This window comes from Rattus rattus, chromosome 16 (assembly GCF_011064425.1).
Source record: "Rattus rattus isolate New Zealand chromosome 16, Rrattus_CSIRO_v1, whole genome shotgun sequence".
In the NCBI taxonomy this organism is placed as follows: Eukaryota; Metazoa; Chordata; class Mammalia; order Rodentia; family Muridae; genus Rattus; species Rattus rattus.
Genome location: NC_046169.1, coordinates 8,966,144 through 9,107,991, shown reverse-complemented (window position 1 = coordinate 9,107,991; position 141,848 = coordinate 8,966,144). Strand labels below are relative to the sequence as shown.

The following is a 141,848-nucleotide window of genomic DNA, read 5'->3' as shown; positions in this document are numbered from 1 at the left end:
TTTGGATGGAGTCCTAGCCAACCTCTTTCAATCTGGACATGCCTGGCACTCACTTCTTTCTCTCAGCCTCGGCTTGCCATATGGCAAGATTCAAGCTGTGAGGGAGGTAGGAAAGATCATCCCTAGCTGCAAGAGAGGCAGAGAAATGATCCCTAGCTGCAAGGGAGGCAGAGAAATGGTCCCTAGCTGCAAAGGAGGCAAGGAAAATGAGGCTTAGCTGCACAGGTGCAGGGAAATATGATCATCAGGCTTCTAGGATGTTATTGGATAGCCAGAAAAAATTATTATTGCCTACTATGTATACCCCAGCCTTCCTAACAATTTTCCAAACCAAAATCCCAGATGGCTGTTTTATTGGATGGAACTTCTGCTTTCTCTTTGTATAGAGGACATCCCTGATAGATTGTGGCTGAAATTATGATGTAACCAGCTACACTCTGTATGCTTTATATTGTTACCCCTTTGGATCTAATGTATCTGTGTAGTGCCTCCAGTCCACTCTAGCATGCAGCAAATGCTCCCTGACCCAGCAGAAAATGTTTCCTATAACTCTCCCCCTAAATTTGTTTTATTTTATTATCTTTATATCTATGTCTATGTCTATGTCTATGTCTATGTCTATGTCCATGTCCATGTCTGTCTGTCTGTCTATCTATCTATCTATCTATCTATCTATCTATCTATCTATCTATCTATCTATCTATCCATCTTATGACTGAGAGGATAAGTTAAGTATCTTTACCCAATTTTCATGGCCAGGTCAAAAGAACTGGCTTTCTCATAACAGAGTGTGGATTCAACAGTTTCCTCATCTGTAAAGTTAGAGTTTTAGCAAGATGCAATGATACATAGCTTCTATAAGTCTGAGACAGGAAGATGGCAAGTTTAAGGCCAGCCTGAACTACATGGCGAGTTCTAGGCCAGCCTGGGTGATGTAAGTGAGACACTGTCACAAAACAAGGCAATGGAAAACAGCCAGTAAGGACTTTGGAGTCACTGGTTTCTGAGGACTGACTCAGACTGACTGACCAGGGTTTGAAATTGCTGTTTCCTTAATATTGCATTATTGTTTGATTGATTGAGTGTGTGTGTGTGTGTGTGTGTGTGTGTGTGTGTGTAGATCAGAGGATGACTTTTAGAAATTGATTCTTTCCTACCATGTGAGTCCTAGGGATTGAACTCGGATTGTTGGGCTTGATTGCAAGCATCTTTACCCAGTGAGTCATCTTGCCCGCCCCTGTTGTGTTTATAAACTTTCTAGAGGTACCTCCTAGAGCAGATTTCATTAGCAGGAATTGGGAGTCATTGGGAGTTTTCCAAAATGTGTGTTTGGAGATGGAGAGAGAGCTCTGTTGGGAAAGTGCCTGCCTTACAAGTGCTAGGAACTGAGTTTGATTCCTAGAACTCATGTCAAAAAAGCTGGGTGTGGTGGTGCACACCTGTCACTGCCTGGAAGGTTTAGACATAGGGATTCCTGGAACTCACTTGTCAGCCTGTTTAGCCAATTTTTTTAAAGATTTATTCATTTATTATATATAAGTACACTGTCACTGTCTTCAGACAGACCAGAAGAGGGAATTGGATCTCTTTACAGATGGTTGTGAGCCACCATGTGGTTGCTGAGAATTGAACTCAGGACCTCTGGAAGAGTAGTGGGGTGCTCTTAACCGCTGAGCCATCTCTCCAGCCCCTGTTTAGCCAATTTTGAGAGTGCCAGGCTACTGAGAGACACTATCTCAAAAACAAGGTAACGTCCAGAACTATAAGTCAGTGACAGGGCATTTGCCAAGCCTCTGTGAAGCCCTAGGTTCAGTTCCCAGCACTGTCCACAAGAGAAGAATAGGAGGAGAAGGAGGAAGAGGAAGAAGAGAGGGATGAAGAGCAAAAGGAAGAAAAGGAAACCATTGAAGTTGTTTCAGACACGTTTTTAAGACTGGGTGTACTGCTCAGTGGTGAGCGCCACCTAGGAAGCACAAGGCCCTGGGTTCCCGGTCCCCAGCAAAAAAAGAAAGAAAAAAAAAAAAAAAAAAAAAAAGACTGGGTGTGATGACACATGCCTGTAATCCCAGCACATGGGAGGCTGGGACAAAAATAATTGTGTGAGTTAAAGCCAGCTCAGGCTATAATAAGACTTCAAGGCCAGCCCTAACTAACAGTAAAACTGTCTCAAACAAACAAATGAAAACAAAAAATAAATAAATAAATAAATAAATAAATAAATAAATAAATAAAAATAAAAAACCAAGGTGAATAGCTCTCAAGGGACAATACTAAGGGACCAGGCTAAGCTCTGGTCACTACATACAAACACATGGACATGCACCGCACATACATGTGTAGCTACATGATCATGTACTTTCACATGCACGCATTTACCTACAGATACATGGTTCTGATTTGGATTCTGTTGTTGTGACATTTTGCACATGGGTGCTTCTAAAAGAATACTACACAAGAGCTAAAAGGCAGAAATGCTATAAAGGCCAGGCCCATGGATAGATGATGAATGGATAGATGAATGAAACATGCCTGCATAGCTAATGGAATACTACTCAGCCTTGGTAGGACCGAGGTTAACAAGGTGTGGTGTCTCGTGTCTGTAATCCCAGCATTAGGGAGGCTGAGGCAGAAGGATTGCTTTGAGTGTGAGACCAGTCTAGTCTATATTTCATGATCTTGTTTTGAGGGTTGAGGAAATTGGTGTTCCGTTGCTGCGAAGAGATGCTGTGACCAAAGCAACTATTGTAAAAGAAAGCACTTAACTAGGGACTTGCTTATGGTTTCAGAGGGTTATAAGTATGATGCAGAGCATGGCAATGCACAGGCAGGCGCAGTGTTGGAGACATAGCAAAGAGCTTTTCATCCTGTAGGCAGCAGGCAGAGAGAGAATCATTGCCTGCCCCGTGCTGTTGAAACTTCAAAGTCATGCTCAGCAACACATCTGCTCAAACAAGGCCACACCCCCTAATCCTTCCCAAATGGTTCTCAATTGGAAACAAATATGCGAGCCTGTTGGGCCACTGTCATTGAAACCACCACAGACTTTGGAGATGGCTCATAGCAATCCTATGGAGAGATGCTAGGTAAAGACAGGATCATCTAGAAGTTATGAATACTCTAATCTGCAGTATACAGAGCTGCAGAAAATACAAGAAAGACCCTTCCTCAACAAGGTGAAGGGTGAGATGCAAACAGAGTCTACAGGGCACGCATGCATGGGTACACAGACACACAGGCACACAGACACACACACGTACACACGCATACAATTTTGAAGAAACAATTCTGTCTTAAAACAAGAGGTTCAAATGATATACTACTACAACTATGACTACGACTATGACTACTACTACTTCTACTAGTACTACTACTACTACTACTACTACTACTTCTACTACTACTACTTCTACTACTACTTCTACTTCCACTACTACTACTACTTCTACTACTACTACTTCTACTACTACTACTACTACTTCCACTACTACTACTACTTTACTACTACTACTTACTTCCACCACCACTACTACTACTTTACTACTACTACTTTACTACTACTACTTTACTTCAACTACTACTTACTACAATCTACTACTACTACTTACTACTACTACTACTACTACTTAGTACTACTTACTACACCTACTACTACCACCTCCACTACTACTACTACTACTTACCACTACTACTTACTTCCACTACTACTTTACTACTACTTTTTCACTACTACCACTACTTCCACTACTACTACTATTTCTTCTTCTTCTACTACTTCTACTTCCACTACTACTACTACTTCTACTTCTACTACTACTACTACTTCTACTACTACTACTACTTCTACTTCTACTACTACTTCTACTACTACTACTTCTACTTCCACTCTACTACTACTTCTTCTACTACTACTACTACTACTACTACTACTACTACTACTACTACTACCACCACCAATAATAATAAAAAGTGTTTGCTCAGAGACCTCATGTTTTCTAAGATTCTGTTGGATCTTATTAGCAGGCTTCAAGCCAAGTGACACCTTGCCCAAGCATCTCATCTCTTCAGCAAGTTCATTGACAATTATAATCGATACAGAGAAAAATGATGAACTCTGTCCCTGACTCTTCTACTATGAAAGAACTGCTGACTGCTCTGCGGATGTGAGCGAGCTGGCTAATTAGGTCTGGAGACCTAGATTTCCCCACCTCCACTCTAACTGTTGTCCCGGACTTGTTAGGAACTCCAGAATTATGAAGATTTATTCTTCTTCCTCCCCTCCCTCCTCTTTTCCTCCTTTCTTCCCTTCTCTTTTCCTTCTTTTCTTCCCCCTCCCTCTCCTTCGTTTCTCCTTTCCTTTTCTCTTCCTCTCCCTCTTCCTTCTATCTTCCGGTTTTTTTTCTTCCCTCCCTCCCTCCCTCTTCTCCCTTCCCTCCTCCTCTTTCTAATCTCCCATTTTCCTTCCCTCCTCCCCTCTCTCCCTCCTCCTCCCTCTTTCTTCCTGTTTTTCCTTCCTTCCCCTTCTTGTCCTCCTCTCTTTCCTTCTCTTCCTACTCCCTTCCTACCCCTCCTTTTCTTCTCTTTCTTCCTCCCTCCTCCTCCCTCTCCTTCCTTCACCCTCCTCCCTCCTCCTCCCTCCTTCCTCACTTCTTCCTTTCTTCCCTCCATCCGTTCCTGCCTGCTTGCTTTCTCCCTCCCTCCTCCTCCCTCTTTCCTCACTTCTTTCTTTCTTCCCTCCATCCATCTCTTCCTCTTTCACTCACTTTCTCTTTCATGGTGTTGGTGATCAAATGAAAGTTATCACACATGCCAGGCAGCTGCTCTATGGTGTGTTTGTTTGTCCCCCCCTCCCTTTTTTTTTTCTTCCAATGGGAGTATAACACAAGCTGGCTTGCTCTTCAACGTGCAATCCTCTTGCTTCAGCCTCCAAACTTCTGGGATTTCAAGTGAGTGCCACTGGACTCAACCTAGGCTTCTTCCAAAGAAGCCACGCCTGTGGTAGCTGCTGGCTCCGTGTGAGACAGACTCACATGCACCCACGGGGACTCAATAAAAATAGGATGTGTAGAATTTCTCCTCGGGGCGTCTATCCATTGTTCAGAAACAATATTGAAATAATGGAACCGAGATGCTATGAATGATGAGAAATCGCTAACAATCCTTCAAGTGAAACGAGGAGTTTCAGCGGAATGTAGCTAACTATTCCCACCAAATATAAAACACCCCTGCTTCCCTCAGCCGATTCAATTATCTCTCTAAAAATGGCACTGTTTGTTTTTTTTTTAACACTTCCCAACAGGCAGCAGATCTAGCAAGTGAGTTCTTGTGAACAGCAGTGAATAATCAGGCGACTCGGGTCAAGACGTGAAAGAAAACGTGGCGTGGCTTAGCCGTGAGGAGAGATGGTGAAGATGAATAACATTGCTTCGGTGCCATCTGGATTGGTTTTCGTGATCAAAGGCCTACTTTTAAGGCTCTGAGTCTTCTAGTCATGACAGCACGCTGGTGACAGAGCCTCTGTTCTTCCAAGGGGATGGGGAGGAGAATGAAAAATCTCTTCTGTAGAGTCAACTAGCTTAAAAACAAAATGAGGGGGGCAGAGAGTTTCTTTTCTCAGGAAAGGGCATGTCTCCCTCTTGCAGAGGATCCCCTGTTCAGTTCCCAGCACCCATGGTAGGCAGCCTAAATCTCCAGGGGGGTCTGACACCCTCTTCTGGACTTGATGGGTATCTGCACTCATGTACACACACACACACACACACACACACACACACACACACACACACACACACACACTTAATTAAAAATAAAATAGGTCATAATACACTTGCACTCATGTACACACACCTGTACAGAAACCTTCCTTGTGGCCTATAAAGTGATCCAGGTTCATTAATGAAAGAATGAAAAAAGTAAAAACAAAATAGAACAGAAATACCCATAGTCCTACTGTTTAGGAAAAGAACCAAACCGAACCAAACACTGTTTTGATAATGAAGGACCCTAGTTCTTACTGAAGTGTAAGAGTTATTAGGAGGCTTGGCCTGGTAGAAAGTAGGTAGGTTATGGAGTTCCTGTGAAGGACCTTAAGGGCTTTTGCCAGTTTTATACCCACCACCTCAGATCAAGATTAGGCCAAGTTCCATTCTCCACCCACAGTTCTTGGGAGGAGCAGGGACATTCTTGAAATTCCAAAGAATATACTGACATAGTCACCTGATCCGCTGGTCCCAGAAAGAGTTCGAAAGCAAGTCATATGCTTGCTAACCAATAGATTAGGTCAATATGCATAGCCAATAAGTTAAAACTGTAACCTTGTTGATGTAACCTGTACCCCTAAAAAGTATATAAAAACTGCTTGTTATAGCCCTTTAGGGTTGCCTTCCAATCACTCACCATGAGGGGTTGATTGAAGGTCGACCCCGAGTGCTGGAAAATAAACTTCTTTTGCACTTGCATCAAATTCCATTCTCGTGTCTCACTTGGGGGGTCTGCCAGTAGTTAAGACACACTTCGAGCCTTACAATAACTGCCTTCCAGTCCTCATGAATATGCATGACATGAACATGAATATGCATATACGTACAGGCTCATGTTTAACATGACAAGGCATTTTCTCTTGTTGACATAGTCATTCCCTGTCTGGTCATATGTCATATCTACATGATTCTTCCTTTCTGTGTTGTGAGGTTTTGAGGGCCCTATGCAGCCTACACTAACCTTGAATTTGCTATGCAGCTAAGGCTAGCTCGTACTTTACAATCTTCTTGTTTCCACCTCCTGAGTGCTGGGATGACAGGTTTAGTTTACATTTTCTATTTTTCAATCATTGCAGTAGAGGAATGCCACAAGTGTATGCCTACGTTTTATATGTGCATGATCCGGAGCCAGAGGTCGATGTCCAGTCTTCCTCAATTTCTGTCTACTTTCGTTTTCTTTAAATGTGTTTATAAATGTTTAGATGTATTTAAAGATTTTAACTTAATTCAAATGTATTTTGCAACATTTTTAAAAGTATTTATTTATTTTATTTATATGAGTACAATGTAACTGTCTTCAGACACAACCAAAGAGGCATCAGATCCCATTACAGATGGCTGTGAGCCACCATATGGTTGCTGGGAATTGAACTCAGGACCTCTGGAAGAGCGGTGCTCTTAACCTCTGAGCCATCTCTCCAGGCCTTTACATGTATTTTCAATCATTTTAAAGCTTGCATGTATATATATGTATAACACGTATACCTGATACCCCTTGTCTTAGTTAGGATTTCCATAGCTAGGAAGAGACACTGTGACCACAGCAACTCTTATAAAAGAAAACATTCAATTAGGGCTGGCTTACAGTTTTAGAGGTTTAGTCCATTGTCATGGTGGGGAGCCTGGCAGCATGCAGGCAGCAAGGAGGAGACTGTTCTATGATGGGCAGATCTTGAGCATAGGAGACCTTAAAGCCCACCTCCACAGTGACACACTTCCTCCAACAAAGCCACGCCTACTCCAAGGAAGCACCTCCTAATGGTGTCACTCCCCATTGACCAAAAGCTCAAACAGGTGAGTCTATGGAGACCAAACCTGTTTGTTTGGTTTTGCTCTGAGGTGCGTATTTTACATATTAAAGCAGGCCTGCCCTCCAGGTCCTCCCAGCATCCCTCAGTCCCTACCTGGTGTACTCTACCCCCAACCCTGAATCTTCCAGCCCAGGGACTGGGTTGCCCTTCCCCCAGAGGCTCTTTCCTACAAAATCCAGACATTTTTGGTCTCTCCTGCTCTCTCCTTTTCTTCCTCCTCTTCTCTCTGAGCATGTGTCCCTTTTCTTTCTCTTCCCCTTCTCCACCTCTCTCCATGGTGACTCCCCTGGCTTAAATCCTTAGTGTCAGTGAATTTATCTGAGAGCAGTTTCTCAATAAACCTGCCTTTGGTATAATCTAATTTGGCTTGAATTGGCTCATTTCACCAGTGGTGGGTGAATGACCGACCACTGTTCAAACTACCACACCCTTCATCCCCTGGAACTATAGTTACTGATGGGTGTGACCTGTTCTGCGGATGCTGGTAACCAAACCTCAGCCCTTTATGAGAGCAGCAAGTGCTTTTGATGTCTCTCCCAGCCCTCCCTTAACCCTAAGTTTTGAGACACGGTCTCTCAATGGGACCTGGAGATTACTGACTAGTCTTAGGCTGCCTGGCCATGGTGCTGAGGTTACAGGTCACAGGCACTGCCACACCTGGTTTTTAGGGATCCAAACTCAAGCTGGAATGCTTACGCACCAAGCTCTTTATCCACTGGCCTATCTTCCCAGCCCATGAAAGGTCGTTCTTAAAGGAATTTGGGACTGGTGAGCAAGCTCTGTGGGCTGCAACCATACCACGTCATTTGTTATCTGACACTTTCCTGGCCAATAAATGGGTTAATGGTTCTTTTTTTTTTTTTTTCCAGGAGCTGGGGACCAACCCAGGGCTTGCACTTGCTAGGCAAGCGCTCTACCACTGAGCTAAATCCCCAACCCAGTCGAGTTTATGTTTTTTTTTTTGTTTTTTTTTTTGTTTTTTTTTTGTAAATGGGAATTGCGATGTGAGTCTGGCAAACTTTAGCTTCTGGTGTTCTAGTCCCCTTTGCCCAGTCTATCCTTTTTTAATTTTTTTTTTTTTTTTTTTTTTTTTGGAGCTGAGGACCAACCCAGGGCCTGTGCTTGCTAGGCAAGTGCTCTACCACTGAGCTAAATCCCCAACCCCTGCCCAGTCTATCCTTAAAGTCTCCACCAGCCTGCCTGGGCCCCTTCACCAGGAGGGGTGAGGAGGTTGGGCAGAGATGATCCCTGCCCCTGCCCCTGCCCCTGCCCCTGCCCCTGCCCCTGCCCCTGCCCCAGGCAGAAACAGTGTAGGGAGACAGTCAGATGGCTCAAAGCTCAGGTGATGTCACCAGTGAAAGGTCAGCCTCCCCAGGAGCCCTTCCTTCCGTATGTCAGATACTGACCTAAAAGACGTCATTCTCTGGGATGATTTCTGAGTCCTATGTTTAGAAAAGGGCACAGCTCCAACCTCCAAGGGTCTCTTCTGCCGAGTAATGACATAAGGCAGGACATGCTTGTGAGGATCTTTGGACGCTTGGGTATTGGTCATCCTGAGAAGAATACAGACTTGTGTGGGGAATCCAAAAGGCAACAACCCAACCTGGTGTGGTGGCCTCACACTTTCAGTCCCAGTACTTGGGAAGCAGAGACAGGTGGATAGTTTGAGACCATTTCCAGGGCAACCAGAGCTACATAGTGAGAACCCTGTCTCAAAAACAAACAAAGGCTATAACTCAGAGTGGATGGGGAGAGAGGAGGAAATCCCACTCTGTCCTGGGTTTTGGGATAGATCAGTTGCCTAGAATCCCCCAGGGCCAGGCTGGGGGCCTGGCTGAAAGGTAAAGCTAATGTCAAGTGAATTACAACACTTAGGGCTTTATCCCTGCCCTCCCCCAGCACTAAGGGAAAAGTGAAGCAAAGCACCTACTTTTAATAAGAAGAAATAGCCACACCTCCTGCGTTTTTAAATAATAAGTCCATTGAAAATCCATTACAGAAAGAACCACACATTCCGGCCCAGCCAGTTAGCAGATGCAGGAACTACCTTAATAAATACCTTTGGGCACACACAGGTGGGGCCATGGGAGGTTCAGGAAGTCACCTTGGACTTCCTTTATCCCTAAAGTCACCTTTAGCCCCAGCCACAAGGGATGGGAACGGTGATAAGACCCAGCTTCCTGCTGGGCTCTGAGCCCAGAAGAGGAACCACATACAGGCTTTGACCGTAGCTGCTACCGTATTGTTAGTTCATTTGAGCTCTGACTCTAGCACGCGGGTCACAAGCATGTCATTTCCTCACTCCTTAAGACCGGCCACTCTGTGTTGTGAGGAAGACAGAACATCTTTCCTTTCCTGAGATACTGTACCCTACCCCACAAAGTTCATAGGCTTCCTTGAGACCACCATGGGGACTCTTGGGTGAGAGAGGGTAGCACTGCAGGACAAGCCAGAGGATCAGGTGTAGGCTGAGTGTGACAGTGACTGCCTGCAGTCCTTCCACTTGGGAGAATGTCCAGCCTGAAGCCAGGCAAGGGTTCTACCCTACTGCTGAACATCTACATTCCCTCACCGGAGGACTCTATTGTTGGGGTCCAGGAGCTGCCCCACAAAACCACACGAACACCAGTCTCAGACAGGGATGGATTATTGAACACACACCTGAAGATTGATTGACCAGGGGAATAGCTCAGGCTCGAGAGCTCAAAGCTGGACATTTCTCAGCTTACAAAGGCTAAGACCACAACAGCACAACGAGCTCATTCGCAGGTGCTGAAAGTGTTGCCCGGTGGTTAGCCCTGACTGAAGCCATTTTAGACATAACAGTTCACATTGACCTTTAATTTGATGGGTCCTATGAGAAGCTTATGGTTGTGGAATGTCTTAAGATTAACAAACGTCTTAATATGCAGAACGCAACAGGGTGTGTGGTCAGCATGACCCTGCTCCGAGTCAAGTTATTTTTCTATATCAGTGACTGGCAGATGTATTACAGCAACGATATGAAGTAGCTGATGGGCGTGGAACAAAATGGCTACAGCTATGCAAAGGGGGGGGGGCAGACCTCAACACTATGAAAACGTTCTACACATTCGCTGGGGATTCCAGACAAGTCTTCTACCACTAAACCATACCCTAGTACAGAATGATCCTTTTCCTGTCCCTCATATATCCCAGGATGTTATTCCTTTTCTTAGGAGGTCACCTGACTATCTAGCCTCAAATTCTCCAGGGGTGGACCACATAAGATTCTGTATCCTGTTTCTCCAGGTCTTGCTTTGCTTGTAGGTTCAGTCTTGGCTTCCCGAAATCCCTACTGGCCCAGGGCTGGGCAGGGGCCAGAGGGTGACGTAGCAGGTACTGAGTGGCAGCAGGCATGAGCCTTGCCCCATCTGCTTACATGTCAGCTTGCACTGCCCTTTCCCAGTCCGACCCAGTTGCCTACTTGCCTTGGCGGGAACCAACACACCAGGGGTGACGCCCAGTGTCAGCCTGGTTTTATGGGCTTGGGGCAAAGGCCCTGTGACTGGTGGGTTGGGTTTCCCACGTGGCCTGTGCTCTGCCTGTCTTAGTAATCTCATCATGAGTAGGGACCTTATCTTTTTCACCTCACCGTCTGGATCGTGCCTAACGCGCACTGCGGTCACGTGAGGGGTTTGTTGAAGGACTGTGGAAGGAATGGGGGAAAGTCAATACAACTTTGCAAGGAAAGCTGATGGCCCAAAGAAACTAACAATTAAAACAGGGATCGGAGCATTGTGACCCTTGTGGCTTCAGTAGGACTCCTGGAGTATACTTGTGTCCTGGGTCTGAAAGTAGAAATAGTACCCTTATGTCCTGTGGGGATAAATGGGAAGAGTCAGGACCTGACTGTACATCACCCTAAGTCATTCTAAGCCTCATCTCCGTACCAGACTGAGTGCCTGACTCTGCCTCCCCATCCTGTCCCACTATATACGAGGGTCCCAGCATCTTATACCACATCTTCCTTTTCCCCATCAAAACTTATCTGCTCCCGGTCTGCCTGACAGACAGTCAGAGTCTCCACTTGGACACACCAGACCAAAAAAAAAAAAAGTATTGAGACCTGCACACAGCCAGGTCTTGGTGGGGCACAGCTTTAATCCCAGTACACTGGAGCAGAGGCAGACAGATCTCTGGGTTCAAGACCACCCCGGTCTACAGAGCGAGTTCCAGGGCAGCCAGGGCTACACAAAGAAACCCTGTCTCTTTGTGTAAAGGAGGGAGACCTTGCACATCCGGAGCGCTGCATGTCCCCTCCCTTTGTTTCACCCACCTCTTCTCTATCTTTGAGATTCCTGCTTGTCTTAGTTATTGCTGTGAACAGACACCATGACCAATATGAGTTTTATGAAGGACAACATTTAATTGAGGCTGGCTTCCAGGTTCAGAGGTTCAGTCCATGATCGTCAAGGCAGGAGCATGGCAGCATCCAGGCAGGCATGGTGCAGGAGGAGCTGAGAGCTCTACATCTTCATCCAGGAACAGACTGAGCATCCCCAGGCAGCTAGGAGGAGGGTCTCCAAGCCCACCCCCACAGTGACACACTTCCTCCAACAAGGCCACACCTTCTAATAGTGCCACTCCCTGGGCCAAGCATATGCAAACCATCACACTGCTCAAATGTCACCTTCTCAGAGAAGTCTTCCCTGAGTGCCTGGGAAGGGTGGCTTGCATGCATGATTTTTGACACCTAGCACGTAATAATAGTTCGTTCCCAGGGTCTTTCATAAACAGTTGTGAGATTTTGGGCCTCAGCCAGAGCATAAACTCCAAGAGAACAAGGGTGGAGCCTGTGTTGTCCGTCGCGGTTGTGCAGGTACCCACTATCTTGTGAGGGTGCACAGGTAGTTGGCGATTCAGAAATGTCTGAATGAGAAGAATGCCAAGTGGGGTTGCTGCAGCGTTTCTTTGGAGAAACCTAATCCAGCGCAAGCTGCATCCAAGGGAAGGCGAGGCCCAGAGTCTTTGCAGGTATTTAAAGTAGCTGAGAGGGTCGGGGATTTAGCTCAGCGGTAGAGCGCTTGCCTAGCAAGCGCAAGGCCCTGGGTTCGGTCCTCAGCTCCGAAAAAAAGTAGCTGAGAGATGATTATAAGACTTTTGGAGAGTGGTGAGGTTAGACACAGTAGAGACAGGAATGGGGTTCTGGACATGAGCAACATGAGATTAAAGTACACATCACCTGCTCTCGGTCTTAGCGCCATCTTCCTTGACTCCTGCGCCATGAGAGCGAAGTGGCGGAAGAAGAGAATGCGCAGGCTGAAGCGCAAGAGAAGAACGATGAGGCAGAGGTCCAAGTAAACCATCTTGTGCACCCACGAAGCCTGCGGGAGCAGAAGTAAGGGATGCTGAAGCCCGGAACGCCGGAACAAGTAGTTGGACTGTATGCTGCTGTCGGTAATAAGTCTCAGTAGACCCCGAATGTCACCTCGCCGAAATCAGCTGGGAAAATGACTACCTTCCTCACAACCAAAACAGTCCCGCTGGCCCTCTGCCCTGGACCTTTGACATTCTGGACTAGTTCTGTTCTCTCTTGTGGCCAAGTGTAACTCGTGTACAATAAACACTCTTGCTGTCAGCTGAAGAAAAAAAAAAGTACACATCACCTTAGTGCACACTGACCTAATCTCTTACCAGAGAGGCATAGGTGGAACAACTTGGTCTGTGTCTTATTTTTGCAAAAGATCTGCAATATGTAGTTTTTTCTTCTCTTGGTTTTGGTTTTGAGAGAGAGAGAGAGAGAGAGAAAGAGAAAGAAAGAGAAAGAGAAAGAGAAAGAGAAAGAGGAAGAGAGAGCAAGCTGGCTTCGAGCTCAGTTCTGAAATTACATTATACACAGTTGTCCGTATTTCTAGAAAAAATTATTTATTTTGATTCTATAGTGTTTACCTGTGTCTTAGGGTCTTACCGCTGTGAACAGACACCATGGTCAAGGCAACTCTTATAAGGACAGCATTTAATTGGGGCTGGCTTACAGGTTCAGAGGTTCATTCCATTCCATTATCATCAAGGCAGGAACATGGCAGTATCCAGGCAGGCACAGTGCAGGAGGAGCTGAGAGTTCTACATTTTCATCTGAGGCAGCTAGTGGAAGACTGACTTTTAGGCAGCTACAGTAAGGGTCTTAAGCCCATGCCCACAGTGATATACTTACTCCAACAAGGCCACACCTACTCCAACAGGCCACACCCACTCTAACAAGGCCACACCTACTCCAACAAGGCCACACCCTATTCCAACAAGGCCACACCTACTCCAACAAGGCCACACCTACTCCAACAAGGCCATACCTATTCCAACAAGGCCACACCTACTCCAACAAGGCCACACCTACTCCAACAAGGCCACACCTTCTAATAGAGCCACTCCCTGGGCTGAGTATGTACAAACCATGACTACTTGCATGTATGTTTGGATAACCGATAATGTGTGCCTGGTGCTCTCAGAGGCCAGAAGAGAGCCATTAGATCCCTTGTAACTGGAGTTACAGATGGCTGAGAGCTGCCAAGTGGGCTCTCGGAACCAAACCTGCAAACCTGGGTCCTCTACAAGAAGAGCCTCTTAACCTCTGAGCCATCTCTTCAGCCCCATGTCTGTCTACTTTTGATTATTCGGATTTTTTTGTTGTTTTTTTTTTTTTTTTTTTTTTTTCGGAGCTGGGGACCGAACTCAGGGCCTTGGCGCTTCCTAGGCAAGCACTCTACCACTGAGCTAAATCCCCAACCCCACTATTCGCTTAAAAATGTTTATTTATTTAATTATTTTCCGTAGGCAGGGGCATGCTGTGGTGCATATGTGGAGGTCAGAGGACCATTAGGGGAGTTGGGTTTTTTTCTTCCCATCACACGGATCCTGGGGATTGAACTCAGGTCCTTGGGCTTGGTGGCAAGCACTTTTGCCTGCTGAGCCATCTCACCTACCCCAGTAGTCATTTGTTATTGTAAAATTCAGCAGAGTTGTGGGAACCGACATCTATGTTTGGTGCACCGCATGCCTTTAGTCCCAGCACTCAGGAGGCAGAGGCAGGCAGATCTCTGAGTTCAAGGTCAGCCTGGCTGGCCTACAGAGGGAGTTCGAGGACAGCCAGGGCTACACAGTAAAACCCTGCCTTGACAAAAACAAAAACAAACAAACAAAAGCAAAAAGGAAAACCACATAATATACGGGTTTATTTATATCTAATATCCAGAATGGGCAAGCCCCCACAGAAAGAGGAAGTAATTTAGGGGTTGTCTAGGTCTGGGGGAATGAGTAGGGCTGGGAATAGGTACAAGGTTTCTCTTATTTTATTTATTGGTGGGTGAGTGTGCATGCACAGCTGGTGGCATGGCGCTCTGTTGGTGGCCCGAGGACCACCTTCTATCACGAGGGTCCTGAGGACTGAACTCGGATTGTCAGTCTAACAACAAGAGCCCTTTACCTGCCGAGCTATCTCACCAGCTCCAGGATTTCTTTTGCGGGCGATGAAAATATTCTAAAATTGGATAAAGACTAAAGAGCGGTTACATATAAAGTGCTTAGAGCAGTCTGACACATCAAAAATCGATCCTAAAGTCATCGTTAAATAAAGCTTACCTCCAAAGGAAGGCATACATGCTGATGAACTCGGAGGTGGGAGTGAGTGGGGGTGGAAATTTGTTCGCTTAATAGGGTTTTAAAGTGATTTTTCCCCCCATTCTTGAATGTTACTGTCTGTTGTGTACTTTTTATAAATCTTGCCATCGTCTTGCGGAGAGCATCATTATATCGGAGTAGAGATGACATATATCAAAAGTGTTCATTTATTAGACATAAACTATGTTAAACTGACTTTCTCCCCCACCTTCCAAGTGGGAAGTGGCTCAGGGCTCTGAGAGACACGTGATGATTTGCCCTTGAGTCACCAGCCTTAGGCAGGATGCAGAAGGCAGCAGAAGGAAGACGGCAAGGTTTCCACAGAGATACATTCGGATGAACAGGCAGCAAAGCCAAAAAAGAGTCAGCTAAATTCCAAGCAGGATGAGACTGGCAGAGAACTAGGGATTGTGATGAACCTACTTGGTCCCCCAATATGCCTGAAGCTGGATCAAAGTACTTCAACAGCAAAAAAAGGATTTAAATAAGAGAAGCAGGGGACAAACCTTACGGAGGTGGTGCCGGAGAGGCAGTTTAGCAACCTTGAGCACTGGCTGCTCTTCAGAGGACTGGGTCCAAGCCCCAGCACACATATATCGGCTGATAGTCACCTGTAAACTCAGTCCCAGGGGCCTCTTTAGGAGGAACGTGCGGTCTGGCTCTGCCCGTGAGTGCCCTGCCAGCGTATCTTGTATTTGTCTAGCTCTTTTGTTGGTGTTTTTGGACACAGGGTTTGCTATGTAGTCCGGGCTGGCCGCACTTCCTGAGCTCTGACCGGTATGTACAGCAACACCAGTTCTTTCTATGTACCACTGAAGATGGAACCCCCGGCCTCTGTGCATGCTGGGTAAACACTCGGCCAAGTAAGCCACACCCCCAGCATCGTTGTCTTCTGAAGTTGACCGAGACGTAGCGTGGTAAACAACTGAACAATTTCTATAGTTTTGAAGAAGTTCACTTTGACTACTAAAAGTTTTGTTGTTGTTGTTGTTTTTTTGTTTTTTTATCATATATGTTGGGGTTCAGGAGCTGCCCCCCTTCCCAAACCGCATGAACACAGGGAGAGTTTATGGAACACACACCTAAAGACTGATCGACCAGGGCAACAGCTCAGGCTCGGGAGCTCAAAGCTGTGCGGTGGACATTTTTCAGGGACAGCTTACAAAGGCTAAAACCGCAACAGCACAATGAGCTCATTAACAGGTGCTGGAAGTGCTGCCCAGTGGTTAGCCCTGACTCAAGCCGTTTTAGACATAACAGTTCACATTGATTTTTAATTTGATGGGTCCTATGAGAAGCTTATGGTTGTGGAATGTCATAAAATTAACAAACCTCGATGTAGATCTCTCCTGAGAGACACCCCCAGAATACAGCAAATACATAGGCGAGTGCCATCATTAAACCACTGAACTGAGAACGGGACCCCCGTTGAAGGACTCAGAGAAAGGACTGAAAGAGCTTGAAGGGGCTCGAGACCCCTTCAGAACAACAATGTCAACCAACCAGAGCTTCCAGGGACTAAGCCACTACCCAAAGACTATACATGGACTGACCCTGGGCTCCAACCTCATAGGTAGCAATGAATAGCCTAGTAAGGGCACCAGTGGAAGGGGAAGCCCTTGGTCCTGCCAAGACTGAACCCCCAGTGAACCTGATTGTTGGGGAGAGAGTAGTAATGGGGGGAGGATGGGGAGGGGAACACCCATATAGAAGGGGAGGGACAGGAGTTAGGGGGATGTTGACCCCGAAACCTGGAAAGGAAATAACAATCGAAATGTAAATAAGAAATACCCAAGTTAATAAAGATGAAAAAAAAATTAACAAACCTCAGAACATAACAGGTATGTGGTCAGAACGACCCTACTCTGAGTCAAGTTATATTTTCTATATCAGTGACTGGCAAGCATATACTAGCAATGACATGGAAATAGCTGGTGGGCATGGAACAAAATGGCTACAGCTATGCCGGAGGGATAGGGGAGGTGTGGGGGCAGGCCTCAATAGTATATGTGGTGGGAAGGTATCACATGCTACAGCACACATGGGGCATCTGAGAACAATTTATTTGAGTCAGTTTTCTTTTACCATGTGAGACATGGGGACCTTCCCATGTCAGTCAGCAGCACATGCTTTCCCTGCTGAGCCACAGATTTTGCAATGTTCGTGTTGCTTTCCATTCTAGAAACACTTCTTCCTATTGTCTTTAGTTTTTATTTTCGTTTTTGAGACTGGGCTCCTCTGTGTAGCTCTGGCTCTCCTGGAACTTGCTCTGTAGATCAGACCTTCCTTGAGCTCAGAGATCTGCCTGGTTCTGCCTCCCTGGTACTGAGATTGAAGATATGTGCCACCATCACCCGGCATGCCACCGTCCCCCAGATCTTTGTTTTTACTCAACTGTACATTTCTATAATGTCATTTGGGGGCTTTAGTTATTTAGGGCAAGGTTTTCATGTAGCCCAGGCTATCTTTTGATCCCCTGATCTTTCTCTATTACCTCCTAAGTGCTGGGATTTAAGATGTCTTCCACCATGTCTATGACTCCATTTTACTGTGTCTGAGGGCTAGAGATAGAGCTCAGTTACTAAAGTGCAGACCCAGCATCCGTGACACACTGGACTCGAACCCCAGTAGGACAGATACCAGGCTTAGTGACACATGTCTGTAATCCAACCACTTCGGAGGAAGAAATGGGGGTATCAGAAGTTCAAAGTCATCCTTTGCTACATACTGAGGTCAGAGCCAGCGTTTGCTACATGTGACTCTGTCTCAAAAAGAAAATGAAGGGAGAGGAGGAAGAGGAGGAAGAGGAGGAGGAGGAGAAGGAAGAGGGGGAGGAGGAGGAGGAAGAAGAAGAGGAGGAGGAAGAGGAAGGAGGAAGAGGAAGAGGAGGAGGAGAGGAAGAGGAGGAGGAAGAGGAAGAGGAAGGAGAGGGAGAGGAGGAGGAGGAAGAGGAAGAGGAGGAGGAGCAAGAGGAAGAGGAGGAAGAGGGAGAGGAGGAGGAGGCTGGAGAGGATGGCTCAGCAATTAAGAGCACTTGACTGCGGTTCAGTTCCCAGAACCCATTTGGGCCACTCACAACTGCCCGTAACTCCGGGTTGGGAGGATTAAATGCCCTCTTCCAGTCTCCGGGGCATGGCACAAAGATATACAGGTATACAAGCAGGCAAAACAAAACAAAACTCACGAAATAATCTTTTTTTCCCTCTTTCTTTTTTTCATTTATTAGAAAGAATGGAAGTGTGTTTAACTACTGGCCCACAAAATTCCAAAAAATTTTAACAACGACTTTCATCAGGACCCTCCTGAATGCCCTGTGTGATCAGAGCTGAGCTCTGAAAACCTTTAGGGTGCTCCCAGGGCACCACCTTTCCACAGTGGCAACTCATCCTGGGCTAAACAGACCTCATATCCTTCAGCAGGCAAGCCTCTAGCAGGGCTCGCTGGCAGGACACATAATGCCAGAGGGTAGGGTCTTCTGAACAATGGCTTGGCATTGAGGAAGACTTGGAGAAGGCAGCAGATAAGTGCAAAAACAGGGAATTATTATTGATTCTGACCTCAGGGAATCTCACCTTAACTTATGCTTAAGTCCGACTTTTTTTTTTTTCCTGCCTGACTCTGAGGTGAAACTTCACCAATCCAACAAGTCTTTGTTTGTCTCATAGAATCTCTAACTAGAAGTCTTTGAGGCAAGTACTGGGCAAAGGTAGAAACAGTGAGGTGGGGGCAGGGGTAAAGGTTTCCATTAGACACCCTGTGAGGAATGCGTACCTTAACCCATGCTCCATGGGGGGGGGGGACAGTTGTGTGTTTGTGTGTGTCTCAACTTTGGGGCTTACTCAAATAAAAACAAAACCTGCTTTGTGATCACAGAACGACTCGTTGTTGGGGTGCATCTTAATTATGATTAATTACCAGGAGGATTATGAGGAAGGGCTTTCACTGAGCCAGCTCTGCTCCTCACAGAGCCTCTTGTCAGGTTGGAGCATGAATTCCTGGTTCCTTGAATGCAGCGGGTTGAGCTTCCGGATGGAAGTCAATGCACAACAGGACAATTGTGCCTCCTTCCTAGACCTTTGCCTCCCTTCCCTTCTCCACAGAAAGACCAGCAGAAAGAGGCAGAGTTGAGCTCCGTGTCATGGGCCAGCTACTAGTTTCCTCAGGATTTTTAGTGCGGCTTGCCTCAATCAACAGACATCCTGTGCCCCTGTCTGTGCTGAATTAGCACCGCGGACAGCTAGTATTCACAGTGGGTATTTGGAGGGAGATTGGAAAATGCGGAAAGCTCGGAGTTTGTGAGTTGCTAAAGTCCCGCCTGATAAGATACAGAACCAGTCCCTCAGTTGTTTTCATTCACGGATTGGACTACCAGAGTCAGCAAAGGTAGCTTTGGAGCTGTGTTAACTGCCAAGCACTTTCTCTGTTTCTTTTGTGTGTGCATGGATGCGTGTGTTGTGTTTGCGGCGTGTGATTTGTACATGTGTGTGCATTTTCTCCACCCCCACCCACCCCTGGGTGTGTGTTTGCAGGCCAGAAAAGCCAGAAGAGTTCTTTCCTCAGGGTCAGGGTCCACTCTTTTTTTTTTTTTTTTTTTTTTTCTTTATGTGGGGTTCTGGGGATCGAATCCAGGTCCTCATAATTGCAAAGCAAGCTATCTCCTCAGCCTTCTCCATTGTGTTTGAGACATCTTCTACCCCACCTGGAAGCTTCTCCCTCCTCACACCCATCACCAACACCCAGCACAGTTCCTGTAGAGGACACCTATTCCACGTTAAGCCCAAGGTGACTCAGACAGGGTTGCTGTCCTCGACTGGTTTACAGTCACAGGAGCAATAAAACATGGGCTGGGGTGGAGTCGTAGATGCTTATTTATTTGTGGGATTGGGTAGAAGCCATCGATGAAGTCATATTCCAGGTGTGTCTTGATGAACGAAAAGAAGAGCGTCTGCCAGGTGAACAAGAGGGGGCAGGAAGGGCTGTCTTGGCAGAAGGGCCAGTTTGAGCTCACTGCTACGTCAGCGAGTGAAGTCATTAACACTCTGTGCTTGATCAATTGAAAATTTAAAAAGTTCAAAGTTCCTCAGAAGCTGGTCTGAGGGTAAACCTAAGGTGAAGAGGCTAAGGAAGTTCTGAGAAGTAAAAATGAAGAAGGTAAAAACCAGGGATAAAATATCGAGAACCATGTTGGTAAAAATAAGAAAAGAAAAATAAAAAGTAGGAAAAATAAAGTCCCAGATTGAATTATGTGGGTTATCATGGTCTTCTTTATATCTTCCTAAAATAATTCTTGGTGTTACCTGCTGCCCACGCCTCATTCCTCCGTCTGCAGGGGGCGCACCGAAATCCATCTTGCCTCCTATGGCTGAGGGGGTGGGGCTTCAGGAGTCAATATGGATTGACGATTGGCTGATCCAGGTGTCGGTCACGGCATCCCGCCTCCGCTCTACGTCACATGACGCAGCCCATCATGGCGGCGGGAGCGCGGCTGCCTGGGCCCGCGGCTCCGCAGGCTGGGTGTCGTTGCTGCTGTTGAGGGGCGGCGGCGGCGCAGACGGGCGGGAAGGATGATGCTGGCTCTGTGGCCAGAGCGGCGGATGCAGACCGGGAACAGGGTTGACGTTTGGCTAACGAGACGTGTGTCCCGAAGCAGCCGGCGCCGGTGTCGCTGAGGCGGCGCGGAGGGCTGACTGACTGAAGGCGGCAACCCGAGAGCCGGCCCCGGCAGGGGACGGCGCGGTGGACGAAATGCCGGGACCACCGGCATCATCGCCGCTGCCGATGCCGCTGCTGCTGCTTCTGCTCTTGACCGTCGGCAGTGCCCGGGCCGCGCCACTTCCGCAAACAGGTGCAGGTGAGCGGAGCCCGGGTGCTGCGGGGCCGCTGCGTCTTGCGGGGCGGCGGCGAGGTCGGCGGGCCTGCGGGGTTGGGCCACCTCTGCGACGGATCGGAGGCCTGCGGAGGGCAGGAGGCCGCGGGGTGCGAGCGATCCTAGGGAGATTTCTTGCCGCAGGGGCGTGGGATGGGGGGGCGGGGGCGCGGCGACGCGGTGGGGGTTGGGGAAGACGGCGGGGCGAGGTGGCAGAGACCGGTTCCCCTACATCCCTGGGGGACTCTTCCCGGACTCTAAACTTGTTGCCTAAAGGTCCCTCCAGCTTCTGTCCTCTCGACACTTCTTCCTTTTTTCCAGATGTCACCTGCCTCTTGTGGCTTTTCTCGCGTCCTATAATAAGAACCGTTTCTTATCTCTCGTCATTCCTTAAATGAAACACAATGACTCCTGGAAGCTGTGCAGTTTCCTTGGCTCACCGAAACTTGTTCTAAATTTGTAAATTGATTTTAGATGCTGAGGTTGTTGGGTTATTTGTCTATTTGTTTATTCATTTATTTTTCGAAATGAGTCTCTGGGGATGAGAAAGGAGCAAAGGATGCGTATCTTTGTTTTGGGAAGCTAGTGACTGGTGTAGCAACTTTTGAGTAACCATTGACAGATTGGCCTGAGGGTAATTGAACTGCCTATTTAAGTGATATTAGTGAGCGATTCTCTTTTCAAGCCCCCAGCCCTTCTATATTTTCTGCATGTAGTTGTGATCTGGAGTTTATAAATAAAACTTCAGCCAAAGAAACCATCCCAGAAATTTTAAGGATTAAAAATTCAGTGGTGGGGGAGGTATTGACATTTCAAAGAACTTTAGAGGTTGGAAGAAACCGTATAGATGATTTAGTCCAATTTCTTCATCTTTTGCATTGAGGATGCTGGAACCCTGGTGATCAAAAGATATACTCAAGGTGACACAGCCAAGTTGTAGTTAGATGCAAACCCAGGTGTTGGATTCACCTTGTCTTGTGATTGCACCCCTACCTCACAGTTCACTTCAGCTCTCAACTGTCTGTGGAATGCCCCTGAGGCCAAGGTTTAAGTGTAGAACTGTCTCCAGTCAATATGGGTGTTTCAAACAAATCTACAATGATAGAGGTGTGATGGCTTCCAGAACTACACATACACATATACAGGGTATATGCCATTGAGTACCGTTCAGTTGAGCGTTAGGTGGTGTGGTTACACTATCTAATGTAGTACCGTCTTTGTGCTTTCCCCTTGGAATCAAGTCTTTTTTGGTGACTTCAGTGTTCTGAGTCAATGGATAAGATAACTGGATGTCGGCAGAAGTCGATAGTCAGCCCGGATAGCCTGGCAGAAAATACCAGGGAAGCTGGGAAAGATTATACAGAAAGGAGGTGATGTTGCTATGTAAGGGTATTGACATTTAAATGGAAAATTAACTCCAGAGTAGCAGTGGGTAGAGTGCCTGTGACCTGGGGACTCCAGAAACTTCCAGAAGTTCTTGTGCCTATCAGTTTTTATGCATTCTGAGCAACCTGAAAAACATAAACCCACGAGTTCTTGACATAAGGTTTTGACACACGGGAAGGCCAGGTGATTTGTATCCACTTCTGCACATTTTTCTTTCCTGTTTTGGTCCTTAGAGGGAGCTGTATAGACTGTATAAATGATGTATTATTAAATGTCAAACATAGATGTGTGGAATTGTTTCTCTGTCCAAACAGCTTATTGATATTACAACTGGGAGAGATTTCTCCCCCCTCCTTCTCCCACTCCCTTTCTCTCCTCTCTCTTCCCCTCTGCCTTTCCTGTACTAGGGATCGAACACAGGGTCTCACACATGCCCAATGCTCAACCATGGAGATAGATTTTTTTTTTTGGATCAAGGGTAAAGAAACTTTCTTGTTAATGGTATTTATTGAACCCACTGGATATATATGTTAGATAAAAGAGCAGCTGTGCAGTGAAAACATAGCTGGGGTGTCTGATGATCTAGAGACCTGTACAAAACAAGACTAGCCTTCCCAAGTAAGGGTAGGCCCACTTTGTGGGCTGGTTTTGTGTCAACTCAACAGAGTCGCCAAAGAGGAAGGAGCCTCAGTGGGGGAAAAGCTTCCATGAGATCCAGCTCTAAGGCATTTTCTTAATTAGTGATCAGTTGGTGCCATTCCTGAGCTGTATAAGAAAGCTGAGCAAGCCAGGGGAAGCAGGCCAGTAAGCAGCACCCTCCATGGCCTCTGCATCAGCCCTTGTCCTGGGGATCCTGCCCTGTGTGAGTTCCTGCCCTGACTTTCTTCAGTGATGAACAGAGCACTGTGGAAGTGTAAGCCGAAGAAACCCTTTCCTCCCCAACTTGCTTTTTGGCCATGGTGTTTTGTTTCAGCAATAGTACCTAAGACAGCCTCCTTGTTCTTATTCTTTGGAAAGGTCAGACTGTTTAATGGTGCCTTTGAGAAAGCACACTTCTCAGAAATAGGTTAGGGGTGTGTGTGTGTGTGTGTGTGTGTGTGTGTGTGTGTGTGTGTGTGTGTGTGTGTATACTGGAGGAATATACTTAAAACCAGGTATGGTGGTGCACACCTGTTATCCGAACACTCAGGAGGTAGAGACAGGACACTCAATGCAGGAATCAGGGCCAACCTATGTAGTGATTTTGCACATAGAGAGTTCCAGGCCAGCCATGGTCTCATATTGAGACTCTGTCTCGAAATACAAAACAACAACCACAGATACATGAATTAGGCTTTATCCTGTGCTTGCCTGTTCACATGGGAAACAAGGGAGCTATGACTTAAGTTCTTTCTAAGTTTTTATTTATGTGTATGGGTGTTGCCTGCATGTACATCTGTGCACCATATGGGTGCTTGGTGCCTGAGGAGGCCAGAAGAGGGCGTCAGATCCTCTGGAACTGGAGTTAGAGATGGTTGTGAATAGTCATGTGGGTGCTGGGAATCGAACCCAGGGCCTCTGTAAGAACATCCTGTGTTCATGTTGCTGAGTCATCTGTGTATCTCCAGCCCTTTATTTCTTAAATGCACTTTTTAGGTTAGTATAAAAAGTAATAGACTTCACTAGGGCATCTTTACTCATACATAACTTTAAAATTGAAATTAAGTTATGTATGATGCTCTTGTTCTGAGTAATTTTCAGGATTGGAAATTAAAAGGTATTTGCTCATTGACTGACAGTAAAACTATGTAAATATGTGGGTTGCCATGCCCATGGAAGGTCATTATGCCCCTCCCCTTTTATTTTTTGAAGCAGAATCTTGCTGGGTAGCAAAGGCTGTCCACCAAATCAGGATCCTTCTGCCTCAGCCTCTGGAGTGCTGAGATTACAGGGGTGCACTATGCCTGGTGCATGGTGGCTCAGAAAACATTTTGTTGTTGAATTATATTGTGGGCCACTTTGTGTCTGAAGGATGCTCTTTTATCGACCTCATGTCTACAAGTCCCTTTTCCTGAAGACCCCTATTTCTACTGTATGGGCCCTAGTTGTGGAGACTGAGAGTTTGCTGGTTCTCACTGGGAAGCTTAGGGAAAGGGAGAAAAAACAGTTTTCGCAAACACAGCGTGCTAAGTGACCAGACTAAGGTTATAGTGAAGTTCTTTACTCTATGGTTATCTGATCATGCTTAGGAAACACGTATGTACCTCTTTTAAGAGCCTTTGGATTCATGGCACAGATCTGAACGGGAAGAAAAGAAAGATCGTAGAGTGGTGTATGTGAACAGATTCCTCTGAGCCACATGGTCTCGTTCCTATTAGTATAGTGGTTAGACAGGGAAACCCACTTCTATTGTTCTGTGGCATATTAGGTCACAGTACAGAGGAAGCTTAGCAGTTCCAGATAAAGGCCCTCACTGAAGCCGGTGGGTCTCAGCTGCTGATTAAAAGTAGCTTATGAATCTGGTGCTCGCAGTTTAGATTTGGCAAACAGACTTGTGTCTCGAACAAGTTTCCTACGGTCAAGGGATTACTTTCCAAAGTTTGAATTTTTGTCTTAATTTTCACAGCTTTTGAGAAATAAATTTTTTCAGTAGTCTTCTCATGTAGACTCTGGGGCTCACGGATGGACTTAGGTTGGGACTGCTCTGATCGCTTTCACTTGGTGACAACTTTGTGTTACCAAATATGCTTCTCTGCACTGTAATCAAAACTCTGTCCAGTTTTGTAGCTGATCAGCAGTGAGGTTACTAAATCCTTAGAGCTTGCTGTTATCAGTGTTCTGACTGTTCATGCACTTGAAATTTGGAAAGTCCTTGGGCCCTCTCCATCCCCTGTGGGCTGTGTCACTTTGATAACAGTTGTACATATAATAAAAAAAGGACATTGTCATGTAGAAAAAAAGGAATATCCTGGTTCTGAAACAGTTAAAATAAATGGGTCCTTAAAAAAAGTCTTTGTGGCAGTGCCTCACTCCTAGAATCCCAGCACTGAGAGGCAGAGGCAGGTATGGCTCTGAATTTTAGGCCATCATGGTTTGCAGAGTCCTGGGTCAGGCAGGGCTACAGAGACACCATGTTGAACCCCGCTGACACCCTCCCCCACAATTGAACTTTTCAGTCCAGTCGAGAGTAAAGTTCTTGAAGCAGTTGTGGAGGGAACCTACTGTCCTGGGTAGAGCCTGGGCTTTCAGCTGGACCCAGGCATGAGGTCTTCCTCTTCTGTTTCATTAGCTTTCTTGTCAGCTCAGGCCAGGGGCTGAGGCAGGGAGAACCTAAGTTCAAGGCCAACCTGAACAACTTAAGAACCAGTCTCAAAATTGGAAAAAGAAAAGTAAGGGCTGGGAGCCTGGTGTAATGTACACACATTTAATCTCAGTACTCAGAAGTAGGCCTGTTCTCTGTGAGTTCAAGACCACTGTGGTCTACACAGTGAGTTCCAGACCAGCCAGGGTTATATAGTGAGGCCCTGTCTCAAAAAAAGAAGGGGCTGGGTAAGGTTGGGGATATGGCTTCGTGGCATTTGCCTAAGTGTGCAGGGGACCCTAGGTTCAACTTTCAGTCCTGTAAAGACAAAAAGAAAGAAATCTTAGCTTCTCAGAACTCAGCAAACAAAAACAGAAAAGTGGGGTCTAGAGAGACGACTCAACTGTTTAGAGGGCGTGTTAGCCCATGTAGAGGACCTGGATTCAGTTCCTAGCACCCAGATGGTGGCTCACAACCATCTGGAGCTCCAGTTCCGTGGGATCCAGTCTACTTACTCTCCTGGCTTCTGTGGGCACATGGTGCACATACATATACAGTAAAATAAATCTTTAAGCCGACGATAGTAAAATCTATGTGAGCAGCTTTGGAGGGGTGGGTGGGTAGCATCATGGTGTGCACCTGTGTCTGCTTCACGTTGTACTCGGTGATGTAGAGTTCTTTAGTGCCTCAGATTCTTTGTAAATTGGGTGGATTGGCTAAGCACAAATGACACAGCTCCAAGGAAACAACACTTTGTTAAATTTTTTTTGTTTTGTTTTTTTGTTTTTTTGAGATAGAGTTTCATGTATCACCTCAAACTTGCTCTGTAGTGGGGATGACCTTGAGTTGTAGTGAGGATGATCCTCCTGCCTCAACTTCCTGGGTGGGATTGGAGGTATGTTGCACCGTGGTCAGTTTTACATAGTGCTGGGGACCGGTAAGGCTTGATGAGTGTGAAGCAAGTCTCCACTACCCGAGCTGCATCCCCAGGCACCGACGGACAGTCGCTTACGTGCTGGCTGTGTAGCACGGGATATCCTTTTCACTACAGTCGCTTACGTGCTGGCTGTGTAACGTGGGATATCCTTTTCACTAGATTTGAAAATCTGTTGCTCAAAATACCTCGCTGTATGGTGCCTGCAGAGCCTGCAGGGAAGACATCGTCTGATAGGCCTAAGAGGCCATATGAGCTGGCATAGATTCTTTCTGTTGGGGAACCATCTAGAAATTGTCAGGATGATCTAAATTAGTCAGCTTTATGTAATAAACCTGTTTTTAAGCTCCATGATGACTAAAGCTCTTGCAAGTGAACAATTGCTGGTTTTACTTTACTTAAAGGAACCATGAGCAATCTAAGTTTCCTTAATCCCAGACACAGTTGCATATTTTCGTGAAACACCCCTAAAGGGTAAGTGCCTAAACCAAGCAAGGGGTAGCCAACCCAGGGCTGATGCTTCCCGTTTTAAATCTGCTGGGAGATGGATTTCCCCCTCTCACACCATCCATCTTTACAGTTTACTGTCTGTGCTTTTTCTCTGTGGGCCAGCAAGATGGCTCAGTGGGTAAAGGTGCCTACTGCCAAGCCCAACAACCCCAGATCAATCTCCACACTCCACATGATGGGACCCACAGGTTGACTTTCAAAACTTGCATCCCTTCTTTCCCTACAAATTAAAAAATAAGTAAGTATAATAAAAATTGCTGACCTAGTTGTAAAGAATGACATAGTCTGGAAAGAAAAGGTTGGACTGATGTTTCTGGTCTGGAATATACTGCCTATTTAGGCTGTAGATTCAACTTTCACTTTTCTTTGCATCTTCAATTGAAGATACCATTTTAAGAGCAAACTAGGGCACAAGTATGTACTTGTTATACTTCTAGAGGACCGAGAGTTCAGAGCCCAGCACCCGATCAGGTGGCTCACAACTTAGCTGTTAACTCCAGCTCCAAGAGAATTGGTACCGCTGGCCTCTTCTGGCACCTGCACTTAAATGCACATACTCACTTGCAGACACACACGCCTATACATAATTAAAAATAAATCTTAAAATAGTAAGGAGAGCAGAACTAGGGAGCCAGACTAGTAGTACACACCTATAATTTTACCAGGAGCTTGAGGCATAGGATTGGGAATTAGAGTCTAGCCTGGGCTACATAGTCAGCCAATGCTACATATGGGATTGCATAGCTCACTGGTAGAGTCTAAGGCCCTGTGTTCAGTCCCCAGAACTACAAAGAAGAAAGAGAAACAAAAAACCAAAAAGCCAGAGAAATGTGGCTTTTTTCAGTGTGTTGACAGGACAAAAATATTACAATGGTGTATTTTAAAATTGTGGCAAGTGATTCACTTGGAACTGTGCCTTGGCATTACAGTTATTTGCCACAAAAGATAGGCATATCAGAAAAATAACCTCAGTATTTTTTTTCTTTTTTTTTGGTTCTTTTTTTCGGAGCTGGGGACCGAACCCAGGGCCTTGCGCTTGCTAGGCAAGCGCTCTACCACTGAGCTAAATCCCCAACCCCAACCTCAGTATTTTTAAAAAAATTTTTCTTGGCAGAGGTTAGCACAGTGCAGCAGTCTCAAATCTCACTTTATTTTATTGTGACTCAGTTGGGAAATGAGAGTAGTGTCATTGGGTCTGAGATCTAACAGGATGGTGGGCATCTCTTGTTCCACCTGAATACGTGCCCATTCGTCCTCCTCTGGCCACTCCTGGATCCTCCTGGGCCTTGGCTGGAATAGGGGAAGGCATGACATTTCAGTTTTGACAGTCTGGCAGATCTGCATTTTGCTGTATGCTTATTTGTTTTAATATTTTTAAAAGCCTATGTTACCGTCAGTTCAAATAAACCGCCAGGACTACAATAGCTCCTGGCTCCTTGTATCTGGCCTCAATTTGGTAGATACCCATCTGGTGTGCTACACGTTCTTCCTGTCTCCATTCAACACCTTCTATAGCTGATGATCGGCACCATCTCTTCTCCACCCGTGTGTATGTGCATGCATGTGTACATGCATGTGTGTGCATGTAAGCAGGAGTCAAACTCCAGTGTCGTTCCTCAGGAGCTGTCCACCTTGTTGTTTGAGACATGATCTGTACTGGCCTGGAGCTTGCCAAGTAGGCTAGGCTGGCTGGCCAGTGAGCCCCAGGGGCCTCCCTGCTGCTGGTATTGCAAGTGCCTGGCTGTTTTGCATGAATGCGGAGGACCAAGCTCAGGTCCTCACACTTGTGCAATAAGCACTTTACAAACTGAGCCACCTCCCCAGCACTTTCTTAAGAGCTCAGTTGACCTGCTTTTAGTTTACGAAATGTTCTGTACAAATTCTCATCTTCCTTTTTAAAGCTCTTCACACACCCCACTTCCTCTAAGTCCTCTGCTCTGGTCCATGTCTTCGAGATTCCTACCCCAGTAACAGGTTGCTGGTTGAAGGCATTGCAACTTAGGTTTTGATTTGTCTCAGCACTCAGCCAAGTTGTATTGAAAGCAGAAACACACATGTACACATAGCACACACAGGACAGACTCGTCCAGTAGAGGGTTCTCCAAGGATGCTGTCCCAGGTTTTGATTTTTTTCCTTTTAAACTTTAAGTGACACTTGAAGGTATAGATCACTTTATTCATCAAAACATTTTAAAGTAAATAAATCGTACACTGAAATACTGTAAATGAAATGGAAGGCAGTAAGGGAAATTTACTAGTAGGCTGTGTGATCAATCAGTGAAGACCTTCACATTGTTAACCCTTTCAGTTGGCTGGCCAGCCGTGTCTAGTGTTGTATGTGTAGTGCTCTGGACGGCATGCCACAGGTTGTAGGTGCTGAGTCCCAAGTGTAGGTCAGAATGATGGAGACAATCCTGAATCCACCAAACCACAATGCAGGGTTTGCGTATATACAACAGGAGGTGGTGGAAGCCAGAATCTTAACTCTCTTGCATACTTGATTGTAGCCATTGACCGTCAGCTGGAGCAAGGGCATTTTTAGTGTGGTGTTTTGTTTTTGCTTTGTGTATATGTGCACATGTGTTGAGGTGTATGAGAATACATTTGTGTGCAAGTATGCATGTATATGTAAGTGTTTGCATGTGCAGACCAGAGGACAGCCCCAGATGTTTCTCAGGCACCATCTGTCTTTCTCACTTGAGACAGGGTCTCATTGGCCTGGAATATTGTGTGGGCTAAGCTGACTGGACAGCCTGTTTCCCGTGCCTCAGTGATAGAATTACAATGGCATACTATGCCACCTGGCTTTTGTTAGCTTTTTAATCCTATGGATTATGGGAAGGGCTTTGTGTGGTCGGTCGGTCGGTTGGTGTTCAAGTGCTGAGGATGGACCCTGGGCCCTTGTGTGTGCTCCTGAGGTACCCTTCTACTCTCGTCTTTTTCTTTTTTTCTTTTTAAGGTAGGTACAATGAACTTTATTGATGATATTCAAGAGAGGAGGGTTGGGGGGAGAGGGGAGAAAAAAAATAGTGCTCGGGAGGCCCTTCCCATTATTGTGGGGGTTTGGGATGGAAACGGAGAGGGACATGCTCAGTGTCAGGAGCTGAGTTGGGAAAGGAACTCCTCAGTAGCTGAGGCCTTCTTTCTTGCTCTCATGTCCTTGCTGGAGTGTGGTCCAGGGCTTCTTACTCCTACAAGGGCAGTAGGCCATGAGGTCCACCACTATGCTGCTGTAGCCGAATTCATTGTCATAACAGGAAATGAGCTTTACACAGTTGTCATTGAGAGCAATGCCAGCCCCAGCATCAAAGGGGGAAAGAGTGGGAGTCACTGTTAAATCACAGGAGGGAGACAACCTTGTCCTCAGCGTAGCCCAGGAGGCCCTTTAGTGGGCCCTCGGATGCCTGCTTCCCCACTGTATTGATGCCATCATACTTGGCAGGCTTCTCCCTCTAGGCAGCATGTCAGATCCACAATGGGTACACTGGAGGTAGGAACACACAAAGCCACGCCAGTGAGTTCCCGTTCAGGTCTGGGATGACCTTACCCTTGGCAGCACCAGTGAATGCAGGGATGATGTTCTGGGCAGCTCCGTGGCCATCACACCACAGCTTTTCATCCACAGCCTTCTGAGTGGCAGTGATGGCATGGACCACGGGGGCCAGTGCAAGCAGTTGGTGGTCCAGGATGCATTGTTAACAATCTTGAGAGAGTTGTCAAATTTCTTGTGGTTCACACTACCACAAACGTGGGCACATCAGTAGAAGTGTGGAGATGATGACCTCGTTGGCCCCACCCTTCAAGTGAGCCCCAGCCTTCTCCATGGTGGTGAAGACGCCAGTAGACTCCATGACATACTCAGCACCAGCGTCACCCCCCTTGATGTTAGCGAGATCTCTCCTGGAAGATGGTGACGGGCTTCCCGTTGATGAGAAGCTTCCCATCCCCAGCCTTGACTGTGCTGTTGAGCTTCCTATGGGCAGAGTCATACTGGAACACGTAGACCATGTAGTTGAGGTCAATGAAGGGGTCATAAATGATAAAAATCTCCTCTTTGCCAGATGAGCTATTTGTTTGCCTTGGTGACCAGGTGCCCCGTACGGCCACATCCGTTCGCACCAGCCTTCACCGTCTTGTCTATGAGAGGAGGCTAGCACTGCATGAGAAGATGCGCTGTCTCTGGAACAGGGAGGAGCAGAGCGCCTTCTCCACTCTCTTACCATTGGCACCATAGTACATTTGTACTAACATTAATCTCTACCTTTGTACCAACCAGGAACCATGTGCTAGTATAACCAAGGTTTGTACTTAATTCAAACTTCTTTGTATTCCCTGAGATTTCAAGTTTTCCAGAACAGCCCCCCTCACCCCCAAGATTGAACACAAGACCTTCCTTGCATACACTAGGCAAGGTCTGTGCCACTGAACTACGTTTGTCTATTTGCATCAGGACAGGTGTTTTGTAAAATGCTCTGTAACTTGTTTGTCTGATACTTCTGTTTCCATGAGAAAGGGTCTCAGGTCACTGTAGGGTAGGGCGACCTTGAACTTCTGTCTCTGTACTTTTGGTCCTTTTGCCTTCAAGGTCTGCATGCTAAGGTTTCAGGCTCACTGTACCATCTTGGCTTGATTATGGATAGGAGGAAGATCACGAGATTAAAGTGGCATGCTCATCAGGTCAAAGGTGCCACACACTTCCCCTGTGACCTTCACTGATCACCTTCCTGGTGGTACTGCCCTCCTCTATGGGCGCAGGCCACATTTGTAAGGGTGTGTGTGTGTGTGTGTGTCATCAGATTCCCTGGAGTTACTGGCAGCTGTGAGCTGCTCAGTTTAGGTACTGGGGCCTAGAACTTCTAAGCCTTGTGTTTGTATCTTTTCCTTTTTTTCTTTTTAATAAGATTTATTTATTTATTATATCTCAGTCCACTGTAGCTGCCTTCAGACACACCAGGAGAGGGCAACAGATCTCATTTGAACTCAGGACCTCAGTCAGTGCCCCTAACCACTGAGCCATCTCTCCAGCCCGTGTTTGCATCTTTTCTAGGATTGCATCAGTCACTGCCCTCAGCTTGTGGGGCTAGGATGGAGCCCAGGGCTTCCTGTGCACTCGGCAGGCACTGTCCCAACACAGCCAGCTCCCAAGCCAGATCCCAGCCTTCAGTCTGTTGCTAGAGCTTTTCATTTGTGTCAAGAAAATGCGAACACATGCAAAAGCAGAGCAAGCAGTATCTGAACCCATAGCCACACGTTGAAAGTCATGGTCAGTCTTGTTTCACCTGCGCCCTTCCTGATGCTAGAGTCCTTGATTTTATGTAGATTTCCGTTCCAGCTGGGTTCCACTGGAGCTGACTGGGAGCTGAGTGTGGTTTATAAAACAGGATCCCCTTGCCCCAGAATCACCTACCTACTTGTAGAGTTGCAGATGTGGAGGCCCAGACTAACCAACAGCATGAGATCAGAATTCTGTAGGTTTTCTTAAAACCCCTCCTCACCCTCATCCTAGCACAAGTGCTCTGTTGTCTAGATACAAACTCTCAGCCTCTTTATAGAGATTTGATTTGCTGGCCTGTTTGAACTGATAAGATTGAAGGAAGCAAGAGATGTTTACATTAACTTATTTTCTGTGCTTTCTTAGTGTGTGTATAGGTGGGGGAGAGAGGGGGGGAGGCAGACAGACAGACAGACAGAGATAGAGAGTGCATCAAGGACTGCTGATGCTATGGAGCATGTGCGAGGACAAATCTTTCATCCATCCTGTGGGTTCTGTGGATGGAACTCAATCCCTCAGGCTTGGTCGGTGTCTTTATGGACTTTCTCCTTTGTCTGCCTGTCTCTGTCTCTAAGACAAGATTTCTGGGTATAGCCCTGGCCATCCTAGAACTGGTTCTGGTAGACCAGGCTGGCTTTAAACTCAGAGGTTCTCCTGCCTCTACCTCTGGCACTGGGATTAAAGGCATGTGCCACCACAGCTGGCTTCTTTATGGATTTTCTAAGAACTTATTTGGGGACAGCCTAAAGGTTTTATGTTTGCTTTGTTTCTTTTCTTTCCTTCCTCATCTTCCCATTCCTCCCATACCCTCCATTCCCCGTCCCTCCTTCTTAGACAGTGTTTTATTGGCTCGGAATTCCCTAGGCACTTCCTCACTCACAGGCAGACAAAGCAGCCCAGCTAGAAGAACATATCACAGACAGACAACAGCTTTTGGGATAGACCCCGCCCCCTGCCTCCAGTTAACCAGGACCCACATGAAGACCAAGCGGCACATCTGCTACATACATGCAGAGAGGCCTAGGTCCAGCCTGTGCCTGCTCTTTGCTTGATGGTTCTGTCTCTGAGAGCGTCAGGGGTCCGGGTTAGTTGGTTCTGTTGGTCTTCCTGTGGAGTTCCTACTCCCTCCAGGGTTCACAATCCTTCCTCCTATTCCAGAAGAGTCCCCAAGCTCCATCCATTGTTTGGCTGTGAGTTCTGCATCTGTCTGAGCCAGCTACTGGGTGGAGCTTCTCGGAGGACAGCCATGCTAGGCTCCTGTCTGCAAGCATAACATTAATAACATTAATAATCATTAATAGTGTCATGGATTGGTGCTTGTCCATGGGATGGGTCTCAAGTTGTTTGTTATTTTTATTTACCAGTATGTGTGGATTTGTGTAGGGCATATGCACATGAGTGCAGGTGTCCAAGGAGGGAAACGACTTTGGATCCCTTGAAATTGGAACTATAGATGGTTGTGAGCCAGTTGAAGTGAGAACTAGGAGCCAAACTCAGGTCCCTTTGCAAGAGCAGTATGATTCTTAACCACTGAGCCATCTCTCCAACCTGGTGCAAAGTATTCTCATGAGCTGAAAGCGGATAATTGTGTAATTAGTTGGATGTCATTAAAAGAATGTCATAGGGGGTTGGAGATTTAGCTCAGTGGTAGAGCGCTTGCCTAGCAAACGCAAGGCCCTGGGTTCGGTCCCCAGCTCCAAAAAAAAAAGAAAATAAAAAAAAAAAAAAAAAAAGGAGGAGGTCCATACATTTTTTTTTTTTTTTTTTTTTTCAGAGCTGGGCACTGAACCCAGGGCCTTGCGCTTGTTAGGCAAGCACTCTACCACTGAGCTAAATCCCAACCCCCATGCTTTTCACATTTTTACAGCAAAATATGCACCTTGAATAAGAGTATTTACCTGTAAGCATCTATACTAAGTTTTGGTAGAGCAAGATATTTTATTTTATTTTATTTGAAACACGGTCTGACTCTATTCTAGGCTAGCCCTGGAGTTCACCATGTAGAACAGGCTGTCCTCAAAGTTGCATTTAGCCTACTGTTCTATCTTCTAAGTGCTAGGATTACAGGCACATGTTACCATAGTGGGCAGCCCTTAGCATTTTATTTCAAAACTGGGGTGTTGTGAACTGTTGGCCATCTCACAGATCAGCCACAAAAGTCAGAGCCCTAGGTTCTCAGAAGTCTGAAGCAGTAGAATTGCTCAAGCCCAGTAGTTCCAGGCCAGCCTAAGACCCTGTCTAAAAGAAAAAGTTGCTAACAAAGTAATGTACAAACTGCAGGTTTTTGTTCGGGAAGCTCAATAAATCCAACCCGTGCTGCTTTAGAAAGGAAATTCTCTTCCTCTCTGTATTCTGCCCAGAATTCCCCTCTGTAGTTTGGCTCTCTTAGACAGCAACTGTTCCTTCCAGAGATGCAGCCTGTCGGTTACTGGCAGAGCCCCACTTGACTTTTATCTCAGACTGTTATTAAAGCCAACACCCAGATGCTGATTGCTAGTGAGGCACTGAAAAAAATAACAAACCTACCAAAATAGCCCCCTGGAAATACTACCCAAGGACCATTGCAGCAGGCCTATCTAGAAATCTGTAATCAACTCAGTTTTCTTTGCAGAAAATAAACCTTAAGGAGATGGGAGATGGCTCCAAAAAAATTCATGTGGACCTGAGCTTGATCTTCAGATGCCACCTGAAAAGTCAGCATCAAATGATAGGCACCAGTAACTCAGGGCTGAGGTAGGCGGAGTCCTGTAGGTCGCTGGCCAGTCAGGGCTGAGATAGGCGGAGTCCTGGAGGTCGCTGGCCAGTCAGGGCTGAGGTAGGAGGAGTCCTGGAGGTCGCTGGCCAGTCAGGGCTGAGGTAGGCGGAGTCCTGGAGGTCGCTGGCCAGTCAGGGCTGAGGTAGGCGGAGTCCTGGAGGTCGCTGGCCAGTCAGGGCTGAGGTAGGCAGAGTCCTGGAGGTCGCTGGCCAGTCAGGGCTGAGGTAGGCGGAGTCCTGGAGGTCGCTGGCCAGTCAGGGCTGAGATAGGAGGAGTCCTGGAGGTCGCTGGCCAGTCAGGGCTGAGATAGGAGGAGTCCTGGAGGTCGCTGGCCAGTCAGGACTGAGATAGGCGGAGTCCTGGAGGTCGCTGGCCAGTCAGGGCTGAGGTAGGCGGAGTCCTGGAGGTCGCTGGCCAGTCAGGGCTGAGATAGGCGGAGTCCTGGAGGTCGCTGGCCAGTCAGGGCTGAGATAGGAGGAGTCCTGGAGGTCGCTGGCCAGTCAGGGCTCGGAGTCCTGGAGGTCGCTGGCCAGTCAGGGCTGAGGTAGGCGGAGTCCTGGAGGTCGCTGGCCAGTCAGGACTGAGGTAGGCAGAGTCCTGGAGGTCGCTGGCCAGTCAGGGCTGAGGTAGGCGGAGTCATGGAGGTCGCTGGCCAGTCAGGGCTGAGGTAGGCGGAGTCCTGGAGGTCGCTGGCCAGTCAGGGCTGAGGTAGGCAGAGTCCTGGAGGTCGCTGGCCAGTCAGGGCTGAGATAGGAGGAGTCCTGGAGGTCGTTGGCTCATTGTATACACCATGCTGTCCTCAAAGTTAAAAAGATCTGTCTCCCAAGTACTGGGATTTAAAGGCACACACCATCACTACTGGCCTATAAAATTTCATAAATAGTTAAAGAAAAGGCAATATTAAAAACCAGGAAATCAGAATACTAAAAGAATAACTTCTTTATTTTTAATTTTTACTTTTATAAGTGTTTGTGAGTATATGCCGTGTGTGTGTGTGGGGGGGGGGGGGTTATCTTCAGAGGCCAGGACAGAAGAGAGTGCTAGATCCCCTGAAATTGCAACTATCATTGGTTGTGAGCTGTCCATTGGGGGGTGCTGGGACCAAGCAGGGACCTGAGAGACAGCCCAAAGTGTGTGTGGGGGGGTGTGGGGTGGGGGAGAACCCATGTACGCATGCACCCGTGCTTGTGGAATTGTGAAGCCAGGGGTGTTGGATTCCCTGGAGCTGGAGTTCACGCATCTGAATGGCCAAACATGGGTGCTGGGAACCACAGGGTCCTCTGCAAAAGCAGCACACTCTCTTATCTTAGCCATTTAAGCCATCTCTCTAGCTCCCTCCCTCCCTCCAAAAGAATAGTAGCCTATGCTAGCCTTGAATTCTGTATGAAGCTGAGGATGGTGCAGTGCTGGTGTGAAACCCAAGGCTACATGCATGCTAGGCAAATACTCCCGACTGAGCTGCTTTCCAGATCCCCAAGAGAACAACTCCAGTTTAGTTTCCACCTCTGAAATGAAGTTGCACTAGTTAATTAAAAGGGGAAGGGTTTCTGCCTTTTAAGAAACATAATCATAAACTCATAAATGTTCATTTGTAAACATGAAGATCCTTTAAACACCACAGACCTTCAGGCTTTTGTGAGGGCCCTTCTAAGAATCTGCTGACTACGTGGGTCCCGAGAGTAATGCGCACTAGCAAGTACTTGGTTTATCTTTCCCGGGTGCAAAGCGGATGTTAAAAATGTACATGGAGGGGTTGGGGATTTAGCTCAGTGGTAGAGCGCTTGTCTAGGAAGCGCAAGGCCCTGGGTTCGATCCCCAGCTCCGAAAAAAAGAACCAAAAAAAAAAAAAATGTACATGGAGGGGCTGGGGACCAGAGTGAGGGAGCAGGCAAAGTGGGGAAGGAGACAGACAGTCCCAGACCTGCTAGCTGATCAGTGAACACCAGGTTCAGTGAGAGAACCTCTCAGAAAATAAGGTGCAGAGCAGTCAGGGAAGATTTCTCCATCTTGACCTCTGGCCTCCCACATAGCTGCATGAGTGAGCACATCTGTACACACACACGTTCAGAGCGCATACACAAACATCTCCAGGTAATCAGGCTTGGTGAGACATTTGCCCACTGATCACTCCTGGCCCCTTGTTTATAACACAGCTGATCACAGGGGTAAGGTCCTTTGATATTTTTTACTTTCCCTTTGTTGTCATGTTTTAATTTTTATGTAGTCATCATTTAACCATTCTTCACTCATCCCACTGTCCTGGATCTCCCAGGATCCTCTGGTCTGTGCTTGGAGTGGTGGCACTCTGGCTTACCTGCATGTTCCACTGAGAGCTCTGAGGTGGTCTGACCTATTCTTTTCCCGTGTAGCCTTTTTCCTCTCAATGTATTGGTTGGTTGTTTCATCACGATGACAGAATACCAGAAGGACTTATTCTAGCTCACAGTCTCCCTCTGTCCTCTTAGGGAAGAGTGGTGGAATTCATGCAGGCAGCATGTGCGTGTGTACCAGGAACCTCACATCTTGGCAGATCAGGGAAGTAGACTGGAATTTCAAACAAGGCCAGGTGTCTGGCCTCAGGATCTACCCCGAGAGGCACCTGTCTGCCTGCTGGGTCTCTTGTCTGTCAGCTTCTCAGAACAGCATCAGCAGCTAGAACCAAGTGTTGGAACATAGGAGCCTAAGGGGATCGACCCTATACAGTCTCTCATTAGCATGAATATTCATCTAGCCTTTGAATCTTAAAGGCTCTTTGCTTTGGTTCTGGGAAATTCTCATATTTGTTTATCACATACACATTTCTACTGACCTTTCTGTCCCTTTGCTCTGCTGTATATGAGCCTCTTTTTTATCTTTTGTGTTACATTTAATTTCTAGTGACTTCATCCATTCATTCATTCATTCATTCAGGAATAGAGCTTAGACCATTCTTGAACTCGAGGCTCAGGAAATCCTCCTGCCTCAGCTTCCTAGATAGCTGGGACTGTTAGCGCACATACTGTGTACCTGCACATATGTACCTGACTGTGGTGGTTTGAATATGCTTGGCTCATGGGAAGTGGCACTATTAGGAGGAATGGCCTTATTAGAGGAAGCATGGCTTTGTTAAAGGAAGTGTGTCACTGTGGAGGCGGGGCTTTGAGGTCTCATATATATGCTCAAGGATGGCCTGTGTGATACAGCGTCCTCCTGGCTGCCTTCAGATCAAGATGTAGAACTCTGCTCAATGCCATGCTCACCATGATGATAATGGATGATAATGGATTGAACTTCTGAAACTGTAAGCCAGTCCCAATTAAGTGCTGTCCTTTATAAGAGTTGTCATGGTCATGGTGTCTGTTCACAGCGATGAAATCCTAACCAAGACACTGGCTCTTCTCCTCCCCCCCACCCCCCGACCTGAGGACCGAACCCAGGGCCTTGCACTGAGTTAAATCCCCAACCCTGGCTCTTCTCCTTTTAAAACATGAATTAATGAGACTTGGTCTAAATATGGCTCAGTCTAGCTATTCTTAGAAATCTCCTGCCTCAGCTTGGTCCACGCTGGGATTACAGGTGTGCACTGGCTCCTACCTTTTCAATAGGGACTTCCTATGAGTGTTGTCTCCTCTTAGTTCTGGAAACGTCTATTGCGGTTGTTTGCTTTCCACAGCCACACCTTGCATTCTGTTTCTATCTGCTGTGTAAGTCGTTATCTTTGCCTAAAGGGTTTTCTCAAATGTCAGGTGATATTTACTCCTGAGCAAGAGATTAAAGCAATAAACTGAGATCTCCCTGAACCTTTCCGGTTATGCTCTGCCTCACGTCCTCCAACAGCCTGCCACCGCTGGCTTCACCCTTGTCCCGTCCTGTCCCGTCCTGCAGAGTGCTCAGTAGGGCACTGAGCTATGGCTGTCACTGTCCATTACTCTCTCCCAGTTGCTCAGGTCTTCATTTGAGAGCGGCTGCTCTCTTCAAGGCTGTTGTAGGGTTGCATGCGTTTAGTGTTTGCCTTTGAGCAAGTGCTGTGTAAGTATTGGTGTTTCGTAACCCTCTAGGGCCAAGTCACCATCATTTCCTGTGTAGATTATCCTAATGCCAAGCATCGTTTCCTGGGGCTGGGGAGTTCACTCAGGCATGAGGACCTGAGTTTGGGTCTCCAGACCATGTGAAAAACTGTGCGTGTCAGGGCATGCGTGTAACCTCAGCACTGGCAAGGCAGAGACAGGCAGATGTCTGGAAATAGCCTAGTGACATTAGCAAGCACCGAGAGACTCCGTCACAAGAGACTAGGTTGGGGCTAATGAGGTGACTCAGTGGTCAAATGTGCCTGCTGACAGGCCTGAGGATCTGAGTTCAATTCCTGGACCCACATGATGGAAGGAGAGAATCTACTTATATAAGATGTCCTCTCATAGCATGATGCATGTGTGTGTGTGTGTGTGCACGCACGCGCGCACACACACACACACACACACACACACACTGTATGTTCCTCAATCATTCCATATAAAATAATAGTGTCTTGGTCCTTACTTTACTATTCCATGGTGTGTCTCACCCTCTGTGCCCTGTGAATTTACTTACTTGTCTGTCTACTCAGGATGGTAAGCTGTAGGCTTAGCATGGTGGTACACATGTGTAATCACAGTACTAAGAGTTCATCTGTGCTACATAGTAACATCCTGTCTCAAAGAGAAAAGGGAAATTCGTGTTGGAATATTCATCTTGTCATGACTGAGTTGGGAGGGGCCAGGGCATAGTATGCTAAGAGAATTCACCTGGTCTGGTACCCTTTTGACCAGACTAGACCACCATACAGTAGTTCTTCTGTGTAGCCCACATCCCTTGGAGTGTTCTAGAAGTAGGGGTGACTTGATGTTTTAGCAACAGATTTTAATGGCGTAGTCTGAAAGAACCAGTAGTTTCATATAAAATGATGTCATTCGCAGTATTCAGTCAGCCCTCAAAGTGTGTCATCCTTCTGTCAGAGCAGGAACGGCCAGTTGGCCTTTATGATCACCAGTCAGTGGTGAACAAATGGAGGCCACCCACGGCCACCCATTTTTCTGTTGTGATTAGCATGGATAGAGCATGGGTGATTTGGGTTCCTAGGCCACTAGCTTCTGCTTAGGGCTTCGTGTGGAATCTTTGATTCATCACCAGCCCTCAGTGTGCGGCTGAGTGTATTTAGTGCTATTTTTTGTTTCCTCTTTCTAATATTGGCACCCATTGGGGAGAGCCTAGATTGTTTAGTGCTGTTGTAAAGGGCGTATTGGTACATGAGGCACACAGAAAACATTAGTGACTTAAGGAACTATGTGTAGAAAGCTTTTATGACAGATGGACTTGCAATTCTGATGTGTAAAACAAAACTGCGGGACCCGTGGTGATTGCCTCAGTTTCCCTTGTGAGGGTGGCTCACATTACATATCTCTGGGGTACAGAGCTGTGTGTTGGGGTTTTGGAAGAGAAAGATGGTTTTCTTGGTTCTAACCTGCTTTAAAAGAAAAGCAGTGCTGGAGAGATAGCCCAGCAGTTGCTCATGCTTCCTGGGCTTCCAGTGCACCCACACTGTGTGGCTCATATCTGCCTGTGACTCCAGCTCAGGGGATCCAGCCCTCTCTTTTGTCCTTCACAGGCACTTGCACTCGTGTGCAGATACCCCGCCTCCTAATACACGTAATTAGAAAAAAATTCTTTAAAACCTCAAAAGAGAAAAGCCAAAGCTCTATGTTTCAGAGGTGGGCTGACAGGAACAGTTTGGAAGATTGCTGGTGCCTGGCTTCGGGTCTCCTCTATCAGGCTAGCCCTGTCTCCCCCAGTTTCAGTTTTCACACAGCCACATGTTTGTCTTGTGTCAACTTCAAGGTGAGAGGGTCTGGGAGAGCAGGAAGTGGGTGCTCTGTAGAAAGCAGCCTCCCTGGAGCTCTGCTTGCCTCGTTTGTACTTGGCTGGTCAGGGAGTCTGAACTGAGCAGCCCCTGGGGCCTGGGGGCCAGAGTGGAAGGTGGCCTGGATTTAGTCCCGGCATCTCTGGGACAGCTTCTCCACCAATAGCATGGCCATCTTAAGTTAGTTGGGTTTTGTTTTGTGGGGTTTTTCTCCTCTTCTCCCCTCCCTCTGTTCCTCCCTCCCTCCCTCCCCTCTCTCTCTTTCTTTCCTTCTTTCTTTCTTTTGACAGGGTTTCACTGTGTAGCCTTGGCTGTTCTGGAACTCACTGTATAGACCAGGCTGCCCTTGAATTCAGAGATCTACCTGCATCAGTGTCCCAAGTGCCAAGATTAAAGGCATGTGCCAATACCACCCAGCTTAAGTTAGTTTTTAAATTGGACATGTGATACAGCAGTCTGTATACCAGCAGTTGGGGCAGGAGAATTACTGTGACTTTCAAGCTAGCCAAAGTACATGGCAAGATTCTGCCTCAATATAAAAACAAAGACAAAACAGCAACAACTTTGGGGCTGGGATGATAACTCGGTGACGTGCTTGTCTAACAGTTGTGAGGATCTGGGGTCAGTCCTCAGAATCCATGTAAAAGAAGCTGGACATGGTAGGGGAGGGCATGATCGTAATCCCAGCACTAGAGAGACGGAAATACGGAGATCCCTGGAACTCTTCGGCCAGCCAGCCCAGTCTACTTGGCAAGTCCCAGCCAGTGAGGACCTTGTCTCAGAAAACAAGGTAGATGGCACCTGAGGAGTGACAGCTGCAGTTGTCCTCTGACCTCTCCACATGCACACATGTGCAGGTACAGTTGCATGCACAAATGCGCCTATATATTCATGAATATGCACATACATGCACCACCCACAGTTTCAGTGTTGTGGGTATGACTTGTTCACACCACACCAGCACCTAAAACTGATTGTGTTTGGAGTTTGAGTCTTTGAAGAGGTGACTAAGTTCAAATAAGGGCAGCATGGCAGGCTCTTAATGCAGCCTGACTACTGTCCACAGGAAGAAGAAGTTAGGTCAAGGAGACAGCAGTGATAAGCACACAGAAGACCATTATTGGAGGATATAGGGAGAGGACAGCATCTGCAAGGAGAAGGCTAGAGGCTGCAGGAGAGGCCAGCCTGCTGTTTGGACTTCAGGCTTGAGCTAGAACTTGAGCATGCAGAACAGTAAGGTGATCATGCTGCTGCTGAAGTCCCTCAGTCCGTGGTATATATTTCAGCATATCAGTAAAGGTTATCCCATAGTAGAAGTATCCTGAGACCTCCTCCCCCTTGTTGTGTGTATTTTGTGTATGTGGGTGTATACACGTGCATGTGTGTGTGTGTCTTTGCAGGTGTACATGGATGCTTGTATGTGGAGGCAGAGGTCAGTCTTAAGTATTGCTCCTCAAGAGCCATGCACCTTATTTTTTTTCTTTCTTTTTTTTTTTTTTCCTTCTTTTTTTTTGGAGCTGGGACCCAACCCAGGACCTTGCGCTTGCTAGGCAAGTGCTCTACCACTGAGCTAAATCCCCAACCCGCACCTTATTTTTTTAGACAGTCTTTTTACTAGGACCTGGGGACTTACTGGAGGTTATATGTAAGCCTAATCCCTGGCCCCATTTAGCTGGGGACATTTAAGATGGTGTGGTCAGTTCTGGGATGAGGCAATGCAGTTGGGTGTCTGAAGGCAGATCCTTACCTTGGACCTTAGGGACGATTCCCACTGATGGGCAAGGGGTTGGGGGTGGGGCGGGTGTCAGTGGTAGTTTCCTGGTACATGGAGTGTAAGGCAGTAAAAGAAGATTGGTGTGGTCAGAGGGAGGACCCCATGGCTCTCAAACGGAGAGCAAGGGAAGCTCAGCAAGTCTAGGCTGCAAAGGTGATGGGATTCTGAGGATGCAGCAGGACATGGCCTTTTGACTGTCCTGCCAGCATCTCGGTCTTGAGCGTGGAACTTGGGAAGTGATGATTTCTGTTTGTTTCGGCCACCCAGCTTGTGATTCTTTGTTGCTGTAGTCCTAGCACTACAAGTAAAGACTTAAAACACAAGTTTAAGAGTATATAAGGGGTGTGTTATCTATCAATGCTGACAACCTGAGCACAGTGCCCAGGACCCACATTGTGAAAGACCACTCTGAAACCAGCAATGGTACAAAGCAGTGGCAAATTGTTGTCTAGAGTAGTTGTAATTCAGTAATGAATAAGTAACAAGATGGTCAGTTGCCTGAGGCTGGAGTGAGGGGCAAGGCTGTCTTTATCATTACTGCTACCACCACCACCACAAATCCAGGGACTCATACATACTAGCACAGCATTACCGAGTTACATATCCAGCCCTTGGGCTGCGGTCTTAAATACACAGGCAGTTACTGGCTCTTGTAGACCGGATTTGCCAGAGGTCTGCAGCAGCAACTGTTTACAAGGTGAGCCTGGAACACAGCAGGCAGCAGCAGTCTAAGGGTGCTGGGCTCTTGGCGGAGGGGTAGGGAGCAGACTTCTGCAGAAACAGTGCAGCATCCTTAAGAGTAATTACAAGTCAGGCTCGGTGGCTCACTACTTTATTCCTAGCACTCACATGCAAATCTCTTTAAGTTCAAAGCCATTCTGGTCTACATATCTAGTTCCAGGGTAGCCAGGGCACATGTGTGGGCTACTGCCTCAGAAGAGAGACCATGTATAGCAACACCCTGTCTCAAAAAAGAAAGGAAGAAGGCAAAGGAAAAGGAAAAGAAAACTACAGTGGACTGAGCATTCCAGGCAGTTTAAGCCTACTACTAGTTCCTAACAAGTCTCCCCAAAGAGCAACAGTAGCCCTTCTAAGCTGGTGACCACTAGAGAATGCTAGCTAACCAGCTCATTTTGAAAAGCAAACGGTAGAGGCAAATTGAGCTGTCTGTGGTGGAACACTGTCTTCTGAGCGTGGCAGGGCCATTGCTGTCCTAAATCAGAGCCTCTGGGATGAGCTACAGGAAGCTCATTCTGTTGGAGGGTGCGAAGGAAGGCCTGGCCTGCAGATCCTCACCTGAGGTCCCAGTCCTCCTCTTACCCTAGCTGCACATGGTCTCTCTTCTGAGACACTAGCCCACACATGTGCCAATTCTGACAGTATAAGACATTGTCATCTACGAAGTTTACACTTAAGAACTGGACAATTGAGTTACCAAAAAAAAAAAAAAATTCAAACAAAATAAACTTATTTAAAAATCTTTTAATATAGGCTGGTGAGGTGGCTCAGCGGGTAAGGTCATTTGCCATATAGCTCTAACAGTCTGAGTTTGACTCCTAGAACACACAGCGGAAGAAGAGAACCAACTCCCAGAAGAGCTCTACACACAGAGATACACAGTAACAGTCCATTTAAAAAATTAGTTGTCATACTATTTTAATTAAGTTTGTGACTTGTGTTGGTCTAGGTGTATGTGGTCCAGGAGGAGTGGGTTTTGGATGTGCCTGTTAGAGGTGTAGGGTGATGAAGAGCTTCTGTGAGGAGTCACTCACTCCAGGGTGGGCTTTTTGGTGAGTTTCCAATAGTTGTGAAAATAATCCCTAAGAAACTCAATGGGGGCCTTCAAGATGGCTCACCAGCTAAATTGCTTACTGCAAAAGCCTGGTGACCTCAGTTGCATCACAGACCCATATAAAGGCAGGGAGAACCTAATTCAGGAAGATATTCCATGCCCTCCATAGGTACACACACATGCATATCATTTGTGCACACACACCTGTGTTTTGCTTGTTTTAAGAACATTCATCGGTTCCTCAGGCTAGCCTTGGGTGGGAGAATTTGTTTGACTGTTGTTGATGCCCTTCCTGGATGGTAAACAGACATTCTCACAGCATCTAGCCTGCACCCTTCTTTAACTCTAGCTACCAGTTAACCACCTGGCAAATAGGAGGAAATTCTCCTTATACAAATATGTCAGCTGGGAACCAAAGAGGAATGTCAGAGAGAGAATCAATGGTGTGTGAGCCCCAGGGGATTTGAACATTGGTCATCAATTTCTTTTTACCAGGCGAGTCTCTAGTTAATTACACATGCTCACAGGTTTCATTGGAGGTTTTGGGGACCATGATCAGATAATTGGCTGGATTTATAATGGCTAAATTAATAGGCAGCTAGCAGCTCCTGACCCACCATGAGTCATTACTGGGAAATTACCGCCCTTTCCAAATTACCTGTCTCTAAAGCAAATAGCATGTACCTACCTACCTCGTAGAGTTCCCCAAGTTTTCTGCTTAGTAAGTCAAGTAGTAGATAGCTATTAGAGGGCTCTGAAACCTAAATCAGAGTGCAGTGGAATGTGCTCTTGGGGTGCCAGATGTTTTTAAATAGTGTCTGGAGAGAAGCGTATTAAGTAGCCCAAGCCCTTCATTATCGTCCTCCTCCTCCTCCTCCTTCTCTGTGGAGCCTGGGGAGCTGTCTGAGGGTATGGTGACAGGCTGTCACTGTGGAGGTTTTTCTGTAGCAGATGATTGCTTTGTCTTGTGCATTTCTGAATGCAGTAGACAGAGCCGGTTAAAGAGAAACTGGCTTCCTAGTGTACTGACAGTTGCAGCCAGGAGTCTTTGTGAGGCTGGGTTTCTGGTTTAACCACAGGGCCTGGGGATTTCAGTTGTGGTTCCTGCTTCTAGAATCTACTTCCTTTCTGTGGTTTGAGCAAACCCAGCCCACCTTCCAGTCTATAGCTTCATTTCCTCATTTGTGGGAGTTTTTCCTTCACCAGTGTAAGGAGGGAAGAAGGCCTGAGATCCCGAGAATCTACATGAAAAGGGATGTACAGCAAGGGCTCCACTGTAGTCCCCGCAAGGGCAGGTTGGTGCCGGGGACTGTATTCCTGGAGCCCTTGGCAAGTTAGCCTGGCCTCCTTGGTGAAGCTTTAGGACAGTGAGAGATCTAAGGACTGCCACCCAACATTGTCCTCCAACATGCATATATGAGCACTGGTGTACATTTGTGTACCTGCTGTCATGAGCGTGTACACACACACACCAAAACATAACAAAGTACATAAGACGATAGGCTGAGCATGGCAGGACTTGTCGTTACCATGAGTCTATCTTTTCATGCCTGCCTAATGACTCACAGAAGACCAATTTGTGAATCAGATCGTTGGGCCAGCCTTCAGGCAGCCCTGTGATCCAGTTTTATAAGAAGTAGGTTAGTGCTTGAAAATCAAACAGTTACAGTAAAAGAGAGGACAGGTACTGGTATCACCTTTGCAGAGTTTGGAGAAGGGGCTTAGAAGCCCACAGGATTCAGGTTTCCCTTACAGGCAGTGGTAAGCACAGGGTAAAGTGCACTAGGGTTTCGTAAGTATAAATGGTAAAGTGTGGGGCCAGGTGTGGGTGCACAAGCCTAAGTCTCACACAGAGGCAGCTGGAGCTTTGTGAGTTCCAGGTTGGCCAGGCCAGATACTGAGTCAAAAGAATGAAAAGGTTAACCACATGGAGGCTTTAAAGCTGTGCTGTCTAGGGAGGGTGGGGACATGCTCCTAACACTTGGCCTCCAGAGCTGCTTTCCCACCACAAGCTCTGAGCACATCAGTTCTCCTTATCTGTGATGTGGAGCTGGTCCAGTTACATCAGGTACTGTGCCCATCAGATGGAACAGTGCTGCATTTTATCAAGTCTCAGATACAATCACTCATAAGCTACACCTTTCCTCTCGTACCATTACAAGGAAGCAGTGCTGCCAGTTATATCAACTGGTTTGAAGTGTTATATCCTTGGCATGCAGAGAAGTTAAAATGTAGTGGGCAAGCTGGACAGAATGGTGCACCTCTATAATTCTATTACTGAGGATGGAGGATTGAAAGCTTGAGGTCAGCTTAGATTATATAGCAAGATTCTGTCTAGACAAGAAGGGGAGGGAGCTGGGAAGGTGGTCCAGCCACTAAAGCACTTGTCACTAAGAAAGGGGCCTGGAGTTCAGATCTCCTGAATCCATGTGATGGCCAGACATGGGCCTGGCAATACTGGAGATGGAGTCGGGGACTGGTCATATCCGTGAGCTCTGGGTCTCACTGAGAGTTCCTGCTATAGAAGGATAAAATACAAAATGATTGAGGGAGATTGCTGACACTGGCCTCTGACTTCCAGGAGCATATATACATGTGTTCAGGAACCTACACATGCATACACATGAAAAAAGGTGATGGTCAAACCATGTTTTTAAAGTCAGTAAAATCTGACGTATTAGATGTGAAAGCACTCTGTACAGTTCTGTAGGGTCACATTTGGTCTTTATTATGTGCATCCAAGTGGAGTTACTAAAATTGAATAACCAATGGTGGGCACAGACGGGGAGATGGCTCAGTCAGTAAAATGCTTCCTGAGTGAGTGTGAGGACCTGTGTTCGACCCACAGCACCTATGTACAGATGCCAGCTGCAGTGGCACACAGGTGCAGTCTCAGTGCTGGGGTGGCAGAAACAGGTACATCGCTGGGTGGGGCCTGCTGACCAGCCATTCCAGAACTTAGTGGGATCCAGGTTCAGAGAGACTCTGTGTGAACAAAAGTAAGGTGTAAGGCTGGGCGGGGTAGCACATTCTGTTAGTGTTGGTACTCAGTAGGCTGACATATATTTCAGGGAGTTTGAAGTTGGTCTGATCAGTTACAGTGAGTTCCAGTGCAGAAATGAAATCCTGTTTGTGAAAAAAAAAATCTTTATTTTTATTTTATTTGTGTGGGTGTTTTGCCTGGGTGTGTAGACTGTGTGCTGCAGCGCCCTCAGGATTCTCCTGGAACTGGAGGTAAGAGGTGGATGTGAGCCTGCATGAGGACCTAGGAATCAAACCCAGTTCCTCTGAAAGAGAAGCCGGTGTTCTTAACCACTGAGCTGTACTCTTGCCTTTTTAGTAGATTCTTGACCTTGGCTGATACACAGAGTCCCAGCTCCTTAGCATCTCTTGGTAAGGATGGGGCACCAGTGTTGCTTTTATAAATTGACTTCACGTTATTGAAGAAGAACTTAGTCCCTATTGGCAGTTCATTTCAGGCCTTTCAGATTTTCATCAGTGGCTAAGTACTGGGCTTTATCTGCTCATAAGGCCTAGAGTCTTGAAGGGAAGCATGGTGATTTGATGGTGACAAGACCTTCGGGATCACATGATCAGACAGAGTTCACTCCGCCAGGAACAAGTAGTGTACCTCTGAGGTGCTACAAATGCAGGAGCCACGGAGTTCCCTCCTGTACTGTTTTAGAGTCTCCCTAAATATCTCTCTTCTAGATTCTCCCTAAATATCTGTAATCACTCCATAGTCTTGGAAACATCCAAGTTGAAGGACATACCACACATAACTCTCCAAAAGTGCCCAGAAGACTGAGAAACTGTCAGAGGTTGGAGGGGAGACAACTCAAGGACAGCCTGAGGCTCAGCTCACCCTGAGTACCAGTCTTGCCCTCCCATTGGGAAAGCACACACAGATGTAAGATGTGAGCATCGGTGGAGCTCGGTGAGAGGCCTGGGACCTTTTTTCTCAGCAGTGCCTCTCTAAGTCTAAGTTGTTATAAGGTACAAAATTGGCTTGCGGGCACTTGGCTTCTTCTAGAGTAGTTAAGCGATATTTTTTGTGAGTCCTTGGACCCATTCATATCCAGAAGAAAAGGTGTTGGTTCAGTTAATTAAAGTTGACTTGAGAATTACATGCTTTTAACATAACTTCTGTTTTTTGCAGGGGACGCACCTGTTGTAGAAGTTCCCTCCTTGTTTGTGATCCTGTCGGTGTGCAGTTTAATGGTACTGATAGTGTTAATTGCAAACTGTGTTTCCTGCTGTAAGGACCCAGAAATAGACTTTAAGGTGAGCACAGAAGGCATGGGCATTTAAAATCATCTGCTGGTTTTTAAAGCGAGTGTGGGTATGTGCATGTGCACACGCATGCACATAGGTAGGTAGAGATATATATAGATATCTATATCTATATCTATATCTATATATATATGCCAGACTACAACCTCAGATGCCATCGTCAGTGACACTCTTTTGAGATGGGTTTCACTGGCCCGGAGTTTGCTGAGTAGGCTAGACAGGCTGGCTGTCCAACCTCAGGGACCCTTCTTTCTCTACCTCCCTAGTGCTGGACCTTGCAACCACATCCAGCGTTTTCACCTGTGTTCTGGAGTTTGAACTCATGTGCACAAGGCAAGTAATATGCTGACCGAGCCCTAGCCCTAAAAGAGCTGCTGAGACATTTATATGATAGCATTTCTATGGATCACATTCTCTTAGGAACAAAGAAAGGGTCAACAGACTTTTTCCTTTTCTTGTGCATAAAAACATTGTGGGTCACACAGTCTCCGTCATAGCCTTCTTACCCTCCACCCTGCCATTGTAATGCTGTATCAACAACAGATGCTCTGTTTGTGCCAATAGAATTTGATTGACAAAGTAGGCGGCTTGGAATTGACCCATCAGCTATCGCTTGCCAGCCTTGCCTTAGGGAGTTGTATGTGTGTGTGCATATGCTTGTGTATGTGTACTCTCCTGTATGTGTACATGTACATACAGAGGCCAGAGGTCAACCTTGTGGGCCTCTTTGGGAGGCATCCCAAGTTGTTTTCTTGAGTCAGGGTCTCTCACTGGGGTTGGAGCTCATGGGCAAGGCTAGGCTGACCGAACAGTGACTCCAGGGACCCACCTGTGCAAACCTCCCCAGCAGTGCGATTACAGGTGCATCCTCATTCCTGCCTCTTTACATGAGTGCTGGCTATGGAACCCAGGTCCTCATGCTTGCCCAGCAAGGAGCTTACCAAACTGAACTATCTCTTCACCTCCTTGGAGCCTCTGTGACAGTAGACACTGGGGTATGTCTTACAGTTTTGTTTTGTTTTGTTTTGTTTTGTTTTTTGCTTAAATAAGGGACAATGTGTGGTGGTCGAGTTCCCTTGTTATGGTCTTCACAGAAGACCAGGCAGGTTGTGGCTTCTTTCAGGCTTTTATGTGGGCTCTCACATTTCTGATCATTACCTCACCCAAGCAAAGGGATTTCCCCTCAGATTATTTTATATGAGGAAGGGCACCAGAAACCTCAAGTTTGTCTCTAAACTTTAATTTCCTAAAGAGAATCACACTTGGTACGTAGAACGTTTCCTACCTACAGTCAGTGTAAGAGGGTCTGGCACTATAGCTGCAGATGGATGGGACCTGCTAGCAAACCAGTGGAGATTTCTCTAGAAATTACTGCCCGTGTTGACACATTATTTGTTTAAGAGTATATTAGCTGGGGGTGGTGGTCGCACGATTAACCGCAGCACATGGAAGCTGAGGGAGGGGGAGGATTGCTAGTTGAAGGGCAGCCTGTTTCAAAAGGCTTTCACACAAGTACCTTCTCTATCTCCTCAGACCCCCTCATGCCATTTTTATTCTGCGCTCCCTTCACTTGGAGTCTGTGGTGTCTCTGAGGAGATGGGGAAGTGCATTGTCCTCCTAGCTCAACACTGCCCTGCATAGAAAACTAACTGCAGGGGAGACCTGGAGGGAATTCTGAGTCCAGGCAACAGTCTGGCAGTGGTGGTCTGTGGGCACTGTGGGCTTTATGCATCAGCACCCGCCCTAGGCTCACGTGGATGCACACATTTCTGTGGGAACTTCCTGACTTCTCTGTTGGGAGCACAACAATAGATAGAGAATCTAAAACCCCTGGCCATCAGTCTTGTCAAAGGACTTTGCACAGAAACCTGGCCACTCGGGGACAAAGATAAAAGTCTGATGGGGTTGCTGATACCAAAGTCCAGCCTCTTCTCACATTTCCAGATACCTCGTCCTTGCCTTAGATTGATCTGGGTTTGAATGTGAGTATCCACAAGGGAGCCAATTGTGCTGCAGCTCAGAGTCTGGGATTGTGCATCGCTTTGCAGTTGCCCCTGGCTGATGCAGGGGCTGCACTGTGTTGAGCTCTCCAGCTTTAGCATCTGTGACTGAGTGAATAGTTATCGAGGTTGATGACGTGTTGGTTGGTTTCCTTTGGACTTAGAGCTCTGCAGTTTCAGGGGTTGAGTGGCCCTAAGTGAGACAAATCAGAAAGCCAGGTGGCCTTACCTCAGTGTTATTATTAGTTCTCCTCCTTTTCCTTCTCCTTCTCCTTCTCCCTCTCCCTCTCCTTCTCCTCCTTCTCCTTCTCCTCCTTCTCCTTCTCCTCCTTCTCCTTCTCCTCCTTCTCCTTCTCCTTCTCCTTTCCTTCTCCTCTCCTCCTTTTTTTTTTTTTTTTTTTTCTTTTTTTTTTTTCGAGCTGGGGACCGAACCAGGGCCTTGCGCTTGCTAGGCAAATGCTCTACCACTGAGCTAAATCCCAACCCCTCTCCTCCTCCTCCTCCTCCTCCTCCTCCTCCTCCTCCTCCTCCTCCTCCTCCTCCTCCTCCTCCTCCTCCTCCTCCTCCTCCTCCTCCTCCTCCTCCTCCCTCCTCCTCCTCCTCCTCCTCCTCCTCTTCATCCTTCTTCTTTCTTTTTTTTACTACACAGTATCATCTTGAATCTTCATAGAGTTATCTACTGACATATCTACTGGTATGTCATAATTGCTGCCACATTTGAAATGACTTTTTTTTTTAAAGATTTATTTATTTTATGCAGCTGTCTTCAGACACACCAGAAGAGGGCATCAGATCCCATTACAGATGGTTGTGAGCCACCATGTGGTTGCTGGGAATTGAACACAGGACCTCTGGAAGAGCAGTCAGTGCTCTTAACTGTTGAGCTCTCCATCCCTGAAGGGACATTTTTAAGGGATGATGGATGAAGTGTTTTTAACAAGAGAGGCTTGGTGACTACAAGAGCATGTTCAGCTGGGAGCTAGGAAGACGGTTCAGTGGGTAAAGCAGTTGCTGTGTGAGCATGAGGACTGAGTGCAAACCCCAGAGCCTGTGTAGAGCCAGCTACAGTAGCACTTTTTTTTTTTTTTTTTTTGTTTTTTTTTTAATAGCTGGGGTCCGATCCCGGGGCCTTGCGCTTCCTAGGTAAGTGCTTTACCACTGAGCTAAATCCCCAGCCCTACAGTAGCACTTTTATCTGTTATCCCAATGCCCCTGTGGGGAGACAGGAGGCAGAGCCAGGAACCTTCCCAGAAGCTAGAGGGCCAGATAGACTAGCGTATGCAGTAGGGGAAACAGAGACCCTGTCTGATACAATGGAAGGCAAGGTCCAATACCCACAGTTGTCCTCTCACTCACTGGCATAGACACAAAAATGGGACTTTTTTCTCTTTTTTTCCCTTCCTTCCTTCCTCCTTTCCTTCCTCTTTCACAAAATCTCACAAACCCCTAATAGTCTGGGGCTTCTTACCCTCCTTCCTCCATTTCCCAAGTGTTAGAAGCCACCACATTTGTTTCCCTTTTGAGCCAGGGTCAACCTGCACAGAGGCTGGCTCGACCCTGCTAGTGCTGTTTCGTCACACCCAATGTCAGCTTAACAGATTGAACTTTCAGAATCTTGTTTTCCTTACATGCAAATAGCAATAATGCCTGCGAATGGCCCCTCACATCTGTACAGAAACCTAAATGTCAGAAATCTCCCATCACTCCCTGTAGGTTCTTTTTCTCTTGGTGGGGCTCTAAGGGAATGTGACAGCAAAGGAAAATGAAGAGAAGGGTGATGGCAGAAGCGTGGAGGACCTCGGTCATGAATCGGTTCTCTGTGTGTTCTGGGGCTCCGAGGGGTGAAGGAAGGAATGGTTTGTTCATCTTTTGTATCTTCAGTAAGCTCACCTGGGCCCCCAGAGGACACCCAGCTCACAGGAGTGAGGATAGGAGAGTCAGGACAGCATCTGCCCACCACATCATTGAAGATGACGTCCCACAGTGTGATAGGTGCAGTCTCAGGGGGCTTTGTTCTGTGGTGCTGGGATGGAGCCCAGAGTCCGCCACTTGCTAGGTTAATGCATGAGTTACTTCCCAGACCTCTTTTTTTTTTTTTTTTTTTAACTGTATTGTATTATTTTATTTTGAGACATTTTTTCTGAGTTGACCAGACTGACTTTGAATTCTACCAAGGCCTCCTGAGTAGCTGGGGTTATAAGGCATGTACTGCCATATTCAGCCCCTGGCATGGTTTCTGTCTTAAAGCAGAATGCTTTTATTATTTCTAACTATGTATGTGGGTATGTGCACAAGCACATAAAAAAAGTCAGCTGTGAATGTTGTGGCGGATGAGAACCAAACCCAGGCCTCCTTCTGCAAGAGCACAAGCGCCCTTAACCACTGAGCCAGCTCCCCAGACCCTAAAATACTGGCTTTTTAAGCTTTATATTTCAATAGAAATCATATTGTAATTATAAGTGCACTTAGAAAATTTCAAAATAAAATTAACTCTGACCCAGTTTGCAAAAATATTTGTGAAAGTAAATTTTTGAAAGAATTATTTAATCCCTCAGCAATTTTTGAGCCTTTTCTATCCTCGAAGCTTTGAGCCTGGGCAAGTATTCATTCCCGTAAGTTCTTTGGGCATTTTAGAAATTTTTGTTTTTAACTTTAAGCTGTCAGTTTAAAAAATTACAAAAAATACTCATTGCTTACGTTAAACTCTTATTCTCATTCCAGATAGGGTGGTGCATCACCTGATGTCCTAGCCCTTGGGGAGTGGGAGCAGTAGGATCAGGAGCTCTGGGCTAGCCTGGGATATGAGAGGCCAGACTTAAAAGCAAAGCAAGGCAGAGAACGAGAAAGCATCTTCCTTACTCTGCTGTGCGGAGTTAGCCCAGTCACTTGAGCTTTTTACTGGAGGTGAAGATGAACTGGAAGACTCCGGCAGGCTGTTCCAGATGAGCGGGTAAACACTCCTTGTTTCAGCGCTAACAGCTGGATTTTCCTATGTGCTTCTTTTGATTGCAGGAATTTGAAGATAATTTTGATGATGAGATAGACTTCACACCACCAGCAGAAGACACCCCCTCTGTGCAGTCCCCAGCAGAGGTCTTCACACTTTCAGTGCCAAACATTTCACTTCCAGCCCCATCCCAGTTCCAGTCTTCTGTGGGTAAGACCTTCTTTCCAAGCGTTGAGTGTATGGAGGCCGAGTTGCAGTCACACGTGCTGGGTGCCCGTTTCTTCCTCTGCTTGTCTGTTTTTCTCCTACTCCTACTGATGCCGCATCGTGAGAGTCAGGCTCGTCTGCAAAGTCTGTCTGTCTCTCTCTGGCTCCTGAAGTCTAGTGGAAGAGTAAAACAGCTCTGGCTGGAGAGATGGTTCAGCAGTTAAGAGCTTTGGCTGCTCTTCCAGAGGTGCTGAGTTCAATTCCAGCAGATGCATGGAGGCTCACAACCATCTGTCGTCCTCTTCTGTCATGCAGGCATACATGAATTGGAACACTCATACATAAAATACATAAATAAGTATATCTTAAAAAACAAAATTAAACAAAACAAAAAAACAGAACAGAACAGTTCTTCCTGAAACGTGAAATGGAAGGCTCGGATAGACCTCCTGGGGCTGGGGTTGTAGTTCAGTTGTTAGAGTGCTTGCCTAGCATACACGAATGCATTCTATCCCTGCACTGTATCAGCTGGGTGTTACAGAACATGACAGTGTCCTAGCACTTGGGAAGTGGGAGCAGGAAGATGGAGAGTTCGTGGTCAGCCTGGGCTACCCAAAACTCTTTCTTTAAAAAATGTAAAAATCAAAAAGGCTCATGTGTTGTCTCTGGTAGGCTGGTTCCTCTACCTCAAGACACTGAGGAGGGTTTGTTACCTGGCTAAGGTTGTTAATTGGCCGGTTTTTCATAAGGCTTTTTAGATACAGTGATTTGATGAGATTTTATTTCCCATTATAACTATGGGTCAAGAAGTAGAATTTTCCAAGACTTTAAAAAGAAGGCTGTTTAAGTCTTGGCAGGCACTGACCTGACTTTTACGGTAGCCATTGTACTGTGGGTATGTTTAAGGGCATTGTAAACCCAGGCTTGTCCTCTTGTAGATCTGTGACTAAGTTATCATTCTGTTGTGAAGAGACACCATGACCAAGGGATTTTTAAAAGAAAGCATTCAGTAGGGGCTTGCTTTCAGTTTTAGAAGGTGCGGAACAGGGCAGCAGACAGGAGTGGTAGCTAAGAGGTTATATCTTGATCAGAAAGAAAGTTGGAAGCCGAGAGAGGAGAGAGCCTGGGCCTCATGTGGGCTTTTGAAACCTCAAAACCACTTCAAGTCACACAGCCACTTCAACAAGGCCATACCTCCTGATTTTTCCCAAAACAGTTCACCTACAGTGGATCGAGCACTGAAACCTATGAGCCTATGTGGGCCGTCCTCGTTCCAGTCACTGCAGCGTGTGATGACCAAAAGGAAGTAAGCTAGACTGAGCTGCTGACACATGCGTTTCATACCAGCCCTCTGTCGGCAGAGGCAGGAGAGTCTCTGTGATTCAAGGGCAGCTTGAGCTACAGAGTGAATTCTAGGACAGCCAGGGAGCTACGTAGTGAGACCCTGTCTCAAAAACACAAAACAAAACAAAACCCCAAAACAACAACAAAAACCAAACAAAAGTAAGCCAAAGAGAAGGTAAACATGATATTCCGTGCAGATGGCGCGGTGAGTAAAGTGCTCTCTGCAGAAATGCATACTCTGTAGCACACATATAAAAGCCAGGCATGGCAGTGTTGTTCTATCACCCGGGAGCTGGGGGTGATAGTGACAGTAGATCCTTGGAGCTTGCTGGCCATCTAATATAGCCAAATACGTGGGCTTCAGGGCCAGCGACATAGCCTGTCTTAAACAGTAAGAGTGGAGGTTGCAGAGGATCCAGAGGTCGTAGAGATGTCCTCTTTGGACATCTGGAGCAACAAAAGCATCCTTGTGGTACGTACATGTCTACGAATAAATTCAACACACCTTCCAAGTGACAGACAGTATGTTTTAGCTTTAATTTCTCTAAATAATACTTAAGGGTAGGCTTCAGTCAACATGGTGTTTAAAAGGAGTCTAGTGAGTCTTTGTAATAGCTTAAGTGTAAACGGAAATGCTTCAGCCTGTCGAGGTCATTGTTTCCTTCCTCTGCCTAGCTCTTGGACCATCTTATTAACTTCAACAGTAGAATCCCAGCCCACATGATTACTAGTGGAAGAGAGACCAGATTATAGAAGAGAAAACGGTGGGGGTGATCTTGGAAATCGTTTGATCCGGGGCCCCCAAGTTCAGCCATCTTTTTACAGGCTTTGCTTATCAGCCTCATCTCTCGGGCAGTTCTCTCCTTGGAGGACAGTGACTGCTGAGAATTCCAGATGCCTGTCTTTGTAGCTTCACTCTTCTGGGACCAGGAAACCATCTTGGAGAGGCATTCTGGGTAGCTTTACTACAGCCGCCCGCAGAAGCATCACTTAGACAGATAAGAGACCAGCAGCTTCCCTTCCAGGTCTCTTGGGATGGCTAGGAGCACAAACAGAGGTGGGCATGAAAGCAACATCAGTGAACCAGGCAGCCAGCCTTTCTCGTCCCGACGCCTCCTTGAAGTCCCTGTTGGAGCTGGGGACATGGCCCAGTAGGAAGACAGCTCACTACTGTACAAGTGTGAGGACCTGAGGCTGGATTTCCCACGCACATGTTAAAGGCTGGGGCAGATGACAGACTGATAGCCCGGACTCACTGAGAGATTCTGTCTCAAAAATGAGGTGGAGAACAGCAGAGGAAGACTCCTGCCGGCACAACCAAATACAGCTCCCATCACGTGCACATGTATCAGTAAATAGGAAGAGATCGTTTTTAGCTTTTCTACTTAAAATATTCAAGTATTTTTATCCTCCTGGGATATAAAAGAACTTGCCATCCTTGGCACTATATCCAGAAGACATGAAAAAAATTGCCAGATCTGATTCATAAAATAAAATATTCTGTATTAAAAAATACACTATAAAGCAGTTAGACATGGCAGCAAGAAATATTTGTAAAGTACATTAGACAGTTCACACAAATGTTTAAGAGATTAAAGAGTAGCCATGTGGTGGCGGCACGTGTCTTTAATCCCAGCACTCGGGAGGCAGAAGCAGGGGCTTCTCTATGAGTTTGAGGCCAGCCTGGTCTACAGAGCTAGTTCCAGAACAGCCATGACTACGTAAAGAAATGTGGTCTTGAAAATCAAAACAAAACAAAAAAAAAAAAAAAAATTAAAGAGTGCTATGGGGCTGGGCAGATGACTTAGCTGGTAAGGTGTTTGAGGACCTGAGTTTAAACCTCAGAACTCAAGTACAAAGGCTGGGCATGGTGGTGCACATGCGTAATCCCAACACTGGGGAGGCTCACAACAGGCAGGTCCCGGGGCTCACTGGCCAGGCAGCCTGGCCTACATGGCGAGCTTTAGGTTAGTGAGACTCTCAGGAAACAAGAGACCTAAAGAGTAATGCTGGAGATTGTTCTTTAGCTTCCACTGTCACACGTGTGTTCTCTCCTAGATGCACACACACATGTGAAAAGAAAGAAGTGCTGTGTCCCTGAACAAGTGAGCTAGGATGTACAAGAAGGTGGTGGTGGGATGCAGTTGAAGTGTTCATACGTGGGCGTAGTTCATACATGGGCATCACTAACGGATGGAATACCGGCTTTGTGCAAGATGATAACGTGAGGAGGAGGAAGAGAAGGCCCCTGAGTAGTTTGTGCAGAGTGAGAAGGGACCCAGGCTCTCAGCCCCTCACTGTCAGCGCAGCCAGAGAAGGGAGCTGCCGGAGATGGCATCTGAGTGTGGAGTCCTTTAGTCCATCCAGCAGGCTTGCTTCTAGTAGCTTATCTTTAGGAACCAGTTGAGTGAGTGGTCAGTGCAAGAGGTGAAATACAAAATCACAGCGCTGTTGGGCAGTGCACACGGAGGTGTAACTCAGTGGTTTGCTGAGTTACAGGAAATACTGACAGTGGGCTGGCTCCTGTGTATTTTGTAAGTGAACTATGTCTGATTGTAAGAGATCCTTTGAAATGTGAAAAGTGTACCACCTGTTCTCAAGCAAGTTTAGAGGCTGTGTGTGTGTGTGTGTGTGTGTGTGTGTGTGTGTGTGTGTGTGTGTGTGTGTGTGTGTGTTTGGTGGGGATAGGCATCTAATGATTTAGCCATGGCTCGTCTGGATGTCACTGTGTAGGCCAGTCTGGCCTGGAACTTAAAGAGATAAGCCTGCTTCTGCCTCTTGAATGCTGGAATTAAAGGTGCGCACCACCACACATGGCCATATAAACAAAATATATCCTCTCGGTCCTGAAACCAAAGCATAGAAAAGTATTTACAATGAAATGTCCTTCTTTGTTTCTTATATATGTTTTCAGCTTTATTTTTTTCAGGGGTTGGGGGCCAGGGAACAAGATCTCACTGTGTAACCCAGACTGGTCTTTAGCTGGTGGTCCTCCTGCCTCAGCCTCCTAAATTCTGGGATTATTGGAAGGTGCCACCATAACTAACTTTGCTAGATTTTCTTATTGCAAAGCCTCCAGTCTCACTTTACAATGTAAATCTTTTGTTTCCTTTTTAGAAGGCTGCTTTGGTAGAGCAGTTTAAGGTTCACAGCAAATCGAGTGGTTAAATGGTTTCTGGTACAGCCTTTTGTATAAGCCTCCCTTCTTCATTCAGGTATCATGGTAAATATACTGCTTGGTATTGTGCTGTATGTGAGTGTGAGTACACACACATTCATGTTCAACACACAGATCCATGCATGTACAGGGCACAGGAGAATGTCAAGTGTCATGCTGTATCAGTGAGCTGCCATGCTGGTGCTGGGAACTGAACCTGGATTCCCAGGAAGCACAGCCTTGTTGATTGATTGATTTCTGCCCCCATTCTTCCCTATCCTCTCCTTCCATTTTTATTTGTGTGTGAACGTGCGTGCATGCCAGGAGAGGGAGGCTCGTGTGTGTGTGTGTGTGTGTGTGTGTGTGTGTGTGTGAGTGTGTGTGTGTGTGTGTGTTTATACGTGTCAGAGGACAACCTGTGGGAGTCGGTTCGCTTGGGTAGGTTCTGGGCATTTTTAGCAGGCACCTTTCCCCGCTGAGTCATCATTCTGGCCTTTCTAATCTGTTTTTAGTTAATTTTTATACACGGTATAGGTTGAGGCATTTTTTTATTGTTTCTTTCGTGTTATTGTTTTTTATGCTGTGTCTCGTGTAGCTCTTCAATAATTCTTGAACTATTGGTGTTCCTGGCTCCACCTTTCTCCCAAGTGCGTGCTACCATACCTGATTTTATGGGGTTGGAACCTGAGACTTTGAGCAGGCCAAGCTAAGCTGACTTAGCTACCTCCCCAGCCCAAGGATAAGATTTTAGTTTCATTCTTTCACATGTGGTTGGTTATCCAGCTGTCCCGTGAGCAGTGTCTGAAGACCTTGGTTTTCCCCCCATTGAATTGTAATGGCACCTTACAATTTTTCTGTATGTATGTATGTATGTATGTATGTATGTATGTATGTATGTATGTATGAGTGTTTTCCCACAAGTTTATGTGTGTGCTGCATGGGTGCCTGGTGCCCAGGGAATCCAGAAGAAGGTGCTGGACTCCCTGGGACTAGAGTTAAGAACCGTTGTGAGCCACAGTGCTGGGAGCCAAACCTGTGAGTGCTCTTAACTGAGAGTAATCTTGCAAGCTTTAAACTTTGTTTGTTTGTTTATTATTTGTGGGTGTGCGTGCATACCTGTTTGCCTGTGTGTGCTTCATGTGGGTGCAGATGCCCACAAAGGCCATCAGAAGCCTCTGGAATTGGAGTTACAGGCAGTTGGGAGCCTTCTAGTGCGGTGCTGGGATCCAAACCTGTGCGCGTACGTCCTTGGGAATAGTAGTCAGTGCTCTTTCCACAGAGCCATCCCTGCAGCCGGTCACGGCAGTGACGTCATGTTTATGTATTTGTTACTTAGTGCGTATGTGGGTGGCATGGTGCATATGCGGAGATCCAAGGACAGCTTGTGGGAATTTGTTCATTGCTTCTACCATGTGGGTTCCAGGGATTGATCTTTGGATCATTAGGTTTGGCAAGTAGGTACCTTTACATAGTAAGCCATCTTGTCAACTTCGACATCTTTTTTTTTTTTTTTTTTTTTTTTTGAGCTGGGGACCCAAATCTATTTTTTTTTTTTTAATCATTTACTACATTTGTTTGGATTGCTTCATAAATCTTAATTTAATATTTTTCCTTTTGAAAAAACGTATTATTTGTAGTTATGCATACATGTGTGTGTGCATGTGGGTATGTGCATGTGAGTGCAGGCCCTAGTGGAGGACAAAGGAATCAGATCCCCTAGAGCTAGATTTCAGACCTAAGCTATCCGTAGGTGCTGGGACTAGAACCCAGGTCCTCTGGAAGAGCATCAACCACTCTCAGCCACTGAGCCAGCTCTCCAGCTCCTTGCTTTGTTTCTGAGTTTGTTCGATGTGATTACAATGAAGATTGCAGTTAACATCCTACATTTATAGTAACTAAGCTTAACTGATGGCAGCTTCAGTGTACGGTTTAAAGCTGTTACAAGTTGGGCCGAAGGCAGCTCAGTTGGTTGAGGGCTTAGCATGTGAGGGCCCCATCACCCACACAGTCAGGAAACTGAGGTGTCATGCGAGCCTGTAAGCTGAGCATTTCAGAGAGAGAGAGAGAGAGAGAGAGAGAGAGAGAGAGAGAGAGAGAAGAACGAGGACGTAGCCAAGGGAATCCGTGCCTACAGAACTGAAGGCCAGCTGAGGATGCAGGAGAGTGTGTTAAAAGCAAGTAAGATCTTTATACATTGTATGTCTGCTCCCATAGACTTGTAACCTCTAAAGCATTCATACTTCAGACCACATAAGGAGTAAAGAGGAACTGTGTTCCAGTAATCCAACGATGCTGGTTTGTGCTTAACTGTGCAGTTGTGCTCGTGGAGACCTGTATTCTTCATACAGTCTGAGATGTCTGTCCTTCCGTCTCACACTGAAGGGAATGAATGACTGCTCTGTAGCATTTATCTCAGGGCAGGCACATTGGCAGCAAACTCCAGTGGTCTTCGTTTCTGGAATGTGGTTTTGCCAGATAGAGCATTCTCAGTTGGAAGGTCTTTTTCTCCCAGCACTTTATCTAGGGAGCCCACTGCCTTCTGGCCCCCATTTCTGATGACTAATTGGCTCTTACTCTTATTCAGGATCCTCTGTACACAGTGAGTCACCTCTGCCCTCCCAGGATTCTCGGGCTCTCTGCAGTTAGATCGGTCGGGTCTTGTGTGTTCTGAGTCTGATGATACTTGGAGTTTACTGAAATTTCGGATATGGAGATGCATGTCCTGTAGCCACAGCAGACTGTTTTCTTCCTTCCTTCCTCCTTCCCTCCCTCCCTCTTTCCCCCTCTCTTCTCTTTTTTGCCTTTGGGACTTCACTTATGTCTATATTGGTTCACTTGATAGTGCCCTTGTGACAAGAGAAGCAAAACAAAACCAACAGTATAAGATATTAAAGTAAGGGGTTGGGGATTTAGCTCAGTGGTAGAGCGCTTGCATAGCAAGCGCAAGGCCCTGGGTTCGGTCCCCAGCTCCGAAAAAAAGAAAAGAAAAAAAAAAGATATTAAAGTAAGGTATCAAAAACTATATCATTAGCATTTAAACTCGAGACTCTGTCATTAGTTTGAAAGAGATGCTTATGTGTTTGTTTTTACTTTTATTAGCACAAATACTAAACTTAGTCTTTTTACCTTATGTATTTGGCACTTAATATAAAGATTTATTTTCTTTTTTTTTAAGATTTATTTATTGTATATAACTACACTGTAGCTATCTTCATACACACCAGAAGAGGGCATCAGATCCCATTACAGATGGTTGTGATTCACCATGTGGTTGCTGGGATTTGAACTCAGGACCTCTGGAAGAGCAGTCAGTGCTCTTAAGCATGGAGCCATCTCTCCAGCCCCAAAGATTTATTTTCATTATTTGTGCGTGTACGTGCACGTGCGCACCTAAGTTCGTGTGTGCATGCCACAGAGCCTCACATCCCCTGGAAGTGGAACTGCACATGGTTGTGAGTGACTTGATGTGAATGCTGGGAACTGAACTTGGGTCCTCGGGAAGAGCAATAAGCTCTTTTAAGCACTGAGCCGTCTCTCCAGTTTGTTATACACGTGTGTTGTTGTTGTTGTTGCTGCTGCTGTTTTGAGACAGTTTATCAGGTAGTCCGGGCTAGCCTCAAACTCATGATCCTCCTGCTTCAGTCTTCCTGAAGTCTGGGAAACCTGAGCCAGTCACTATTGCTGTTCTTCCTAAATGCTTATATTTGTAATGTTCTCTCTCTTTTTTCTCCCAGAAGGTTTGAAGTCTCAGGTCGCTCGCCACAGTCTAAACTATATACAGGAGATTGGGAATGGCTGGTTTGGGAAGGTAAAGTGCTCCGTATTTTCTTTCCCCTTTTCTTGATTCTAAAGTTCACACTTTTCTGCTTAGAACTACCTAGTTAATGGTCTTTGAGTATAGCAGCCTAAACAAGGTTAGACAGCCTCCTAGAAAGTTGTGTGCCCAGCACAGCAGCACTCACTCCCTCCACCTCGCAGCTGCAGGGGGATGAGAAAGTTCTTCTAGCACTAGACAATGCCTCATGTCCCCATTTATAATTAGCCTTACAATGTGAACTCAGGTCCTTTACCATCTAGTCTTCTCACTGTTTACAATTATCTCAAAAGGAAATCATTCGATCCTGGTCATTTCCTAGTTAAGTAGTCCTTTGCTTTGCTGTCAGTCCAAGGTGACCTGCGTTTGGAAATGCTTTTGCACTGTCCTTTGTGTAACTGTTTCCTTGTAGCGAGCTCTTAGGACATAGTTCATCTCACCTTTCTACCTCAGGGGAGTGGTACTCTTCTGTATGTTTTGGCTGAAGTTTTGGAATAGTCAAAGGCCTGATGTCATCAGCATTCCATGGGTTTTTAAGTCTCTGTGTGATTGCGTGTTGGCCGTTTGCTTAAAATGCCCGTGAGGAATGCTTAAGATATTTGAATGGAATTCACAGATCTCTCTCTGTTGTTGTATCATGGATCGTTTCCATGAAGACGTTTCCAAGTAAGTAGAAAAGATAGATGACATAAATGTCTTAACTATCTGGTGAATATTTTAAAAGGTCCTTTTATTACAATCTTTCCGTCATTTCTTTTCTTCCTTTCCCCCCCTTCACTCCCTCTCCTTCCTCTTCTTTCTTTATTCCCCCACCTCCTTTCCTGTTCTTTCAGCAGGATATCTCTGTATAGCATAGGCTAGTCCTTTATGACCTCTGTGTCTTCCTATCTGAGCTCCATAGTGTGGGGTTCCATGTGTACTCTGTCATCCCCATGTAAGTGTGTGAGTTTCCTAAGCTCTGTGAGTTGGCCTGCAGAGTAACAAACCATCTAGCTGTTACTTGTTCTCCTTCACTCTATTTCCTATTAAATGTCACACACTTCTCTATTGTTTTGATAGAAGTGACAAGGAAAACCGTTGTTTGCTTCTAGGTGCTCCTGGGAGAGACGTACACAGGCACCAGCGTCACAAGAGTCATAGTGAAGGAGTTAAAAGTCAGTGCAAGCCCAAAGGAACAAGATACTTTTCTGAACAGTGGAGAGCCTTACTAGTAAGTAAGCTTTTGTATGTGGTCTGCACACAGCCTGCGGCTCTGGAAAGTAAATGCGTAAACCCACTTTGACACTTGGCTAGAAAACCAGTCTCATTAGACCCAAAGCAGCCTCATGTCAGTTAAGAACAGTTAACCACTCAGCCTGGACAAGAAAAGACAACAGCTCCAAGGTGACAAAGATGCCAGAGCTATCTGTCAAGGATGTCAAGCCAGCCGTCACAGAGACACTCCACTGAGCATGTGCAGCACACTTGATGTGATAGGGAAATACAGGTTGTGTCGGAAGTCCCAAATAGTCTATTTAAGAAATCTAGGACAGGTAAGTTCAGCAGGGTTGCAAGATGCACGATGAATGTGCAAAAGTCACTTTGGGCAGGGACTGTAGGTCAGTGGAGAGCGCTTGCCTGGTGCGGGAGGCCCTGAGAAAGCCTCTTACCTTGTAGTCCTTGCTGGCCTTGAAGCGCCTCCTTGAGGAGTGCTGAGATTGAAGGGCTTGGCCACCATCCCCAATATGACATGACCCTGTCAGTTTGCCATGCTGTAATGGAGACCATTGTGATGGACAGCACTGTGACTTTTATCTTTACCAGCATTCTTCAGCATCCGAATGTTCTTCAGTGTGTCGGGCAGTGCATGGAAGCCATTCCCTACCTTCTGGTGTTTGAGTTCTGCGACCTGGTAAGATTTATTAGAAATTCAAGTTGAAGTGTTGGAGGGTTATTTGCAGGTGTTTTTGACAGAAATGGATTGTTGCTGGCGCTAATATCTGCCTATCGGGGAACTTGGTGGCATGTTACCGGATTCATTTCCTTTGTCACTTTTCTAGTGTTGCTGTACCCAGACCCAAGCTGAGCTGTCTACTCTTCCTATGTTGAGTCCTACAGGCCCTGACTTATGGTTGTTGTTGTTTTGTTGGTTTGAGACCAAGTGTCTCTGTAGCACCTGCTGTACTGGCCCGCTCTCTGTAGGCCGGACTGACCTCAACCTCACAGAGATCCGCCTGGCTCTGCTTTAGCTTTTAAAACTTGTCAGTACTGTACATATGACTGACAGGAGGCTCATGGAGTTTGGGCATACACTAGGTCGTACATATATGGGTGAGTTTAGAGCATGGACGCACCATTCCCCTCCAGAGACCCTAAGGTCTTCACACCAACCTGGCATTTTGAAATGTTTCCCCCCTGGAAAGGTAACTCATGAAAACTTTAACCATCAGAATACCATTACTCATTCAGTTGAGGGGTTTTTGCCTTCGTATGTGTATGTATGTGTATGCATGTTTGTACATGTTGGGACGCACGTATGAAGGTGCATGTAGAGGCCCGAGGTTGATGTCAGTTGTCTTCCTTATTCCTTGAGGTGGGGTCCTTTGCTGAACCTGGAGCTCTCACATAAGGTAATGCAGAGGTTTGCTGTCCCCACCCTCCACACTGCAGTTACAGCAGACTGCCATGCCACTCAGCATTTATGTGGGGAATGGGGATCCTCAAATCTGTCTCCTCAGCCCCTTTCCAATTTTGAAAATGGTGGATGTATACATTTATATTGTTAAATTAGATAGGCAGGAGTTCAGGGTCATAGCCAGCCTGAGGTCAGCTGAGCTTCTGTGAGACTGTCTCACACAGGGTATTTATTTTCTTCTTCTACCTATGAAGAGCGATATTTGGAAAGATTTTTCTTCATGGAGGTATAGGACTACTTTTAAAAACAATTTCCATGTGAAATTTTTGAAAAATCTTTTGTCCAGGGCAGAATATTTCACATTTTAAGCCTGCTTCTAGCACATAATAATTATTATTTTTCCAAAAACAGTTAAGAGTATAACTGAACTCGCTAAATTTTAATTGATTTCCTTGTATTTTCTGGGTTTTGAGAACATGAAAACTTCCTTGGCTGTGTACAGAGAAGTAGGAGCGTCCCGGACTAAACCCCCAGTTCACTTGGATCACACTGTGCTGCTGGAAGAGGAAGCAGGCTGCATTGTGCATGTAGCTTTAGCTCCTAAGTAGACTTTAGCTCGTGCTCTCCTTGGTGGAGGTGGTTGTCTGAAGGAAAGTGGGTCAGTACGTGTGATCGCAGCCTTAGTTGGGTTCCATCCTAGTCTGACCCTAGATCGCTGTGGTCTGGCTTAGAGCAGCAAAGACGACTTACCTGCTCATTCTTGGGTGTTGTCAGTGCCATGGCTGTCTGGGTTGCAGTTGTCTTCAGGGTCAGTTGTTTTGTTCTGTCTCTGTAACTGGTGGTACACGCACACACACGCTTCCATACACACAAACAAGCACCAGCCAGTACTCTGACATTATTTCGTCTGTGTTTTACGGGCTTTTGGGTCAGTCTGTACCTTTGTTCAACTCTATAGTCCTTCTTCTGGGCAGGCATAACCCATTCATTCTTCTCTGCTTTAAGTCTCTCGGATTTAAGTCATTGTTAAATGCTTGCTAACCTGCAGTTCTAACCCCGAACATGGCCTCCATTATCATGATCCTAGTTACTCTAGCATTTGGAAATTCCTTCCTACATTCTTCTAGATTCTTCTCTTTGCCCCTCCCCCTCCAAACTTTGTGTTATGTAAATGGCAGTTTGCTCTTGTAGATGTATGTGTGACCACCACATATGTGTCTGGTGCCCACAGAGGCCAGAGGAGGGCATACATTCCCTGGAACTGGAATTACATATGGCTGTGAGCCACAGTGGGTACTGGGGAAGGAGCTCGAGTCTTACAAGGGCAGGAAGTGCCTTAACTTCTGAGCCATCTTTCCAGCCCCTTCTTCGGGGTTTTTGATTGATCTTGTTTCAGTTTCCCTATCAGTTGGAATTTAGCTTCCATTTCCACTAGCTGTGTGTGACTAACAAGACTGGTGAGTTCAGACCAGTGAAGACTACCTGACCTGCATTCGAGGGCTCAGAAGCCACTCATCAGAAGCCTCGTTCTCTGGGGCTCAGGAAGTGGCTTATAGGTAAAAGAGTTTGCTGTAGGCGCATGAAGAACCGAGGCAGAACTGTGCCAGGGCTCCTGTCTCAAGCTGGAAGGCGAGCGCTGACACCTAAGGGAAGCTCCATCATTCCCGGGTCTGCTTAGTCTCATACCTGGGTTAAGGCTTTAACTCATGGTCTCTCCAGCTTCCCAGTTGGGCGAAAACCACATTGGTCCCCATGGGCCAGCTTTGGGCTCAGTCTTCTGAGCCTGGAAAACCTCCCAGATTGGTTCTTCAGCGGGAAGGACTGGGCCCTCCCTGGATTCTGAAGTCTAGCCACCCTGAGTTCAGATCATGCAGAGACTGCACTGTAGGAGCGGTTGGGTGGCTTCAGCCTAGGAGCTGAAAATGGTGCCCACCTGCTCAGACTACAGGGGTGTCCCCCAGGGCCACCAGGCCTCAGGTGTACCTGGAATCCCTTTCCAGAACTGCATGCTTAGCCATGGCCTTCCTGAAAACAGGCCATTGTTCGAGGAGGAATGTAATCCACAGGCAGGAGCCACCGTCTGGTCCCAAATCCACTCCTAAGTCACTGCAGCTAAAGGGCCGCTGTCTCCATATGCTCTTAGGGTACGAGCCTGGGGATGGAGAGCATCTCCTGCACAGACAAGCGAGAATGTTTCTGCACTTCAGTAATCCACATAGAGTTACCAGCCTGACTCGGAATGCTTCTGAAAGCATGTGACAACTCCACTGTGACGAGTTTATAATGCTTGATGGTAGCTGTCCTTGAGACATGATTGGAAAGATGACTGCAGGGTTTCATGTAACTTGCCATAGCGTATACATGATGCTCTCTTACGATACCAAGGCAATAAAAGTGTTTCAGTTGAGGATTGCTCATCTAAGAAAAATGGACCGAATGTCCTTGGAACCCTGAGAGCTGTGCTCAGTACTCAGGGAATTCAGAGATGATTGATAGGTCTGCCCTGCCAGTGTGCCTGCAGCCGATTCACCTGTCAGGTTCAGGTAGATACCTGCAAAAGTAATTTCACCCATGATGGGGGCAGGGTGTAAAGGCGTTACTTTACAGAAAGCACTTGGTAAGTGTGTGTGTGTGTGTGTGTGTGTGCGTGCGCGCGCGTGTGTACTTGCGTGCATGCGTGTGCTTGTGTGCATGCGTGTGCGTGTGTGTGGTGTATACATGTTACAGCACAAGTGGAAATTGGAGGACAACTTTCAGGAATTGATGCTAGCCTTCTACTATGTAGTTCCAAGAATCAAACTCAGATCCTCAGGCTTGGTGTCTAGCACCAAAAACCATCTCGTCAGTCCCACCTTTTTCCCTCAGTGTGTGCTGTACTAGGGATACAACCAGGGATCTTGAACATGCTAGGCAAGAGATCTGCCACAGAGCCACACTGCAGATCCTTAGGGAAGCCTGGCCTGGAAGGGAAGCTTGCAGTGAGTAGCCACGGTAAGTGAGCTTCCCAGGGATACAGGTCCTCTGCAGCAGTAAAGTCAGTAGCATTTACCTACGTGGTGGAGCTCAGGATGGAAAGTCAGATGTGATTGGGACCCTGCAGGTGCTATGCCAGTGTGGGAGTTCGGGTGAGGGGTTTCCCAGTCATCTGAACGTTTGTTCTGCAGTTTGTGGTGCTGTGCTGAGGAGGGCTGTGACCTTGCTGGAGGAAGTCTGCCATTAGAGGTGGACTTGGAGAGTAAAAAGCCTGTGCCATTCCCAGTGTACTTTCTCTGCTTGTGCTTGTGGTTCAAGACTCAGACCTCACCTTCTGCCCTCAGCATCCAATTCCTGCTGCCTGTGATCTCAGGACTCAGCAGGCTAAGCCAAGAGGCTGCCTGCCTCTCCACACAGGACTTCCAGGCTGTGGTACAGAGCATTAAAAATTTTTTTCCCATGGTACCTCTCTTTGGCTATGTTTTATATACAAAGTAATGAGGTCATAAAATAAGTTTATAAGTCCAATAAAAATTTGAAATTACAGATTTATTCCTAGGTTCATCATTAGTAGACTGTGAATGAAGTGCTGGTGTGGCATGGCCTGGGAAACATGACTGGCCTGGCTGAACTTGGGCACATCGTTTGGAGCTTCTCCAAAAATGTTCTGCCTTCTCTGGCTTAGCAAGCACACTGTGTGTCCTGTATTGTTGTGAGGTTTAGGGACACAGTAGGGAACAGGTGAAAACCTAGCTGTGTTCACAGCTTGCTTATAGTAGAACAAACAAAGAAAAAGATTGTCTGCAAACAACAGTGTGCTTGGGGGAGGGTCACAACATGGCTTACGTTTAACATGATGGACTTAAAAGGTTTTAATTTGGGATTGGAGGGATTGTTAAACAATGACGAACACGTGTTTGCGTTGGGGAGAACTGGGGTTTAATCCCCAGCACCCGTATGACAGCTCACATGGGTAACCTCCGTAACTCCATTTCCCATTTTGGATTTCCACATACAGTGCACAAACATACATAAAGGTAAAACATGCAGTACACATGAAATAATAATCCTTTTTTTTAAAGCCTAGGGCCAAGATTAGCAATAAAGCACTTGCCAAGAACCTACTAGTGAGGGGCTGGGGATGTAGCTCAGAGGTAGAGCACTTGCTTATGGTGAACAAGTCCCGAGTTCAACTCCCAGCTCTAAAAGAAACAAAAATGTAATCTGCTTTGGCGCTCAGACAAAGGCAGATAGGGATGGGTTTCAGACCACATGAAAGCAGTGGCCTAACAAGCATCCAGCTGTGGCTTACTGTGCGAGCTGCTAAGACCTGGAAACACATAGTTCGGAGATGGTTGAAAGACAGGATTTACTAATGGCATCTTTGATTTTATCTGATCTGCTGAAAACTGGCGACGCTGTACTTTGCACTGTTACGGGTTGGCCATTTTGTTCTGATCTGCGTTAGACTGGAGCTACCCTCTTAGACATTCTCGGAGAAAAGCACAGGGTGTCAGGAGGGGAGGGCTACCAGCCCAGCACACAAGTCTGTGGACTGCTTACAGAACAGTGAGGAGCGTTGTGGACATTTTTCTTTTTTCTTTTTTTCGAAGCTGAGGACCAAACCCAGGGCCTTGTGCTTGCTAGGCAAGCGCTCTACCACTGAGCTAAACCCCCAACCCCTGTTGTGGACATTTTTAATCCCAACCCGGGGTTCCTGCCTTGTCTTTGATGTTTAGTTTCCAGATAAAAGACACACATAACCTTTATGTTTACAGTAAACCTCGGACAGCACAGGAGCTGGGCAGATTCTACCCTGTATGGACTTTCCTCTCGATTACCCTGAGTTATCACCTACTATTGACTATGTTCTTCTGGGGTGCTCTCAGCTCCCACTGGCCAGCCCTCAGGACCATGTTCATGACTCACCTACCCCATGATGGCTTCTCTTCCTCCTGCACCTTCTTCCTGTGGTTCTCATCAGACCCCCAGCCTGGGAAACCTAAACCCCACCTCTGTATCTTCAGCTCAGCTCTTAGCTGTCAGTGGCATTGTTAGTGGCCATCGTGTTAGTGACATCGTTACTTACAAATCAGAAATGTCTTGGGGGCAGTGTCACTTGTGTCTACTGCAGACTCTAGGTCAGGGAATACACACTTAGCATTACAGTAGACAAGGAGGCCAAACCTTACACAGCATACACGGCTGTGTGTGGTTACAGAACAGTGAGAGGGAAGGGCCACCAAGAATGCAGTGACACCTAGACATGCTGGATACTGTGGTGCCCCAGGACCACAGATAGTTGGCTCAAGGTCGTTAGCTAAGGTGGTTATTTGTTACTGTAAAAATATAAAAAATAAAAAAGTAAGGTTGTCTTTTATCCCCCACTAGGTCCGGCACCTCAGTGCCCCAAGATACCTGCTGGATATCTTAATTCTCAGTCAGCAAAGCGTCTCACCCGCTCTGCTCCATCCCCTATCACACTGCCGAAGGCCTCTCTCTGAGCCGTCAGCAATCTCTCTGCATGTCTAGTTCCCAAGGCAGGTTTCCATGCCAGAAACACACATCCCAGCTCTGTGGTAACCCAGACCAGCCGCTGCACACTCCCTTACACTTAAATCGCCACAGGAAAGAACACACAGCACAATAGCCTTTGACCCAATTGATAAGATATAATTGCCCACCTAAACATACAAAGCCCTGTACACATCCATCCCTTAAAAACATTTGTAACAACCTGTAAAGGTACAGTGTGGAATCTTAGCGTCACCCGCCATATTGTCCTGCCACGACTTCTCTCCCTGTCCCTCCTGTCTCTTCTTCCTTCCGTTCCAGTCTCCTCCTCTTCCTTCAAACTTTTCTCCCGCCCATCCTTCCTTCTCGTCCAATGACAGGCCTCCTTCTATCTTGTGCCTGCCTCACCTGTGCCATCATCCCACAGTTGTTTTGTCTGATAACTTTCTGTGTGTGTTTATTTTATATGAGGCGGGGTGGAGGACCCACTTGGTTGGCTTTTTCCACCGTGTTGGGTATGAGGATGGTGCTCAGATTGAGGCTGGTGATGAGCCATCATGCTGTCTCAAGGGGCTGGGTTTGAAGGAAGAATGAGACCTGGGGGGAGGGGGTGGTTTTGGCTCATTCTCGGCAGAACTGCTGGCTGTGGGGATGGGGGTTCAGCATGTGTAGTCAAAGCACAGAGGCTCGTTCAAGGGAAGAGGCCACAGGACGCAGCCAGGACAGGCCAGGCTGTGGAAGGAGTCTGCTCAAGAAGGAAGACAACGGTGATAGCAAGAACAAGAGCAGACAGGGATGAGGGAGTGGAGCCAGAGGCCCCTAGCTTTTGTTGCTTTTTCTGAGAGCTTAAGGGATAGGAGAGCTGAGAGAAGAGAGGACTTCGGAGGAGAGGGGTTTAGAAGGCCACAAGCAAATAACCCACAGCCAAGAGGCAGGGGGTATTAGGATCGCATCCAGATACAAGCCTGAGTGAGCTTCAACTGGTCCATACCCATTCATTCATGAAAGTAAGAGAGATTCAGGATCATCCTTACTTGAATTTGAGGCTAGCCTGGGCTATCTATCTAAAGCCTGTCTCAAAACAAAACAAAGTTCTTTAAACATATTAGACAAACAAATGACCAGCATTTCCACTATAAAGGTATTTACTGTCTCCATTACATTAAGTGATTAACATTAAATTAACATATATTAAAAATTAATTCTCTGTGTTTAGTGATCTGCCAAAATCCTGTATAGAGCACCACTGGCCTTTTGTGTTGGAATTTAGGAGGGCTAATGCTGGGTATAGATAGCTCCCTGTCGCCATCTAGTGTCAGCAAATTGCCTTTCTTGGATGTACTTGAAAAATGTAAAGCCTGGATAGAGAATTTCATTTTAATTCACAACACATTGTTCTTGGTGATTTAAAAAAAAAAAAAAAAGATTTATTTATTTTAATGTGTATGAGTACACATTAAATGTCTTCAGACCCACCAGAAGAGGGCATCAGATCCCATTACAGATGGTTGTGAGCTACCATGTGGTTGCTGGGAATTGAACTCAGGACCTCTGGAAGAGCAGTCAGTGCTCTTAACCACTGAGCCATCTGCCCAGCCCTCTTGGTAATTTCATATTTTTTCTTTAAATCACAGACAGTACTAATTGTCCATATCTACTCACAATCACCCTTAAAGTGAGACAAGCTGAGCCCTGTTGACGTCGTCCTGTAATCTAAGACAGACTTCTTTCCTTTTTCTTTCTTTCTCTTTTTGGGTGGGGTTTCTTGTGTTCCAGGCTGGCTTCAAAGTCATTTTATAGCCAAAGAATGATCTTGAATTCCTCATTCTCCTGCCTCCACCTTTTAGGTAGCAAGACAGCCATTGTCACAGCTGGCTCTTGTGACTCTTGTAAGCCTTGGTCCTGTATCTGCAAGATACCTGAGGTTGTAAGAAATAAGCACCTTGGGTAAAAGATACAAACCATCCTGTTTTATACAATGCACCAAAGCACGAATGGCAGTCCTGATACTTGGGAGGGTGGGATGAGATTCTTGACCAGCCTGCATTACATGGTCATGCTCTTGTCTCAAAACATCAAAATACGATAATTCAAGAACAATCACTGTTATCAACAAACGGTTTTGTGTGTGCTAGGACTGTTAAAGAGAGAAATAGACACCGGTGCAGGTCGGGGTGGGAGCTAGACACTACATTAGTGTGCGCACAGCTGCTGCGGAGGACTCTTACGATTGAAAATTCTATCCTGGGAGGAGTCTGACAAACTTTCTCTCTTTGGGAAACTTACTGAAGTTGTCAAGAAGATCATCCACCCTCTGAGTTTCTTTCTTTCTTTTCTTTTTTTTTTTTTTTTTTTTCCGGAGCTGGGGACCGAACTCAGGGCCTTGCGCTTGCTAGGCAAGCGCTCTACCACTGAGCTAAATCCCCAACCCCTGCGTTTCTTTTTGAATTGGACTTTAAGCTGTAAGATCTTGAGTTACTGTCTATCTTAGTATCAGATTATAAAAATCTTCAATTTGGGGCCTGGAGACATGACTCAGTTAGTAAAATGCTTACCAAATAAATGAGTTCAATCACCAAAACACATGTAAAGAGAGCCAGAGATGGTGTGTGTGTGTGTGTGCGTGTGTGTGTGTGTGTGTGTGTGTGTGTGTGTAGTCCCAGCCCTAGAAAGACAGACAGAAGGGACCCTAGAAGTAGCTGGCCAGCCAGTCAGGCCTAGTAAGCAACTCCAGGCCAATAGGAGACACTGTCTCAAACACTCAGGTAGAGAGTGATTGAGGAAGGTGCCAGGGCTGACCTCTGGCCTCCAACACACACACACTTGAACGTGTGTGTGTGTGTATACATTCCTCTCCCAGAAAGCTTTCATTTGATTTAGATCAAATCAGTAAGTATCTGTTCTTGTGTAAGGAGACTAACATTATTTCCTCAAGTGTCCTCCCCCAAGCAGAGATGATGTCTATGTGTCCTCTTAGACAGGAAGCCCACAGCAGCCATGGGGAGTAGCCAGGAAGCTGGATGCCTGTGTGTCTGACTGGAATTTGTTCCTTTCCTGCTCAGGCTGCCATCCTCTGCGAAGGCTTTTGAATTGAATTGGAGATTGCAGGTGGCTGGAATGCTCTTTCCTGTGTTGATCCCTGGGAAAGGAAGCTGAGAGAGACTCGAACCTGTCATGAGCACTCAGTGGCTTCCCACACCTCTTCCACCATTTTGTTTTTGCAGTCTCTTCTCCATTGCTCACTCATGCATAAATGGTGGCCATGGAGCCTTGTGATGAAGTACTTACTTTATCCTGGAAATGGAAGTCAGGTGGTGTGAATGGCACCATTTTTTTAATTCTCCATATCATTTCTTTATTACCTGAAGGTTTCTAAACATCTGTACTGCACTGAGTTTAATTGTGCGTCATTGTCCGATTGTATTCCATTTACTGCCTTGTTCTGTATCATGTATCGTTCTTAATAGTTCAGATCAGCTTCAGTGCGGCCTGGGTGCCTGGTTTCTCCCGGTGCTGCGCCTGACACTCGTGCTTTCCTGTTGCAGGGTGACCTGAAGGCTTACCTGCACAATGAACAAGAGCACGTGCGGGGCGATTCGCAGACCATGCTGCTGCAGAGGATGGCGTGCGAGATTGCCGCAGGGCTGGCAGCCATGCACAAGCTGCACTTCCTGCACAGGTATGTCTGGCCAGGCAGGGCACTCCTCATGGTTTTGCTGTTGCTGCTCTCTGCAGAGGTGGTCAGGTTTGGGGAGAAAGCTGGGGAGGGCTGTAGCTTAGTTGGTAGACTGTACGCTAACATGCCTAAAACTCTGGGCTTCGTAAACTGGACACAGTGGTATATAGAAGGCAGGAGAATCAAAAAGAAGTTTAAAGGCAGTCTCAACTGCATAATTGAGGCCAGCCTGGGGTGCATGAGACCCTAATTCAAAAACCGAAGGCGGAAAGTGTGGAAGAAGGAAAGAGGAAACCAAAGAGGTCAGGTTGCATCACGAGCGCTCTGCTTTAGACACAGTGGTGAAGACGGGGTTGGGTTTGAGTTAAACACTGCCAAAGAACGGAAGGATCGTAGCCTGAAGTCTGGAGAATTCCCGAGGAGTGTGCAGGGATACGCAGCAGGCTCCCTCCTGACCTCTGGCTCACTGCTTCTCTTCAGTAAGCTTCAGGCTGGGATCTTCTCCTGTGCTCTCCTTCAAAGCCCCCAGGAAGAGGGGCTGAAGGCAACAGCGTCTCTTCGTGTGGTGGTTTGGGTTTCTGGCCAATGAGCAATAGTGTCAGGTCTGAAGGTGCCTCCTCCGGTTTGTACCCTGGAGTGCAGGCGGTTTGGGGCTGTGTGCGTGATCAGGGCCTCCCCTGGTGGCTGCTCCGTGAGTTGGAAAAGGCTTCCTGCTTAGTCTCCTTTAGACTGCAGGCTTTCACGGTCCAGTTTTTCAAAATAGAATTATTTATTTGTGTGTACAGAGTCAAGAGCACCAGCCTGAAGAGGGAGTCCGATAGCCTTCTTTCTCACTCTCTGTCTTTGGTGAGGATTACCTGAGGCAGGAGCTCTTCCTAGCTGACATTTTCCCAGCTAGGCGGGAAGTCAGCAATCGCCAGTGTTCCTGTGTCTGCCTCACCTCAGGTGGTGGGACGCTGAGTGTGAGACCATAAGTCCATTCCTCGTGCTCGCTAATACACAAAGATCTGAGAAGGCGTACCTGTCTCGAAGAGACGTCTGGGAAGTCTCTCTTTTCAAAAACCAGTCTCGGTTCACACTGCTCCTGCAGAGGACCCAAGTTTAGTTTGCAGCACATACCCCAGACAACTCACGCCTCTGCGCGACTCCAGCACGAGAGTCTTCCTTCTCCTCTGGCCCCTGCAGGTTCACACACACACACAGACACACACACACACACACAATTAGAACATAAAATTACAACATGAAGTTCCCAGAGACAGCTTGAACCATGGGAAGTGTGCATAAGGCCTGTTCACCACTGTGTTCTTAAAGATGACAGAGCTGTCATAGCCAGTAGTGTTTTCCCATGCTTCCTCAAGGCAAAGTCTTGGAGTCTTGAAAACAAACAAAGATAAATCACATGGCTTGGACGATATCCACGCACAAAGCCCAGGGTACAGAAGGACCTTGGAACCATTGGCAGCTGTTTTGTTCTGCTGTTTAAAGGAACTGCTCTGGGCTGGGTGTGTGGTAGCCTAGCTGGTAAGGAACTTACAGGGCCAGACTTTGACCCCTTGCTTTTATTTTTTTTTAATTTATTGTCCAAAATATTTATCTGTCTTGGTTTTTATGTATATGAGGGTTTGCCTGCGTGTGTGAGGCCATACAGTGGCTTCAGAGACCCCACAGGGCATTGGCTTCTCTGGCACTGGAGTAACAGGCAGTTGTGAGCCGCCATGCAGGTGCTGGGAAGGACCCAGGTCTCTGCAGTAGCCACAAGTGCTTTAACCACTGAGCCGTCTGTCCAGCCCCAATCCATTGTTTCATTTTTTTATAGAAACTCAGTGTGGCGTTGTAAGCTTGTAATCACAGAGCTGGGTAGACAGACAGATGGAAACCTAGCTCACTCGGGGACAGGGAGTGACAGTGACTAGGGGGAGTGGCATCGTAAGACAGTGTCTGAGGAGCCACACCTAAGGTTGTCCTCTGGCCTCCACATGCACACGGACACTGCATACTCAGGTGTCTGTGCACACTCCACACACATGCGCGAACACATACAGATGCTGTTTGATGGAAAGTCTCGTGTGGGACGGACTTCGCTTCTTTAAAAATTCTTCTTGTGTAGGTGGCCTTCCATATGGCCTGATTTTAAAATTGAGGTTTAGAACATTGGTTGACTCAGAGGACTTGGTCGAAATAGCCCGGTCCACCTGTCTAACCCAAAGTTGTTCTTATGTTAGAAACTGGTCTAGTAAGTCACCCTAGTTAAAATTTGTTTTTACATAATGTTTAGAGAGAGCCTTATCACAGGCTCTCAGGCAGCCTGCATCTCTGAGGTCATGCACAGCATTCTTGAAGGCCGTGTGAATGGTACATGTTCCTGTACCATTCCACAGGTGACCCAGACAGAGCCCAGTGTCCCCTGTCCTCTGCCTGCAAGGTCTCCTGGGCCGCAGGTACTCAGGTCACTGAGCGAATGGTGTTCGTGTTCAGACTGGCTAAGTAGCAGATGACAGCCAACAGGAGGCAAGGACAGGGAATCTTTTCTATACATGCCTCGTTTGGGGGTTTTTTCTTTGTTTGTTTGTTTTTTGTTTTTGTTTTTTTACTACTTTTTTTCCTTTCTTCTCTCTCTTTTTTAAGACAGGGTCTTACTCTGTTAGCCCTGAGTGGCCCGGAACTCACAGAGATCATCCCCCTCTGCCTCCTGAGGGCTAGGGTTAAAGGTGTACACACCACACTCAGCTAAAAAGATTTTTTTATTGTTGGTTTTGGGGTTTGGGGATTTTTTGGGTTGGTTGGTTGGTTGGTTGGTTGGTTGTTTTGTTGTTTCGGTTTTTGTTTTGTTTTTTGTTGTTCTTTTTTTTTTTTAAGAAAGAATTTTTCTGCGTACCCTTGACTATCTGTAGAACAGGCTGGCCTCAAACTCAGAGGTCTCCCTGCCTCTGCCACCTGAATGCTGGGATTAAAGGCATTTGTCACCACCGCCAGGTTTGCTAAAAAAGATTCTTTAAAAGAAACAAAACCTATTGTACCCAGTGGTAAGGAGGTCAAGGCAAGAGAATTGCAAGTTCAAGACTCGCTTGGACTACATAGTAAGACTGCCTCAAAAAAACAAAATACCCCAGTGTTACCTGAGAGGGTGGCAAATGGGAGGAACAGACATTCCCGAGGGAACGAGGGAAGCTCCAGCTGCCTGTAGTGTTGCGTTGTGGCTAGCACAGGCGGGAACCATGTTGTGGTATCTGAAGTCTTAGGTGCATTTTGGGAGTCATAACAGTGTGTGCTCTTTGTATATTTGTTTTGGTGTGAACGTTATGTAGAAAGACTGTACCTACCAGTCTGCTGATTTGTGCTACCTGGAAGGGTAGAAGGAAAGGAGGAAGCCTTTTTTTTTTTTTTCGGAGCTGGGGACCAAACCCAGGGCCTTGCCAGGGCCTTGCGCTTGCTAGGCAAGCGCTCTACCACTGAGCTAAATCCCCAACCCCCCCCCTGTTTTTTTTTTTTTTTAAGAGAGAGAGACAGACAAACAGACACACACACACAGACCACCACCAGCAATGACAACTATGACAACTTTGCACTTCAGGAGGGCACAGAAAGAACCCCGCACCCTTGTTGCCCAATTAACGCAACATCTCTGTGTAGCTCAGGTGATAGAGTACTGGCCAGGTACCCTCCAGGCCCTGGATCTATCCCAGGCCCCCCAAAAAACAGGCATGGATACCTTGGATTCTAAGATTTGAGAGGTGGAAGCAGATGAGACCAGAAGTTCAAGGTTGTCCTTAGCTACATAGTGTTTGAGGCTATTCTAGGTCACATGAAACTCAGTAAATCAAGGCACACACTATCTACTAGTGTCTGTGTCTCACAAGTTAATGGCCCTCTGTAGGAAAAAACACTGCATGTTTCTAAGCTAGCTCAGGGCAGGCCACCTGAGAAAAATCAGCATTCCAGGTAGAAAGTTCTAGCTCCCTTCATAACTACTGATTATAAATGTGCACACAGAAAATATACCAGCTTTCTCTGATCTAGATCTGGTCTCTAGACTTGGATCTGAGGAAGTTGCCTCGTGGGTAGTTAATCCTGGTGATACTGTGTTTTATTCTTAGCAAAGGTATCTGGTTATGGCGTAGGTCCCCAGGTATAGGACCCTGAGGGGATTGGCCAGAAACCTCAGGGTCCCTCTCAGAAGTGGAGTCCCAGCTCCCATTCCAGAGAGGCGCCTGGGTCATGTCCATTCTTAGCTCACCACAGACCTGCTGCCTGCTGCGTTCTGTTAAGTGAGTAGGAGGTAGGGTAGCCAAGTGACTCCAGGACACATTTGGTGGTGAGAACCATCAAGGCCTTGCCCTAAAGATAGTTACTTGACAGCTCAGTTTGCTCTTGGTTTTCGTTTGTTTTGTTTTAATTTGGCTCATTTTGTGTTTTGTCAGTGCTGAGGATGGAATTCTGGGCGTTGTGTGTACTCCTGAGCTATCTTTCCAGCCCCTCACTGAGGGATCCTAGGTAGAGACTAACTGAACCATGCTCCCAGTCCAGCCTTGGTTTTAGACTCTCAAAGCAACTCCCTTCCCTGTGTATTGAGATTCAGCCTCTGTGTCTTGGGGTCTTACTACTGGGAAGTTCTGTTCCCTAGGCTTAGGCTCAGCCCTTGGTACTTCCTGTGCTGTCATAGTCCTCCAGGCTCAGCCCTTGGTACTTCCTGTGCTGTCACAGTCCTCCAGTCTCAGCCCTTGGTACTTCCTGTGCTGTCACAGTCCTCCAGGCTCAGCCCTTGGTACTTCCTCTGCTGTCATAGTCCTCCAGGCTCAGCCCTTGGTACTTCCTCTGCTGTCACAGTCCTCCAGGCTCAGCCCTTGGTACTTCCTCTGCTGTCACAGTCCTCCAGGCTCAGCCCTTGGTACTTCCTGTGCTGTCACAGTCCTCCAGTCTCAGCCCTTGGTACTTCCTGTGCTGTCATAGTCCTCCAGGCTCAGCCCTTGGTACTTCCTCTGCTGTCATAGTCCTCCAGTCTCAGCCCTTGGTACTTCCTGTGCTGTCATAGTCCTCCAGGCTCAGCCCTTGGTACTTCCTCTGCTGTCATAGTCCTCCAGGCTCAGCCCTTTGTACTTCCTCTGCTGTCACAGTCCTCCAGTCTCAGCCCTTGGTACTTCCTGTGCTGTCACAGTCCTCCAGTCTCAGCCCTTGGTACTTCCTGTGCTGGCATAGTCCTCCAGGCTCAGCCCTTGGTACTTCCTCTGCTGTCATAGTCCTCCAGTCTCAGCCCTTGGTACTTCCTGTGCTGTCATAGTCCTCCAGGCTCAGCCCTTGGTACTTCCTCTGCTGTCACAGTCCTCCAGGCTCAGCCCTTGGTACTTCCTCTGCTGTCATAGTCCTCCAGTCTCAGCCCTTGGTACTTCCTGTGCTGTCATAGTCCTCCAGGCTCAGCCCTTGGTACTTCCTGTGCTGTCATAGTCCTCCAGGCTCAGCCCTTGGTACTTCCTCTGCTGTCACACTCCTCTGGGCTCAGCCCTTGGCAGGTTGGTGCCCACTGCCCAGAACCTGCTATCTGAGCGTTGCATCTAGTTTTGCAGTTGTGTACAGTGGAACAGTACGCTGCAGCCAGAAGAGACGCACAGAGGACTGACCGTCCAGCTCAGCCTTAGTCCCCACCAGCCCAAGGGAAAACCCACCCAGAGAGCCTTATCCTGTCCCATCAACAAGTCCCCAGAAGTCCAGCCAGCAGTTACAGACAGTTTATAGGCACTGTCCTCTATGTCTAGTCAGAATTTCATGGTGGAAGAATTCTGCATTCCCAGAGTCCAACAATGGCTGCAAGATAAACAGGGGGAAGGCCACTGTGTGTGTGTGTGTGTGTGTGTGTGTGTGTGTGTGTGTGTGTGTGTGTGTGTGTGTGTGTGTGTGTGTGCTGTCCCCATACACTAGTCTCTTTGCTATAATCTGCTGCTTGCACATTGGGTCCACAGCATGATGAACCAGCCCTTACAAACCTTGATGTTTGTGGCTGCAGCAGGCAGACAATGAGGGGGACAGAGAGGGTCAGCTGGGATGAGGGTGGTTAGTTCTCCCCTCACCAGCTTTACCATTGTGAGTCTCCTTTGATCCCTCTGAGCTTATTTCTTCTGTAGAATTGGGCATCTGTTTTACCCAGAAGCACTGTTACCAAGATTGAATATGATAGCATGAGCCAAGCTCCCGGAAGAGTATTCCGTGGCTCTTGGGCATCTGGCTTGCTGTCGTCACTCTCTCCCTCTCAGGAACTTGGTTACTTGGCTTCCTGTAGATAGAGAAACTGGCATGGGTTAATTTGGATCTGCCTTGAGCACCTTGAGCCATTTGTGCTAGAGAACCAACCCTTCCACAGATGGGCAGGCTGTGACGTCCAACTGCCCAGGTTAAAAACAAATGGTGGTGAGAAGTGACGTGGAACCCTTGGGCCTGCTGCCAGGTATGGTGACCAGCCAGTGCCTCCCGGGAGCCAGCAGGACTGGAGCTCGGGCAGCTTCGCCACCAGACCAGTTTTTCAGCTTGAAGGAGAATGCTGGCTACATTTGTGTTTCCTGACCTGAGCAGCCTTGACGTCAAGTTGCACGACAGCACCTTGTGTTTTTTCTCTTCCATGGCTTTGCACATTAATCAGTGCAGTGTTAGCATTTGGAAGCCAATTACAGCATCACTTTGAACCTAGATAACACTTTAGTGTTTTCAAAACATCCGTGCACGTTTTTTATTATGCCCCTGTAATCACCGTTTCTGTGCACACTAAAGTTTTTTGTTTTGTTTTGTTTTGTTTTAAAAAGGAAGATTCTATATTGTTAGCAACAGCAAAGTCAGAAAGTGTCCAGGTTTTCCCCACACACTACCACAGGCTAGAAGGCTCTGTGATGGAGCGCCGTGCAAATGACCCCACGTAAACAGAATAAAAGCCATCAGTGTAGCTGAGTCAGTATTCACTTAGCACGCCCATTGAGACCCAACATGCAAGGCACAGTGTTGCAGCCACCCGTTGCTGCCCCTGTGGCTGGTGCGAGCATGAGAACACCTCGTCCACTAGCAGAGTCACTTTCAGACTCTGGGTCCTTCGTGGGTGCTGTTTCTTTCTCCAGCTAATAAATGAGAAACCGAGTCACTTAGGGGGAGAAGAGGTGACTGTCTTAGGCAAACACCTGGGTAGTGAGGGCCTCGCAGCCACAGCGGGCAGCTCACAGCCACCCGTAACTGCAGCTCTAGGGGATCCAACGCCTGCTTCTGGCCTCTGAGCATCTAAAGTCATATGCACAAACCAAAACACAGATATGTATACATAACTTAAAAATAAGTATTTGAAAAATTTTTGAAAAACAGAAAGGAGGAATTCTATTCACTTATTAAAGTATGCCTTTTGTTTGATATGTGTGTATAGGCCAGAAGACATTCTTAAATTGTTTTTTCTGTCCATTTTAGTTTTGAGACAATGTCTCTTACTAGCCTGGAACTCACTAAGTAGGCTAGGCTGACCTCCTGTCTCTGCCTCTTCAACCTCTGTGTTTGCAAACATGCACCGCCACGTCCCGCTTTCTTATGTGAGGTCTGGGATCGAATGTCGTTCTGTGACTGCAAGGAAAGCACAACGTGAATCTTGTCCACAGATTGCCCTCCCTGGGGAAGGCAGAGTGGGAAGAGGAGAAAGTTTCTTGGAGAGGGTTGGGTGCTAGTACTTGGATGTCTTTGAAAAGTGGGGGTGGGGGGAAGAACCCCCTTTTGGACCTTTGGAGTGATGCCTTTATTAATACATGGAGGAGACTGTTTCTAAAGTCAGACTATAAATTCAGGCAATTGCAGTATTTTTAAAGATATCTATCTTTCATCTGTTTGCGTGTTTGTGCATGTACGCATGCACCCCCAATTTCAGCATTCTAAAGTTCTTCCTGAATTACTCTCTAAATACTGTGATTCAAGTCATGGTATAGAAAACCAGTACCTACTCAGTACTTAGTCATCTTAGTTCTGTGCCTAAAATGTGGTTAGGAATGTGGAATTTGGGGGCTGGAGAGATGGCTCAGCAGTTAAGAGCACTGACTGCTCTTCCAGAGGTCCTGAGTTCAATTCCCAGCAACCAAATGGTGGCTCACAACCATCTGTAATGGGATCTGATGCCCTCTTCTGGTGTGTCTGAAGACAGCTACAGTGTACTCATATATGTGAAACAAATAAATCTTTAAAAAAAAAAAAAAGGAATGTGGAATTTAACTCTTAACTATGAAAAGAATTGAGGCAGTAACTACAGGCAGCCAGTGACTGGTTTCTGCGTGAAGCCTCTGATGTGTAGCATTTCTGTGCAGGGAGACCTTGGCCGTGGGTCTGCTTGTTCTCACTGGCTTTCCTCCTCCTCTTTGCAGTGATCTGGCCCTACGGAACTGTTATCTCACCTCCGACCTAAACGTCAAAGTGGGCGACTATGGGATAGGCTTCAGCAGATACAAGGTAAGCAAAGCTCTGCCTCCTGCTGTCCTCTGAACCGCTTCCTGCCGCTCAGAGTCGGCCTGGACATGCTGCTTCTGTTTGAACCAGGGTGAGAGTCTTAGTCTTCATGACATGGCCTTTCTCCAGCAGGGTCTGTCCCAGTCCGTTCATGTATCATTGGCTTCTTTCTGACTTCTCAGTCAGTAGCTTGTGCCTAACGTTTTGTGACAGCTTCCTAAAGAGATTCTTTACGGACATTTGTAATGCAGTGCTATGGACTCAGTTTGCCTGAATAGTATATTAAAAAATCAGTATCAGAAGACTTTAATCACACACTTAGTTATTCACTGTGGATTGTGTGTTTGTGAGGACACCCGTGAGAAGTCAGAAGACAACTCGTAAGAAGTCAGTTCTCTCTCTACTGTAGGGTCCCCAGGCCAGGACTCATTACAAGGCTTGGCAACAAATGCCTGTTGAACCATCTCACTAGCCCAGTGAAACAATTTATAATTAGCAGGTGGGCAAAATGGTAATTAATATTTGCAGAGCAAAGCACACATGTCTGTAGATGTTTCTTGATACAGTCAGTAAAACTGAAGCACAGGTATGCTATGGTTGATATTCATGGCTTTTGCTTAAAAAAAACAAACAAAACAAAACTGTTAACTATCCCCCTAAAGGAAACAAATCAGGGGCTGGAGAGATGGCTCAGCGGTTAGGAGCACTGACTGCTCTTCCAGAGGTCCTGAGTTCAATTCCCAGCAACCACACGGTGGCTCACAACCATCTGTAATGGGATCTGATGCCCTCTTCTGGTGTGTCTGAACAGTGTACTTATAATACATACATACATACATACATACATACATACATACATACATACATACATATCTTTTAAAAAAAAAACCAAATCAGTAAGTTTCATCTGTATGTGTTTGCTGAGCTCAGCTAAACGAGGCACTGAGGTCTGGGCAGAGACATGGCTGGGGCTGGAGGGAAGGCTGAGTAGTTAAAGCGTGTGCTGTTCCTGCTGTGGAGGACATGGCTTAGTCCCCAGACTCCACGTGGCAGCTCACAGTAGCATGTAATTCCTGCCCTGTTCTGACCTCCTCCTCGGGCTCAGGCACATACGTGTGTATATACATACATTCAAAGTCTGCATACACTTAAGTCAGTTGTACCTTTTTTGAAAAGAAGATGTTGCTGCAGTGCTCACCGTTTTTTTTTTTTTTTTTTTTTTTTTCTTTTTTGGAGCTGGGACCGAACCCAGGGCCTTGTTTGCTGCAGCGCTCTACCACTGAGCTAAATCCCCAACCCTGCTCACCGTTTTCTATGCAGCAGCATTATAACACTTACCCGTCATGCAGTGGGCTCTGGTGAGGACCAGAGGTGAAATGCTTTCAAGACATGCACATTTAGGTCCTTTTCCTATCTGACCACTAGCCGGAGTGTCTGAAGCTCTTACTGTTTAAGATTCCCTTTCTAGCCCCTCCCTGAGGTGGTTGGCCTTGTGCAGCCCTTACTTACAGCTAAGGAAGAGGCCCCTGGTGTCGGTAGTTCACCTGCCGCTTGCTACTGAGTGGTAGGAGAACGACCTGTAACGTCAGCTGTGGTAACCAGCACAGTTCACAGTGCAGATGGGGCTAGCCTGTGCTAAAGGTGACTGAGCAAGCTCTGTGCTTTAGAGACCCGTTTGCACAGCTTCTGACCTCCTGTCCCTGCTTCCCATTTCCCTGTGCCGTGTATTGTGGTTGGACGCTCGCTCGTGAGAATGTTTGGCTCATGCTCCCCCTGAACACTGTGCTTGTGACCATGCAGGAGGATTACATTGAGACGGATGACAAAAAAATTTTCCCCCTGAGATGGACTGCTCCAGAATTAGTGACCAGCTTTCAAGACAGACTCTTGACCGCAGATCAGACTAAGTACAGTAACATCTGGTAGGTATCTGCATGCCATTTTATTTGGTTTTCTTAGCAAGGACCCAGCTCCCCTCTCTGAGTATAGAAGTAACTCGGCCAGAGGCTAGGCTGCGGGAAGACACACCGTGGGCCACAGCAGTGCTAACGCTTGTGCCAGAGCCACTGCTGCTCCTGCTCAAACAGGAACTGCGTCTGCTCTCCATTTTCTACCGACGTGGCCTGGAACACAGCAGGTGCTTAATATTTACTGAAGTGCATGGAAAGCTGAGAGGCTTGGGCTGTTACGTAAGACTGATTTTTTAGGGGTCGTTTCAGAAGATGCTAAAATGATGTATCTAAGTCTTTAACTTGACAGTGTCACGGTTTTCTTAAGGATAGCTTTATTTTGGGTATCAGGTATTTTCCTGTTTATTTTTGGTTTTTCTTTTCTTACCTTCCTTTGGGTTGATTTTCTTTTTTAGCTGTTTTTGTTTTTGTTGTTTTGTTTTGTTTTTTCTCTTTATTTAGAAACTGTGCATTCTATGCCTGTGCTTTTATCAATTATCCTAGAAATTACAATGTGAGTGAACTTTTTACACACCTTAATCTTTGTTTCCCCACCCTCTTTCTTGACTAGTACAAGGTCTTGGAACACCTCTCTTCTGTCTAGCTATGTAACTAAAATGCACACACACATACACACATGCACGCACACACGCACGCACGTGCACATGTACACATGAATACACACAGTCATGTGCTATTCTGTAGCCCTGGCTCCTGGAACTCGCTCTGTAGACCAGGCTGGCGTCCAGCAGGCTAATGTTACTTTCACCATCAGTGTTCATTTAGATTTACCCACATACATGCAGTTTTCCTCATGCTGCTTTTGTTCGTTTTTGTGTTTTGATCTCAGACCTTGCTCTGGGGTTCTATTCCTACTTAAGAGTGTGTCCTTCCAGGGTTGGGGATTTAGCTCAGTGGTAGAGCGCTTGCCTAGCAAGCGCAAGGCCCTGGGTTTGGTCCCCAGCTCCGAAAAAAAGAAAGAAAAAGAAAAAGAAAAAGAGTGTGTCCTTCCTGTTTGCACCAGTTTGCCTGCTGCTACCAGACTGTGTTTTCTATGGTCTGCTCGCCCTGGTCTGTTTTGTTCTCACCCCTCAAATGTGGTTTTACATCATTCCTCTCTGCATGTTGAAGATGTCATTCTGCTGTCCCCTGGCTTCCATTGTTGCTTTGTGAAGTCAGCTGTATGTCTGCCTAAGCTCTTTTAAGGTGATATGACATTTTCTCTCTGACTGGATTAAATACTTCTCTGACTTTTTTTCCTCTCTTCTCTATTTTTTTTCCTGGAATGCATGCCAGTATGAATTATATGAGTGTGGGTTGTATGGGTGTGAATTATAGAGGTGTGGGTTGTATGGATACAAATTGTATGGGTGTGAGTTGCATGCGTGTGAATTGTATGGGTGTGAGTTGTATGAGTGTGAATTGTATGTGTGTGAGCTATACGAGTATGAATTGTATGTGTGTGAGTTGTATGAGTGTGAATTGTATGTGTGTGAGTTGTATGGGTGTGAATTGTATGGGTGTGAGTTGTATGAGTGAATTGTATGTGTGTGAGCTATACGAGTATGAATTGTATGTGTGTGAGTTGTATGAGTGTGAATTGTATGGGTGTGAGTTGTATGGGTGTGAATTGTATGGGTGTGAGTTATATGAGTGTGAATTGTATGTGTGTGAGTTGTATGGGTGTGAGTTGTATGAGTATGAATTGTATGGGCATGGGCTGTAGGGGTGTAGGTTGATGCTCCCACCCCAATTGTTACTTATTTGGTTTTCTAAATCTCCAGGTTGATAAAATGCATTGGTTCTAGAAAATTCCTAACCCTTTTCCTTTAAACATTGCCTCTGTTCATTTCTCTCCTTTTGGAAGGCTAATTTACATGAGTAGGTGTGTCTCTTATTTGTCCCCTGTATCCCACCCTTCCCATTCTAGAGCATGTGCTCCCTGAACTAATTCTGTTTTTAAGATTCTCTTTTTTAGCTATGTCTATTCTGTTAAATCTTTTCGTTAAGTTTTTATAGTTTTTGATTTTAAAAAAGTCTCAGTGGTTTTTTGCTTGTTTGTTTTACACAACTGAATTGTGATCTGTGTCCAACCACTGCAGTAAGTATCACCTTGGCCCTTCTGCTTCCGGATGGTGCATTATTTCCTTTGGTCTTTCTTATGGTGAGAATCCAGGGCCATCCAGACTGAGACAAACTCCTCCGTAGAGGACCTGTGTTTGCCTCTGCTGGGGACCTGGGTGTCTTGCCTCATAAAGGACGCTGCTTGGGGTTGGGGATTTAGCTCAGCGGTAGAGCGCTTGCCTAGCGAGTGCAAGGCCCTGGGTTTGGGCCCCAGCTCCAAAAAAAAAAAAAAAAAAAAAAAAAAGGACGCTGCTCTAGCAGGGCATTGCAGAAATGTCTCACTGAGCTAGTGAGGATTAGTCAAGGCCAACTTTGTAAGTCAGCCCCACCAGTTGTCCTCTTCTCTCCCTGTCTGGCGACTTGCCCTTAAGGAGTTGGCTTATTACCTGCCCTGAAGCAGAATCTCTGTGAGACAGCTCACTTGGGTGGGCCCAAGGCTTCGGCCTGCTCAGCACTCATCTTCCATGGAACCTTCAGAGAAACCATACAGAGAAACCCAAGTGCCTGCACGGACGCCCCAGGGCTCAAAGGTGGCTTTTGTTGTCTCAGTTCTCAAGACTCTAGCTTCCCCCTGGAAGTTCTGCCTTGTTCCCCACCCTGGATTCTTCATGAAGATGTTTTTTATGCTTGACTGGCATTGTTGTTGCACTTAACAGGCTAACTGACATGAAAACAGAGCCCGGTGTCCCCATGGCAGAACTGGCCCTGTTCCTGACCATGGGAACAGTCGCTGGCAGCAGTGCCAAGTCCCGCCATACCGCTCATGCCAAGTGGATGGGGAACCTTAGGCAGACCTGAGGGTGGAGGTGGGAGAGCCCAGCAGCTGCAGGACACGTTTCTTCCCAAAGAACAAGGCGGGGCCTAAGGAGCTGGGAAGCCTGTGTTTCCTTTCCTGCCCTCTGAAGCGTGCTCTGACAGTGACTTCCTGGAAAAGGGAAGGAATCAAGACAAATGAGGACTGTGGAAACCTGAGGCAGGGGACAGGCCACATTCTGTCACCTGGCAAACCTTTTGGTTTAAGCATTTCACATGGATTTTCTTCAATAAAACTCGAAACTCCAAAGTCACTGGGCAGTGTATTAAATTAAGACATTTTTATACTTAAGTTGGTCATCCACCCCTGATGGTTCTTTGCCAGGGAGGAGAAAGTGTTGCTGTCTGGGCTGGTGTGAGGGCTCCTCTTCCTCCCTTGCGAAGTGACCTCTGTGGACGTGGAATATGCTGGCTCTGCTCCCTCACTTGTGAAAGTAGCATCAGGAAATTTGACACCAGGTTGCACAACAGCAAATGAAGCCTTGTGGTTACTCACAGTTTCCTGGTGGGCATTGGGCGGTCTCTTAACTACACACCCGAACCTGGAAGATTTGCAAATTGCAGGGAGCTTTTGAAAAACTCGACTTTCGAGTTTTAACATGTCCCATCGATCTTTGAACTGATTGCTTGAGGTTTCCTTTAGTTCCTGCGATTATATTCTTATACTGTGTCTTAGTGATGAAGTGAAACAGGAAGCCTCTGGTCACCCTCATTTTAAGAGGAATAACTGTTTTTTCCCACTGGGATATTGATCATTTAAGTCAGTTTATCCTCCTGTTACTAATAAATAACCCCTTCGTGTACCTTCTCCGTATTGCTGCCGTTGTGAACATGAATGAGGTTGATGGAGACTCAGCATGGCTCTCCTGCTCTCCACAGGTCCTTGGGTGTAACACTTTGGGAACTCTTCAACAATGCTGCTCAGCCCTATGCAAACCTTTCTGACCTGGACGTTCTCAATCAAGTCATTAGAGAGAGGGACATGAAACTCCCCAAGCCCCAGCTGGAACTGCCTTACTCGGAGAGATGGTTGGTAGCTTCCATTCTGCCTTGTGATCCTCAAAAACAAGAAAGAGCACTGGGGAAGGGGGCGGGGGGCTCCTAACAAGAGGACCTGAGCTCACACCCCAGCACGTGTGTAAAAAGCTGAGTGTGATAGTGTGTTCCTGTCATCCAGTACTGGAGAGGTGGAAACAGGAATATCTCTGAGGCCCGATGGCCTAGCTGGGTCAGCCTCACTGAATCAATAAACTCCAGGTTCAGTCACACACACACCACACACACATACACCACACACATACACCCCACACACCACACACCTCGCACATCCACACACACATACACATACACACGCCCACCACACATACGCACACATACACACCCGCACACACACATACGCACACCCCCATACACACCACACACATACACACACCACACATACATACACACACACCACACACATACACACATCACACACACACACACACACACACACACACACACACACATACACACTACACTCATTTATATGGCCCTTGTTTTTGACAGTAGGTGTTCTGAAATGTAGTCATTTTTACATTATTTATGACTAATTTTAGAAGTATCTCTGCATTAGCCTTGTTGACACACGTTCATGTATACGTACAATTAAAAATGAAATCTTTAATAATCGTTTAGGGACACCAACCTAAGGGAGTGTAGGTCTGTGGAGGTCGCCCGGTGAAGAGCTCTGGCCTCGCACTCCCAAGCCTGACTTCCATCCCTAGTGTTCGATGGAAAGTGTAGGATAAATACAGCCCGGGCTAAATAGTTGCTTAGGAGAGAGTGCGGGGCCACCAGGATGGCTGAGGTGAAAATGCTTATCTCCAGGCCCAACCGCCTGCATTCGATCCCAGCACCATGCGGTGAAGGAGAGCCAACTCCTCCAGAGGGACCTCTGACCACACAAACGCCATGAGACGGATGTCCCACTCCTGACTAAAAAAATAAATATTTAGAAAAAAAGAAGAGGAACAAATATGACAGAACCATTTCAGAATCAGTGGTCTCCCTGACTGGGCTTGTCAGTCCCCTGCCATGGAAGAAAGGGGTGCCCGTGGGCTCCCACCCCTCCTTGACTATTTATACACGCATGGAATTGGTGACACGGGGAGGGGCACATACACCCCCACAAATGAAAATAAAGGCAGGCTGGTTGGGAAGAATTGGAGCGGGACAAGGGAAGGGGCAGGCGTGTGCTATGATCCTGACATAGTGTGTGCCTGTGTACAGATGTCCCTCGTGAAACCCACTACTGTGCATGATTAATACATGGTAATGAAAATACTAAAAATAAAAGTATCCAAACAAGAGCACAAACCGGGATTTTAGAAAAAAAGTTTTCTGCATGTTCTTAGAATGCTATCAAAACATTAACAATAAACATTTAGAACAACAACCAGAAAATAGAATTTTTTGATGGGAAGGCCATTAGAAGAAAACCAGAAGAAGACATAATCTGGCAGAATCTGCACCTGAATACTATGACATGTCCCGAAAAAGGGGGGGAGGGGTGCGCCTCACACGTTCTTTGCCTTCCTCTCGTGCTGTAACCACCGTGGCTGGCAGTGGTCAGGGTATAGAGATCTCAGGGAGAGGGCAGGTTGAGCTGGCTCTGAAGTACGATTCCTTCTTACTTAAGGCAGTGAGTCCCTGGTGTGCCCTTGTGTGCCCTCAGGTATGAAGTGCTGCAGTTCTGCTGGCTGTCCCCTGACAAGAGGCCGGCTGCAGAGGACGTGCACCGCCTGCTCACCTACCTGCGGATGCAGAGCCAGCGGGACTCGGAGGTGGACTTCGAACAGCAGTGGACTGCTCTCAAGCCTAACGCCAACAGCAGGGATCCCTCAAGCAGTGCTGCCTTCCCCATCCTTGACCACTTTGCCCGGGACCGGCTAGGTCGGGAGATGGAGGAGGTCCTCACAGTGACTGAGACCAGCCAGGGCCTGAGCTTTGAGTACGTGTGGGAGGCTGCCAAGCATGACCATTTTGATGAGCAAGGCCGGGGCCACCCAGACGAAGCCTTGTCCTATTCCAGTATGTTCTTCCCTGTTGAAGTGTTTGAGAATTCACTGTCAGACCCTGGCCCCGGCAAGCAAGACGGCAGTGGCCAGGAGGGGCCCCTGAGGGCCCCTGGGGTGGTTCCTGTGTTTGATGCACACAACCTCTCTGTTGGAAGTGACTACTACATCCAGTTGGAAGAGAAGAGCAGTAGCAGTCTGGGGCTGGAGTATCCGCCTGCACTGCTCACAACTGAAGTGGATAATCCAGAAAGGGGTGGAACTGACGCACCCCATCTCACGGCCTTTAAGACCCTTGTGTCTGAGGAACCCAGTGCGGAGGAGGATTTCTTCCAGAGCAGTGCTCCCCCCAAAGAAGCCAGCTCTGCGGAGGACTCACATGCTGCCAGCATCCCTGGGAGCCCTTTCAACATATTCAGTGACCTTGACAAAGCAGACGACCTGCCCAGTCACCAGAAAATATTTGATCTAATGGAACTAAATGGAGTTCAAGCTGACTTTAAGCCAGCCATCTTGAGTTCAAGCCTGGATGGCCCCAAAGACACCTGCCAGTCTGAAAGAGAAAAGCCCCATGAGCTTTTGGACCAGGACCCTCTGTGCTTCCCAGAAAGTCCTGTGCACCAAGATCGCTTTGATCCACTGAGCGTCCAAGAATTGTCAGAGAACTTCTTATTTCTTCAGGAGAAGAATCTGCTGAAAGGTTCGTTGCCTGGCAAGGGGCGGGTGAACGATCTTCAGACAGAACTTAAGGACGCAGGTTTTACCTCTGAAATGTTAGAGTCACCCCGGAGAGGCTCTGTAAGTTCTGGACTTGAGCTCCTGGAACACCCACTAGACTTTCCCTCGTCACAGGAGAACATGAGTGGGCAGAACGAAGGCACGGGTGGCACACCTCAGGGTGCGACCTCACCACAGGCCTCCCCGCTCACAGAAGGAGGGTCTCCTGATGGTCCCCCGGACTCAGTTCTGAGGTCAGGAGAAACCAAACCCTTTACAGGTGTCAGCGTCCCTGAGAACTCCGTCTGCCTGGATCTAAGCCCCGACCCTGTGACTGGCCCACTTGAAATTCCTGCTGCTGATGCCAAAACCCCCGATGGGGGCGATGGGCCTCCAGAAGTCACTTGCCCAAGCAAGGAGGCCTTGAATCCAACCAGAAGAGACCCCATCCTTGAGAATGAGATTACTGCTCAGGGTAGCATGGAGTCTTGTCTTCCAGAACCAGGACAGGATTTACAAAATCAGCCATTTTCAGAAGACCCTCTTAGTGGCAGCATACTGGAGAAAAACTCAGAAGCCGTGGACACTTTAAATCAGCTTAATTATAAGGCTGCCCCAAAGGATGCGGCCTTGGCATCTGCCCTCTCCTCAGACTCCACCAGCCAAGATAGCCTCCTGGAAGACAGTTTGTCAACGCCCATCCCCACCTCAGAGCAGTCTGTGGAGACGCCAGACTCCCTGGACTCAGTGGATGTCCATGAAGCATTACTAGAGTCCCTAGGCTCCCACACCCCTCAGAAACTCCTGCCCCCTGATAAGCCCGCAGACAGTGGCTATGAAACAGAGAACCTGGAGTCCCCTGAGTGGACCCTGCACCCTGCACCTGAGGGCACTGCTGACTCAGACACAGCTGCAGCAGGTGATAGCGGCCACAGCAGTTTGCCTCCCAACCCAGTCATCGTCATCTCAGATGCAGGAGATGGCCACAGGGGTGCTGAAGGTCCTCCTCAGAGCTTCTCACTTGGCACCCAGAGTTCATACCGAGACTCTGCATACTTCTCAGACAATGACTCAGAGCCAGATAAAAAGCCTGAGGAGGTCCCAGGGACATCCGCCAGTGCCCTGGTATTGGTAAAGGACCAGCTCCCACCTGAGCCAGTTGCTCCGGAAGACAGCCCTGATGATGTCAGAGAAGGCTGCCTGGAAGCCTCACAGAGCAAGCCAGAGCAAAGTCCGGTGTCTGCTTTGCAGAATTCTTGTCACCCAGAACTACAAGAGACATTGCAGCCCACACCAGCTGATCAGAGTCAGGCGTCTGCTTTGCAGAATTCTTGTCACTCAGAATTGCAGGAGACGTTGCAGCCCACACCAGCCGGTGCTTCCAGAGAGGCATGTCCTGTGGACGATGAGGCCCGCGGCCCCTTGAGTTTGTTGAATTCAGAATTTAGCAGCTTCGATGACCTGGAGGCACAGGAAGATCGCCCGTGCACCCTGGCCTCCACAGGCACCAACACCAATGAGCTCCTTGCATACACAGGCTCCACACTGGATAAGTCTTTGCCCAGCCACTTTGAGGGCCCCAAGCTGAAGGAGCCAGACATTGAAGGGAAGTACCTGGGCAAACTGTGTGTGTCTGGGATGCTGGACCTCTCGGAGGACGGGATGGATGCAGATGAGGAAGATGAGAACAGTGACGACTCGGACGAGGACCTGCGGGCCTTCAACTTGCACAGCCTAAGCTCTGAGTCTGAAGATGACATGGAGCACCCTGTGCCCATCATTGTCAGCAATGATGATGGCAGGCACCTGCGGAGTTTGCTGAAACCCTCGGCTGCCGAGGCCATTGAGCAGCTGCCAGATGACTGGAAGAAGGAAAGGAAGGCGGTGACATTTTTTGATGATGTCACCGTTTATCTCTTTGACCAGGTATCTCTGACCTCTATATTGTAGAGAATTTCAAGAAGCTAACTGTGGTCTAAATTTGGTTTTATTTATAAACATCCAGAACTTTATTTCTGTTTGTGTGTGTGGTGTGCATGTATGCGTGTTTGCATGTGTGTGCCTGCACATGTGCTTCTGTGTGGGACAGAGGTTGATGCCGCCTGTCTTCTTTGTTCACTTCCCACATTGTGTGTAGTCAGGCTCTCTCACTTACACCCCAGACTCACTGACTCAGCTCGGCTTAGCCAGCTTGCTCTGGGGTTCCATCCCTACCTTCTGTGCCCCGAGATGACTTGTGGGTGCTTCTCTTCACTACATGAGGACTAGGGACTTGAACTCTAGTCCTCATGCTTGCTGACAAGTGTCTTATCTTCTGAGCCATCTTTGCAACCCCCATAATTTTATAATTTCCAACTCCAAAGACACCATCTTCTTGGTCCATTGTCCTTCTTCATGCCAGCTTCCCCTTGGAGTCCACACCACCTGCATCAGCTTTCCCCACAGAGCAGTGTGTGACATGATGGGAAGCTTGTGCATTGGCTCTCCTGTCTCAGTACTAGGATAGATACTAAGCCTTAGAAGTGACCTTTGTCATAATGACTGCCACCTGGGACATGACTGGGCTCCGAGTTACCACATTCAAGGCAGGCAGGCAGAGCTGCCCCGTAGCCCCTGGCTTACCCATGCGCTCAGGACAAGCAATAGCTAAGCTCTCCAGGAGGGCCTCATCCATGTCATTATAACCTGTGGTCTTTTCTCTGAGTCAGGGTTTCTCTCTGTGTGTAGCTCTGACTATCCAAGAAGTCACTCTGTAGACCAAGCTGGCCCTGACTCAGAGATTCAGAGTTCTGCTGAAACTAGTTGACCAAATTTTAGAGGCTGGCAATTGTCAGTAATCCGGAACTGTTGGGTGCAGGCAAGTGCTGGCAGGGAGTTCTGGGGTGGCCAGCAGCATCCTCTGTGGAGTGCGTGTGGAGAGTGTAACATGCGGGCAGCAGGACAGCCCTCCTGCTCTGACCCTTGGTAGCTTAGTGTGTGCCCTGCTTGATGGGTACATAACATGGAGCAACTTGTACTGGAGCCCTCATTCTCCCTCTGTCTGTCTGTCTGTCTGTCTGTCTGTCTGTCTCTCTCTCTCTCTCTCTCACGTCTTCTTACGTGTGGAGGTCAGAGGTCAATGTCACATGTCTTCCTTGATTGCTGCCCTTCTTAATTTTTGAGACTGAGTATCATACTAAACCTAGATCTCACAAATAGATAGATAGATAGATAGATAGATAGATAGATAGATAGATAGATAGATAATAGGTAGATAGATAGATAGATAGATAGATAGATAGATGATAGATAGATAGATAGTAGATAGATAGAGATAGATAGATAGATAGATAGATAGATATAGATAGATAGGTAGATAGATAGATAGATAGGTAGATAGATGATAGATAATAGATAGATAGTAGGTAGATAGATGATAGATAGATGATAGTAGATAGATAGATAGATACGTACATAGGATAGATAGATTCATAGATATAGATAGATAGATAGATAGATGATAGATGATAATAGGTAGGTAGATGATGATAGATAGATAATAGGTAGATAGATGATAGATACATACATACATACATACATACATACATACATAGATGGGTGGGTAGGTAGGTAGGTAGGTAGGTAGATATAATCTTTGTGTACCACTTGCATGCCTGGGTCCCCAAGAGGTCACAAGAGGGCTCCCCTAGCTACCATGTGTCTGCTGGGTATCAAACCCAGGTTTCCTGAGTGACCGTGTTAAGCCATATCCCCAGACATCCACCATTTTAGATGGATACTGGGACTTGAACTTGGATCCTCAGGCTTTCATGGCAAGGGTTTTACCAATGGAGCCATCTCCCCATCCCCTCCCTTCCTTCTTTCCTTTCTCCCTCCCTCCTTCCCTCCATATTCTGTGCTTTCTTTTCTGGTCTTCATAAGTTTGGAGTTACTGGTTCATGTGGCTGTTAATGGAACCCAGGGCCTTAGGCTAGTAGTGTACTGTCGCTGCCATACATCCCTAGTCTTTGTGTTTTTGAGACAGGTATGTTGTTCAAGTGAACTTTGAACTCTCTCTTGTAGCCGTGGCTGCTCTTGAACTGGTGGTCTTGCTGCTCGGTGGTCTCCTGAGTGCTGGGTTGAAGGTGTTAGCCATCACATACTGGCACATTGCTCCTTGAATCAGTCAGATTCTGACTAAGCCTGAGAATGGTTCCCATGTGACAGAAGGCCCAGGATCGATCCTTGCTGTCTGGCAGTGCTTGCCCTCAGAGTCAGGCGCTTGGCTTCATTTTGGCTCTGGGTAGCACCTTCCCAGGGTACTGTGGTGCAGGCTGCCAGCACTCCTCCCCCTGTCTGTAGGATGCTGGACTCTAGTCACTTCCTTTCTTACCAAGCTTCTCAGGGCTGGGGTCACACACAGTGTAGAGGGTGTGTGACAACGCACAAGATCAAAAGTAAACAACAACCAGCTCTTGTCTTGACTGCTGCCTGTGGGATTGGCTGAAGGCTGGGCCTGACGTGTGGATGGCCTAGACGGCTGCCTCCCCACTCCGGCTGCCTCCAGGGTTTCCCCCAGGCTGACCTCCAGAAGCAGCCAGCCCTCCTCCTCAGAGCAGAAGAGAGCCTGCCTCCTGTTTGTCGGGTTGGTTTGAGTTTTGGCTTTCTTTGTTTTGCTCTGCTGTTTGGTGTTGTCCTTGGCTGAGCTACTAGGGCAGTGATGAGTGGGAAGTGGCTTCTTCCTCAGGGAGCTTCTGGAAGAGACTAAGATGCGTAAACCTCTCCAAAGAGTGGCTTTCTGTTTCCTGGATTTGTTTTCTTTATTGTTCTCTCTTTTCAGTTCCATTGCTCTTTCCTCCATCTTTAGGACTTCCTTCTACTCACATTGGGTTGGGTTTTTCCCTGAGTTTTGTTTTTCTGGTTTTTAGTGAGTGTGGGTGTTTTACCTGCACGCATGTCTGTGCACCTCATGCATGCAGTGCACACAGAGGCCAGAAGAGGGCGTTAGACCCTCTGGAGCTGGAGTTGAGATGGTTGTGAGCCGCTGTCAAGTGGGTGCTAGGAACCAAATCCAGGACCTCTGGAAGAGCAGCCAGCTTTTTTTTTTTTTTTTTTTTTTTTTTTTTTTTTTTTTTTTTTTTCGGAGCTGGGGACCAACCCAGGGCCTTGCGCTAGGCAAGCGCCCTACCGCTGAGCTAAATCCCCAACCCTCAGCCAGTGCTCTTAACTGCTGAGCCATCTCTCCTTTTCCTAGATTCTGAAGGTAAAAATCTCTCAAGACATTTTTCTATCAGCCTTAAATGGTATAAATCTCCTTGCTGCTGTAGCTGCTTCCCAAAGATTTTAAATATGTTGTATTTCTGTTTCATCCAGCTCAAATTATTTTCTAGTTTTCCCTGACTTCTTCTTTGACCCATCAAATACTTAGATTATTTAATTCTGAGAGGTAGAGATTTTCTTTTCTTTATGGTTACTGCATTCATTCTATTTATTACCTTTCTATTCAGTGTGTATGCACTCATGACACAGAGTACATATGGAGGTCAGAGAATAAGTTGGAATCGTTTCTCTACCCTGTGAGTCCTGATGCTCAGGTCCTGATGCTTGGCAGCAAGCCCCTTTCCCCGTGGAGTATATCCCCACTTCTCCCCTTGCTCCTCTGTCTCTGCAGCGTGTGCAAGTGTAGATGAGCAAACACCATGGGCACATGTGGAGGTCAAAGACAACCTGGGAGAGTGGCTTCTCCCTTTGCACTGTGTGGGTCCCAGAGCTAGAACTCACACGTTGGCAGTGGGCGCCTTTCCCTACCAAGCTACCTGGCTGGCTCTGGTTAGGCATTTTCTTGTATCTTTCCGGTGTGGACTTGTAGTCTGATTCTACTCTGTGGGCGGTGAGATGAGCGCTGAGATTGTGGTGCCTGTGCCATGGCCTGGCAGACACGGGTGCCTGGGATCCACATTCAAGTCCTCTGGCTTGCACGGCTGATGTTTATGAACGAAACCGTCTGTTTTCAGTGGCGAGCTTGTGCTCAGGTGTGTCATTTGCTTCTGCCCGTGCGTCAGTCTCTGCCTTTCCTTGGGAACGCTGCTGTCGGCACCGTGGCTCTGTCCTGGGTGTTAGCATGGAGCACTGGAGGAGGCTGTCCCAGGGGTTCCAGCCTATATGCTACCTTCTGGGTCAGCTTGGAAGCAGGAGTTCACCACTTGATACAAGAGTGCAGAGACGGCCCCTCCTCCATGACCTGGTCATGTGCATTCTATCTACATCCATGGAAAAACCCCATCGGGCAGATCTCAAGCCTCGTCAGGTCTAGGGCTGTATGTCAGTGGTAGAGCACTTGCCTAGCCTGTGTAAGACCTTGAGTTAATCCTAACCACCATGAGCTAGGAGTGAGTCTTAGTTGGTAAAGGGCTTGCTTAGCGCTCATAAATACCCAGCTCCTCTTCAGATGGCCGTGTGGTACAATCTGTAACCCCGGCACCTAGGAAGGAGACAGGAGTCTCCAAGCTCAGGGGCATCCTTGGCTACATAGCTAATTGGAGTTGAGCCTGGGTTTTATGAGACCCTGTCTCAATGGGCACACAAGCACACATGCATGCACACACACATATGGGTGAGGGAGAGTGAGTAGGGCTGGCAAGATAGCTCAGTGTTAAGAAGTGCCTGCTTCCAAGCCTGCTGACCCAAGTTTAGATCCTCGGACCCACATAGAGAAGGAAGAGAACCGATTCCCACAAGTTGTCCTCTTGTCCACATGTGTGCCAGCGTGTGCGGCTCACTATCCCCACAGAGTAAATAAATTAACATACAAAAGCAGCACGGTCAGCTTTTGTAAAAAAGAAAAGAACCTAAGGTAAATGGCTTTATATGGCTCTCCAGGTTGCTGTCTCGTGTTTGTCCTCTTGGTGAAGTTCATTGAGCTTTTCTCAACTTCCTTTGCCCTCTCTCCACCAATAACCAGTTATTCAGCTCACACTGTCTCCTGGGGACGGTCTCGCATGCCTTGTGCAGGTGCTGAAGCTACATTTAAGGGACCTTGTACTGCAGCTCCCGAGTTGACAGTCCTTCCTGTCAGCATTGGCCCCACTATTGAAACTCCTCAGATTAGCCTAGTACTTGTGACCTCTGGCACCTGTGTGGATCATTCTTCTGTGCAGTGAGGTTGTCCTGGCTCCCTGAAGGCTGGATCACTTTATAGACTGTGTCTTCCCACCGTGCCGCGGGGACGCTGTCTTTTCAGGTTGGGAAGTGTCGGTCCGTTTTTCTTAGGCCTCCCCTTCACAGCTGACTGTAGGCCACAGCTCAGCCTCCTGTGAGCTCTGGTATCAGTCCTAGTTCCTCTTTCTGGTCTGGACTGGCCGTCCGCCCTCTAAGCGTGCAGGATCTCCGCATCCCTCATCCCGTAGTGTTTTCAGTTTGGTGCCTTGTTTGTGGCCAGTTCAAGCGTAGGCCCGGAAACGCAACACTGCAGCTGTGCCGGCCAGGAGCTCTGATCCCACATGGTGTGTGGGGCTCTTCCCTCCCGCACCTTCCTGTTCATTTCCTCCTCAGGGGGCTCAGGGCGGTCTCACATGCCTCGCGCAAGGGCTGAGGCTACACTTGAGGGACCTTAGACTGCAGAACCTTGTCACATATGGTGACACGGGCCTGTAGTCCCATCATTAGGAGGCTGGCAGGATCAAGAGATCGATGGCAGAGATGGAGAGAACTGGTCTTGGTGTTGTACACCTTTAATCCCAGCAATCTGGAGGCCAGGAGGTAGGCAGATCACCTAGAGTTTGAGATCAGCCTGGTCTACACAGTGAGACCCTGCCTTGAAAGGGTAGTGGAGATGGGGGCTAAAGAGATGTCTGTAGGTTAAGAAGAGTGGTTGACTTTGCAGAGGGCCTGGTTCCCAGCACCATTGGCAGCTCATAATTATCTGTAGGTCCAGGGGCTCTGATGTTGCCTTTTACTCATAAAAGTTAATAATTCCTTTAGCATACTTTACCCGATGGTCCTGTCAGCCTGAGGTGTGAGACACGTGGGCTCCAGGAAACAGGCTGACTGCAGCATTTGTTTGTCTTTTCAGGAAACCCCCACCAAAGAGCTGGGGCACTGCGGAGGGGAAGCACATGGCCCTGGGCCCAGCAGCCCGGCAGCATCCACAGGGTCACCCTACCTAGGCAGGTGCATGAATTCCGAGAGCTCCACGGATGAAGAAGGTACTGTGCTGTCGGTCAGTCGCAAAGTCCTGGGCGGGGGCGTTTGCTTGTCTTTGAAACAGTTTCACTATGTAGACCAGGTTCACCTGAGCCTTAAGAGAGACTCTCCTGTCTCTGTCTCCCAAGTACTAGGGATTAAGGACACAGGCTGCCAGGCCTAGCCCCTGGTCATGCTGTTGGAAAGGAGCACCATTGTTTTTAAAGGACTTCCTTGTCTGTGTGTGTCTGTTCTGCCATCTGTTGGCCGGTTGTGTTGTACGCGATGGGCTACCTCCCCTTATCAAGACTTGATACTGCAGATAACAGGCTGCTGTCCTCACTGCAGGCGGAGGCTTCGAATGGGACGATGACTTCTCCCCGGATCCTTTCATGTCAAAAACAACAAGCCTTCTGGGTTCCAAGCCTTCTCTTCAAACTTCCAAATACTTTTCTCCTCCGCCGCCGGCCAGGAGCTCGGAGCAGAGCTGGCCACACGTGTCCCCCTGCTCCCGGTTCTCCATCTCTCCTGCCAACATTGCCAGCTTCTCCCTCACACACCTCACGGACTCAGACATTGAACAAGGAGGTGAGAGAAGCCCTGCATGTGCTGGGGTTGGGACCATGCTCAGGCACGATGGCTTTCAGCCAGGAGCGCTTTTACCCTAGACCTAGGATGGTGATCTGACGCTATTTTAGTCTCCCTGATTTATAAATCTGTTGGAAAATTCTCAGTTTGTGGGGGTGATGGTGGTAGTGGGGTTCCTTGGATATACTAAGCACAGGGTTCTACCGTTGAGGCACATTCCTTACTGGGGGATTCTAGGCAGGGGCTCCACCACTGAGCCACGCGCCCAGCTTCTTACTGCTTTATCACTAAAAGCTTCATCCCCAACAAGTCTCTTCTTACTTTTTGTTTTGTTTATGAGACAAAGTCTTAGCAAGTTGCTCTGACTGTCCTTGAACTCACTCTTGTAGTCTAGTTTGGCCTTAAACTTTGAAGCCTTCTGCCTCAGATTCCAAGGCAGCTAAAATAGGGGCTGGTGTATCTCTCAGTCCTGACAACGCGGATGCTGCCACACTTCCCACACTGCACTCACTCCCAGTGCCCATTTCTGTCTAGCCCTGCTGGACTGGTCCTTGGAGCTTGGAGGTTCTAGAGTGGGCTCTGCAATGTCTCTTCCTCCCCCCGTTTGCCGCTAGCTTCCTCAGGTTACACATCTGTCCCAGAGGAGCACCCTGTGCAGGCGCCTGCTCCAGGCACACTTGACCTGTGCTTTGGACCTGAGCCCAGGCTCTCTGACTCTTCCCAGCAGTGTTGATTTTGTCATTAAGTCTTGGTCTCCGTGCGATACTGCAGGGCCAGCTGGGAACTCACAGCAGGGCCATTTGAAGTAGCAATATCTGAACATATGGGCCCCTTTCTCTATACCAAGATCAGCAGATAAATATTAATAGGTACATTTTTTATTTGAAGTTTACAGATCAAATAATAAATGGGGGCTGTAAAGCGCTTGTGTTTGTGTAGTTGGCCTTCACCTGTGCCAGTGAGATAGCCTGGAGTAAGGATCTCTGGGGCAGGCACACAGGTCAGGCGGCTTTACCTCAGTGCCCCTGAGTGTGACCATGGAGCCACTGTGGGAGCCAAGCAGCTGTGTGTGCAGAGCCCTGCAAGCTGTGGGGAGGAGAGATGGACAGGGCAGCAAAGGAAGGCACCAGTCACGGTTCCTTTTCCTGCCGTTCTGGTCTGGTCGCCTCCATGCTGTCTCTGCCTGGGTAGTCAGCTCTTAAAACTGACCTGCTCTTTCCTGTGGCTTCTGTCTGGGATTAGGCAGCAGTGAAGATGGAGACAAGGACTAGGTGGCCGTGGACACGCTCTCCTAGCCAGCCTCGCTCCTGCCTGTGCACCTGAGCAACGACATGGACTCCATGCTGACTGGCACCAGACAGGGAGTGAAAGCTCAGGAGTGATGGAGAACTGGGCCAGCTCCCTCTGCCGCGCTCGCCCGGGCCGCTCCTGACCAGACGTGCGCTCGTGCTGGGCATCCTGCTGAGGCGGTCACACTGCCACACTGCTCTGGCACACGAGTGTTGGAGGACCTGTGCACCTCAGGCCGTAGGTCTGTCTTCCGTGTGGATGACCGCCTCACCACACCTGTGCCTCCAGTCTGGGCATAGTGCCACAGAAGGGCGCACCGGGGGATGCTCATAAGTGAGCCATATTTATTGTCTTTAAGAAAATCACTAATGCTCTTTGACTGCACTGTGGGTGAGTGTTCTGAGCTCCCAGTATTGTACAGCATCGTAAATTATCCGAGGAAAACATGGCGGGCCAAGCTGGTGCTGTCCACTGGTTTGATTTTCTTTCTTTCTTTTTTCTTTTTTCTTTTTTTTTTTCCCTGTCTTGTGTGTTCGCTCTGCATGGCACTGTAAGCTTCAATATCTTGAGTGTCCTTCTGTCTCTGCCCCTATGAGACCCGCACACAGGTACTCTTCCCCAGGCCGCTCCGATTCTGCGTGTTAGTGGTTTATGTTTTTAGAGGAAATATTTTTGTTGAGGCCAAAACTCCTGTTCCGTTCCATCGATTGCACCGAGCATGTTTCTGTATAAGGTGGGTTCTCTGGGCAGCCTGCCTCTCATGCTTTTAAATCCTTTCGGTAGAAATCCTATAAGAGATGCACCCAGAACTCAGTGCCCAGGGTCCTTTTCTGCTGAAGTGAGGCACCACTTCCTCTGCACAGAGACCAGCCTCCAGGAGCCCTGTGTCCCTCAGGCAGGGGGACCTCTGAGACAGACACTGGTCCCTACAGAGCTGCAAGTGACAAGAGCACTTTGTCTACTCTGGGTACTGCTGGGAGAAATGTTTGGAAATGTCTGGGGCGGGTTCTTCCCATTCCAGGCCATAGCACCCAGGATGCAGGCAGCCTGCTGTAGCTGCAAGGAGGAGGGCAGGGACCCCAGCAGGGCCTCCAGCCACCCCGTGGCCCCCCTCCTGTATCAAGCACCCAGCCCTCCTCTTGCTCTGAAAGGGATCTCACATCTTCAGCATAGCCTCAGTATATCTTCGGAGGAAATCTGCTGTCCCCAACACAAGAGCGAGGCCTCACTCTGCAGCCCTGGAGTTCTGCTTTGACAGAGGAAGTGTTGGCAGCCAGCGTGGCAGGGAACTGCACCTGCTGGGGTGGGTCTTCTCACTTGGGCTCCTCACCCCAAATGCTTCCCGGTGCTGACCCCGCTACCCAGACCCCAGTGTGACCATGGGAGGAGTCTCCAGGCCCTGGCCAGGACATTGTGCTGTCCATCAGAGTACAGGTGTGAATGTCAGCTTGAGTTTATGTAGCAATTATGACCTTTATTACCAACTCTGATTCGATCCATGAATTTTTTATACTAAGCAATAACTTTAACGATCAGCAGAAGGAATTTGAGAACAGAGTCTCCTCTTCCCATACCTGGTGCAGACCTAGCCTGCCTGGACTCCGTAGAAAGCACTGGATCTTGTGACATGTGTATTCAAAACAGGCATTTGAAAGTGACTTTGCCAAAATTGTCATAACTGAACTTTTGCTCTGTGGACTTTCTGATTTTGTTTTTAATTTTTACCTCTATCTACCAGTCTTAGTTGAGAAAGAAAGGAGACATAATTATAATAAGTTTTTGTTTCAAATTCTAGGTTTAAGAAGTGCAGATTCCCTGATTACAGTCAGGTGGACTCATATATATTTATAGTCTCTCCGCAGCCAGCCTGGGACAGACCGACTGACATTTGAGGGCTGGCCATCTTTCACCATGCTAAAGGGATTTTAACAATACATCCCATTTCTATTTATCCATATCGCTCTCATGGTTCATTGCCAAAACGAAAGCATTTTATGTATTGAGTTGAGGTTGGGATGGGGTGGCTCTTTCTGTGGCGTCGCATGGGAGGGAAGACTTTGTATAACACTCGATCGTCAACACATCCTCCCACAATCTTCAGCAATATACAGGAATTTCAGTAGACTAAACTCAGCACGGTTTTAAATGTGAGCATGCGCTTTGCCATCCAATGTGGGTTTTGCTTTGGCTTAGGTTTTGGTTTTTGATTTTTAAGACAGGGTTTCTCTGTGTAGCCCTGGCTGTCCTGGAACTCACTCTGTAGACCAGGCTGGCCTCGAACTCAAGAGATCCTCCTGCCTCTGCCCCCTGAGTGCAGCCTCCATACCCAGCTGGTTTTATTTTTTAATGATAACTTGGTTGGTTTTGGGGGGCTTTCCAAACCTGGTCACTCATGTAAGCGATGAAACGAGCCAGTGGCGCCTGTGGCTGGCGTGCGATGGGCTCAGTGACTTTTCTTTCTGCCCTCTGCCTCATCCTCCACCTACCGGACTGGAAACTGACTTTTACTCCTCTAATAAAAGCAATGAGCCCTCCAAGTCCTCCCTTGATATCTTCTGTTTGTTATAGGATGACCTAAGTCAGAAAGAAGTTCTCCCCCGAGACTCAGACTCTGTCTGGGCCAGAGCCATTCATCGGGGTTGCAATGGCAAGCAGCCTCCCTCCCCACATACAGGCTTGGTTTTCAGGAGATGGGTTTCTCTAAGGAAGTCTGTCTCTCTGCTGTAAAATGCCTTTTGAAACCGTCCCCTCTTTTTCATACTCCCCTTAGGGCATTTGTAGAATTAGTGACCTACTGCATGTCTGTCCCCAGGGCGGGGAAAGACAGGCAGCTCCTCAGCTTCCTCCCACCCCTCAGCCTGAAAACTCAGGTGCAACCAAGTGTTCGGCTCTGTGCGCCTCGCTTCAGAGCATCCCGCTTGAGAGGAGCCACCTTCTAGTAAGAGTGGGCAGACACGGGTATGTGCGTCAAACATACATCTCAATATTTCTTAAGCAGCAAACAGGGGTCGCAGTCTTGGCTCTTAGGAAACTACTTAACTTCCACAGACGTTCTTAAGATGTGTCGACAGTATTGCGTCACCCGCTGCTGTCCCGGGCTTGAACAGACGGTGTTTGGTTTGCCTGCATAGGCAAAGCTGGGTCTTGGTGACTGGACTTGTGCATGTGCCCACTGTTTCGTCCCGTCCATGGCCAGGGATCTGGGCGGGGCAGTCACACCCACAGCCCGGCACCTACGAGGTTGTACTTAACACAATCAGAAGGGGTTCACGGCAATATAACAGTTAATGAACTTGGAGTTTAAATTGTGTACATTTTTAAATTGTAAGATTTTTACTGTATATTGAAGCTTAGTGTGATTCAATAAATTGCTTGTAATTTAAAAACTATTTAATATTCAAAATAAATATAGTTATATATTTATAATAATCTCCGTTGCTATGTTTATTCCTTGTTTTTTCCATGTGTGGGTTTGGCCCGGCGATGTAGATCTCTGAGCTCCCCACAGTCCTAAGGGCATGGGATGGTTCTCAGGGGACCATAGAGTCTGCCCGTGTGGCCGTGGGTTCTGTAATCCAAGCCTTTCTACTTACTGAGGAGTTCTAGTGAGAGCTGGCTGTAAGGATTTGGCCTTGGCCCAGGCCCCAAATGCTACTCCAAGAGGTCACGGCTGGCCTTTCCGGCTGGGAAATGGCCTATTTGCTGAGACGACCCATGTTCAGTTTCTAAAACCCATGATGTTTGAAAATGAAAAGGTCAGGTAGAGTGGAGCCTGTGTGCATCGTCCAGTCCGGGGGAAGCAGTCTAGGGGCTCACTGGCCCGCCTAGCAGACTAAGCCAGATCCAGGCCAGTGAGAGATCCTGCCTCAAAACCAACAAAGTGGTGCGCCTGAGAACAGCTGATGTTGAACACTTTGCTTGTTCACATCTGTTGGCACCACAACATGCGCGTGCATGCGCACGCACACACACACACACACACACACACACACACACACACACACACACACACACCAAAGCAGCCTCTCACTGGGTTTGGTATGGTACATGCCTTTAATACCAGCACCTGGGATGCTAAGGCAGGAGGATTGCTGTGTGTTCAAAACCAACCCAAGATATGGTACAAATGAGGTCCTGTCTCAAAAAACAGTTGTATGCAGTATGGGGGCATCTCAGCTCTGACCCCTCTCTCCAGTTCTTTCACTGAAGTCCAAGTGACATGAGGGAGGTGACAGCTTTCTACCAGAACCACTGCCCACATGGCTGTGTCACAAGTGCCGAGACCCAAGCCTGCTGAACAGAGAACTCACCCAGAGTTATGCAGAGTCCTGGCTGCGTTTTGACTTGTCCTATTAGCCCATGGCGGGAAAAACTACTATTCGTTGAGCAGAGTGACCCTTAATTCCCACAGTAGGAGGCTGAGGCTTGGCTGTGAAGTTTCTGTCTCTAAAAGAAAAAGAAAAAAAAAAGCCAGGGATGTAGTTAGCACACATGAAGCGCTGGCTTTGGTCCCTGGACACCACACTGCACCACTGTACCGGACTGCATCTGTAACTACAGCACTCACTGGATTAAAGAATGTTTTCTGCACACTTCAGCTGAGTGCGTGCCCTGACCCACTTGCAGTTCTAGCCCTTGCGAGGCAGAGGAGGCTGGAGGATCAGGTGGTGCTCAAGGGCAGCCTGCGTGTTACAGCTGGCAAAGTAGAGTCACCCGTTGCCAAACCTAATGACTTGAGTTCAACCCCGGCACAACCTGGTGGAAGTAGAGAAGAGACTCCTGCAAGTTGTCCCCTGACCTACGAGCTTGCACATACACCAAAAATAGACAGAAAAGGGCTAGCAAGAAAACCTGTTTTCTGTGAGCAGCATGACACGTAGAGAGGTCAGAGGACAACTTGGAGGAGTGGGTTCTCTCCTCCCATTTTGTGGGCCCCAGACTCATCAGACCTGGTGTCAGGTCCCTCTACCCACGGGCATCTTATTGGCCCATAACCTTTTATATTGTAATCCCCGTGTAACCTCGGGAAACCGAGGCAGGAGCTAGCAACGGATAGGCAGCCATGTGGTTGGTGGGTTAGTTGGTTTTCTCAATTGTCAGACTCTTGATAACTGTGACACCCTGCCACTAGGAGCTCTGGTGACTGAGTGGCATCCCCGACACATCCCATTTCAGTGAGGGGGAGACAAAAAAGGGAGCAGCCGTGTTCTTGAGCCCTTAGGACTCGCAGAGTCCGCTGGAAAAATCAGCGTGCCCTAGGGCAGGGGAAGAGGTCTTGCCAGCTTTGCTCAGGGAGGTGGCTGCGGTTGCGCAGGGTGGCTTATCCTAGACTCTGTTCTGAGTCGTGACCCCAAGGCCAGGTGTCCTGGCCAGGTGCGATCCGGAGTTCCCCCTCCCCCCACCCCGCTCCGGAAAGTCCCCGGGAGGCCGCGGGCTCTCAGACCCAGAGGGAGGAAAGGGGAGGCGGGTCCGCACCGGTCCTCAGAGCGAGGGGCGTGGCCGCAGGTGCCGCCCTGGCCCCGCCCAGAGAGCTCATTTACATGCTTCCCGCAGCCCCGCCTGTGGTGGCTAAAGCGACGTGTCCTTGTCCCCCGTGGGCAGCCTCTGCGCGTACGGCCTCGGATCCCCAGGTAAACCAAGGGGTTGGGGGAACTGGATGGGACTGCTGGGAAGGGACCCAGAAGCGGGACCAGAGGACCTGCAGCGGTAGGGGGAAAACAGATAGATGGTGGCTTCCACTCAGACTGGCTGGTGCTGTCCACGTGGTAGATCTGGGGGCTGCTGCAGGGCCTTGGCCACCGTCAGTCTGACCTGTCAGCTGTCCTGTGTGCACGCACTGCGGTTCTGGTTCTGATAATGTCTGGACTTGTGTCATGTCCAGGAGAGCTGTAAATATAGTGGTCTAAGGGGTACTGCTTGTCTCGGACAAATGACAGTGTCGGGTGGAACCCTTAAGCCAGGGTTGGGATCTGTTCCTGACTGGTTTAAACAAATTGTCAAGTGCCTAGGCTCAGGAGGTTACCTGCAATGTAAGGAGTAAAGGGACCTGAAAAGGGTTCCCAGATCAGTGGGGAGAGAGGGAAGGTAGGTTAGAGAAAAGTGGGTCAGTATGAGTTCTGCCAGGGCTTTGGGAACACAGGTGAGTCAACTCCGGGTTCAGTGTGAATGGGGAGCACCTAGGTGTCCACCATGTGCCAGTGGTCAGCTGCACTGGCAATGAGACCGCCGAGCTGCATGCCCACTGGCCACGCTGAATGACGGCAGAGGGGCTGTGTTCTGAATTTCAGTCGGAAGGGCCTCTCCCAGCCACCACCTCCTGGGAAAAACAGCCTAGAGCTATGAAGACCAAGAACAGGCCCCCTCGGCGCCGGACACCCATGCAGGACACAGAAGCCACCCCGGGAGAGCAGACGCCTGACAGACCCCAGTCAGGCTCAGGGGTATCAGAGGTGACCAAGGGTCTTCGGAGCAGGACAGCCCGTGCGAGCGGAACTCGGGCAGAGGTCAGCCGCCGGCGACAGGGGTCCAGCAGCCGCAGGGAGAACAGCGTTCAGAGGCGGCTGGAGAGCAATGAGCGAGAAAGACAACGGATGCACAAACTGAACAATGCTTTCCAGGCGCTGCGGGAGGTCATCCCGCATGTGCGGGCCGACAAGAAGCTCTCCAAGATCGAGACCCTCACACTGGCCAAGAACTATATCAAGTCGCTGACAGCCACCATACTTACTATGTCCAGCAGCCGCCTCCCGGGGCTGGAGGCGCCAGGTCCTGCACCAGGCCCTAAACTGTACCAGCACTACCATCACCAGCAGCAGCAACAGCAGCAGCAGCAGCAGGTGGCTGGGGCCGTGCTCGGTGTCACCGAGGACCAGCCTCAAGGCCACCTGCAACGATACTCTACACAGATCCACAGCTTCAGAGAGGGGAGCTAGCACGTGCTTCAGGCTTCCGGGGTGCCTTGGCAGTGCTGACCCAGCCTGCTCATCTCAGCTGTGGTCCCTCTAGGCCACAAGCCCCAGACTGGTAATGACACTACTGAGGTCGTTGAGGGGATTTTGTTGTTGATGAGAGCTCTTGCGAGGCCCCAGCCGGCTTTGAACTCCTAATCCTCCTCACCTCCATCTTCTCTAGGGCTGGGACTACATCATTATATGGTGCCACGCTGGGGACTAAACTAAGGGCTGTCTGTGGGCTAAGCAGGCACCCTACCAACTGAGCTGCGTTCCCAGCCCAAGGCTGACTTCGGTGACTCCATTTTCCTTCAAAGTCAGCTCAGACACGAACATGTGGCAGTTTTTTCCTAGCCACCCAAAGGACAAGGGAGTGATCTGGGCCTTCGAGGTATATCGAGGCCCAGAGCTCCAGAGAAAGCCTACCTGTCCTTACTGCCTTTTGACAAAGGGTGGGCAGGGTGGGAGAGTTCTTGCCTTCCTTACGATTCATGTGTGGCGGCTGAGGGATGATTCCAGGGAAAACCTTACTTACAAATGTCCCTGCTACTGCTGAGCCTAAGGTCCGTCCCATATTGTGGGGCTACGGGAAATTGGACCCAAAGTGCCACTCAATCCCCTCAGGGAATATACGGCAAAGCCAAGATGGTGTCTCATTTTATAGGATTGCCCTGGGCCCAACTCAACAACTGAAGTCAGTCAGAAAGGGCTAGCCAATCCCATAGGACTTTAAGTGAATAAGGTGTCTCTCTCTCTCTCTCTCTCTCTCTCTCTCTCCTCCCTCCCCTCCCTCCTCCTCCCCCCCCACCCCAAAATGGAGGTCACATGTGGATGACTTCATACAGTGCCTGGAGACTTCTGGAAAAGCTGCAGTGTCCTAGGCTGTGGCTGACCACGACCTCACCCTAAGATCTGAGGCCCTGTGTGGAGATCAGGCAGACCCTTGAGGCTCTGTACAAAGAGAGACTTTGCGCTGTGTCCCCTCTCCATTGCAGGGGAACCCCCGTTCTTGGTATTTCACGTTCTTCCTGGTTGGCCCGATGTATGGCTGCCATGCGTTTCCTCACGAGCCGCTTGGACGTAGCTCTTGGTACCTTTGGTGTTTTCTCTGAGGCAGAAGTTGGAGTGACAAGCATGTCCCCTCCCCCGACCTGCTCATAAATAAGGAGGGCTGAGTGGTTGGCAGCCTGGCTGCCTCAATTCCGTCCTCGGGCGTTCCTGCCCCGCTTTTTCTGACAGGCTTCACTACTTTGCTGTCAGTTGTCCTTGGCCTCTTCCTTCCTCCCTTGTCTCTCTGCCCAGAACTGACCTGGAGTTCCTTGGGGCTCATACCTCCACCCCCACCTTTAGAGTGACAGGAGTCTCGCTATGTAGCTCAGGCTGGCCCGAAACTGATTTTTTGAACTTGTGCTTGGTCCATCCTCCTGCTCCAGCCCCTCCCTCTGCCCCCAAGTGTTGTGAACGCAGGATAGGGAGAGAGCCCTGGCACCCCAAGAGATAGATCAAGGCTAGATTAGGCCTGGGCGTGTGGGTCCCCTCATCCCAGTGAGACTTGATCTGTAGCACTCTCCAGTCCTGGAGAGCTGGTCTGGACCCTTCACGGATCACACGCAGGCCAGGTGGCGACTAAGGGCCTGTGTGTTCCTCAGGGACGGCTACTGGGAAAGGTCAATAGTCAGGGAATTCACCAGTGTGAGCAGAAGCCAGGCACAACTCCAAGTTGGAAAGGCAGAGCCCAGATATCTACCTTGCTAGGGAGGACCTGCCCAGTGGAACGCAGGGGCCTCTGCCGACAGACAGTGGCTGGCTTCCACGTGAGCCGAGGCCAGAGCTGGGCTCCTTTTGTCCGACCTTGCAGGAAGCACAGGGGAAGGAAGCTGTCCGCCCAAACTTCTGCCCTAATGGCTATGGCCCAGGGCTGTCCAGGTTCACTGTTTGGTAGGGCCACAACTTCGTGGCTCTTTGTCCCCCATTAGCTGTCCAGTTCTTTAACTGGTGACACAGGACCTAGATGTCCCTGGGCCATATCAAAGGGTCTTTAGGGACTCCAGTCCCACTAGGAGGCTAGGAGACAAGTCTGTGATACCAGGAAGTCCTGTCGCTCTGTCTCCCTGTCCCAAGCCCAGGGTGATCCTTTTTTGGAACTGGAGCATAGGTTGACCTCTAACTTACTACGTGGGGGAGGACGATGAACTCTGCCTTTATCTGTTGTGCTGGGGCTGATTAGAGGTAGGCACTTCCACATCCAGTTTAGACAGGGCTGGGGCTTGAAGCCAGGGCTCGGAGCATCCTCAGGGGTGTAGTTACTCTACACCCCTAGTGTGGTCTCTTCCGTCCTGCTGGGTAACGGGGCTGGGTTTATTCAAGCCCCTGGGAAGGGCTGGGGCCGCCCCTCCCCCTGTGCACCTAGGATTGAGGCCCGGTGTGGAGACCAGGCAGGGCCTTTACGAAGAAGACCCTGGAGAGACTTGTCCTAAGCCTCCCGATCTCACCGACTTCACATGGGCACAAGCAGAGAAACCTGAAGTGCGACCCGTCAGGGAAAAGCCATGATGAACAGCAGGGCCTGCGTCTTGCCTGTCACCGCGGTGGAGACGTTCCTTAAATTCCCTGGTTTTTCTCCCCCTGGTCCCCTCAGAGCACTAATGAAATCGTCAGCCGTACCTTAAAGTGAAAAGATTTCACGGCCACTGTGCTCTGGCCTGAGGAACAGGTGCCTGGAGCCCTGCGCCTTTTTAACATAAATGCCTAATAAAAACCCGCCAGTCACGCTGTGGTATAAATCTTTATTAAATAGAACATCTGGGGAGCCTAAAGAGTTGGGTGCCACTGAGGGGGGGAACAGTTGGTGCTCAGCTGAGAACCATGTGCAGAACACACAGGTCACAGCTGCTGGGGACAAACCCGGATGTCCCCTTGGAATCCCGACACTGACATGAGGGGGACCCCTTGGCGCCTCTCTGCACGTGGCTATGTCTGGTGGAGGACTGGTGGAGGACGTGGGACCACTATGTCCTTGGGATGGGACCCCAGAGTAGTTTCCTCTTAACTTCTGGGGATACCCCCTCCCGAACACATCACACAGGGAGGATTCCAGGGCAAACCAGTTAGGGGGTCCGTCCTGTCTCAAAGTTAGTGGAGAGGGCTTGGCTCTGTACTCGTGGGCAGTGTCTGAAACATGAGACGTCGCCTGCTGGGGCTCACTTTTGCCACGGGCCGTGCTTAGTTAGGCCACGCCAGGCAGGCTAGCATTCACATCTTGGGGCTCCAGCTGGGGAGCACAAGAAAGCCTGGGGTTCAGGCCGGACCCTCTCCACAGGGCACAGAGTTCTTCCCTCAAATCCAGGGTGCCAGCTGCCTCCCCCCAGACCTGTCCACCTTGCAACACAATCCTGTGCATGGAGGCCCTGCCTCCTTATCTGAAAGAGGGGCTAATCTGGGGTTCATAACCGTGATTCCTTACAAGGAAATTACTCTCCAGTGCACCACAGGAGGGAACCCCAAACCACCAGGATACCCGTCTTGTTTTTTGAGGCAGGGTTTTATATAGCCCAGGCTGGCCTCTCTCCACCTCATTTTTTTTTTTTTTTGAAGCAGGGTCTTATGTAGCCCAGGCTGGCCTCTCTCCATCTTGTTTTTTTGAAGCAGGGTCTTATGTAGCCCAGGCTGGCCAAATTTACTCTGGAGTCTGAGGATGCCCTTGAACTCCTGACCTTGCCCTCAGCTTCGGAGTACAGACATGCACCTTCATGCCTGGTTTGCTTATCTAGATATTTATTTTTGTGACTGTCTTGCTATGTCGTCCTGGGTAGTCTCAGACTCACCATTCACCTGCCTCAGGCTCCTGAGTGCCAGGCCTACAGGCATCGAGCCCTTTGCTTCTTTTGAAGCAAAAACTCCCTCAGGAAACCCTGCTGAGGAATGGCCAGACTGAGGCCTGTAGACCTGAACCTCAGAGCTATTTCTCCTGGAGGTGATTTGGGGTCTCCAGGTGTGGAAGGTCCCCCCCTGCCTCTGCCTCTCTGGACCAGAATTTCTAGAGGGCTCGGAGTTCCTGGCCTGGAAAGGTGGGAGGTATTGCAGGCAGAGACCGGGGCTCAGGGGACCCACAGAATTGTTATCTTGGCTCTTCCCTACAGCATCCCTCACAAACTCAGCGCCCCCACAGTTTCACCCTCTGGCATTCTTGCCAGTGCTGCAGAAATGGCTGACTCTGACCTGACTCCCTGTGTGTGGGGCCCTGGGTGATGCCCTCCCATACTGCACAAGAAAGGCTCAGTTCTGGTCCTTCAGGCTCAAACCATCCTTGCCTCCAGGTGAGGAGTGGCCTCAGCAGCAAACCGGACCTGGGCCATGGGCCTCCTGATCCCTGGACATGTTCCTCGGTGCCCTGGTGGCATTGGCCCGGACAGAGATGTGGTCCCAGCCTCCCTATAATCAGAAGGGCACGTCACATGACTTATGTATCCTACCAGAGGCTCCCCACAAACCCCACGAATGCACAGAACAGTCCCAGATTGCCACTGCACTCACACCAATGCCATAGTCCCAGCCCTGTCCCTTGGGCTCCCGAGGCTGGACACCCATGCGACGACACACTGTTCCCCGGCTCAGGCCATGGCTCCCCTGGACTTTGTTGGCAATCACCCAGACCTGGAACAGACTTCTGTTGGGGCTCCTGGCCCAGCATGCACAGGGGCGGCTAGATACAGAAGGGAGAGACCAGAGAGGGGATCCCGCTTCCCACCGCCAAGAGGCCGGATCTCCTCCACTCACCTGGTCCAGTGGCCCCACGGACACTTTGCGCACATTGTTGGACACGTGCTCCCAGCTGGAGCCCTGCGGGTAGCTGGGGGTGATCCCTGCTCGGTACCACAGGTTCCCTGGGGAGGGAAGCAGCCAAGGTCATCAAGTCCTTTTGGCCCATCTTGGAATACTGTGGGGTCAATCCCCAGCCCCCCTCCAATCCTTCACACCCAAGGGGCTACACTGGCCGTGTCTGCATTGTAGGCTTCATAAACACCCCATTGTGTCTTTTGGGGATCACAGCCCTAGCCTTTCTGCTGAGGCAGAGGTTGAAGACAAAGAATGTCTTAAGCAAATAAAGGGAGAACCAGATCTGGAGGCAAAACCCTGGACTCCAAGACTGGCTTCCGTTGTTACTGTATTTTTTTTTTTTTTTCTCGGAGCTGGGGACTGAACCCAGGGCCTTGCGTTTGCTAGGCAAGCGCTCTACCACTGAGCTAAATCCCCAACCCCTACTGTTTTATTTTTAGTTGGGATTTTTTTGTTTTGTTTTTCAGTCTCAGGCAAACCAGCCCAGGCTGGTTTTGAACTCTTGATCCGGTTGTCTCTGTTGCCCCAGGACTGAGACTGCAGGTGTGAATGCCGCACCACACCCAGTCCATGCAGCGCTGGGGACTGAGCTCAGGACTCTGTGTGTCTGAGGTAGGAACTCTACCAACTGAGCTGGGTGTTTTCTCTGGGTTTTCCGAGACGGGGTCTCACTGTGTAGCTCAGGCCAGCCTCGCACGTGACCCTTTCTGATTAGCTCTCCCAGTACAGGATTATAAGACGTGTCGCGCCGTCCCTGTCTTCAAGTTTTGAGCCGGTCTCATGTGTTCCAGGCTTGCCTTGAACTCACTAACCAGGATGGCCTGAATGTCTGATCGTCCCACCTCTGTCTTCCAAGCGCGGGGCTTACAGACCTGTGCCCCATGGCTCCAAGCCTTTCCTACCCATCTCATTAAAACCTCAGGACGGTCCTGAGAGGAGTGGGCCAGGACCCTGTCTGAAGTGACACAGGGGTCAGAGATGGCCAGTGGACAGCCCTGTGCTGCCTATGGGACCCGGTGTTCCACACCCAGGTGGAACCTCCTAGATGATACTGGAGAGCAGTGGTTCTCACCCTTCCTGCTGCTGTAACCCTTTAGTTGTGGAAACCCCCCAAATATAAAATTCCTGTTGCTACTTCATAGCCGTAATTTTGCTGTTATAAAGCATGTAATTATCTGGGATTTCCAATGGTCTTAGGTGACACCGAAGACGTCACCTGACCCACAGACTGAGAGCCACCGTCCTACAGGCATCTGGGCCTGGGTGGCACAAATTGAGTAAGGTTCACTCTGGGCTGATGCTTCCGGTGTCATGTGGGGGTCCTAGGGGCCTTGCTGCTCTGTCTTAGTCCGGGCCCTGGGTAGCTTCTGAGGGTCAAGGCTTGAGATGAGCTCCAGGGTCCTGTGTCCATGGTGAAGGATGCAGTAGGGTGACCCTAACAACTAAAGTTCCTGGGCCCGAGGGAAACAACGCAGAAAGGTCTGGACGCTTCTAAAGGATGCTCTGAGAAGGGGTGACTGACATCCCAGCCTACTTGTGGCCTATTCACGATCCAACTGGATGTTCAAGGGACCCTCTCCTCCCCTCTGACCATGCGGACACTCAAATAAATAACTTGCCGTTTTCATCCAAGGCATAAACTGATGTCTGGCCCACAGACACCTGTGTGAGCTTCTGCTTGGGAGGAGATGGGATGTGGTACCAGCAGTCACCTGTGATGGGAAAGCAGACTCAGGAGGTTACTGGGAGACCCCTCACCGGTGAGCCCAGGCCTGTCTCGTGCTTGGAAGCTCTGAGCCTTCAACACCAGCTGAACGAATGTGTGGCTGAAGCCCAGAGTATGAGCTGAGAATCCTGTAAGGCCACCTCAGGCTCTGCCATCCCCCCAGTATCCCAGGTTTGCCCAGGGTCCGAGTCCATCCTGGGTTAAGCTCACTGCATCCATGTGGCATGAAGGTGCCCAGCCTGGCACATGGGTAGGAGATGGACTCAGTGCCCGCCCTCCAATTCCCTGCAAAACCCAGCAAAGAACAGACCCAGCATAGCTCACATCCCGAGTCCTCCCCAGGGGTGATGTCCCAGGCTGTCCCTGTGTGAATGAGTTAGCTTCTGGGGTAGGAGCCTAACTCACACCCCGGACTGGTCCAGAAGATGCCCTCTGAACTCTGAGTAAGAGATATGGCCACCATCTTAACAGAAAGCCCCTTCCCATATTCTACCAGAGTGAGGGGTGGGAGTGTAGGGGGGGGTATAGGTGTCACTCACCAGCTGGCTGGGAAGGAGACACAGAGCCCCGGTAGAATGCAGAGCCATCCCTGGCCACAGCCCACACCTGATAGCAGGCTCCGATAGAGACAGAGGCAAAGGGCTGGTCAGTGCCCACGTGCAGCCAGGAGGAGCCCTGAAGAAGGATGGGTGAGGGAGACTGCTGAGGGGCCGAGGGGACCATCTGGCCTCTCTCCTCTGAGGCTGAGACACAAAGTAGGTATAAGCCTGCCCGAGAAGTGGAGGGCATCCAGGGCCTAGGCTGGTCTGACATAGCCCTAACTACAATGTGACCATGGCCTACTGTGGACTCAGGCTCAAAGATAACACCGTGTGTTCTTCATCAAGGGCACTCAGGACCCCCCCCCCATGTCACTTCCTGAGCCCTAGGGAGATGGCAGCCCTCTGTGCCAATCTCGTCCTTGGCACTGCCTGCCTCATTTGGGTTACATATGATGTTCCATCACCCCGGAGACCCATTCTGGGCAGGGGAAACCTGGGGAAATCTGGGGAAACCTGAGGCCAGGTGCCTCTCAAGGAAGACTCCTGATGTCCTGGAGATCCTAAAAACAGGGACAATCCCCAGAGGGCTGGTGCTCACCGCGGGGTTGAGTTCAGACACGCCCAGGCGGCACAGGACGTCCCCCTTGTCACTGACGGCCCACAGTGCGATATTGTGTCCTCTCCCATTAGCATCTGCACTCTCGGGGATGATGGACACATCGCTGAGGGCGATGGGGGCCACCTCCAGCCACGGCCCGCTGGTCACCAGCTTGCATTTTCTGTTCGGGGGAAACAGCGCGGGCCCAGGATCCAGATGTGACAGGGAGCCCCGGGACGGCTCACCACGGCTGCTGACCCAGCTCAGCTCAGCGTGTGGAAGCTGAGCCCCTGACAGGGCCGGGGTGGACAGCAGCCTCCTGGACTTGGGGGAGGGGCAGGGCACCCGGTGCAGGGGAATGATGGATCCCTATCTGTCTGCTGCCCTTCCCCCAGCTCACCCTCCAGCCTGTGGGCAGAGTCCAGCCAGTGACATTTTTCTTATTTGTTCTTCGGAACAAACTTCAGAAAGCAGAGTGCAGGGAGCCCGCAGGCATTTCCTGGGCTGACATTTACTTTGACTCTGGTTTCTCCCTCCCTGCTTCTTTCCTGGGGACTTAAGTCAGAGGCCAGCAGCTCTGGCTCAAGAGAGAACGGTGTCCTCTTCCCTGGGCAGAGAGGAAGGATGGGGCCTGACCCCGCCACTCTGAGGGTCTGTCTCTCACCTGGCCCAGCACCTTCTCCTGACAAAATCCTTCATGGTTTTGTACCCGTGGTAAGAGCTGCCAGAGGGAAAAATGGTGCAAATCAAGTTCATTTTATGGAGCGTTCTAGAAAGTGACGCTGCATACATTTTTCTCAACTCTGACTCAGGAGCAGAGGGACAGATATGTCTGTGTACAGTTCTCCTAGCTGCCCCAGTGTCAGGGGCAGGTGCGGAAATGTAGCCCTCAGGGGCCCCAGGGCCTGTCCCCTCCCCAGCCACTGTCAGAGTATGCGGGGGAGATGGGAGTCTTCAGTCTGATTGAGGGCTAGAGAGTCTGTCTGAGAGGCCTCGCTGCTACCTCAGGGGATAGCCTGGGCTCTCACCCTCATCTGCTCGGGAGGCATCCAGATGGGGCCTGGGTTAGGTTCTCCTGGTTCCTTTGCCTTCTGATTGGACCTCTGCACTGTGCAGGGCCTGAACCAGCCTCGTGGGCTCTCAGTGTCACACTACGAAGAGCTCAACTTTCTGACCTGCCATCCGCTTGTGTTTGAATGTGTCTCTGTGCACACGTGTGTGTGTGTGTGTGTGTGTGTGTGTGCGCGCGGGCACGCAAGCGTGTGTTCGGAGGACAGCGCATAGCTTTGCCTGTCATTCCTCAGGCTCTCTCTTTTGAGACAGGGCAGGCTGGCTAGGGAGCCCCAGGGGTCCTCCTGCCTCTATGTCCCCAGAGCTGGGATTACAGGGGTATGAGTAGGTTACAGGGACCAAACCCAGGCCCCATGTTTGCAAGGCAAGCCCTTTGCCAGCCAAGCCACCTACCAGGCCTAACGTCCCACCTGCTTCACCTGTACCACTTGCTGCAGCCTCCCTGACTTCCCAGGATGCCCTCTGCCTCACTGCAAAGGAGGCCTGCTGCCCCTTCAGCAGGAATATTCTCCGTCCTGTTGCCCCACCCATTGCCTGGCGTGCACAGCTTGGGCCCTACCCTCCTTCACCCCGCTCCCCCATACACCAGGGGGTTCCATCCCTGCATGAATCTCTTAGGCCTTGTCGGAACCTTCAGACCTGGTAAAGCCTACCACAGCTAGGGGATAGGCAGAGCTCCCCAGGGACCCTCCCACTCCAACCCTGAGGCAGCTCAGGTAACAGCATTGGGGCAGGTTCTGCTAGTCAGCGAACGGAACCAGCCCCCGGAGGCTCGGGGCATGGGGAGATGCTCACGCAGGGAAATCACTGGCGTACTGCCATCCTTCCTGATCGGTGCCTCCGAGGACACTGAAGTCCACATACCAGTCAGAAACCTGGGGAAGAGTGACTCAGTGTGACTGGGGGAGCCTCTCTCCCCGCAAATCCACAGACCAGTAGAAACCTGGGGGGTAGGACCCTACACACACAGGGAGGCAGGACTCACCCAAGTCCACTGCAGGGATGGGGGCTTTGTGCCGGCCTTGGTGCATTCTTGTAGCCCCGTGACATCACTCCACATGTACCGGTCAGTGGGCAGACCCCTGTAGGACAATAGATCTAGCTTGGTGACAGAGGACTTAGAATATACCCTGGCCTGACACTCCTGGCAATAGGCTCACACCCCGTGGCTGGGGACATGGCAGAAATACATGAACAAGCCATCTCCAGACCCACCAGGGACGATGGACAAAACCAGAATTCCCCTCAGAGTAGGGAGACCAACTGGAGTCACGCTGTGTCACCACAGTGACGGGGCCATAGCAACCAACGCATCTACTGAGGCCATGGCTCGCCGGGTGGTCTTCGAGTCAGCTCTCTTTCCTTTATGCCTTAATGGCTGCTGCCTCAACCCCTAGGATGCTGCAGCCCCTCGCCCTGAGACCTTAGTTGGAAATGACGTTAATCTTTTGTTTTGTTTTGAGATAGAGTTTCTTTGTATAGCCCTGGCCAACTTGAACAGATAAGGAGATACCTAAGAGATTGCCAAACTGTCCTTTTGAGCATTCCTAGAATTTATTTAGGCCACGAAGACTCTAACATAATCTACCGATGGATTCAAGGGCTGAGCTGACCACTGGGAGGGGTCACTGAGGGAGGGGGGCTTGGTAGGAGGATGGAGGTCGCAGGAAATGTGTTGTCCTGGTTATATCTTGCTCTGGACTCCTCCCACTGACTCTCTGCTTCCTGGAGCCACCCTTCCACCATGACACCCCACCTCCGCACAGACCCAGAAACGATGCAGCCAGCAGGGACAGTGACTTCTAAATGGGCTCAGGCAGTGAAACACTTGACTTGAAGGCATGAGGGATTGAGTTGGTGCCCCCATATCCATGTACAGAAAAGGCTGGGCAGTGGAACACACTCGTAACCCCAGCTCCCTGGGACTCCAAACTCCAGTGTCCACATAGCAGGTTTCCGGAGACACATTGGTGTCCCACTGTTTACAAGCTGCCTGTGTGGGCTTCCGTGTGACCAATCACTAAGCAGAGTGACTTGGGAGTTGTGACTGCTGGCTGATAAGATTTCTCAAAAGGGTTTTTGATTATGTTGTTTTGTGAGAGAGAAGCTTTCACTTTATGGTCCTGAAACAGACTAGGCAGTCCAAGCTGGCTCGAACTTACAGAGATCCTCCTGCTTCAGCTTCCCGGAAGGGCAGAAGCCACTCATGGTACCCAGCTTAAAAGGTCTGGGGAGGGGAGACTGATTTTAAATTTTTAATAAAGTGTATTCCCAGCCGGGCAATGGTGGCATATCCCTTTAATCCCAGCTCTTGGGAGGCAGAGGCAGGTGGATCTCTGAGGCCAGCCTGGTCTACAGAGTAAGCTCCAGGATAGCCAAGGCTACATAGAGAAATCTTGTCTCCAACAAACAAGTTCACTTTCAATTGAGCGTGTGTATGAGGGGATTGTGTGGGGTGGGGGTGGAGTTGTGTGGGGGTTGGGGGGGTTGTAAGGGGTTTATGGGGGTGTGGGGTGTGTGTGTATGGAAGGGTTGTGTGAGGTGTTGTGGGGAACGTGTATGAACATATGTGGGTGTGGATGCCTGTGGATTCCAGAGGAGGGAGTTGGGTCCCCTGAAGGTGAAATGACAGGCAGTTGTCTGTGGGTGCTGGGAACCGAACTCAGGTCCCCTGCAAGCCTTCTTAGCTGCTGTGTTCTCTCTTCAACCCTTAGATTAATAGTAATAATAATAATAATAATAATAATAATAATAATAGTTATGTATGTGTGTGTGTATATATGTGAGAATATGCCATGTGCAGTGCCTGCAAAGGCCAGAAGAGGGCATCAGATCCCCAGAGCTGGCATCAGAGGGAGTCAGGTTAGCAGCAGATATGGCAAACGGACTCAGGTCTTCGGCAAGAGCAATTTTGCACTCTCGACCACTCAGCGATCTTTTTGTGGAGATAGGATCTTATGACAAAGTTTAAAAAGAAAGGGAAGAGTCTGGAGAGAGAGCGCAGTCGATAAAATGCTTGTCTTACAAGCGTGAGGACTCAGTTTCAATCCACAGAACCCAAGTGAAAGAGCTGGGCCAGGCTGAGAGACGGCTCAGTGACTAAGCTTGGATTGCTCTCCTGAGGACCTGAGTTTGGCTCCCGGTATCCATGAGAGGAGGCTCGCAGCTGCCCGCAACTCCTGCTCCAGGGATCTAACACTCCTCTGGCCTCACGGACATCGGCATGCGTGCACACACGCACACACACACATACATACACACACACACACACACACACACACACACACACACACACACACACACACACCACACAGAAGCAATCCAGTTACTCCAGGCTGGAGGCCTGACACCAGCTCCAGGCTATGCTGAACACTGCCATGAGCTCGTGGCCTGGGCCATCCAGCACCCTCACCGAACATCCAGGCCACGCACCTGCTGGTATAGCCCGTGACAGGGTTCCAACGCTGGTTCTCATAGATGTAGACGCTCTTCACGTCCGACTGTGTATAAATGTTGCTGGTGCTGCTGGCCAGGCCTAGGCGTGGGGGGACAAGAGGCTGCTGGCACCCAGGCCACGTTAACGTGGATGCTGCCAAGGGCTTGGCCCAACAGAAAACACATCCAGAGGGCAGATCAGAGCCAGGGCAGCTGAGATGGGTTATCTCCTCTCAGAGGGGCCGGCCTCGCTTAGCTTTCTCTCTCTTCTGTGTTCCTTAGTTCCTCTGGGACTGCATGACTTCTGCTCCCTGAGTGCCGGTAGCAAAGGCAGGTGACACAGCCGTCCGTCCTCCATTCTTACTGAGGCCTCGTCTTTACCCTGCTGCCTTCTGTCTCCCACCCAGCAGGTGCCTGCCCGGCTGACCTTATTAGCAAAGCTACCTTGGCCCACACGTATAACCGCTGACAGTCTGAGAGTCCTCAGAGGCAGAACAGAGACGGGAACTGATTCCTGCCTCAAGGTCTGGGAAGCTCTTGGCCTGTAAGACTGTGGGCTCCTGTGGTCTTAGGGGACCACAGTTCTCCAGGGTCAGCTGCGTCCCCGCCGTGAGGTACTGTATTGGGACTGTGACACAGGACAGTCTATCCTGAAGTCGGCTTTGTCTCTACTTTCTACCCTGAACTTGGGGAATCCCTATGGTTGGGGATGATTTGCTCTCCCTAAAGACTCTGGGATTTGGCATGATTGGAGCTCTAGAGCTACAGGATGCGCCCCGTGGCTTCATCTATGAGATGAGGTGCTGACGGCGCCCTGACAGCTGCTGTTCCAGAACCTTCCAGAGTTCCTCTGTTCTGCTGGGAGGATCCCAGAGGGCGTTCCGGAGGCGAGGCCTATTCTCTGGGTTCTGAGCCCTGTGGATTGGCCTGAGCCAGTCTTCTGTGGAGGCTGGCAGCGGTGAAGGTCACCTGTCAGCCAGCTAAGTCCAGTGCTGGGACAGCACCTGAGGCGCTGGGAAGGGTAGCCAGATGGGGATTAAGGGGGGGTTATGCCCAGAAGGTTTGGGGAGTTAATCTGGCCAGCCTCAGGTGCTCAGAGCCATCCTCACCTTGGAAGCAGCCTCCGCCATAGCCGCCTGTGTACACCCATGCTGTGTGATCATAGCCGATGCCCCATACCACGCCTCGGCTGTTGGCTTCTATGATCCGCAGGTGGCCTCCCATCTGTCGCCAGAACCTGCAGGGATGAGAAAAGGCCCCTCAGCCCTGGTGTCTAACCTGTCACCCATCCTGGAGTTAGACCTCACTTGGTCAAATTCTGTAAGTCTGATCTCCAAGCCGGTAGAACAGACAGTCGACTGGGCTCCTGTTGGAGTCAACTAGTTCTGGAGAGCACGTGAAGTGGTACACACGAGGCAGGATGTCCCTAAGAGCTTGTTCCCCTCACCCCTGGGCCACACTGACCGTGGGGCAGGACAGCAGTCTAATCCACAATGCTCCCCTCTCAGAGCTGGGAAGTGGAGTCGGGGTTGGTCACGGTGTGCTAGGTGCAGCCGGGCTTAAATGTCAAGGCATGCAGCAGGGAATGTGCCATTTAATCCTCTGCGCGAAGGACAGCGTAGCCAGCTGGCTCCCAAGGCACCCCAGGGAAGCTACCCAGGGACAGCCACCTCCTGAGCAGGGGACTAGCTTGGTTTTCTGTAGGCTCTGCCTCTGTCACCAGCAGGTGAGAATGTGCATGGCTACCCATGGGACACTTCCGTCTAGGATTCTGGGCTGGACCAGGGCTTCCCTGGGTGTCCTCGCCCATCCTCTTCCTCCTCGGAGCTCCCACCTTCCCTTTAGAACTTCTTGTATCATGCCTCACGGATCCTAGGCTGTGCTCAAACCCACTCAGTCTCTGGGGTACTGGGGGGATGAACCCATCGTTCGGCAAACACTCTTAACAATGAACCTACTCAGCCTCCCCTCGCCCCATGCATCCCCACACTCCCATGAGCTTGTCGCTACTCCACTCCGGAGACTTCCGCCCTTAAGACACACTCCAAGCTCCTCCCTCTCCTCTCTGCTTCCAGGGCCCCCACACTGCAGAACTGGAAGGGGCTGAGCCCCTAGGTTCAGATCTGGTGAAGGAGATGTGGTTTCCCTGATCCGGCCCTCAGAGCCGCTTAGGGGTGGGACTAGAGCCCATTCTGCCACACTCCAAGTACTCCAGGCCACTCCAAAGCTGCTTGGTGGGCACCACTGATCTCCAAGCCCAGCCTTGAACAGGCCCAGTGAGTTTCAGGGTCCTGAAAAGCATCTAACCACCTTTCTGGCTAGTCAGTGAGACGCTGTGATGATGTGTGGGTTCAGGTCGTGCTAGGGGAGCCTCTGGGGTCTGGGCTGGTGGGGGACGGGGCACCAGGTCCACTTAGGGCACAGCAGCCCACTCACATCTGGTCGCAGGGTAGCAGGTGCTCATGGGCTTCCAGGTCTGGGCTGGGCTCACTCACAAAGATGTCACCCTTGCAAGTGACAGACCAGATGGCCTGCAGGGACGGGCGTCCGTGGACCTTCCGGCTCTCGCAGCAGGACAGGCTGAGCAGGGTAAGCTGGCATGGGTACACAGCTGGTCACTGCTGGGCACACGGAGAAGGCCCGGTGGTCTCTTCTCACTAAGCCCTCGAGGGCCCGGTCACTCACCCAGTCATTCATGTCTTGCTCGGTGGCGGCGGCCAGGCGTACGGGCCACCTCTGTCTCGTCCTCTCGGGGGTGTAGAGGGCAAAGGAGTGCTTGGCTTCATTAAGCACGGGGACCAGCACGGTCACCTCATTCAGGAACACGTGTAGGTACTGTTTGGACAGGGGTACACAGTGTGGCTGTCATCCTGGGCGAGGTACCCTCAGCCAGATCTCCTCCCTGGGCCTCACGATCCAAGTGTTAGCGCTGAAGCTATACACGGTGAACAAACGCTTCGGGGCTGAAGATGGGGCTCAGTTCAGAGGGTGCTTGCCTAGCACACGCAAAGCCCTGAGTTCAATCCCCAGCCCCAGGCATGGGGGTGCATGAGAGCCTGTTTCCTACCTCCCCTTCCTAGAAGTAAAAAACGCTCTTGGGAGTTGACTGCCCAGCACATAACAACAAGTGAGACTAGGATCCATCTCTCCAACCTCTAGCCTCCCCTCAAACACTAAAGTCTGGCCAAGAGTGATTCAAACATGTGACCCCCATCCAAGGCCAGCCTGGTCTACAGGGTGAGTTCCAGGACAGCCAGGGCTACACAGAGAAACCCTGTCTTACAAAACAAAACAAACAAACAAACACCAAACCCCTCAAAACCAAAACTCTCATCAGCCAACCAACCCAACAGCAAACAAAACTGTGACCCGGCACCTGGCCACTGATGTAGGAAGGTGAGAGTTCAAGGCCATCCCGGGCTACATGGTGAGTTCCAAACCAGTTAGTGAACTTAGTGAGGCTCCGTCTCAAAATAAAAAGGACCAGGAAAACGTGCAGTGGTATTTGGATTTAAAAACAAAAAAAGGAAGCTACTCTCAGAGGGGCATGGTCTGGCAAGTCCACGGCAGGCGTCCACACTGGGCTTTGCTGATGACAACAAGCCGGCCTACTCTGTGCGCCTCTCTCTGGGGAGCCGTCCCGATGACCCTCTGCCCCTGACAAGCGCCTCCCACCCTGTACCTTCTTTTCCTCATGGACCACATAATAGATGAAGAGGATGCTGTCTCGAGCCCCGTCATGCCCTGTGAACTGCTCCAGGGCCACGCGGACGTCCACCCACTTGTGGGGCTTCCAGTCGCACCACCACTGCAGGGCCCCCGTCTTCACCCACACTGACTGTGGCACGGACAACCGAGGACAATCAAGGACAGAGGGGAAAGGTCACAGGCAGCTCCTTCCCAGAGCCCAAGGGCTATTCCAGCCCTTGGTTTTTCCCCCTGCTCTGTGCTCCACGCATTAATAATGTCAGTGCCGCAACGGGACACTAGGGGGCGCCAGAGATGTGGCTGTATTCCTAATTTCTCGGCGTGTACACATCATTAGCCCATGTTCTGGATAGGGAAACTGAGGCTCAAGGAAGGGGGTCACACCTGGCCCAAAGTCAGAGTGGGAGTCAAAGCTGGCTCTCAAAGTCTTGGGCTGCCTGAGTGCACAGGCCTACTTTGGACACAGGATAGAAGCTTATGGGCCAGCCTAGGCTAAGATTTCTAAAGAAAACCAATCTAGGGCTCTGTTTAATTTCTCTTTCCCTGGATTGACTGTGGCATCCAAGGGCAGGTCTCTACCTCTGAGAGTATGAGGTATGCCGAGCAGGGTGGCCCTTGGGGAGGGCAGTGACTTTGTACCAGTCCATCCTGGCTCACTTCACCAAAATATCGGAACTGCCTGTTTAGGTTCCTAGAAGATGCCCACCTCAGTTAACCCGGTCTAGAAACCCCTTCGCTGAGTCTAAACCCTGTCAGGTTGACCGTCAAGATAGGCTATCACAGGGATGGAGGTGTGGGGACATACAGTAGACAGTAGGCATGGTTCGCCTTTCCCTTCTGCGTCCACCTCCCTTTGAGGAGTCCTGAGGGTGGGGCAGGGGTTGGGGGTCCCAAGAAAAGTCCTTCAGAAGAGAAGAGTGAGCTACCAGTTTGATTCCTTTTCCTTGGATCTGCCCTGGGGTCTGGAAGCCCTGCTGAGCGTGTCGGGCCAGCGTTTGCTTATGTCCCCACCACAGGGCTGCCATACCACAGAGCGATCACGGGCAGGAACCAGCTAAAAATGGTGAGTGCCTGTGACCCCAGCACTCGGGAGGCGGAAGCAGCTGGATGACCGGTGTGAGGCTAACCTGGGCTAGGAGTGTAGGGGCGCAGTAAGACCCTATCCCCAAAGAAAACACTGCAAACAGGCAAACAAGCGGCCTACCTGCTCTACAGCCTGTTCATAGTGTCTGAAGCTCTCCAGCTCTCGCTTGGTCCTCTCTGTGAGCTGCTGGAAGATCTGTTTCCTCCAGGCAGCGGTCTGGGCGGGTGTGATGGACAGGGACAACGTCTGCACTGAGGGGGATAGGCCTGCAAGAGGACAGAGCCTTAGGCCAGGGGCTATCCTGCCTGCAGCTGGACAAGAGGCTGGTGTGGCTCCCCACTCCACGATCCCTGTGATGGCCTGTCTTGACGGTCAACTTGACGGGGTCTAGACCCAGGAAAGGAGTTTCTAGATTGGATTAACTGAGATGGGCAGCCCTGTGCCATGGGTTGGGGCCCCAGGCAGAATTAGGAGGACGTGAGCTGTACAGCGTTCACCTCAGCTTGACTGTGGTCATGGTGTAAGCCCCTCCCCCATGACGGACTGAACTGGTGAACTTCAAGCCAGCGTGAGCCCTCCATCCTAAACGCTTCTCGGCAGGTATTTTGTCCTAGCAGCGAGCGAGCCAGGAATTGTAACAATCTCCAAATCAGCCCGCCCTTAATTATTTTCTTTCCTTCCTTTCTCTTTGTGTCTGTGCGGACGGTGGGAAATCTCTTCTCAACCATTTCGTGTCTCCATCTTCTTCTTTAGACAAGATCTCTTGCTAAACCCATAAGCTAGACATTTTAGCTGCCTGGCCAGTGAGTCCCCAGCACTGGGGTTAAAGATAGATATACACTGTCATACCCCACTTCTATGTGGGTTCTGGGGATCTGAACTCAGGTCCTCATGTTTGCACACCAAGTGCTTTTCCCATGGAGACAGCTCCCCGGCACTAATCTACCTGCTCTTGCTAGAAAGTTCCAACCTACAAACTGTTCTGTGAACCTTCCTCCCTCGAGCCAAGGACTGGTCCAAGGTCTTAGTTAAGGTTGTAGGGCACCACAGAGCCTCCAGGCTGCTCTCTTCAGCCTCACCTCCACACCACGCACCCAGAAATGGCCACGGGGACATTCTGGATACACCAGCGCCATGAGTTCCCTTACCTGACTGGACAGTGAACCACTTGAGAGCAGAGCCCGCTTCTACCGCACATCCGCCTCCAGACACCCAGGCCCACAGAGGATGGTCATCTGCCCCATAGGGCTCTTCCATGCCCATCGGGAACAGCCCTAGGGAGGAGAGGCCCGAAGTCTCAGGAAAGCCGGCAGCTGGCTGGTTAGACGCCTTCTTAGGCTCCTTTAGGTCAATGTTGGTCCAGGGCAGCTCAGCTGGAGTGGGTGCTGGGCCATGGCACTCATCAGGGCCAGAGGTCTCGGGAGCCTTTGCTTGGCCCTCAGCCAGGCAGGCATTCTCCACGGGGTCCTCAGTGTTCCTGCTGCTCTCGTGGCCCTTGGACGAGCTCCCTTTTAGGTTCCTGGAATTATCCAAAGATTCTTTGGGGAGAGGCCGTTCGGGGCCCTGTCTCTCGACTTCCGAGGAGGCATCGGTGTCACTGGGTGCAGATTCTGTACCACTGCCCCTCACCTCCTCGCCGAAGAAGCAGCCAGCACTGGGGACAAAACAAGACAAACTCTCACTTCCTCGTGGAAGATGTGTTTGGCCACTGTGACGGTGTGAACTCGGGCATGTCACAAGCTCACTGGGCTCTTGTCTACTGTTCCTGTACAACACGCATGGGCTCTGCTTCCCAGGGGGCTGAAAGACCCCTTCACATCCCAAACCGAAGGGCGGGGATATGTATTGTCATTTTTAGATGGGCTGGGGGTGTAGCTCAATTGGTAAAGCGGTTGCCTGAAATGGGAGAAGCCCAGAGTCTGGCTCTCGGCACCCCATAAAACTGGCTGTGGTGGTGCCCACCTGTCTTCTCAGTGTGGAAGTAGAGGCAAAAGTTCAAGGCCATCCTCCCGTACAAAGACAGGCTCTATTCCACAGGGCTTGGGACTCACCCTGTAGCCCAGGCTACCCTTGAACTTACAGGCATCCTAAGTGCCAGGACTATAGGTCTCATGTATCCCAGAGTCTCAAACTCATTATATAACCATGGATGACCTTAAACTCCTGATCCTCCTGCCCCCATCTTCCCAATGCCGGGATTACAGGTGTATGCCGCCACGCGCAGTCATGTGGGGCTGAGGATGGACCCCAGAACTTGGTGCTGGAACTTCTTTGGTCAGAGGTAAATCCCTCAGTGCATGAACCAACGAACAGGCTGCCTTCATTATGCCGTCTTGACTTCCCTAAATGATGACTACAGCCTCCAAGATGAAATAAATCCTTCCTCCCCCAAACTGCTTCTGGTGAGAGTGTTTTTAATCAAAGCAATGGAGATAATGGTGTCTACGGAATGCCTAGCTACGGGGTCTTTTTCTTTCCTTTTTCACTTTTGTTGGGACAAAGGCTCGTGATGCAGGTCAAGCTGGTCTGGAACCCACGGTCCTCTGGGGAAGACTAGTTTTTCTGCAGGTCACTGGCAGGCATCCCGTGGGGCCACGCACAGTCGGTCCCACCTAAGTCCTCCAGGCCCTGCTGCCTTGTGTCACCTGAGGAGACTGGAGGAGCTGCCAGAGTGGGACCGGTCACTTTCTCGGCCCACGACGATGGCCTTCCATGTCTTCCCACTGAGCTCGCTGGGAGTGACACCCTGCCGGAAGTATACGGCTCGGTCCTCACAGCTGATACCCCAGACCTAGGACAGACGGGGAGCTACTCAGAGGCAGGCGGGCACACGCTTGGACTCCTACCCCTTCCATGGGTGCCGGACAAGAGCAGAGGGTCCGAGAGCACTCAACAGGGCTATAGGACAGGGATGCAAACGCAGGCACGAGTCTCCTCATCGTGACACGGGAACTTGCTCGAGAGTGTGCATCAGGGCCCAGCTGACTGCTGGGGGACTGTGGGGGACTGTAGAGACCCAAGGCAGGGGAAGGCAGCTCCCCTCCCCCAGACAACAGAGGTCAGAGAAGTAGTTTGTTCCCCCTAGAACTGGAGTTACAGGCAGTTGTGAGCAACACGGCGCTGGGACCCGACCTTGGGTCCACTAGGACAGCCGCCATGGATCTTAACTGCTGAGCCATCTCTCCAAACCCAAACCTCATTATGCTTTGGAAAGAGTCCACACTGTCAAACTGTACAGATGTCATGAGAAGAACACGGAATCTCAGAGTCAAAGGGAAATCCCTCCCTCCCCTACCCCCTACAACTATTTTCAATGCTGCCGTCCTGTATTTAGAATGCATTCCCCACCCTTCTTCACGGCAGACAGCCCTGGAGGGTCCTGAGTGAAGTAATTGAGCCAAGTAGAGGCTCCTGGATTCTGGAATGCTAGCCCCAGTGCACTCCGCAGGGTCCTCACTGTTTCCATCTGCCGGCCCTGCCGGGGAAGAAGGGACGGCGGCACGGCGGGTGGACGAGTTGCATCACCAGTCCCGTGAACCATCTACCTGGTCATTCAGCCCCACGTTCACCATGGTCATCTCTCCGACCATCTCGATCCAGCTGGTGCCACAGGGGTTGTGAGAGTTGACGCCCCTCCGGAACCACACCTGGAAGATCAGAAAGAAGCAAGCGTCCCTGGAGACTGCTGGAGACAGCGGTGCGTGCGTGCGCGCGTGGCGTGCGTTGCGTGCGTGCGCGTCTACCTTGTTTTTCGTGACAGGGTCGCTCACTAGCCTAGACCCTGTGTGGATGGCTGGCCTGCAACCTCTACAGAAGCGTCGATTCCCAGCTCCCCTACCCTGGGGCTACACGCACACACCAGAACGCCCCGCGCTTTCACATTGGTTCTGGGGCTGGAAGTCAGGTCCTCGGGATCATAAGACAAAAGTGTTTTACCAATGGAGCCATCTCCCAGTCTGAGGAAGACCTTTTCATTGTATTTTTACTTATATATTGTTGGGAGTTTTTTTTTTGGGGGGGTATTGAGGGGACCATTTGCCATAGCTTGCATGAGGAAGTCCGAAGACAACCCGTGGGCGTCGGATTTTTTTCCTTCTACCATGTGTGTCCGAGGCACTGAACTCAGGTTGTCTGATTGTTACTGGCAGGCAACTCTGCCCATTGCATCATCTCACTGGCTCGGTGTAGAAAACCCTTTTCAGGTACTGGGTTGATGGGATGGACCCTAGACATGGTTAGAACGAACTCCTGATGTACAAGGCTCTAGATTCCTTCCCCACCGCCCCCGCCCCGCCCCAGCACCACACCAGACGGGGAGATGACAAAGTCAGGCGGATTTCACAGAAGCATATAAAAATGGGTTCACCTGGCTGAACCCGCCTCTGATAGGATACACACGACAAAGGAAAGCAGCGTTTACTTGGCTGAGGTTACTGGCGTATTGCCTTCTAGATGTCTGCAATGTCTGGCCTACAGAATTACGTGATTGTTGAGCATTTTGGTCCAGGGCTGTGAGGGAACATCCTACCCTCCGGGATGATTTCAGCAGGGCTGGGGATGTGGTTCAGCGGCTACAGGAGTTACTTGGCATGCATGAAGCCCAAGGTTTGGTCCCCCGCACTTCCTCAACCAGGCACGATGGCATCCGTCTGTAATCTGACCAGGAGGGTCAGAAGTTTAAGACCAGGCTCTGCCACATACTGAGGTAAGGACACCATCTCAGTAAGAAAGAGAAACTCACAGGACTTATACTAACGGGGTTTCGACGGCCGTTGCAAGGGCGCCCACTACCCGCCCCAGCTCCAGCCCCCGGCTCTTACTTTGCGGTCCTTTGTGATGGCCCACACCACACTGACTCCCGCAGAGACGTGCATGATGCCGTTTTCAGACCCAGGAGGCTCCACTATGGACCAGGAATTTCCTGCCAGTCCCCAAAGAAAACCAGGAGGCCTCATCAGCCAAGAGTCTGGAGAGCAAGCACCCCGTTTCCCATTATGGGGCTGGCTACCTTTGGGGTTGTTCCTGCAGATTCCTTCTCTGACCAGAGCCTGCCCCTCCCAGAGGGTGGCCCATATAAGGTCGTGGGGCCCACAGCTGATCTGGACCACTTCCCCTGGGGTATCCACAAGAGACCAGGAGGAACCTTCTGGATTGGGGTGGCTAACGTTCTCTCGGTACCACACCTGGAAGGAGAATAGGAAGCACGGTGTTTGCGTCAGCAAATCTGGCTCCCTGACACATTCACGTGCCTTTGCTACATAAACAAGTAGACTCCCATGTCAGTACGAGGCACTCAGCCGCCCTCAGGGCGTCCATGAAACCTGTGCCCCCTAGTGGTAAGGTGCTCCCAGGACAGAGGTCAACAAGGGAAGGCAGGGCCTTGATGGTTTATGGAGGGGAAACCCAATGTCTAAATGTCCGCTTCTTTTGCTCTGTAGCCTGAATAGTTTCAACTTAACAATAGAATTCCTCTTTCTCCACATCTTTGCCATCTGTTGTCCATTATCTTCCTGATGACAGCCGTTCTGACTCTGGTGAGATGGAATCCTAAAAGTAGTCTTGTGTATGTGCATGTGTACATTGCGTGTACACAATCATGTTTGTGCGTGACCACGCCTACGTACGGCCTACAGAACAGAGTTTGCGGCGGGAACTGACAGTGCCTACCTATGCAACTGATTCATTTCAGGTAGAGGAGGTTAGGGAAAGACGGTTCCAGGGAGCCATCTTCAAACCATGGGCCTGGACTTCTCTGGTCTTGCCAACCTTCCCTCATGGTGGGCCCTGCAGGACCTGCCTGCCAACTAGGGATAAGCCTTTTCTTTCTGTTTTTCGGTTTTTTTTTTTTCAGAGCTGAGGACCGAACCCAGGGCCTTGCGCTTGCTAGGCAAGCGCTCTACCACTGAGCTAAATCCCCAGCCCCAAGCCTTTTCTTTCTGGAGCCACCTCTTGTGGATCACAGCAGTGGTGCTGGGAGATGCTGGCTCACGGCTGATACTCGGGGAGCACAAAGGCAACCCCGTGGCCCCTCCCCTCCCGGGCATCCAGGTGACTCAGGCCAGCACTCACATCCTGCTCAGATCCTTTCCACCACTCTCCAGCAAGGCTGAGAGGAAGTGACTGTGGTTAACCTAAAACTGAGTGAGCATGACCCCAGCCAAAGGTCGGCCAGCTAAAAATAACCCTGGACTGTTCCAAAATCAGTGGAGACTTGTGGTTAACGTGGTCAATGCAGGAATCACCGAGCAGTCGCAAGTAAGAGTTAAGACCCTGCGGAAGGCATCAGACCCCTGTACTTGGGACCGTCTTTATTCTGGCTGCCAACTAAGCTTGGCTTTTTAAACAAACCCTGTAGAAAAAGATTTCTCTCTAAATATGCATCTATCCATCATTTACCCATTTACATATCTACCAGCCAGCCATCTAGCCATTCACCCACCCACCCATCATCCACCCATCCATCCATCCACCCATCTACCCATCCAACCATCCACCCATCATCCACCCATCCATCCATCCATCTACCCACCCACCCATCCATCCACCCACCCCTCCAACCCATCCATCCCCCCATCCATCCCCCAACCATTCATCCACCCCCATCCATCCATCCACCCACCCACCCATCATCCACCCACCCATCCATCCATCCATCTACCCATCCAACCATCCATCCATCCTTCATCCACCCATCCATCCATCTTATCCATCCATCCATCCATCTATCCATCCATCCATCCACCTACCTGTTACCTACTCTCCCCAACACCCTACTCCTCCCCCCCTCCTTCATCCCACCCCTCCACCACCCATCCATCCATCCACCTGTCCCCCCACCCATCCTTCCACCCACCCACCTTCCGCCCCATCCACCCATCCACCCATCCAACCATCCACCCGTCCATCCATCCACCCATCATCCATCCATCCATCCACCCACCCACCCATCATCCACTCATCCATCCATCCACCTGTCCACCCATATCTTCCAGTCATCTATTCACATCTGCTTACCATACATCTATGTATCATCCATCCGTCCACATACCCACCACCATCCATCTAGATATACATCATCAATCTAACCACACATCAGCCAGCCAGCCACCCACACATCCACATTGCTCCTAGGAAACGGAAGAAGGAGCTGGCAGGCAGCTCAGAATCTGTCCAAAGAGACAACATTGATAGCATGCAAGCCTGAATGGGCTAGGAGGACAGACAAGTCCCAAGATTTCCAAGGCAGGTATTGTGGGGAGTCTGGTAACTTTCTGCCTGCCCAGGAAGTCCCAGGGACAGGAAGAAATTAGCTCTCTTCCTCCACCTTGGGGAGCCCCTCCACCCCTCCATCCTGTGCCTGGCCTCCTTCACCAAACGAAATCTTGGGCAAGGCAGTAGTGATGATGGTGGTGATGGTAGTGGCGGCGGCGGCGGTGGTGGTGGTGGTGGTGGTATGGACTTACCTTTCCCTGCAAGGATACAGCCCACACTGACAGGCGGCCCACAGGTTCCTCTGTGATCTCCCACCCTCCTACAGACAGATCATTGAAGGGGTCAGGGAGTTCCTTGGGGTCATCCTTTGAGGGGATCTGAAACAAAGGGGCGAGAAACAATGGCTGTCACTACCTGGTGCCCGTACCTGGGGCTGTCACCTCCCTCCCCTGCCTGCCCTTCCTCCCGTCCTTCCACCCTCAGCATGGCCCATGCTGCCTGACTTCAAGAAGGCAGCCACAGACGGCAGGCCTGTGTACCTAGCCATGGGTCCTCTCTGTTCTGTCCTCTCCATCAGACCCCAGACCTGAGCCACTGCTTTTGAGAAGGGTCATGGGGACAACACTAAGCAGGGGTGGGGAAGCCTAAGAAAGGACAAGTTCTGTGCTAACTTTGGCCCCTAAGTGGCCATCTCCCAAATGAGGGGACTTGTAGGACTGGCTACAAGGCTACAAAGCTCTATGACAGCAAACAAGTCAAAGGCCAGGTTCCAGGGTGTGTATGGTGTCCCCTTCTGCCCTGGGGGGATGAGGATGCCTGTCCTTGTGGTCCTCCTATCAAGGACCCCACGCCCCATCGAATGCCCCGCCCCACCTTATGCTTTGCCCCACTCCACGCTCCGCCCCCACGCCACGCCACACCCCCAGCCACATTTTTTGGCACAAAGACCTTGGCCCAGGTGTCCCGGGATTTGTATCTCCTATACCGGATCCACTTCCGCCTTCGCACGCATGAGTTCCATTTCTTGTCTCTAGTGTAGGTAGCAGGGAAGTCCATAGCGTATGTCCACCCCTAAAATACCAAGGCAGGAGTCTCATATGTCTTGGTAGGGAGGAGGCGGCATCTGAAGAGCTGGGAAGAAGGTAAGGGATGGAGGGAGGGAGGAGGGGGAAGGATGGTATTCAATCCCGCAGCGAGCAGAGGTTGGACACCAATGGGGAAGGTAGCACGGGACGACAAGCTGAGCCCGACAGGCAGCCACGGAGGGTACTGAGTTCACCTACCCCTTTCTCGGTGGGCTCCCCTCCAAAATTCTCATCCACGTACCAGTCTGACTCCCATTCCCAGTATGGCGAAGGCAATGCTACGCCATCCAGCGGCCGATGCTGGAGCCCACTCACGTCACTCCACGACCAGCGGTCACTTGGCAGGAGCTTCTCACAGAAGCCTCCCATGGGGTTCCAACGCTGAGGCCAGGGGACACAGAGATGGTCTTAGGAGTGACCAGATGGGGGCGGACCCAAGAGGACAAAACCCCGCCGGGCCTCTGTGGGATGCAGGTCCTAGGATCATACTCTTCAGGAAAGGCCTCAAGGCCCCGCAGGGTGGGGCACCCACCCACCACCACAGTGCTTAGAGGACGCAGGACAGGTGCTACCCATCCTGGGCTTCTGAGAACCGCAAAACCCAACCCTCACATGCACCCAGGTCAAAGGCACAACCAGGACGTCATCTGCAAAGACCCTGGATACTAGAAAACTTGGGTTTGTTTGCTTGTCTGTCTGTCTGAGTGTTGAAGTTTGAATCCAGAGCTTTCATGCATGCCAGGCAAGTACTCTACCAACTGAGCTAAATCCCCGGTCTCTTCTTCCCCTTCCCCACCTGCTTTTGAGGGAGAGTCTAGCTACACGGTCCATATCGGCCTTGAACTCATGATTCTCTTGTCTTGCCACAGCTGGGATTGCGGGAGTGTGCTACCATTCCCAGGGCAACTTAGATCTTAACTGATGAAGTGGATTATGGGATGTGGGGGAGACCAGAACACCAATTCACCCCTCAGCTCATTGTAACTAATACTGCTGACCACCCCCACAATTACACACACACACACACACACACACACACACACACACACACACACACACACACACACACACAGCACTACCTGATTCTCATAGGCCTCCTCTCTGTGACGGATGGGCACGTCGCTGGAGCACACGTATAAGTAGACCTGGTTGTCGCAGGCGATGCCCCAGCAGCACTGAGTGGCCGCACTGACCCGCTTGAACTCCAACTGGACATCCTTGCACAGCTCCCAGTACTGACCGGCCGTTGAGAGTGTATACACTCTCCCGAAGAGGTCCACTGCCCACAGCATGGAGGTGGGCATGGCCGCAGCACTGTGGGAAAGTCAAGAGATAAGAGAAAAGGTATCAGCGTCATAGCCCCTGGACCAGGGACATGAGGACCCAGTGGGGTGGCCATAATCGAGACACACATGACAAAATGAGGTCCCAAGCAAGCAGTCAACATAGCAACCAGAAGCAATGTGTACCTTCCAGTTTAAGCTTCTTTTTGCCTCTTCTTCATTCTCATTATGGGGGTGCTTTGACTGTTTTCAGACAAGGTCCCGTGTACCCCAGGCTGGTCTCAGATTTTCTATGCAGCTAGGGTGATCTTGACTTCTGATTCTCCTGACCACATTCCCCAAGAGCGGAGATTGTGGATGTGTGTCACCACGGTGTATGTGATGCTGCTTAGCATTGCAAGACATGCTGGGTTCTATGCCCAGCATCCTACAGACTAGGTGTGGTAGCTCATACTCATAATGCCACACTCAGGAGGCAGAGTTGAAAACCCACCTAGGCTACATGGAAGCCTGTCTCAGTCTAGCCTGAGAATTGGAGCTACTAGGAAAATAGGTAAATTTCTTTTGGGACCCCAAGGCTGTGCCAGGGAGCTCTACTCTTGCCGTCTGCAGTAGGCACGGGGGCGTTACAGAAGGCACCGACAGTGTGAGGAGGACTGGAGATGGAACAGATCTGAAAACAGGGCCATCTGCCTCAGGCAGAACCAGCCGATTCTGGATTCTTGGAACCCATCTGCCTCAGGCAGAATCAACCGATTCTCGGAGCTCAGGGTGTCTGATAGAAACAAAGGAGGGCTCAGCCAGGGGAAGTCAGGGCCAAGTTTTAGAAAACGTTCATGACCTGAAGCAGAGAAAGACTCCAAGAGGGAGACTGGCCACCAGAACGATGGTGCAATTTTAGGGGTTGATGGGGTGTTCCCTCAGAACCTCTTCAACTGCAGGGTCTCTCTCTCTCTCTCTCTCTCTCTCTCTCTCTCTCTCTCTCACACACACACACACACACACACACACACACACACACACACACACACACACACAGAGTCTTGGGGGAGGGAAGTAGGAATCAAGATACTAGTTTTCGGGCTGGAGAGATGGCTCAGTGGTTAAGAGCACTGACTGCTCTTCCAGAGGTCCTGAGTTCAAATCCCAGCAACCACATGGTGGCTCACAACCATCTGTGATGGGATCTGATGCCCTCTTCTAGTGTGTCTGAGCAGCTACAGTGTACTTACAAGACAAGATTATAAATATAATAAACATTTTAAAAAAAAAGATACTAGTTTTCTGGGATCATCTGGAAAGTAGCTCTGTCTAGAGACCTTAGCTGGAGCCCAGTGGCCCTTGCTTCCTCTGGGCCAGGCCTGGAGGCCCCTCTACTCCATTCGCAGTGACTAAGAGTATTAGAGTTGCCAGATAAACTCCACAGCACCAGAGTTTGGGGCCTGGCCCCAGCACTTCTTTTCTTCATTGTTTTGTATGGTTTTTGGTCTCATTCCCAGACAGCTCAAGATGGCCTCAGACTCACTGTGTAGCAAAGGACGGTCTTGAACTCCTAACTCTACCTCCCGAGCGATGGGCTTACAGGCGGTGCCTCTAACCTCGCCAAAGCCAGCTATCCTCTCTGCCTCGATTGTGTGGGATAATGTGACCATCAGAGAGGAAGGGTGACCTATCTCCTAAGAGCTGAGTGAGGTGACACAGACCCAGGACTTACTGAACACCGTGCGGCATCCAGAATGGTCTCAGTGACTGACCCTGATTTCACTTAACTGCTCGAGACACAGCCATTAATCCCGCTTCTCAGGATCTGTTTATATTTGAGTCAAGGTCTCACGGTAGAGTCCCGGCTGGCCTGGACTCCATAGTCTTTCTGCCTCATCCTCCCTGGTGCTGGGATTACAGATTGTCTACTCTCTCACAAGACTCCTATCTCTTGAGAAGAAAAATCGAGCCAGAGGTGGGTAACGTAGCTTAGTAGGTAAAGGCCATTTGCCACTCAAAACTGGCCTACTTGAGTTCAACCTCCAAAAACCACATATGGCAGAATCGGAGAACGGACTCTACGAAGTTGTCCTCTGACTACTAACATGCGCACACACGAACACGAACCATTAATAAATAAAAAGTAATTTTTAAAAAAGAAAACGATCCGGGTGGCGGTGGTGGAGCACACCTTTTAATCCCAGCACACGGGAGGCAGAGGCAGGTGGATCTCTGAATTCAAGGCCAGCCTGGTCTACTGAGTGCGTTCCAGGACAGCCAGGGCTACACAAACAAACAAATAAATAACGTTAGGTTTTAAACCTAAGACAAAGGGCTGAGGTGACTATTTAAGATATGGAAGCAGCACTGGCTGCCAGGTTCTCCCAGAATCCTTCAGTCCCTCCGTATTACAGGGTCCTCTTGGCTGGCAGATCCCACCCTCTACCCAAACTTTCCGAGATAATCCACCCATTTTGCTTGCCCGGCCTCTGTGTACCTTCGGGCTTCCTGGCTGCTAAACCCAGTTGCTCTGGTTCCTCCCTCCCTCCCCTCATGGCTCAGGGTCCTGTCCACTCGGGGCTCTCCCAGGTGTCTCTGGCCATGTTCCCTCACATATCTATAATAAACCTTCTCCATCATACCTAGGACACGTCGCACTTCTTTTTATGTCTTATCTATATTCGTCACGTGCCTGTAGCTACAGCCAGGAAGGGGCAAATACAGGGAGAGGGATTGAAGGCCAGCGGAGACTACAAAGTAAGACTCTGTCTCAATGTCTCCACCAAAACAAGTCACAGTTCAATGTAAGAACAATCAATTAAGTCACCCTGTGCCTGAAGGCTGAGCTCAGAAGGTAAACATGTATTTGAAACACTTTCCTTCCGACAGATGACTAAGCAGTCATTTTCTCTCAGACATAATTGAACCTTTGGGGCAGTTAGTGGAGAGGACTCTGCAGAGATAGGGTGGGGCAGGGACTGTGTTTATAAACTCCCTTCCAGATGGGACTCAGGCACCGGTCACACCTGAGGTAAAGGCCATACAGGCTAAACAGCCTTGGCCAACCACAGCTTCTTTCTGCCTCCACGGGATGTCCCCTGACTTGTCACACGCCACTTCCTGTGAGATCACCACGCAACCTCGCTTGGGTCACTGGGTCACAGGACTCTTGAAGTGGATGTGTGGAGGTCTTGTGATTCAGGAATATCTTTGTTTCACGGAAGTGAAGGGACAGAGGGAACATATCCTCTGGCAGCAATTTCTGCTTGACCACGAAGCGCTAAAAACAAATGTTAATGGGGCCGGTCCTTCAATCACTCACCACCACAAAAGCTGTTCTGGGTCAGTTTATTCACAGAGTCTTTCAGAGACCAAAAAACACAGCCCAATATAGGGGCACGTGCCTGAAATCTCAGCGCCTGTAAGGTTAAAGCAGGACAGCTCCAAGTGCGGACAAGACTGGCCTACATATACACAGTAAACCCTTGTCTCAAACAAAACAAAACAAAACAAATAACAACAGTAAGCCCTTGACTCAAAAAAAAGAAACAAAACAAAAAACCAAAACAAAACCACCACCACCAACAACAACAACAACAATAATAAAAAAAAAAAATACACACAAAGAAGTCTAGGAAGATGACTTAGTTGGTAAGGTGCTTATCTTATAAGAAGGAGGACCTGAGTTTAACCCATATTCTTAAAATAAAAGCATGTGTATGTTTGGGGGTGGGGGGCATGGCCAGCTAAATACATGGCTGATCCGGTAAAGACACTCGCTGTCCAGCTGAACAATCTAAGTTTGAACCCCGGGTCAAACTTGATGGAAGGAGAGCACCCACTCCAGCAAGCTGTCTTCTGAGCTATCCCATGGGAGCGCGTGCGCATGCACACACACACACACACACACACACACACACACACACACACACACACACACACTCTAACTGTAAAAATGTGAGCCTCAAGGGCATTTGCTTACAATCCTAGAGCTAAAGATCCCTGGTGTTTCCGGTTGGTTAGCCTAGCCTAATCAGTGAACCCCAGGCTAGAGAGAAATCCCATCTTTAAAAAACCGAGGTAGACAGTACAGATTGACCTCTGGCTTCCACACCCACTTGTGCACCTGCACACACAAAAAAATTAAAAAAAAAAAAAAAAAAAAGCCCGGGGAAAGTAGTGGACAGTAGATGCCCTTAAGGCCACAACGCAGCACAAGGAAGCCTCAAAACGCTTACTTCTCCAGAATCTGTCTTCGGGCTGCCTCTTGCAAGGCTTCTGGTTCTTCTGTTACACCCTCACTCCTGTCTGATGTGCGCTGGCTATTAAAGTTGTTTCCTGGCTGCCAAGCTCAGGGACCACTCCAAAGCCATATCAGGGTTAAAAGAGGAGACAGGAAATAGCAGAGCTTGTATGGGAGTGGGGGCCCTTCCTGGAGAGTAAATAGCGGGCAGGAAGCGACCTGGCTTTGATCCAGTTCCTGCACTTGGGCGACAGGTGGGTCCCCTGCACTGCCACCAGGAGCATATGTGGAGCTGTAGGGCCCTGACCATCTGCCTACACTAATCCTAAAGCAAGCAGATTTGCTCCCAACGTCAAGGGAGAAGGCTACAGACAGGCCCCTGGACGCTCCATTTCTCTAAATCATGCAGGCTCGGCGATCGGCTTCTTCAAATCTCTGCGGTCCTAAGACTGCAGTGGGGGCGTGCTATGAAGCAGGTCCACAGGCCGGCGTTTAGGGGTTCCAAGGCAGGGGCTGGCCTGGTACCCTGCAGGTGTGCAGCAGAGAACACAGGTACAGTCCCTCTCCCTCTCTTGATCGTCCCAGTTAAGCAGCCAATGGAGGAGAGGGATCGGGAAACTGGGGGCACCTTTGCTCTGCGCCACCCCAATCTCCCCGATTAGAGTCCCCATAGCCCTGTCACCGCTGATGCGGGGACACCGCGCCGCACTTACCTGGGCCCACGCCCGGCGGGGCGGGTTCCCAGCAGAGGCTTCTGAACTCCAAGGCTTTAGCTACAGTCGGGTCCTCCCCCGGCCTCAGGCGAGAGGGCGGGCCGGAAGCAATAATCGATTCAGCGCTGATTGGCCAGACTCGGAGTGACGCAACTGCCTGGGAGCTCAGGATTGACTGCTGCGCTCAGCGGCGATCTCGCCGGCTCGGGGACGGACGGCGCGCGTGCGCACTCTCGAGGTCGCGCCGGGTCCAGCTAGCCGGTCGCTCTCTGCGACTGAGGAGGGAAGGTGTGGTTGCTGCGTCCGCTCTCTCGGGGCTCCGCTTCGGGAGCAGTGCAGGCCGGTGTAGACGCGAGGAGGAGGAAGAGGAAAGAGAATGTTGGAACGCAGGAAGCGGTGCCCTGAGGAATTGCCGGCGTGTAAGGACGCGCTTGGCCCGGGACCCGTGAGGACACGTGACTCGATGGGTCCCTCGGGGCTAGACAGTAGCCCTTGAGGATGGACTTTTCTCCTTTGGGGAGGAGTGAGAGAAACGTGACTTTTGTGACTGTGCCAGGGCGTCAGGGTATTTATTGCTCAGTCTCTACGACCTAGATAGATGGAACATAATATTAATGCCGATGTGTGATAATATCACTGGATATACTGATGTCTTCCTCCCACTTTGTTGCAAGAATTCCTTCCCTGGGGCGGGTGGGAGGGGGTTAAAAATAATGTCTTCCGGGCTGGAGAGATGGCTCAGTGGTTAAGAGCACTGGTTGCTCTTCCTAGAGGTCCTGAGTTCAATTCCCAGCAACCACATGGTGGCTCACAACCATCTGTAATGAGATCTGATGCCCTCTTCTGGTGTGTCTGAAGACAGCAACAGTGTACTTATATATAATAAGTAAATAAAGCTTTTAAAAATAAAGGTCTTCCTACTCCTCCTAAGATCCCGATGACAAACCAAACTGATTGTACCAAGTTCTTCCTGCAGATCGAGTGAGTTTATGGGGCTTACTTACAGAGCATGGATGAGGGACTGCCTGTAAGAGTGTGGGTGATCCTAAAGTTGGCTGCCTGAAAGTCCGTACTCGTCGTACCTGATAGTTTTTCCATAGCGGCATAGAGCCCTTTCATTTAACCTCCCGTAGCTTCTCTACTCTAGCACCTCCTAAAACCCCATGTAATTAGGGGCTGAGTGGCCACACCATGGGCTGCGCGGAGCTGCTGAAAACTGCAGTGTTGAAGCCCTAGTGTGGTCACAGGAAGACCTGGATTCTGTTGTCTGGGACACTACTTTGACCTCAGCTTGCTCATTGATTGGCACACTGATCGCTGTGGACCCTGGCAACGTGGGCCCACTCCCACTCCACTCTGTGGCCAGAGTTGATTTTCTTTAGTTGACAGGAGTCAGGTTTTCAGCCTGCATAAGAAAGGATAGTTGTCGTTTCTAATCTTGTATTTCTTTTTAAAGATTTATTTATTCTTATGTGCACTGGGCATTTTGCCTGCCTGCATGTCCCTGTGAAGGTGTCAAGATACCCTGCAATCGGAGTCGCAGTTGTGAGCTGCCATGTAGTTGCTGGGTATTGACTCGGGACCTCTGGGAGAGCAGCCAGTACTTTTAACTGCCGAGCCATCATGAGTGTGTTCCTGTGTGCATGTCTGCAATGGTGTGGGTGCAGAGAGCAGAGGACAGCTTTCTAGAATTGATTTTTCTCCTACCACCGTGTGGGTCCCAGGGTTCAAACTCAGTACCTCAGGCTTGGCAGACTTCACCTGCTGAGCCACCTCACCAGTAAATTCTGTATTTTTTTTTAAATTAGTGCTTTTTAAATTTGCTTATTTATGTGTGAGAGTGTATGCAGGTGTGTGTGTGTGTGTGTGTGTATGTTGTTTGTGTTTGTAGGGGTGTGTGCACCTGTATAGAACTCACGGAGGCCTGAAGAGGGCATTGGGTGCTCCCTGCTGCTACTCTGCCATTCTGAGGCAAGGTCCTTGCCCGAACCTAGTCTCAGTTAGGCTGGAAACCAGCAAACCCCTGAGATGCCACTGGATTCTGCTCACCTTG

General features: G+C 49.1%; 3 protein-coding genes across 5 annotated transcripts; 2 read left to right on the top strand and 1 right to left on the bottom strand.

The window, feature by feature from the left end:
- The first annotated feature begins 20,655 nt into the window (after positions 1–20,655).
- On the top strand, positions 20,656–101,798 carry Lmtk2 (lemur tyrosine kinase 2). Of its 3 annotated transcripts, XM_032887268.1 has the most exons (15): positions 20,656–21,053; positions 48,803–48,927; positions 53,949–54,093; positions 62,326–62,399; positions 63,497–63,615; positions 64,209–64,296; positions 74,052–74,185; positions 82,549–82,633; positions 84,431–84,552; positions 88,396–88,545; positions 90,233–92,525; positions 92,601–93,215; positions 99,340–99,472; positions 99,798–100,037; positions 101,280–101,798. In XM_032887268.1, the coding sequence occupies exons 1-15, from the start codon at positions 20,948–20,950 to the stop codon at positions 101,306–101,308; spliced, it is 4,458 nt and encodes a 1,485-aa protein (XP_032743159.1). In that variant the 5' UTR covers positions 20,656–20,947; the 3' UTR covers positions 101,309–101,798. The 3 variants fall into 3 exon arrangements, with proteins under 3 accessions (XP_032743159.1, XP_032743157.1, XP_032743156.1); XM_032887266.1 differs by having other exon boundaries at positions 62,329–62,399; positions 90,233–93,215; XM_032887265.1 differs by having other exon boundaries at positions 90,233–93,215.
- A 5,092-nt stretch (positions 101,799–106,890) lies between these two features.
- Positions 106,891–111,046, top strand: Bhlha15 (basic helix-loop-helix family member a15). Its single transcript, XM_032886481.1, has 2 exons — positions 106,891–106,957; positions 107,615–111,046. The coding sequence occupies exon 2, from the start codon at positions 107,666–107,668 to the stop codon at positions 108,257–108,259; it is 594 nt and encodes a 197-aa protein (XP_032742372.1). The 5' UTR covers positions 106,891–106,957; positions 107,615–107,665; the 3' UTR covers positions 108,260–111,046.
- Positions 111,047–111,911: 865 nt separating this feature from the next.
- Positions 111,912–139,901, bottom strand: Tecpr1 (tectonin beta-propeller repeat containing 1). The gene is made up of 25 exons (XM_032886482.1): positions 139,796–139,901; positions 134,654–134,888; positions 133,773–133,955; positions 133,438–133,560; positions 132,741–132,866; positions 130,286–130,460; positions 130,098–130,198; positions 128,823–128,924; positions 127,923–128,068; positions 126,426–126,931; positions 125,398–125,543; positions 124,168–124,323; positions 123,171–123,320; positions 122,922–123,079; positions 121,595–121,722; positions 120,483–120,585; positions 118,036–118,132; positions 117,846–117,925; positions 116,644–116,700; positions 115,980–116,160; positions 115,379–115,514; positions 114,733–114,825; positions 113,054–113,160; positions 112,811–112,930; positions 111,912–112,708 (listed from the first exon to the last, which is right to left on the bottom strand). Exons 2-25 carry the CDS (start codon positions 134,876–134,878, stop codon positions 112,607–112,609), a joined length of 3,501 nt encoding a protein of 1,166 aa, XP_032742373.1. The 5' UTR covers positions 134,879–134,888; positions 139,796–139,901; the 3' UTR covers positions 111,912–112,606.
- Between the last annotated feature and the right edge of the window lie 1,947 nt (positions 139,902–141,848).

Excerpts from the sequence above, each read along its gene's own strand:
- Lmtk2 (XM_032887265.1), top strand. The coding sequence starts at position 20,948 with ATGCCGGGACCACCGGCATCATCGCCGCTGCCGATGCCGCTGCTGCTG. Across the intron at positions 82,634-84,430 it reads TAGGCTTCAGCAGATACAAG|GAGGATTACATTGAGACGGA; the intron begins GTAAGCAAAGCT and ends GTGACCATGCAG. Across the intron at positions 88,546-90,232 it reads CTGCCTTACTCGGAGAGATG|GTATGAAGTGCTGCAGTTCT; the intron begins GTTGGTAGCTTC and ends GTGTGCCCTCAG.
- Bhlha15 (XM_032886481.1), top strand. The coding sequence starts at position 107,666 with ATGAAGACCAAGAACAGGCCCCCTCGGCGCCGGACACCCATGCAGGAC.
- Tecpr1 (XM_032886482.1), bottom strand. The coding sequence starts at position 134,878 with ATGCCCACCTCCATGCTGTGGGCAGTGGACCTCTTCGGGAGAGTGTAT. Across the intron at positions 128,925-130,097 it reads CCATCACAAAGGACCGCAAA|GTGTGGTTCCGGAGGGGCGT; the intron begins GTAAGAGCCGGG and ends CTGATCTTCCAG. Across the intron at positions 123,321-124,167 it reads TGGTCCATGAGGAAAAGAAG|TACCTACACGTGTTCCTGAA; the intron begins GTACAGGGTGGG and ends CTGTCCAAACAG.